Source organism: Mobula hypostoma, chromosome 13 (assembly GCF_963921235.1).
Source record: "Mobula hypostoma chromosome 13, sMobHyp1.1, whole genome shotgun sequence".
In the NCBI taxonomy this organism is placed as follows: Eukaryota; Metazoa; Chordata; class Chondrichthyes; order Myliobatiformes; family Myliobatidae; genus Mobula; species Mobula hypostoma.
The window spans coordinates 14,164,461-14,268,713 of record NC_086109.1 but is presented as its reverse complement, the minus strand read 5'-3'; the positions used below and the strand labels follow the sequence as shown (position 1 = coordinate 14,268,713).

Here is a 104,253-nt window from a genome sequence, read left to right as displayed (position 1 = left end):
TATTACTATAAATCAAAGATTTAGAAACTCAGTGACTCAATGCAAAACATATCCAGGTGCAGACTGTAATAGTGACCACAACCCAATAGTATGTCATGTAAAAGTAAAACTTAAAATACTAAAGAAGCAAAAACCTGAACAATCCCTTGATTACTAGCAATTAATTAAAAAAGAAAACTTAAAGACAAAAATTTACAATTGAAGTAAGGAATAGGTTTCAAAGTCTAGAAATAGAATCTGTTGAAGATGATAGTAATCATGTAGAAATGAAATTTAACTCTAAAGGATGCCTTGGTAGAATCAACAAAGTCAGTGATTCCTAAAAAAGAAAAAGCACAAAGAATAAATGGATGACAGATGAAATCAAAAATCTAATGGAAGAAAGGAGACAGAAGAAAGCAAATCCTATAGAATAGAAGTCCTTAGATAAAAAAGTTAAAAGCTTGTGTCAAAAAGCCAAAGAAGAATAGTTAAACCAGGAATGTGAGCAAATAGAAAGAATCCATATTACTGATCCAAAAAAGGCTACATCAATAAATCAAGAATATCACTGGTATAAAGCTCCTCTGTTCTTCAGGTGGATGTTTGAAAGCAAAGGACGGTACCATTATCATGGAAAAAGGTGAGATTATGAACAGATGGACTGAGTATATTCAGGAATTGTTTGAAGATGATCGAAGCGAAAAACCAGAAATTAAGAAAAACATTGAAGGTCCAAGTATTATAAAATCTGAAGTTCGTAATGGGATAAACAAGTTGAAGAAAGGAAAGGCAGCAGGTCCTGATGAATTAGTAATAGAACAAATTATTTCCCTTGAAGATTATGGAATTGAAAAACCTACTGATTTTAATCAATGACGTTTATGAGACTGGAATAATAGATTATGAAGACACACAGTCCTCTTTTATTGTCATTTAGTAATGCATGCATTAAGAAATGATACAATATTTCCTAATACCAGAAAAGATGAAAAAATCAGTATTTATCACTCTTCCTAAGAAACTTGGAGCAATAGAATGTCAATTACATAGGACCATAAGATTAATGAGTCATTTCACCAAAATACTTCTAAGAATTTTGATGACAAGAGCTAATAGTAAGATACAAGCTGAAATAGGTAAAGAACAATGGGGTTTTGTGAAAGACAAAGGTACAAGAAACGCAATATTGATGTTAAGGATACTATCAGAATGAGCTATTCAAGTGCAGAAAGATTTGTTTGTTTGTTTTATCGACTACACAAAAGCATTTGATAAAGTGGAGCACAATAAGTTATTTGAAATATTACAGAAAACTCTAGATCTAGATTCAAAAGACCTCTGCCTCATCAGAAATCTGTCCTGGGAACAAACTGCTGCTGTAAGAATAGATGGAGAAGTGAGTCAATTTACGAAAATCAAGAGAGGCGTTAGACAAGGGTGTGTTTTCTCCCGTTTTATTTACTGTGTACAATGAAACAATATTACAAAAAATAAGAGACGTCTTGGGAATCAAAGTTGGCAGTGAAAACATCAATAATTTCAGATATGCAGATGACACTGTGTTAATTACAAGTACGGAGGAAGAATTACAAAACTTAATTGATAGAATTGTTGAAGAAAGTGCAAAAATGGGTCTATCTATCAATTGGAAAAAGACAGAATGTGTGGTGATATCCAAAAAGATAGAGAATCCTATCTTCAGGCTGAGAATAAACTGGGAAGACATAAAACAAGTACAGAACTTTTGCTACTTAGGAAGCTGGGTGACATCAGATGGCAGGTGCGACATGGACATCAAAAGAAGAATAGGGATGGCAAAAGACACATTTATGAGAATGAAGAGTATACTGACCAGTACTAAACTAGGCATGACAACCTGCCTCAGAGTACTGAAATGTCATGCTTGTCCAGTTATGTTATATGGCTCAGAATGTTAGACAATATCTAGTAACATGAGGAAACAAGTTGTAGCAGCAGAGATGTGGTTTTTGAGGAGGATGCAAATATCACGGATGAAACAAATATCTAAAGAGGATGTCATGAACAGAGCAAACACTAAAAAAGAAATAATGTATGAGATCATGAAAAGGTGACATAACTTCATTGGCCATGTGACTAAGAAAAAGGAGTTAGAATGCACGGTAATTATGGGAAAGATTGAAGGGAAGAAAGCAAGAGGAAGACAAAGACAAATGATGATGGAGACAGCAGCCAGAGAACTGGAAATGAATACCAATGAATTGATCCACTTGACCCGAAACAGGAGTGTGTTGCCCATGGCAGTCAAAGCTCAAAATGGGCATGGCACCTGATGATGATGATGATGATGATCAAAATATACATCACTTATTATTTAACTTTATTCAAGCAAGTTTCCAATCATATTCCTTCTAATCTTAGATATCATGAAATTATATCAAAAGGGTATTCAAGATCTTGGATAATATCAACATTATTTAATATAGCAGTAGCAAGTGGTATCATATTGTAAAATATTAGCAGTGCACCAGCCTTTACTTCAGTGCATCAAAAATGTCCAGAGCTAATCTTCCCATTTCACTTGCCTGCTGGAATTACTGTACTCTGTGTCAGCAAGACCTAAACACAGGAGATTCTGCAGTTGCTGGAAATCCAGAGCAACACACACAAAATGCTGGATGAACTCAGCAAGTCAGGCTGCATCCATGGAGAAGAATAAACAGTTGATATTTCCAGCCAAAACCCTTCATCAGGACTCAAGGGTCTCGGCCCAAAACGTCAACTGCTTTTTTCCTCTCCATAGATGCTGCCTGGTTGCTGAACTTGCCCAGCATTTTGTGTGTGTTTGAGTGTTAACAAAGGTCTCTACAACATCAGGACCCCCTTTGTTCCCCTCAACAATGTCACAACAATTGCCCATGTTCATATGGCACATTATCTGAGTTAGTCATCAACGCAAAGTCATACAGACTTGAAACAGGCCCTTCAGCACACAATTAATTACCCACCTATACTACCCATTATTTACACTTGGTCCACAGTACTCTATGTCTTGGCAATTCAAGTGGTTATCCAGATAATTTTTAAATGTTGTGAGAGTACCTGCATTCACCATCTTCTCAGGCAACATGCTCTAGTTTGTAGCTACTCTCTGGGTGAAAATATTTTTCCTTATATCTTTTCTAACCTTCTTGGTTGTCACCTTAAACCTCTGCATTTTGGTTTTAGACATCACTGTTGTCAGGAAAATGATCCAATTACCTACCCTTTAGAACTTAGATACCTCAGTCAGATTTTCCTCAAGCTGAGAAAAAGAGACCCAGCTTATCTGGATCACCATCACATCTGAAGTGTTCCATACCAGGCAACATCCTGGTAATTCTCCTCTGCATCCTCTTCAGTGAAACCATGTCCTTTCTACAATTTGATGACAAAAGCTGCAGAAAGCAGTCCAACTAAAATACCTGCTACATATTTTTTAAGTTCCGCAAAAGGACTATCAACCATTCATTCAACCATCAGAATACAAGTCCGTTCCCTCACACCCCCCCACCCAAATTTATATGTAACTTGAGAGTCACAGTGGAGAGATTGACCCTGAGCAGCCCCAAGTGTAATTAAAGTAGACAATCGGAATCTGGATTATTATCACTGACATATGTTGTGAAAGGTCCTAACGAAGGGTCTTGGCCTGAAAAGCAGACTCTTCATTCCTTTTCATAGATGCTGCCTGACTTCTGAGCATTTTGTGTGTGCTGTTAATAAGTACTGCAAAATAGATTAAAAATAGTGAGATGGTGTTCGTGGTTGGTTCATAATCTGTTTAGAAATCTGATGGCAAGTGGGAAGAAACTATTCCTAAAACATCGAGTGTGTGTCTTCAGGCTTCTGTACCTCCACCTTGGTGGTAGCAATGAGAAGCGAGTATGTCCTTGGTGGTGGGGGTCCCTAATGATGGATGCTGCCTTTTAGAGGCATTGCCTTTTGAAGATGTCCTCGATGCTGGGGAGGTCAGTGCCTGTGATGGGGCTGGCTGAGTTTACAACCCTCTACAGCTTTTTCTGATCCTGTGCATGCTAGATGATGATGCAACCAGTTAGAATAAATGTTGGCTCTGCCAGTGTTGTCCTTGTAAATAAATAAAAGCACAATATTTTGAGTTCTATTGTCCCTACTGTGTTACTTGGACTATTATTTCCACGTGGAGGTAATGGAGTAACATATCACAGATTCCCTGCTCTCTGGCAGTCAGGGACACCAAGTGACCATGGAATCCTGTCCACTGAGCTCCTGAGTTTCCACTTCTACCTTCTTGTACCTCTTGCATTGGACACGAGACAACTGATTCTAAGAGAAGGCTATGGAGTCACCCAACATGCTGTTGGACACAGATCATGCCTTGGGCTTGGAATTTTGCATTCAGCATCCTTGGATGCTGTATACTCTGACTTTTCTTCCAGTATTGCCTGTAGACATTTGTTCATTGTCTGACGACTCATATTGAGAAAGATAAATTATTTCAGGAGTTCTTGCTGCATGGAGATAATTGGATGTTATTTTGAATCAAATCATTTGAACTGTCAATGAATAAGAGCCCTGAAACATGAAAAAAAAAGATTGGCTATAAAATGACAGGACCTCCTAAACTGATGTGGATGTTCCACAGTCACTGAAATGCCCTGTCAATTCAAACCATATTCTCTCAAGAGAAGGGTCTTGGCCCAAAACATCGACTGTTTACTCTCTTCCACAGATGCTGCCTGACCTGCTGAGTTCCTCCAGCGTTTTGTGTGTGTTGCTGCATATTCTCTCAGTCTCTGGATTTTTTTCCTCACAGTCTTCTCTTTCTTACTTATTCTATGTCTGAATATCTTCCTTGTCACTCTTCCTATCTTGTTCTTGCTTTATCTTTCTCTCCCGGTCATGATACTGCCTTTTTTGTTGTCTCTTTCTTTCACTCTATATGTCCTCTCTTTCCCTTGTCTCTTTTTCTTTATCCTCTCTGTCCCATCTCTCTTATTCTCTCTCAACTCCTCCTCTCTCTCACTTTCTCTTTCCTTCTCTTTCTCTCTCTCTCCCCCTTCCCCGTCTCTTTCTATCTCCCTCTTTCCCTCTCCATTCCCCGTGCTGCCCCCCCTGCTTTCCCCTCTCTCTTCCTCAATTATTTCAGTCCATCACTTTCTCTTTCCTGCTCTAACATTCTCTTACCGTGCTCAAGGCCAGGAGGAACAAAATGGTGAGGGGTATAGATAGGGTAAATGCAAGCAAGCTTTTCTTCCACTGAGGTTGGGTGAGACTAGAACAAGAGGTCATGTGTTAAGGGTGAAATATCTAAGGGGAAGATGAGGGGGAACCTCTTCAGTCAGAGGGTGTTGAGAGAGTGGAACAAATGGAAGTGGTGGATACGGGTTTGATTTCAATACTTAAGAGAAAGTTGGACAAGTACATGGAGAGTAGGAGTATGGAGGACTATGGTCTAGGTGCAGGTCGATGGGAATGAACAGAGTAATGGTTTGGCAAGGATTAGATGGGCCGAAGGGCCTGTTTCTGTACTGTAGTGCTCCATGACTCTATGAACATGATATTAAGAGCTAAGCACCTAATCCCAAGTTAACACATCGGTGCAGTACTGAGAGGCACTAGCACTACCAGATGTATGGAACGTCAGCCGAAATGCTCCCCACCACCTCGGGAGGATGCAGAAGTTCCCACGTTGTTGATTCAAAGGGGGGGGTGGGGTTCATCTAATACCTGAGCAAGGAGGTGTCCCTCAACCAACAACGTGGAATCCCGTCACCTGCCAAAGAAAACACTGCTGTAGTACAAAAAAATAACCAGCGCTTTCCTTTACTTCAAAATAGTTTTGAATATTTTGATACTTGTTGAGCTTAATGTTTTTTAGGAGCCTAGTTAAATGTTAATTGTTTCCTTCTCTCTCAAGTCATTGCCAAGAGTTTATTGGTTTGTTTATTGGTTTATTGCTTTGAGTCAAGCTTAGATCTTGACTCAAGCATCCATTGACATGTGACGAGGTTTCTTCTTTCTCTGGGCTAATATTAATTTGTTTTTACACCAGCAGAGGGCTCATGATGCAGTATTAACCTGAGGCATTAAATAATCAAACAGGACTATTTCAAGATTCAAGTTTATTTATCAAGTGTACATCGAGAAACCATAAGACCATAAAACCATAAGATATAGGAACAGAATTAGGCCATTTGGCCCATCGAGTCTGCTCCACCATTTCATCATGGCTGATCCATTTCCCCTCTCAACTCCAATCTCCAGGCTTCTCTCCGTATCTCTTCATGTTCTGACTAATCAAGAATCTAATCTCCATTCTAAAAGGACACCCCTCTATTCTGAAACTGTGTCCTCTGGTATTAGACTCTCCTAGCATAGGAAACATCTTCTCCTCATCCACTCTTTCGAGGCCTTTCAACATTCAATAGGTTTCAATGAGGCCCAGAGCTATCAAACGCTTTTTATATGAGAAGCCTTTCAATCCTGGAATCATTTTTGTGAACTTTTCTTTGAGTCATATAGTAAAATGCATCATTTGCGTTGACAACCACGTGCTGTGGGCAGCCCACAAGTATCGCGACACATTCCAGCGTCGACATTACGTGCATAAGTAGTGTTCACAAGAAAACAATGGGGCACTTTTGTTTGACCGCTGCCTTTCCTCAATTCTGTATTTGATAGACTGGGTGAGCTCTCCAGTAGTTGATCGCAAACACAACAGATTCTGCAGATGCTGAAAGTCCAGAGCAATGCACAGAAGGTGCTGGAGGAACTCAGTAGGTCAGGCAGCTTCTATGGAGGGGAATAAACAGTGGACGTTTCAGGCCAGATCCTTCAGAAGGACTGGAAAGGAAGGGGGAAGAAGCCAGCAGTTGATGCCAGATTTGATCAGTTCAATCACTCATTACATACTGTGTCATATAACATGGGCGATTATGGTCTTTGACCATGATTGTTCTTGGCAAATTTTTCTACAGAAGTGATTTGCCATTGCCTCCTTCTGGGCAGTGTGTTTACAAGACAGGTGACCCCAGCCGTTATCAATACTCTTCAGAGATTGTCTGCCTGGCATCAGCGGTTGCATAGCTGGACTTGTGATGTGCACCAGCTCCTCATAAAACCATCCACCACCTGCTCCCATAGCTTCCTGTCACCCTGTTCGGGCAGGGCTAAGGAGAAGCTACACTTTGACCAAGGATGATAAGCAGGTTAGCAGAGAGAAGGAGTGCCTTACACCTCCTTTGGTAGAGATGTGTCTCCAACCTGACAGCTCACTGCTGGTTATAATTTTAGTTGTATCTCTCCCCCCACCCCCATTCAGTTTACCCATCCTCTCCTCTACATGTTAAATCAGCTGTTTTCTTTTCCAATTCTAATGAAGGTTCCTTGACCCAAAACAGTGAGTCTTCTTCACTCCCCGGTGATGCTGCCTGCCCTTGCTGAGAACTTCCACCATTCTTAGCTCTTGTGCTGGAGTTCCATCATCTTGAGCTCTTCTGGCCCAACATACTGAAGAATTGACTGATTGACATGTCACCCACTCTGCTCTTTCTCCATTAATGAAGAACAAGGAGACAATCCATGCGGAAACATTGGGACAGGAAGGGAGCATCAATACACATTTTGCAATGTGTAGAAGAGCCAAAAATCGTAACATTCACCAGAACAATGTTAAGATCTTGGCGGATGGATGATAGGAAAATGAAGGGCTGTGTGGGAGGGTAGACTGGTCTCAGAGGTCAGTACAACATTGAGGGCTGAGAGGCCTGCACTGGGCTGTAATGTTCGGCATTCTGTAATCTGCTGGTCTGAGGAAACAGATGAGGTTCTATAAGACTACTTTGAGTCGGTAGACTTGTCCATCATTAAGGACTCGGCAGCCCACTAGATGACCATGTCATCACTGTTAAAGACTTATTTATGATTTATGATTATGAGGACACACAGTCCCCTTTTATTGTCATTTAGTAATGCATGCATTAAGAAATGATACAATGTTTTTCCAGAATGATATCACGAAAACACTTGACAAACCGACTTAAAAACTAACAAAAACCACATAATTATAACATATAGTTACAATAGTGCAAAGCAATACCGTAATTTGATAAGAACAGACCATGGCACAGTAAAAATCTCAGAGTCTCTTGGAAATCCCATCATCTCACGCAGACAGTAAACCTCCAGAGCCACCAACTTGCCGATGCAGCATCCCGGAAGCATCCAACCACAGTCCGACTCCAAGTCCGTCCGAAAAACTCCGGGCCTCCGAACACCTATTCGACACCGAGCACTGAGCACCTTCTCTGCCGAGCGTTTTGACCCCGGCCCCGGCAACAGGCGATAGGCAAAGCCGATGATTTGGGGCCTTCATCTCCAGGGATTCTCGATCGCACAGTAGCAGCGGCAGCAAAGCAGGCATTTCAGAAGTTTCTCCAGATGTTCCTCTGTGCTTCACGGCTGTCTCCATCAAATCGGGATTGTGCACGGCACCCCTAGTTACACATATCAACTTAAACAGTGCATTGAGGACTGTGCTCTAAAGAGGTCATCCAGCTGTTCCAAGATCAGAAATCATAGATGATCTAAGAGATTCACTCCCAATGGGAATTCAGAACTGAGCAAATTAGGTAACCCCAATCTCAGCAAGAAATTGAGAAACGTCCTTCATAAAGATATCAAGGTAGCCATCCCCAATTAAGTTAGACTTCTATGATGAATTCTGTCATCACTTCTGTCATCCATTCTGTCCTCACTTCACACAAGTGTGGATCACAGATAGGTACACAGCATGCTTGTTGAAAATAGCGTCCCTAAGAACATTATGTGTACCTCATAAAAATTTGTCTGCCATTGTGCTGGGGCTCTGAACATCTCGTCCTGTTTTCATCCTTCAAGTTTCAGATTTAGGATCACACACAAAAAGCTGGAGGAACTCAGCAGGCCAGGCAGCATCTATGGAAAAGAGTACAGTTGACGTTTCAGACCGAGACCCTTCAGCAGGACTGGAGGAAAAATGATGAGGAGTCAGAGTTAGAAGGTGAGGGGAGGGGAGGGAGAAACACAAGGTGAAAGGTGAAACGGGGAGAGGGGGGAGAGGGGTGAAGAAAAGAGCTGGGAAGTTGATTGGTGAGAGAGATACAGGGCTGGAGAAGGGGGAATCTAATAGGAGAGGACAGAAGACCATGGAAGAAAGAAAAGGAGGATCCCCTCCCGGTTTTACCTTGCCTGGCACCAACAATAATTCCATGGTCAAGGTCAATTAGATCATGTTTCTTCCCCATTCTGATGTTTGGTCTGAACTATAACTGAATTTTTTGACTGTATCTGCACATATTTTTATGCATTGAGTTTCTGTCATGTGATTAGCTGATTAGATATTTGCATTAATGAGCCAGTGTACAGGTATACCTAACAAACTGGCCACTGTGTGCATGTTTAAGTGGAAAACAAAAATCTACCTGTGTTTGAGCACATGCAGATTTCAAGCCTGGTATCTCTGGTCTGGAGTTAAGGGTTTCTTCACAGCTCTTTAGCTTGTTCATGTGTGTTTTGGATTGAGTTTCTGTAGCAATGTGTACTGACCTTTCACATGCTTGAGAACAAGATTCAAGAAACAAAATTATTTAATATAATTTCTCATACACAAGTGTAAGGAGAGTGAAATAATTGTTACTGCAGGTGTAATGCAGCACAAAAAAATGCAGTAAGACCACAGTAATAAAAAAACAGGATCAATATAAATACATAAGATAATTTATAAACATAGATTGATTTTATGTCCATAAAGTGATGCTAGGCACAGGAGAGTCTGAACATAAGGTGACTCTGATAGGAAATTTTAAAGAGTGGTGGTGGGGGGTGTAGAGGGGTGGGTTAGTGGGTGCAGATGTTGATTGGCCTTACTGCTTGGGGAGAGTAACTGTTTTTAAGTCTGGTGGTCCGGGGAATGGATGCTACATAGCTTCCTCCCTGAAGGGAGTGGGACAAACAATCCATAAGCAGGGTGGGTGGGATTCTTCATGATGTTACCACCCCCTATCCGGTACATTTCTGTGTATATCTCCTTGATGGCAGGTAGGCTGGTGCTGGTGCTGTGTTATGCAGCTTTTACTCCATATTGTGGAGCCCTCCTATCCACCACAGTGCAGTTTCTGCACCAAGCGGCGATGCAACTTGTTAGGATGCTCTCTACTGCGCTTCTGTAGAATGATGCGAACATGGATGTGCGAAGTCCAGCTCTCTTCAGCCTCCTCAGAAAGCAAAGGCATTGGCCAGCTCTCTTGACTGTGTACAACGTGTTCAGGGACCGTAGCAGTTTGTGCGTGATGTACACTTCCAGGAGTTTTAAACTGCTTGCAGTTTCCACTTCTCTGCCACCAATATAAAGGGAGAGGTAAGTGGTATAAGTTCTCCTGAAGTCGATAACCATCTCCGGGGTCTTGTTGACTTTAAGGAAGAGGTAATTTGCCTGGCACCAGGCCTTGAGCTCTTCCACCTGCTCTCTGTAAGCTGCCTTTGCAATGTTGGTGATGAGCCTTATCACTGTAGTGTCATCGTTGAACTTGGCGATGCGATTGCTTGGGTGTTTGTCCATGCAGTCAAGGGTGAACAAGGTACATAGTGGTGGGCTCAGCGCACATCCCTGGCGGATACCCACGTTGAGGGCGATGGGGAGAGGGGAGCACTTGTGCATCCTGACTAGCGGAGGCTGGATGATTCGGAAGTCCAACACCAGTTTGTTCACCAACGTCTGTGGGACAATAGTGTTGAGTGCCAAACTGAAATCCAGAGACTGCTTTAGAACATAGAATAGTACAGCACAGTACAGGCCCTTCGGCCCACAATGTTGTGCCGACCCTTAAACTCTGCCTCCCATATAATCCTCCTGCCTTAAATTCCTCCATATACCTGTCTAGTAGTCTCTTAAACTTCACTAGTGTATCTGCGTCCACCACTGACTCAGGCAGTGCATTCCAAGCACCAACCACTCTCTGAGTAAAAAACCTTCCTCTAATATCCCCCTTAAACTTCCCACCCCTTACCTTAAAGCCATGTCCTCTTGTATTGAACAGTGGTGCCCTGGGGAAGAGGCGCTGGCTGTCCACTCTATCTATTCCTCTTAATATCTTGTATACCTCTATCATGTCTCCTCTCATCCTCCTTCTCTCCAAAGAGTAAAGCCCTAGCTCCCTTAGTCTCTAATCATAATCCATATTCTCTAAACCAGGCAGCATCCTGATAAATCTCCTCTGTACTCTTTCCAGTGCTTCCACATCCTTCCTATAGTGAGGCGACCAGAACTGGACACAATACTCGAAGTGTGGCCTAACCAGAGTTTTATAGAGCTGCAACATTACATGACGACTCTTAAACTCTATCCCTCGACTTCTGAAAGCTAACACCCCATAAACTTTCTTAATTACCCTATCTACCTGTGAGGCTACTTTCAGGGATCTGTGGACATGTACCCCCAGATCCCTCTGCTCCTCCACACTGCCAAGTATCCTGCCATTTACTTTGTACTCTAACTAAAGTGTCCTTATTTTTTAGGTGTGTCAGGGCCAGATGCATGACAGATGCTACGGTGTCTGTCGTCGAGCGGTTCTGTCGGTAAGCATATCAACAAACTCAACAGAAGCTGCATTATGCCACTAAATCATTAATTCTTACTCCTTATGCACAATCTCCTTCCTCCCCCCTTACCCCACCGCACTTTACTGATGAAGCTTGGAAACATAGAAATCTACAGCACATTACAGGCCCTTCGGCCCCCAATGTTGTGCTGACCATGTAACCTACTCTAGAAACTGTCTAGAATTTCTCTACCACATAGCCCTCTATTTTTCTATGAGTTTAGACAAGCATCAGGGAACAGCAGGGAATGGAGGGATGTGGAACATGTGCAAGAAAATGGGATTAGTTTGTATTGGTATCAAGGTGGGCACGGATATTATAGGCCTGTTCCTTTACTGCATTGTTCGACTATATTCTAAGTTCAAACTACCGAGAATCTCAAACAGTACGAATGGTGACATATTGTATATACTTAGAGTAAAGTCCATCACTCTTATTGAGCTTGATAATTGTTGGCTACAGCCAGCTGGAAGCAAACAGTTGAGTAATTTTGCTAACACAATAACAATATAAAGGTCAGTCACCATCACATCCTGTCAGCTGACATCTTTCAGTCTTTCCAGCCCCCATTTTCAAATGGATGGCATTCAAAGCTGAAGGGGAGGAGAGTAACTATGTGGCATTTCCTGTCAAAAGTATTTAACCATGTGCACAAGATGATAATATGGTGTAACCTTTGAATTTGATCTGTTATAACAACTGCAAGCTATTTCCAAATGTTGTTTAATATTTCACGCACTAACGGAAACTTTGATTATCACGTGAAGCAGATAAGGTGAGTGAAAGTGTTCGGACCGTATGGACACGGACCTGTTGAATGGATGGTGTCTTTCTGTGCTCTTAAACTCAACCACACTCAGTGGTCACTTTTATTATGTACACCTGTACACCTATACTCCTGCTTATTAATGCAAATGTCTAATCAGCCAATCATGTGGCAGCGACTCAATGCATAAAAGCATGCAGACACAGTCAAGAGGTTCAACATCAGAATGGGGAAGAAATTTGATCTAAGTGACTTTGACCATGGAATGGTTGTTGAAGATGGGTGGTTTGAGTATCTCAGCAGCTGCTGATCTCCTGGGATTTTCACACTGAACAGTCTCTAGTGTTTACAAATGTAGCCCCCCGGCCAGCCTCAGGGTCGCTCGGCTCACTGTCGTCTAGGGAAACAGCCCTCGGCCCCGCCAAACTGGGTAATCAGTTTATGTGGATGCTGTGTGATGTACCCCACCCCACCCAAATAACAGACAATACACCAGATACGATTAAATGATTTACAGTTTATAGATATTACTGAAACTATATAATTAATAGAGAATAAAATATAAAAGGAAAATAAAAGGTGCCACACTTATCAAAGTTCAATCTCTTCGTGCACAAACAGTTGGAGCTCAGGACCCTTCTTCTTCACCCTGCGACCCCTCGGACCACCTCGACCGGCTGCCTGGGACCAACAACGGTGGTCGAGCAGACGCTCCACACGAGTCTATCTCCGTCTCCTCTCCTCGCCGAACGCCCCGCTCAGGGTCCAACCACGTTAGCGGACTCACAGCACCTGGTCCATCCTCTGTCTCTCTCTCTCCCGCCTTCTGCCCCAAAACCCTGCGCATACAATATCTTACAGACACACCAAAAGCTTAACTACTATCCCAATTGGTTCGTAACATCTTCTTATCAGTAACGTGATCAAACAAACTGCTAGCGGGAGGACTTTCTCAGCAGTTAACATAACAAAGAAGCCTTTTCAATTATAACATAACAAAGAAGCCATTTTAATTAGACTACGCAGTGACATATAAAAAAGAAACCCCTTACACAAAGAATGCTGCAAACTACAAACAAAAATCCAGTGAGTGGCTGTTCTAATGGTGAAAATGCCTGATTGGTTCAAGCTGACAGGAAGGTGACAGTAACTCAAATAATGGCACGTGACAACAGTGGTGTGTAGAAGAGCATCTCTGAGCACACAACACATCGAATCTAGAAGTGGAATGGCTGCAGCAGCACAAGATCATGAACTTACACTCAGAGGCCACTTTATTAGGTACAGGATGTACCTGATAAAATGGTGACTGGGTGTATGTACCAAAATAGAACTGAGACTGCTGCAAACACTCAGCAGGTCGGGCAGCTACAATGAATTAAGAAGAAGTGATGACATTTGGGGTTGAAGATTTTTCATTAGAACTGGGAAAAAGAAAGATCAAGTCAGTTCTGATTGGTAACGGTGGTGGGAGAGGGGAGAGTAGGACCAAGAGAATATCTCTGATAGAGTGAGACCAGGCTGCCCAAGTGAATCCAATATTTATTTACATCTTGTTGCAGGATTTTGGCTTGAAAAATCGACAGTTACTTTCTCTCACAGATGCTGAATTCCCCCAGCAGATTGTTTGTGGGTCCAGATTCCATCGTCTGATGAGATTCCTCGACATTTAAACATGGGACCAAATCAATGTCTTTTGGGCTATGTTGAGCGTCAGGTTCTATTCTAGGAATCTATTATTAGTATCAGAATTGGATTTAATATCACTGACATATGTCATGAAGTTTGTTGTCCTTGTGTCAGCAGCACTATACAATACATAATAATAGAGAAATGACCATGGATTGCAGTAAGTATATATGTTAAATAGTTAAATTAAGCAGCTAGTGCAAAAATAATAAAGGTGTGAGGTAGAGTTCATGGGTTCATTCAGAAATCGGATGGTAGAAGGGAATCGTACCTCCTGTACCTCCCCCCTGATGGTAGTAATGAGAAGAGGGCATGTCCTGGGTGATGGGGGTCCTTAATAATAGAAGTCGCCTTTTTGAGGCATCGCTCCTTGAAGATGTCCTGGATACTACGGAGGCTAGTGCCCATGAAGGAGCTGACTAAGTTCAGTTCCATTATGGCCTAGTAACTGTGATACGTTCGCGAACTGATGGGATATAGTGTGATAGATGGAACACAATGGCATGGCAATGGTGAAAAGCGGTGATATCACCATAGCTGAGTTGAAGGTTTCATTGTGAAGCTGCAGTGACAAACTTGGCCTGTGAATAGAGTGAAAGAATGCAAGAAATGTGCAGCATAGTCTGAGAATGTCAGAGCACAGCAACAAAAGTCTTTCCGTATTTAACATAATGAAACAAAATAATTCAGAAGGTTATAAAACACAAAGAAGATAATATGACAGCTGACCGAAAGCATGGTCATATATAACAAATTAGATCATATATAACAAATAAAACAGAACATAGAAGAATACAGGCCATTTGACTTGTCATAGATAGATAGATAGATACTTTATTGATCCCCTGGGAAATTACAGTGTCACGGATATAAATATTAGAAGAGAGGTAGAAAGTTACTGCAAACAGTCTAACAGGAAGCGGGTCATCACTTCCCCTGCTATAGGTTGACTCATGATAGAACCCAAAGTCCAAGGGTAAGAATGACCTAATATAGCGCTCTTTGGAGCAGCACCTTTGTCCTAGTCTGTTACTAAAAGTGCTCCTCTGTTCAGCCAAGCAAGCATGCAAAGGGTGAGAAATATTGTCCAGAATTGCCAGGATTTTCCGTGGGATCCTTTGTTCTGCCACAGCCTCCAGTGTGTCCAGTTTGACTCCTATCACAGAGCCAGCCTTTCTAATCAGTTTTGATGCCATTGATGCCATTGTCCCAGCACACCACCGCATTGAAGATTGTACTGGTAGAACATGTGAAGGAGAGGCCTGCCTACTCCAGAGGACCTCAGTCTCCTCAGGAAGCAGCGGCAAGTCCAGCCCTTCATACACACAGCCTCTGAGTTGGTGCTCCACTCAAGTCTGTCATCCAGGTGCACCCCCAGGTACTTGTCATGTTGTGCCAACCTCTTAACCTACTTCAAGATCAACCTTAACTTTTCCATCCTACATAACCCTCTATTTTTCTTTCATTCATATGCACACCTAAGGGTCTCTTAAATGTTCCTGATGTATCTGCCTTTACCACCACCTCTGACTGGGCATTCCACGAACCCACCACTAAGCAACTCTGACATCCCCTCTACATTTTCCTCCAATCACCTTAAATTTATGCACTCTCTTACTAGCCATTTTGACTCTGGGGGGAAAAGCGCTGGTTGTCCACTAATTCAATGCCTTTCATCATCTTATAGACATCTATCAAGTCAGCTCTCATCCTCCTTCACTCCAAAGAGAAAAGCCCTAGCTTGCTCAACACTTCCTCGAAAGACATGCCCTCTAATCCAGGCCGCATCCTGATCTCCTCAGCGTCCTGGTAAATCTCCTCTGCACCCTCTCTTAGGCTTCCCCATTCTTCCATAATGAGGTGACCAAGACTGAATACAATACTCAAAGTGTGGTCGGACCAGGGTTTTAAGAAAGCTGCAACCTTACCTCATGGGCCTTGAACTCTGTGTCTGAACTAATGAAGGCAAGTATACTAGAAGGCTGTTGGACTGCCCCCAGCTGCTGTGCTTGGTGTCTGCAAACTTTGCAGCAATTTGCCCTCGCTGATATGATGAACTGAATACCGAGGCTTTGTGCCTGCTCCAGGGATTTGGACCTACCGACTCAATTACTCAATTTGGTTTGGAATGCTGCTGTTGTTGCTCGCTTCTAGGGTCTGCATGATTTGCTTTATGTGTTTTTTTTTCTCTTTCTCTGTGGGCACTGGGGTTGATCTTATTTCTTTAATTGGGTTCTTTCAGGTTCCTTGCTTTGTGACTACCTGTAAGTAAACAGATCTCAAGGTTGTATAATATTTGCATTCATTGATAATAAGTGCACTTTGAATCTTATACGCTTCCTTAACAACTCTATCAACTTGCACGGCAACTTTGAGGGATCTATGGAAATGAACCTGCCATTAATTCTGTACTCTGCCTTCAGGTCTAGCCTTCTAAAGTATATCACTTCACTCTTTTGCAGACTGAACTCCCTCTGCCACTTCTCAGCCCAGCTCTGTATCCTATCAATGATCCGTTGTAATGTGCAATCTCCTAGATTATATACACCACCAACCTCATCGTTCAACCATGTATGGAAAGTACACTAATTGTTCCTTTAAAAGCAATAAAACTTGGCTTGTTCTGTACTGACATGAACTCAAATAATTTCTCCAAAATACACTTCAGATACAGTCAGCTACATAGATTTCCTTCCTTTTGTACAGTGATGTGTTCTTTCAGGTGTGATGGGCTGAGTTAAATTAGTAGGGGTTTATTTAATTTATTTGAACAAGTTGGGTCTTTATTCTTTGGAACGTAGAAGGTTGAAGGGGGATTTGATAGAGGTATTTAAAATTATGAGGAGGATAGATAGAGTTGACATGGATAGGCTTTTTCCATTGAGAGTAGGGGAGATTCAAACAAGAGGACATAAGCTGAGAGTTAAAGGGCAAAAGTTTAGGGGTAACATGAGGGTGAACTTCTTTACTCAGAGAGTGGTAGCTGCGTGGAACGAGCTCCCAGCAGAAGTGGTTGAGGCAGGCTCGATGTTATCGTTTAAAGTTAAATTGGACAGCTACATGGACAGGAAAGGAATGGAGGGTTATGGGCTGAGTGCAGGTCGGTGGGACTAGGTGAGAGTAAGAGTTCGGCACGGACTAGAAGGGCTGAGATGGCCTGTTTCCATGCTGTAATTGTTATATGGTTATATTTGTTTAGAGATGCAATGCCCAATGAGCCGCACTGACGAGCGGCCCACTTATTTAACCCTAGCCTAATTGCAGACCAATTTATAATGACCAATTAACCTACTAACTGGTTGGTCTGGAAAGGAGAAAACCGAAGCGACTGGATGAAACCCACGTGTTCACAGAGAGAACGTACAAACTTCTTACAGGAGGTGCTGGAATTGAACTCCACAATGCCTGGATATGTAATAGCATCGCGCTAATTGCCATGCTTCCGATAAAGTTCCTTCTACCTTGATTCAATGGTGGTACACATCTGAGTGCATGTCCCCTTTAGAAATGCTGCATCTTAAAAGATTCTCATTTTAATGAACGGAGTTCCCAGATCTATTAAATATAATTTAAAAAATTAAAAATAAAACTGATTTTGAGTGATTTATTGAAAACTATTCATAAAGATAGGCTGTAGAGGTGCAGTTTTGGAGCTTCGTGCCACGTACAGCTGAGGTTAATTGTATGGAGCTTTGTAAAGAGTAGATTAAAAGGGGAAAGAAAACAAGATATGGTGAGATGAGACCATAAAACATAGGAGCAGAATTAGGCCATTCGGCCCATTGATTCTGCTCCACTATTCCATCATAATGAAGTAGGTGGGAGGAGATTATAGCAGAGCGTGAACGGACCGAAGTAAAAACTGAAAAAACTGTTAAGTATTGAGCAAAATCTGTGCAGGGGGAATCTAAGTATCTTTTGAGAACTTGTCACAGCTGCTTAAAGTATTATTGAACTACCAACTGTTTCTCCTTCTACTGATGGGAGTTCCTGTTGAATATTTACCAGCATTTTACACTTTCCAACAAGCGTAGTAATTTCCAGTTGGGCACAGGTGAGCTGATGATAAAATACTTCCACTGTGAAGTGGGTCAAAAGTCCTTTGCCTGAATCACGCTTCAAAGTTGAATGGTGTCAAAATTTAAACTACAGGCTTTGAAACCACTCCAACACTACAAATCCTGTTGTCTGGCTAATATGTGGGGTGCCCCTCAGCTGCCACATTATGAGGTACGCCTTGCCCAGCCATAGGCACACATCACAATGTCAAATCACGTGCACATTTGTATAACATTAGTCCTTTCTCCAATCCCCACACTTACTCCTCAGCCTTTCCATATGCAAATAACAAAAAAAGCAGGTGTATTTCTATTGTAAAGCGTGAGATCACTGATGAGGTTACCTCTCTGCACCAGAATGCGGAGATATATAACATTGCAAAGTTCAGCCCACTCAACGTGGCTGACGTCTGCTGCGAAGAGTTGCAGTGGTGTGAGAGTGCGAGAGACGGAGCGGCTCTCTGGCGCTGCGACCTCCCGCCGGTAGGGGGCCAGCAGCAGCGGCGCGCCGGGAGAACGCAGGGGATTCGGGCGCGGGCCAGGCGAGCAGTTCTTTCCCTGTCCATGTCGGTGCCGAGTGACGGCCCGCCGATTTGCCCCGGTGACGCTAGACCACCTTGTGGAGGCGGAGCTGAGGGCGCTGCCGCCGCCGCCGCCGCCGCCTCCTCCCCCTCCCCCGCCCCTTCTCCTCTCCTCCCCTCCCTGCTCCCCCCTCCCTCCCCGCACATAAGCGGTAGGCAGCGCCCAGACGGCCGGCACAGCCCGGCCGCAATGGAGACTGCCGTGCATGTCCCGAGCGGCGCCCCTGCCGTGCCCAAGCTCGCCGTCTACGTGGACGAGAACGACGTGGTGCCCGGGGCCCTGCGGCTGGTGGGTCGGCTGAGACCCCACTGGGACATCCAGCGGGTGAAGACCAAGGTAAGCGGAGCCCCGGCTCACTCCCTCCCTCCCTCGTACAGGTGCAGCCCGGGCAGATTGCTGACAGGTCTCCCAGGCCTCCGGGTGCATCTCGCCTCGTTTGTCGTGGGAAAGATGCTTCTCTCTCTGCCTTCCAGACAGACTCGTCAGGCACCTACTTCCCCTCGGGCAATGTGGGTGACTGACGGATCTGGCTGAATGGAGAGTGAAACTTCTACCCCGTCATTTCCACTAAACCACCTTCTGTCCAATTCTTGGGCATCCCCTCCCCACCCTTCTATTGCCCCATTCCTAGATATCAACCGCATTCCTGCCCTTGCCATCCGTTGGAACTGTCCTAAAACGCATACGTATCTTGAAACAATCCATACCCGTACCTAGACCTCGTACACATTTTTGTCCCTAACCTTTTACTGTTCTAGACTCGGATGTCAAACATGTTCCTGTCTTGAATTCCACCCCCCCCCCAACTGCCCTGTAACTGGATAACATATTCCTGCCCCTAAACCCCTCTGCTGCCCCATTCTAGATACAGAACACATTCCTTCTCATTAGTAGACATCAAGCACATTCTCAGCCCATTGCCTGTTCCTGGTTTTTTATCCCCACTTGTGCATTCTGCTGTTCTGTTCCAGCTTAGTCTTCACTTCCATACCTTGCCCACTCCTCCCTCTGATGTCTCTGCTGTTAACCTCAAACCCACAACCTAATTAGTGCTCCCATTCCTGATCTTAACCTTCACTGGCTGTCTCTGTTATCCCACTTACAGCCATCACACACTTAGCGTTCTGCATCCAGGAGTCTGGTTGCTTGTCATCATTCTCTCACTGTCCACACCATGCACTGTAGTCCCACTTCTGCTCTTAACCCCTCTCACCATCCCTTCTGCTTTATGGTCTTCAGTTCTGTGAACCATCTAATCCTCATTTTAAACTTGCATCCCACCTCCTGTCCCAGCATCCTGTTCCTGGTCTTCAAACTTGTCCCACCAACCCGTTCCTATCACCCATTCTTCTCCACCAGTCCATTACTACCCCTCTTCATGCCTGCCAACTCTCAGCTCACAAAGACTGCCTTGTGTTTCTTGAACCACAGTGATGCCATTTTTAACATTTGAACCAACCTGGCACCACAGAGAAGAACACAATTCTCATCAAAGTTGCTTCAAGACCCCATACATTTTCCTTACTCTTCTAACCTTTATTGACGAGGTAAGTATCTAGGTGGTGCAATACATCTGCAGAATTGTACAATTCACTTCAACTGTTTATTTAATATTGTCTTCATTGCTGCATCTTTGTCTGTTCTATGCTTTATTTCTTCATCATTTTTAATGACATGCTGAAGATCGTTTCTAAGAGATGAGCCTAGATTACTGCTTTGTGCCACTTTATGTCCAGAGCAGATGCTTAAAACACACAGATATAACTTCTGGAGTAGACCTGATGGATCAAATGCTCAAATTCTGCTCCTATGTCTTGAGGTTTTCCTTAATAATCCTCAATGTAGGTTTCTTGTCAGGGCTACTCTTGGAATGGTTGCATCCCAAGGATCGCATGATTCAAAAGGATCTTCCCAAAACTGTGTGATTTTTATCAGTTGTCTTTAACTGTCGGTGTCATTCAGTTGCCTGTCTAGAGTTGTGCAGGTTTTTATCTTTGTAATTAATGGCTTATTATTATCAATATTGCTGTGAATGACCTTCGGCAAATGTCTGCTTTCTCAGACTCACTTTTGACCTCACTTTTCTTTGTAGTATTTTTAGCCTTAATTGTATTCTTTCTGCCTGGATTGTTTTGCTTGCTTGCCTGTGTGGGCACAGGTGCACAGTTTCTATAAGCATGGGGTTGGTAATGCAAAAGGTCTAGTTTCAAAGTGGACTTGGCTTCAGCTCAGTTAGTTGTAGTGATGCCTTTGTGAGTTGCCCTTTACAAAATAAGGCTAGCTGTCTGAGCATACAAGTCTAGCAAATTAATCAGATAGAATTTTTTCCAATAAATCCAAATTGGTTTCAATGCACAAAACCTCTTTAAATGATCAGATACCTGTCTTTTGGTTTTGAGATCAACATCTGTATTTGCGAAAGATTTTCCCGTGGCTTCATTCCTTTCCGTTGTGCTATTAATTCAGTAGTTTCATGGTACAGTCAGCATGGCAGGATTGAAGTACAGTGGACAAGTTTGTGTATAACAAGTTAATAGTAAATAAGGCCACATTTTAAATTTTCATCAGGTCATTATAAAAAGTAGGGGAGTCTTCCCTAAAGTACTTGCTTTTGTTCAGAAAAGTGAGCAGGCATGATTTCAATTTGACACCGTCAGTGGAAATAACCTCTGTGGTCCTTTGCAGGGGAGTGTCTATTACGCCACTGACATTTAGGGCAGCAGTGAAGGTCCTCTATCTCTGGCTGTGTTCAGGGCTTTCTTCATCATGTCAGTACTGTCAGTCATGCAGGTTCCAAGAATACCATCACAGTCAGATGTAGAAGAATTGTTCATTTCTGTCCTGTAACAATTTGTTTTACTAGTCAGGGTTGTTAATCCTGCGCTGAATCACTGAAACTAAGGAACCGGTGGACCACTTTTAGTCTGGCCTCTATTCTTTGACCTTTTTGGCATGGGTGACCCTACCAAGAGCCAAATCATAAATCCCTTACTCCAGCCAACATAGATCTCTGGGTCATTGAGCGACACAAGCCTCAGAACCCAATGACAAGCTTGTGGTCCTCTTGCAGGGCACAGGAGTATCATACTGCAGTTTTTCATTGGGTCTCCTTCTAACTTGGAAAACTTTTTTTTCAAAAGTTTTAGAAAGGTTTCAGAGCTTGGTGACTGGGCAGATGAAATTTTACCTACATAGAATTTAATCTGAGATGGAATGCAGATATTTTGGAAGGGATGGTGTAGGGCTTCTAGAGCTGCAGAAGTGAAGCAATGGAAGAATTTTGGAAACTGGGACCATATTGATTGGCGTAGACTATTTGGGTCGAAGGGCTGCATTCTGCATTGCACAATTATGCTGTTGAACCCAAAGTCAGGGAAGAAATACTGATCATCTAGAGAACCTTAATGCACTCAAACCCTGTCAGTGTGGATTTGTGAAAGGAACATTATATTTATCCTCTGAGACCAGCAGAGTGGATGGAAGGGAGCCTGCATATGTATGCATTTTCAGAAGGTGTTGTATAAAAGGCTGGTGCACAAGGTAAGAGCTCAGTTTTTAACATGGATTGAAGACCAGTTATCACAAAAATGACAGTTGGAATAAACAGACATTTTTCAAGTAGTACTGATGTAACTAGTGGTCTGTCCACAGGATCACTCCTTGGTACTCAATTGTTGACTGTCTACATTAATGACCTAGAGGAGGGGGGCAGAGTGTAAGGTATCCAAGTTTGCTGGTAACACAAAGGTTGGATGCAACAGTGAACTATGGGGATATACAGGCTCTGCAACAGGATCTAGGTGGGTTGCGAAAGTAGGCAGAACTTGGTAATAGAATTTCAATACAGGAAAATATAGGCTATGCACTTGAGTAGAAGAAATCAAAAGGCTTTTTTTTTCTAAATGGGTGCTCTACAGAAGGATCAAAGTGTTCTTGTGTATGAACTCAAATATTTGTCATGCAGCTAATTAGGAAGGTAAATAGCATATTGTCTTGCTGAGGATTGACATTTAAATTCAAGTGTGACAGTTGTGAGGTGGACATGTGCCCTACCAAAGGAGGTGTAAAGTGCTCCTTCTCTCTGCTAGCCTGCAGGTCACCCTTGGGCAGGATGTAGCACCAGCAAGCAAGGTCATGTGAAGCCATGGGAGCAGGTGGTGGATGGTTGTATAAGCAACTGGTGTATATAACACAAACACGAGGAAATCTGAAGGGACTTCCCCTCCTGGCACTTATCCGTCCCCACCGATCTCCCTCCTGGCACTTATCCTTGTGAGCAGAACAAGTGCTACACATGCTGTTACACTTCCTCCCTCACCACCATTCAGGGCCCCAGACAGTCCTTCCAGGTGAGGCGACACTTCACCTGTTAGTCGGCTGGGGTGATGTACTGCGTCTGGTGCTCCCAATGTGGCCTTCTATATATTGGCGAGATCCGACGCAGACTGGGAGATCGTTTCGCTGAACACCTACGCTCTGTCCGCCAGAGAAAGCAGGATCTCCCAGTGGCCACACATTTTAATTCCATGTCCCATTCTGACATGTCTATCCACGGTCTCCTCTACTGTCAAGATGAAGCCACACTCAGGTTGGAGGAACAACACCTTATATTCAGTCTGGGTAACCTCCAACCTGATGGTATGAACATTGACTTCTCAAAGTTCCGCTAATGCCCCACTTCCCCCTCATACTCCATCTGTTATTTATTTATATACACACATTCCTTCTCTCTCTCTCCTTTTTCTCCCTCTGTCCCTCTCAATATACACCTTGCCCATCCTCTGGGCTTCACCCCTCCCCCTTTCTTTCTCCCTGGGCCTCCTGTCCCATGATCCTCTCATATCCCTTTTGCCTATCAACTGTCCAGCTCTTGGCTCCATCCCTCCCCCTCCTGTCTTCTATCATTTCGGATCTCCCCCTCCCACTCCCACTTTCAAATCTTTTACTAGCTCTTCTTTCAGTTAGTCCTGTGTTTTAAAAGAATATGCTGTGATTTTATTGAAAAAATAGATCCTAAGGGGGTGTGACAGTACATGATCAGTTCTTTCCACTGGGACAAGTTTCAAAATGAATAAAGGAAACAGTTATTTAAAATTGAAGTGCCTTGTAATTTCTTCTTGGGTGTTGGTGAATCTCTGGAATTCTCTACTGCAGGTGGTTGTGGAGGCTAGATCACCAAAGGTTTAAAAGATGAGGGAATTTGGGACCATGGAAAAATGACAGAGAAGAGGAGTTGAGGCTTGAAGAAGATCGACCATGGTCATAATGAATGCCAGGGAAAGCCTGAGGAACCAAGTGGCCTACTTCTGTTTTCTTGTGATTTTTAGCACAAGCCCATGCAAATTTGAGTGGGAGGGTGAAGGATGAATGAAATGGCACAATTTCAGTCCAGAAGGTCCTGAGTTTGCAGAAGGGTTGAGGAACAACCTGGTCAGGAATTTGTACAATTTGTCTTCGAGTTAGTACTGGCTCACCTAAGGGTATCAGCGGAACATAGCTTTCTCTTTTTTGCTCTGTTTTTTGCACTGCTTATTTAATTTAATATATTATAATTATTGTTTTATTATATATTGCAATGTATTGCTGCTGCAAACCACCAAATATCATGGCAAATGTTGTGATATTAAACCTAATTCTGATACAAAAGTAACATGGGCATTATTAGGGATGTCATGCATACAAAGTTGTAAGGCCATCTCTGATAATTTGCAAGCAATCTGTCCAATAATAGGGGGTATGGAGGCTATTGTAAAGTCCATGCACCACAGAGTGATTGTGTGTTTGTGCAAGGCAGGGTCAGCCACCTGTGCTTGTCGTTCTTCTTCCCTTAATTTGTTGTGATACAGCATGGAATAGACCCTTCCGGCCCTTCAAGTCACGCCGCCCAGCAACCCCCAGCCTAATCACAGGACAATTAACAATGACCAATTAACCTACCAACCGGTATGTCCTTGGACTGTGTGAGGAAACCGAAAGAAACCCACGTGTTCACAAGGGGAATGTGCAAACTCTTTAAGGACAGCGGTGGGAATACTTTCATTTGAATATTCTGGTCTGCTTAGTATGTCCCAGTAGGCCAGACTATGTATTTCTACTCACACTGGAACACCAATGATGTTTTACACAAAGGAGTTCAACTATGCATTCATTGACTATTCATCATTTCATCCTATCACAGACATCGTCTTTGTTCCATCCTGTGCTGTCCGCCACCTTCTCTGCCACTTAAGCTAACTTGTTTACTCTCTCTCTTTCTCTTCTGAAACTTTGGTTTCTCTTTCCACGGATGTAGATTGACTGTTTGAAATCTTCTGGCAGTTTTGTTGTTTTGGATTTCAGCATCTGCAGATTTTCATAAAGACGGTTCATGCAATTGCTAGGAATCCTAAGCAATAGATACAATGCTGGAAAAACTCAGCAGGTCAGGCAGCATCTATGGAATGGAGTAAAGGGTTGACATTTTGGGCTGAGACCCTTTATCGGGACCCTGTTTTTTTTCCCCCATGTTTTAGACTTGCAGAGGAGGAGAAGGGATGTGCAATATAAAGAAAAAATCTATCATATGAGTGGTGTGGATTGTTACTGACTGAGGATGATTGCCTGCAGGCTTGCAAATGCCAATTAATTAGGGGGTATCTTCTACATTGGGAAAACTAAATGCAGGCTGCATGAGCTTTCAGTCTGCAGAGTTGGATCTGAACTCCCAGTTGTCTGAAACCTTAATCTTCCCTTCCACTCCCAGTCTGCACTTCATCCTCAACCATCAGGCTCTTGAACAAAATGGGATAACTACACTCATTTGGCCATCCATTGAGATGTTCCCACAACCAATGATCTCACTTTAAGGATGCTTTATCTCATGTTCTCGATATTTATTGCTACTTATTTATATTTGCATTTGCACAGTTTGCTGTTTTCTGCACTCTGGCTGATCTTTCATGGATCCTGTTATAGTTGCTATTCAATAGACTTGTTGAGTATGCTTGTAGGAAAATGAATTTCATGGTTGTTTGTGGTGACACATGTACTCTAATATTAAAATTTTACTTTGACTTTGATCTTCAGCCTCATACTTCGGTGATGCCCACGTAAGTTCAAGACACACCTTGTTGTATTTTGTCTAGGCCTGTCTTTGCACTTGGATTTCAGTATTTAATTCAGCAAATTACACCTTGTCAAAGCAGGCCCCTGCTGATGTTAGAAAGAGACAGACTCACTTTCAATGACTGCACAAGTCTCCACCAACAACACTTTCAGCTTGTGGCATTGCAGACTTCAAAGCTAAACGCGCTGATGTTTCCAACATTGCTGCCGCTCTTCCAGATGAACTAAGTCTTTTTTACGCCAACACTGAGCCCCCGAAGAGGGCCACCAAACCAACCTGCACCTTGGTCATCTCTGAGGCTGAAGTACACAGGTGTCCAACGAGTGGACAGTCATAAGGCTGAAGAACTGGAGGCATCCCAGGGCAGGGACTCAGGATGTGAGTGGCACAACTGGCTGGTGTAATCTCTCCCCCTCCCCCTCCTGCTTCAAAACATCCGCCACTGTCCATGTTCCTAAAAAGACCAAGGTATGTCTGAACGACTGGCGTCCTGTCACACTTACCTCAATAATAAGCAAATGCTGTGAGAGGCTGGTCAAAGATTGCATCTACAGCTTGCTACCACCCACACTAGACCCCCTACAATTCGCCTACCGACACAACCGATTGACAGATGAAGCATTAGCCGCAGCTCTACAAACTGTCCTTGCACATCTGGAGAAGAAGGATGTTTATGTGAAAATGCTGTTCTTGGACTACAGTTCAACATTCAACACCATAATTCCATCCAGACAAGAAGCTCAGAGAGCCTTCACCCTGCCTTGTGTAGCTGGATCTTGGACTTCCTGTCAGATTGCTGGCATGTAGTAAGAGTGAGCTCCCTGACCTCTGCCCCTCTAAACCTCAACACAGGTGTCTCTCAGGGCTGTGTACTAAGCCCCCTCCTTTATTCTCTGTACACCCATGACTGTGTCGCCACCCACAGCTCTAATCTGCTAATTAAATTTGTTGACGATACTGCATAGATTAGCCTAATCTCAAATAATAACGGGGCAGCCTACAGAGAAGATGTCAGCACCCTGATACAGTGGTGTCAAGAAAGCAACTTCTCCCTCAGTGTTGCAAAAACAAAGGAGCTGGTTGTGGACTACAGGAGGAATGGAGACATCAATATTGACATCAATGGAACTGGGGTTGAGAGGGTGAACAGCTTTAAATTCCTTGGCATAAACATCACCAAGGATCTCACGTGGTCTGTACATACCGGCTGTGTGGTGAAAAAGGCACAACAGTGCTTCTTTCACCTCAGATGGTTCAAGAGATATGGCCCCCAAATCCTATAGTACCTCTGTAGAACTTTCTACAGGGGCACAATTGAAAGCATCCTGACTGGCTGCATCAGTGCTTGATATGGGAACTGTACTTCCCTCAATCACAGGACTTTGCAGAGAGTGATGCGGACAGCCCAGCGCATCTGTAGATGTGAACTTTCCAGTATTCAGGACATTTACAAAGACCGGTGTGTAAAAATGCTCAAAGGATCATTGGGGTCCCGAGTCACCCCAACTTTTCCCACTGCTGCCATCTGGGGAGCGATACTGCACCATAAAAGCCAGGACCAACAGGCTCTGAGTCAGCTTCTTCCGCTAGGCCATCAGACTGATTAACTTGTGCTGATATAATTGTATTTTTATGTTGTATTGACTGTACTGTTGCACATACTATTTATTACAAATAATAAATTGCACATTTAAACGGAGATGTAACATAAAGATTTTTACTACTCGTGTATGTGAAGGATGTAAGTAATCAATTCAACTCATGATCACAGTATTTTTTTTATATTTTCATAATTATCTTGTCATTGGTTGTTTGCAAGTCTTTATAGTTTTTCATAAATTCTATTGTATTTTTTTAAAGTTTCCTCTAAACACCTGCAAGAAAATGGTGACATGCATGTACTTGGATGATTTACTTTGACTTTGAATGTGGAGTGAGCTCCAGAAGGCTGGAAGGCATTGGGAGCAGAGTTAGCTTTTCAGTGTGTTATTGGTCTGGGCATTTAGCTCTTTCTTTCTGCAGATGCGGCTTGTTTTCAGCATTTTCTCATTTTGTTTGGAATTCCAGCAGCTGCTTTTGTATCTCAGTCCTTGGCCAATTCTCAGTTTTTCTCTGCACAGATATCATCTGATCTATTTAGCTTTCCCAGCATTCTGTTTTCATTTCCATTTCCCAGACACCACTGTCCTGTACTTCATAGTTCCAGCAAGATTTTTTTTTCCTGTCCATTTATTCTTCTGTTCTTCCAGATGAGACAGCTGCCATTTCTCTTCTCTTGGTTTCTACCCCATCACACTTGCTGTCTCCTCTTTGCCCCTCCCATTTCCCTGTAAGTTTAGACAACAAGTATCTTTAAATGTTTAAAAATGAGATTCAGCAGATGCAAGAAATCTTGAGCGATATACACAAAATGCTGGAGGAACTCGACAAGTTAGGTAGCATCTGTGGAGGAGAAGTAAACAGTCAATGTTATGGACAGCGATTCTAAATGTTCCTATTTCTGATGAAATGCCATCAGTCTGAAACATTAACCCTGCTCTGCGTAACCTCCTGAATAGCTTCAGAATTTTCTATTTTTATTTTCGATTGTCAATATTTATTAGAATGTTCACCAAATAATTACAAGGGACATGATTGGATAATGTGTGCTTCTCTAAGAGTTTGGTAGAGTTGATCCTATAATTTGCTGCATGATCTGTTTTCGGTTCCACTCAGTTGGACAAGAGGAAAAGATTCCCTTGCTGGTGGGATGGTGTCTAGCGTGTCTTGTGTGTGTGTGGTTCTTATAAAAAAAAAAGTCCAAAATTAGTACATTTTTGCAGCTTCAAGTGTTATGCTTGCCCTTTCCCTCTTGCAAAGCTTCTAATGGTAACTATGATTTTTCAAGTAAACTCCCATGTAAGAATAGCTTTATTTGAAACATAGTGAAATGCATCAGCTGAAATTAGAGGGGGTTGTGCTGGGCAAGCCCACAAGTGCCGCCACGCTTCCAGTGCTAACGTAGCATGCACACAATGCACTAACACTAGCCGTACGTCTTTGGAATGTGGGAGGAGACCCACGTGGTCACAGGGAGAACTTACAAACTCCTTACAGAAAGCATTTGAAAAGTATTTAGTCACCAACCCTTTGTTCACTTAAATGAGTATTACAACCAGGGTTTTTGATCTGTTGAACTGAGTATTTTTATTTGTGAATCGCGCTGCTTTAGTCACAGTAGAGCCCCCCCCCCCCAAAAAAAATTGTAAAGCATGAAGAACTTATATGGTTGCTCTGGCAGAGTGCTTTGGGGTGTTGTTCTGCTGAAAGACAGACTTCCTCCCTATTTTAAGCTTTCTGGCAGAGCTAGCAGGTTTTTATCCAGGATCTGTCTGTATTTAGCAGCATTCATCTTCTGAACACTGACCAGATTTCTAGTTCTTGCTACTGAAAAACATTCTCGTTGTGTGATATTTTACAGTGGGGTTGGTGTTGCCTGACTAATGTGCAGTATTAGATTTGCACTGTGTATACCACTTGGTGTTGAGACCAAAAGTTCCACTTTATTCTCAGCTGTCCAAGAGACTTCCTTCCATGTCTTTCCAGTATCTTCAAAGCAACAATTTGCAAAGTCTTTACGGGCAAAGACGTGCTCTTTTTTATTTTTTAAAACCAGGGCGTCTTCCTTGCCACTCTTCCACAATACCCTTTTTCTGCAAGACCTTGGAGATTGTGGAGTCATGAACTTCATCTCCAGTTAGACACTGACTTCTATAGCTCACTAAGGATGACTGTTAGCATCACAATAGCCTCATGTGAGTCTAAACGATAACTTTCTGAGGTGTTCACCACAGTTGAGGAAAATAATTTTGTATTAAAGATGGCCAGTTTGCAAATGAAATAATTCTGAAAGTTTACAAAGGCACTTCCGTTTTTTTTTAATGTCATGACCGTTGTTCCCAAGGAGGGAAGCCAGTAGCAGTAAATGGTTTTTAATTCAAGTTCATGGAATACCAAAGGTAAATGTCTTGGCACTGGCTAATGCACACCATCTATTAGCATGCAATAACTTGCCAGATGGATTGAATGTGGAGTGATGTTTCTTGTCCACTGCCTCAACAGTGTACCATCTCATTCTATAGAGGACTATCTGTACCCTTTGTTATCTTGTATGGATTTTAATCATGGGCCTATTAAAATGCAATGGTTTTTGCTGGTTAGGATGAAAGTGGTTTGGGGGGGGGGGGGGTCATCAATCATATTTGATCCAAAAGTATAAGGTTAGGGTTAGTAAATTGTGTGCATGCTGTGTTGGTACTGGAAGAATGGTGGCACTTGCGGCCTGCCCCAGCATTTCCTCGGACTGTGGTGGTTGATGCAAATGACACATTTTACAGTACGTTCTGATATACATATGGCAAAGTTAATCTTTACACTGCTGTTGTGACGGATTGGATTTGTGAAGATAATTTAGCTATTCTCCATGCACTGTTGGATAAATTACCCTGCTTTTATTGGGAGAAGTTGCTGTTGTTTCTGCTTTACATTCCCTAGGTTAGTTGAATTTGCTTGCTACGTATGGACCACTGAGTCGCATGTGCTCCCCCACATCGATTTCAGTGGTCAACATAATTTTGTCAGTCATCATGTCCCATGTCAGTAGGACATGGACGATCTTGGTCTTGTGACCATCGATTATTCTTGGTAATTTTTTTTCCTGCAGAAGTGGTTTGCTATTGCCTTCTGGGCAGTGTCTTTACAAGCCGGATGAGCCCAGCCATTACTAATACTCTTCAGAGGTTGTCAGCCTGACGTCAGTGGTCGCATAACCAGGACTTGTGATATGCGCCAGCTGTTCATATGACCATCCACTGCCTGCTCCCATGGCTTCACGTGACCCTGTCAGGGGTCTAAGCAGATGTTACACCTTGTCTAAGGATGATCTGCAGGCTAGCGGAGGGAAGAAGCACTTTGCACCTCCTTTGGCAGAGGTGTATCACCACCCTGCCACCCATTGCAGATCTGCAGATGCTGGAAATTCAAGCAACACACACACGAAATGCTCGTGCAACGTAGCAGGCCAGACAGCATCCATAGGAAGAAGCACAGTTGACGTTTCGGGTCGAGACCCGTCGTCAGGTCTAACTGAAAGAAGAGATAGATAGAGATTTGGGAGGGGGAGATCTGAAATGATAGGAGAAAACAGGAGAGGGAGGGATGGAGCCAAGAGCTGGACAGTTGATTGACAAAAGGGATACAAGGCTGGAGAAGGGAGAGGATCATGAGATTGGAGGCCTGGGGAGAAAGAAAGGGGAAGGGGAGCACCAGAGGAAGATGGAGAGCAGGCAAGGAGTTATTGAGAGGGACAGGGAGAGGAAAAAGGGGGAAAAAATAATAAATAAATAAGGGATGGGGGTAAGAAGGGGAGGAGGAGCATTAACAGAAGTTAGAGAAGTCAGTATTTATTTATTATTCCCTCCCCCCCCCACTTTCAAATCTCTTACTAGCTCTTCTTTCAGTTAGTCCTGATGAAGGGTCTCAGCCCAAAATGTGCTTCTTCCTATGGATGCTGTCTGGCCTGCTGCGTTCCACCAGCATTTTGTGTGTGTTACTCATCGATATTAATCATATCTATTCAGTAGAAGTGTTATGCCATTGTCCAGTGTGCCTTTTGTCTTTCCTGGCAAGCAGGGTCTTGAAGGAAGGATGGGACATGGCATACCAAGAGGTGATAAATTAATGTTGAAGTAATATTTCAGACCAAGCTATTTTGCTCCTCTGAGGTGGAAGTCAAAATGAGGTTCCATTTTGAGCCCAGCGGATTATCAGCACCCAGTTGCCCACCATTGAGAACATCTACCATAAATGCTGCCTGGGCAGGGCGAAAAGCATTATCAAGGATGCATCTCACCCTAACCATGGACTTTTTACTCTCCTCCCATCCGGTAGGCGCTACAGGAGCCTCTGCTCCTGCACCAACAGGCACAGGAAGAGCTTCTTCCCTGAGGCTGTGACCCTGCTGAACCTCACATCACAGTGCTAAGCAGTATTGCACCCATATTGTACTGTCTCAGTACTTTTATATTTGTGTGCTGTAGCACTTACTTTTGATTCGCAGTTATTTTGTAAATAACACTATTCTTTGCCTTTCTGGTCAGATGCTTACTGCATTTCAATGGCTTTGTATCTGTGCTCGACACATTGACAATAAAGTTGAATCTAATCTAATCTTTATTTTGTTGAAGATGGTTATATTAAACACTTGGATCTTAACCCCTTACTGAGATGAAGTTTCCATTAAGTGGCATTGCACAAAGAGGAGACTTGCTTCATATAGAATTCTACCGCTGATATCTTTAATCAAATTGGCATGATGGTATACTTGTAAGTTTGTCAGCGGAAAAGGATTGTGAAAAGCCCAACCGTATTTGAAAAAGAAGAATAAGATGGTGCCAAATTTTATCTGTTGCCTTCTGGTAAATAAAGCAGGAACTTCCTTCATGTTTTAGGGAACAGCTGGAGTACGACAGAAATTGATTCTATTATTTGGTGCTTTTCAGTGTAACAAAATATGCTAAGCAAGTCACAAAATCTGATACTGAGGTGTCATTGAAGTAAGTTTTAATGTCTGTCTTACAAGTTTAGAAACAAAAGTTTGCGAAGGGAATTTTAGAGCTTCATCTCAGCAAGTGGACATGATTGCTGCTAGTACAGGCCATCAAGAAACCAGAAGTTGTGGTGATTAGAGGATTTCTCTTTTTGTCCCTGTGCTGTGATCAATGGGCCCACAAAAAGACTTGTGTATATGGCCTTGTAATATAGCTTGGACTTCTGTACAAAGTCAATATGGCCATTGATGAATCATGGGAGAAAGATGTATTGAAAGTTGGATAAGATACTTAGAGAAGGTGTTTCCTGTTGGGTAGTGCCCCTTGATCACTGGAGCAGGATTAGAAGCTACAAATGCAGCTTGGAGTATGGACTGGGCTGTTAGATTGCAGAAGTGGACCCCGAAATGATGTAGTTGGCTAAGAAGGTAAGCTCGCAGTTATACTCACTGCACGTTTGCCACGGGCAAAGTGGCAATTCTGTACTAAGCGTGAATCAGTAAAGGATTCTCGACAATTGTGGTAGAGCTTGAGACTATCACCTCTTAAATCAAGTGACATTGGTGACAACAGGGCTTTGCTTCCAGATGTGCCCAATGCCTTCTGTGCTTGCTTTGACCATCAAAACATGGAGGAACCATCAGAAACTCCAACAACCCCTGATCATCCTGTGATTTCAGTCTCTCAGGCTGACGTGTGCAGCCTTCAGGAGAGTGAACCCTAAAAACATCTAACCTAGATGGGGTACCTGGCCAAGTACTGAAAGCCTGTGTGGATCAACTGGCTGGAGTGTTCACTGAGATCTTTATTCTTATTCCGGCAGTGTATGGTACCCCACTGTTTCAAGCAGGCTTCAGTTATATCAGTCCCCAAGAGGAGTGTGGTGACCTGCCTTAATTACTATTACCAGTGGCACTTACATCCACAGTGATGAAGCCTTTTGAGAGTTTGATAATGAAATATGTCAACTCCTTCCTGAGAAGCAGCTTAGATCTGCTCCAATTTGCCTAGCAGAGCAACGGGTCCACAGTAGATGACATCACATTGGCTCATCACTCAAACCTGGAGCGTCTGGACAACAAGGATGCATACATCAGGATGCTGTTTATCGACGACAGCTCAGCATTCAATATCATCATTCCCTCAAAGCTACTCAATAAGCTCCAAGACCCTGGCCTCCATAGCTCCTTCTGCAGTTGGATCCTCCATTTCCTCACCAGTCAATTTGGATTGGCAACGATTGCCATCAGCACAGGTTAGCCTCCTCCAGTGCCATATTTAAGTTCTTTTTAGGTTATGAGAACACTCAGTCCTCTTTTATTGTCATTTAGAAATGCATACATGCATTAAGAAATGATACAATGTTTCTCCGGCGTGATATCCCAGAAAACAGGACAAACCAAAGACCAACACTGACAGAATCACATAATTATAACATATAGTTACAGAAGTACAAAACAATACCATAATTTGATGAAGAACAAACCATGGGCACGGTAAAAATAGTTTCAAAGTCCCCGAGTCGATTGACTCCCGAGTCCCCGATAGCAGGCGGCAAAAGGGAGAAACTCCCTGCCATAAACCTCCAGGCACTATCAACTTGCCGATGCCTTGGAAGCAGCCGACACTGAGTCCATCCATCTGAAAACTTCGAGCCTCCGACCAGCCCCTCCGATACAGCCTCCGGAGCGTCATCCTCTGCCGAGCACCTTTGGCCTCGCCCCGGCCGCTGAAACACGCAAAGCCGGGGATTTTGGGGCCTTCTGCTCCAGAGATTCCGGTTACCACACAGTAACAGTGGCAGTGAAGCAGGCATTTCAGAACTTTTCCAGATGTTCCTCCGTACTCTCACGTCCGTCTCCATCAAATCAGAATTGTGCACGGTCCCCTACTTAACAGATAACAGGTATCATTCATTCACCGGAGAGGCCGCGTGTGCTGCTGTCACGCTGCCACCTTCTCCTCCTCTGCTGACAATACCATTGTAGTGGACTGAATTAAAGATGCTGATGAGGAATCGGGAGGGAGGTTGAAAATCTGGCTGAGTGGTGTCATAACAACAACCTCTTACTCAATGTCAGGAAGATGAAGGAGCTGGTTATTGACTTCAGGAGAAGGAAACCAGAGCTGGATCAGAGGTGGAGGGGGTCAGTGAATTTAAATTCCTGTGTTATTATTTTTGGGCCCAGCACGTAAGTGCAATTACAAAGAAAGCATGGTAGAGCCTCTACTCCTCAGGAGTTTACAGCAATTCAGTATGATAAACTTCTGTAGATGTGCAGTAGAGAATATATTGACTGGTATGGAAACACCAATACCCTTGAATTCTAAATCTTGCAAAAAGTAGTGGGTGCAGCCCAGTCCATCACAGGTATAGCCCTCTCAACCATTGAGCATATGTACATGAAACACTGTTGCAGGAAAGCAATATTCATCATCGGGACCCCTACCACCTGGGACGTGTTCTCTTCTTGCTGCTGCCATCAGGAAAAAGGTACAGGAGCCCCAGGACTCACCGCCACCAGGTTCAGGATCAGTTTTTACCCCTCAACCATCAGGCTCTTGAACCAAGGGGGATAACTTCACTTGCCCCATTATTGAAATGTTCCCACAACCAATGGACTAACTTCATCTCATGTTTGTGATATTTATTGTTCATTTAATTATTTATTTGCTTTTGTATTTCCAGTTTGTTGTCTTCTGTACTTTGGTTGAACGCCCAAGTTGGGAGGTCTTTCGTTAATTCTGTTATGCTATTGTTCTACAGATTTGTTGAGTATGAATCATCTGATCTTGAATCATGAGTTGCATATGGTGGCATATATGTACTTTGACCTTGCCAACACTGGGCATGTCCTGAGAATGAACGGGAATGTAGAGCAGGTCAAACTTGCAGGACAGAATGTGCCCAGTGATATTTGGACAATGTGAGATGTCAGATAGCTGGGTGAGAATGTGGAAGCAATTTCAATTGTGTCAAAGGGAGGTGATATTCTTTCCAGTTACTATGAGTAGAAAAGTGTTTTGTCCTTCCATTTTTTTTAAAAGAAAGCATAAATACTTTGATTAGCCATGCCCAGTCACGATAGCAACCTTATTGACATGATGTTGCTATGAGAAATATTTGGTTACTAAATGAGCTGGTCGTTATTGTCACTGTTAAATCATTCTAATGCAACGGACCACTGGTAAGCTGAGTAGCAGAGACCCAAGTGCGGTTTATAAATTATTCAGCAGTCAGATCTGTCATGTGGCTTCAGTTAGAGTTTGGGCAAGCTGTTCTCAATTCTCTTGCCCACTTTCACTTGCAGCTTAAAACACTGACCAGATTCTAAGAGTTGGGCTTGGTCTCTGGTAGAATGCATGGAATCATAACAGCCTCTGAGATGTCAAAAGGTTTGTCTAATTGATTACACGTTGAGAAAGTTGGAACAGGGATGGACTATTCACCCCCATTTCTTCCCCCCCCCCCCCCGCCAGCTTGTTCAATAATTGAGATCAAAGCTGATCTGCATCTTAATTCCTTTCTACCATCCTTGGTTCCTAAATTTTAATACAAGCAAAATAATCTCAGCTTTGAAGTTTTTAGATGATAGAAGTTTTGATCTCCGCAGATACTGGTTGACTTGCTGAGTTCCTTCAGTGTCTGTTTTGCTGCAGATTTCCAATATCTGTTGTCTTCTGTCTCTAACAGTCTTACTCCTTTTTGGAGGGAACACTTTTTTTAAAGAATTTCCATTCCCCTTTGCAATAAGTTAAATAATGGCTTGGTTCTTGTCCCCACCCAGCCCTCTGCACTTTTCTGAAGAAAGAATGTAATTTATCCATATCTACCCTGTCAAAATGATCACCCCCAATCCTCTCTCCACTGAATGCAGCCTTGCCTCATGAATTAACCCTTTGATCCTTGGTATAATTTGGATTTATCTATATACTAACAATTTTATATATGAACTCAATATATTAATTCTTCCAAAATATTTCAGACTTTTACTTCCAAGCCCAGTATTATGTCTGCTGAAGTGCAGTGCTCCATTGAATATGGTTACTTCAGACACAAAATCTGCAGATGTTAGAAATCCAAGGCCACATGCACGCAATGCTGGAGGAACTCAGCAGGCCAGGAGGCATCTGTGGAAAAGAGTAAACAGCCGATGTTTCAGGCTGAGACCCTTCACCAGTGTTTTGTGTGTGTTGCTTTGGTTACTTCAGGTTGCATTCACCTGAAGATGTACATGCAAGTTCCTAGAACACTAACCAAAGAGCAACAGATTTAAAAATACCAAGCAGGTCAGACAGCACCTGTGGAAAGAGGAAAAACTCGTAGGGGTAGCAAATTTCTACAGATGTGTTGTGGAGAGCATTCTGTTTGGATCACCAGGAGGGCCATTGCATTACACTGAATGAACAAGGTTGCAGAGAGTTACAAACTGAGCCAGCTCCATCATGGGCATAAGCCTCCCCATCATCCAGGACATCTTCAAATGGCGATGACTCCCATCGCCCAGGACATGCCCTTTTCTCATTGCTGCCAATGAGGAGATACACGAGCCTGAAGACCTACTCAACAGTTAAGGAACAGCTTCCCATCTGCTATCAAATTTCTGAATGGACAGTGAACCAGCTCATGAACACTGCACTCTTCTTGCCCTACGTATTCACATAAATAAAGCTAAGGTGCCTTAGACTTTTGCACAGTATTGTGTTTGTAGATGTACAACATACATATGTATACAATATATAAATATAATTTATTTATTGTAACATAGTTGATGTATTGCATGGCACTGCTGCCACAAAGCAACAAATTTCACAACGCTTGTCAGTGATAAACCTGATTCTGAGAAACTGCATTTTGGTTCTAAGTATTGTTCATTAAATGCTCTTTGATCTGAAGAGTGGTTCTAGTATTTACAAATTTCCAATATCTGCAGTTAATAAGTTAATCTTGTCATTGTTTTTATCTTTTAAGTACAAGCTTTTCTGAACAAACCTTTGTTTTGATTTTAACTTTATTTTCACACCCTTGTGTTCATATTTTTCCCTTTGTACCCTAATGTTTACAAGGCTGGGTTAGTTCAAGTGCATTTTAGAAGTATTGCATGCTGCGGAGTTGCAACTTAACAAAGGGGAATGACATGCTTGCCTTCGTCACTAGGGGCATAGAAGATAAGAACCAGTAAAATATGTTGCTGGTGGGTAAAACTTTGGCTACACTTGGAATATTGTGTACAATTCCAGTTACCTCATTACACGAAGAATCTGGAAGCTTTGGAGAAGATTCAGAAGAGGTTTACCAGGATTCTGCATGGATTAGAGTTGTGAGGAGAGGTTAGACAAACTTGGATTGTTTTCTCTGCGGCATCAGAGGCTGAGTGGAAACCTAATAAAAGTTTATAAAATTGAGAGGATTGGATAGGGTGGACAGCCAGAATCTTAAACACGAGAGTCTGCAGAAGCTTGGAAATCAAGAAGAGCGCACAGACTCGTGGCTTTAGGAACTCAGCAGGTCAGGAAGAGAAATAAACAGTCAACATTTCAGGCTGAGACCCTTCATTGTGGCTGGCCAATTCTGATGGAGGGTCTTGGCCCGAAATGACGACTGTACTCTTTCTCCATAGACGCTGCCTGGCCTGCTGAGTTGCACTAACATTTTGTGTGTATGGAGCCAGAATCCTTAATTTCTACCCGGGTGGGGGGTGTGTGGGTCAAATGTAAGAGGGGATAGCTTTAAGGTGAGAGGGCAAAAGTTTAAAGGGGATGTGTGGAACAAGTTTATTTTACACAGACAGGTGCCTAGAATGCACCACCGGGCTGATAGTGGAAGCAGATATGATAGTGGAGTACAAGAGGCTGTTATATAGGCATGTGAAGGCAGAAAGGATTCGTTTAATTTGGCATTATGCTTGGCACACTTTGTGGACTGAAGGGTCTGTTCATGCTCTCTCCTCTTCTGTTTGATGTATTTTTCTACTTCCATATAACTAATTCCTTTTCTGATACAAACGGGAGCCTTTTTTTAAAAAAAAATACACCAAGGTTGAGCATCCTCTGCTGCAATCTGTGTTGTTTCTTTGTAAATGCATCACTCCATCTTGATGAAGGTCAGTAAAGTCCAGATGGTTGCACATTCAATGGCAGTAATTAGAATAGATAACCTACTATGAAGCAGAGCTATTTATTTACCAGAAGTGGCACCATAACTATAATCTGTATTTTTAATGTTATGTTACAGTTTTGCAGACGTTCTGTTAAATGACTCCTCCAGGAGTTTGCGTACTGTAGGAGTCTTTTATTTTACTTTTCTGGATCTTGCTACCTGGATTGATTGATAACATGATGGAATTATTTATTCATCCCTCGCTGTAGGCTTGACAAAAAAAATTCATTACAGATTCCAGCACACTTGGCTTAGACCACTGACTATTGATTCATCTCATATTCAACTGAATATTGGCTGTCAACATTTCTGTCTGCAGTATTTTCCGAGTTTTCATGCTTCCTTTATTGCCCTGAGTTAGTGACATTCAGTAGTTAGAGCTGAAGATTAGCTTTATTTGTCAATTGAATCGAGCATGTGCTGAGGGCAGTCTGCAGGTGCTGTCATACTTCTGAAGTCAACAGAGTTTGCTGAGAACTTACCAACCCTAACTACTATGTCCAGTTTCCAGGGTAATTCCAGAGGCTTGGTAATCATACTTAATTGCTTTGCAAAATAAGTCATTTGTTTTAACTTGCTGTAAGTTGAGTCATCCAGATAGTTTAGAACTGGATCAATCCTGATGACCTAAACAAATTTATTTTTAAAGGACACTTTTGAATCAGATTTTCAAAGTACATTTTATTGTCAAAGTATGCATAGATTATACACCCTTGAGGTTTATTTGCTTACAGGCAGTCACAAAACAAACTTGAAAGATCTCAATTTAAAATAAAAGACCAACACCCAATGCACAGACAGGAGAGAAAACAAATCGAATCATTCAAACAGTAAAGCAGGCATCAACATTCAGATTGAAATGGAGTCCGTAAACCTGAATCTTTGAGCAGCCAGAGTAGACTCATAGTCCCAGTCCATCACAGAGGTGAATCGCTGTGAAGTTCACAGACACTAACCCCGGAGCAACCGGGGCACGACACAGCCTCAGTGCTGAGGAGATCAGAGTAAAACGTTGTGGAGCAGAACCAGCTGGACTGTCGCCTCTGGTCCTGACACCCTGTCTTTTCAGTCCATCTGGCCCGGCGCTTAACCTATCCAAGCATGGAGTCATTCCCCCAAGCCCGGGCCACTTACGGCCTATACTCAACCTTTCCAAAACAGCATGGCGATGGTTCAAACCTCACTCCCAGTTTAGGCAGACAGGTTCCGAAACAGCCGTGCTTCAGCTTTTCCCTCCTCCTCTGCTCACTCCAAGTATATCTCCAATTCAGCCCCCCTTTGACCTCGCTCTGGCTCTGTATCACACCCGCACGCCTTGACCCTCAGATCAGCCTCTCCTCTTCATTGTGGTGATAGTTTACCAGTTTTCCATATAAAATGTGTTAGTAATAGGGTATTTTTGCCACAAAAGTCCACCAGCTTCCATGATTCCTCCAGCACAGCCTACATAAGCTGCTTTCAAAGAAACCATCTGATCATCAGCTTTGCTGCATGAGAGATTTTTAGGACTCGGTTTCATTTTTAAAGATTTGGTTACTAACTCAGTCGGCGTGCACTTTCATTGATTGCATATTAATGACAAATCCAGGCTTTCTCCTGGTAAGCTTTGGACATTCACAATTTGGTGAGCTTTGTGTTGGTATTACGTTGAACACCACCCTTCCATACCTCATGATCCATTTTCTGAATGAGTTTGTACACATCGGGTTTGTATCCACAATGTGACTTTTGGGTTTTAATCTGTTGACAACGAGAGAAAATAAAAAGCAAGAAGTTATCAATGTTATGTGAAGTGCATACTAAAACCAAACCAAGAAAAATTCTGGCTGGAGGTCAGTGAATACTGATATCCTGCAGAGATCCATTCAGGGATCACTGCTATTTTATACAGAGGGTTCTGGTTAATTGGATTGTTGGTGAATCGGAGCAACAGACTAATTGGGACAACTCTAAAGAGCAAAAGCAAATCGAGAAAGTAGCTGTGATTCCCTTTTGTTTATTTCAGATAATATATCGCTTAATTGGGGCAAGAGACTGTTGCCGAACATTTTCTAATGAGCGTGTGTGTGTGTTCTTTGTGTTCGAAAGATATTGATTTGTGTCACTGATAGTTGGCAAGAAATGAGCAGTAAGACCATTTAGAATTGTTTTGCTCACTGCAGTTTCAAGCATTCAGACTTGGAAATGCTAGAAATAGTTTCATTTTCACTCCCATCTATTTCACTGTAAGTTAGAAATGACAAAGAATCTTAAACTATTGACAGTCATCTTGAATGTTACCTTTGGTCCCTGTGGGCTTACCTGTGGTTCCAAGTAGCTGTTTGCATGTGACAGCGGCCACATCCCGGTACACTGCTTTGACAGGTGGACTAAACCAGGTGAGACTAGCCGGCAATTCTCGTACCCTGGTGAGATGAGGACATTTTTGTCTTGACATGTGAAGTCAGCTCTGGCAGACTGGGTGAATGAGATCAACAGTTAAACCCATCCACCAGAAAGGTGGTCCTGCAACACAATGTGGAGAGCCAATCGCATGATGAGGCACAGAAGTAGTCATGGCCGCTCACTGTAACTAGGGAAGACCCCAATTATGACATCTACTCCTCTCACTGGACCTGGATGTCTGAGGTCGAGAGAGTGGAACTGCCCCAGTGCAACAGCCTTCTGCTCTTTACAAAATTCCCACACAGGTTTCTTGTCATTGTCGGATAGGATGGACAACCACCAGTAGTATTGGTAGGATTCTCATCTGTTCTGTATTTCATTTAAGTAATGTGTTCCTCAGTTAAATGTTAGTTTCTCTTTTATGTACCTTAACTATTTCATGAAACTTCAGCTAATTGGGCCAAAAGGTACTGGTCCTTGTGTGTCCCAATTAATCCACTGTATATGTAGATGACCTGGATGAAGATGTTTGTGTTTTGGTAAGTTTGCAGATGATAGAAAGAATGGTGATGTTGTGAATAGTGTAGAAGACTGCCAAAGGATACAGCGAGATGTCGATTAGTTGCAGATATGGGTGGAAGATTAGCAGATGGAGTTGCCAAATGTCAAGTGTTGCATTTCAGGAGATCAAATGTAAAGAGAGTACACTTTTTTTTTTACAAGACCCTTAGCGGTGTTGATATGCAGAGGGATCTTGGGGACCAAGTCAAGGCACATGGCATGCTTGCCTTTATTAATTGAGAAATTGAGTTGGGAAGTTATGTTGCAGCTTTATAGAACTATAGCTAGGCCACATCTGGAGTATTGCATTCACTTTTGGTTGGCACCTAATAGGAAGGATGTTGAGCCATTGAAGAGGGTGCAGAAGAGGTTACCAGGATGCTGCCTGGATTAGGGGTCATGTGCTAAAAGAAGGGGTTAGACAAACTTGGGTTCCTTTCTCTGCAGTAGCAGAGTTTGTGGGGGGAGAATGTTTGGCAGAGGTTTATGAGACTCAGAGGTATAGATGGGTTAGACAGCCAGTATCTTGTTCCCATGTTTCAAATACCTAATACCAGAAGTTATGAGTTTAAGGTGAATAGGGGTAAGTTCAAGAGAAGTGTGAAGCAGGTTTTTAGTGGTGCCTGGAATGTGCTGCCTGAGGGGGTGGTGGGGGCGTTCAGGAGGCTCTTGGAGAGGTACATGAAGGTGCAGGAAATGGAAGGATGCAGACACTGTAGGCAGGAGGAATTAGTTGGGCATTTGGTTAATTCGGCACAATACCGGACTAAAGGACTTGCTCCTATGCTGTACTGTTCTGTGTTCTCAGTTCAGATGAGAAAGCTGTATCATTCTGGCAGAATGCTGGCATTACTCTGATCAAGGTTTGTCATTAAAATTTGACTCCATTCAATTCACTGATAAGATATTGCAGCAGCATTGTACCATCAGATGTGTGAGTAATGAGAACTGTTTCTTGCAGTTATTTACAGATGGAATCACAAACAAACTAGTTGGCTGCTATGTGGGGAACAGTATGGAAGATGTTGTCCTGGTGAGAGTTTACGGGAACAAGACTGAGCTGTTTGTGGATCGGGACAACGAACTGAAGAGCTTTCAGGTCCTACATGCCAATGGTTGTGCCCCAAAGCTCTACTGCACCTTCCAGAACGGCCTCTGTTATGAGTTCATGCATGGAATAGCACTAGGTCCACAGCATGTGCGAGAACCAGCCCTGTTCAGGTACCAAAATTTACTCAACCTTAAAGATAAATGGTTATTGCTGCATGAACTGCACAAAGAGCCAATGGCTATATTGATGGGGGCTAGTTTCTAGTTAGTTTTGTTCTTCTGTAATTGAACCTTTTTAAGTAGTTGATGAAAGATATAAATCAGTAATATCACCATTGAAATTAATTGGATTAGAAGATGCCAATGCAGTCTCTATTTTACTTGAATGCAAATTTCAGTTTGGAGATGACTTCCCAAGTTCTGCTTCATAAATATCCATATTTTGAACTGGAAATGTAAATGGCTTAAACGAAGTTGTGGATGGTTCATCTGAATTTCCAGTATACATTTCCAAAATGCTGCCTTACAATCATTTTGAGCTGTTTTCAATTTGTTCATGCTGCCCATGTTTTTAATTCGTTGGGGCAGACATGAATTCTATTAGCTTGGTTGAGTTCTTGATTCTTGCGTTGTCAGTGGCAGCTAGTTGCGGCTTCCAGTTTAAAGTGGAAGAAAGTGCAGAGGTGAACTGATTAGACTACACTATTGTTTTGTCTATCCATTATAATTCCATTTGTGCCACATGATCCATACCCTGCTACATATAGCATGGTATTTCAGGAACTTGTCTAGGGACCACAATATTTTGAGATTACTTGGTGGGGTGGAAGAGGCAGGTAATACCTTCCAGATTTCATTCACCTTCTAGATGGGGGTGGGGGGGAAGAACTCAAATCAAGTGACTTGATGGAGGTGTACAAGATAAGAGGCAGAGATCGAGTAGATTGCTGGAGACTTTTTCCCTGGGAAGAAATGGCTAATATGAGAGCATAATTTTAAGGTGGTTGGGGGAAATTTATAGGAGGGGAGTGGTCTCTAGTTTGAGAAACTTGCACTTTCATGCTGTCTGTTTTTCCATATCTCTACCATATCACTGCTTCCGTGGTATGAGAATATCCCACTTGGTATGAAGTATTATGCCTGGATTTGTTTTGGCTTAGTAATGAATGTATTTGTTGATCTGCATATGGAGTGTCTGCCAATGTGTTTTGGAGTTGAGCACTTCTAGGGATTACCAAGCTCAATGAGACCGGAAAACCACTTGCTGCTTGACTGAAACCTAGAAAGTCCACTGCGCAATACAGGCCCTTCAGCCCACAATGCTGTGCCGAACATATACTTAGAAATTACCTAAGGTTACCCATAGCCCTCTATTTTTTAAGCTCCATGTACCTATCCAGGAGCCTCTTAAAAGACCCTATTGTATCTGCCTCCACCACCATCGCTGGCGGCCCATTCCACACACTCACCACTCTCTGCGTAAAAAAAACTTGCCCATGACATTTCCTCTGTACCAACTTCCAAGCACCTTAAAACTGTGCCCTCTCGTGTTAGCCATTTCACCCCGGGGGAAAAAGCTTCTGACTATCCACACGATCAGTGCCTCTCATTATCTTTGTACACCTCTATCAGGTCAGCTGTCATCCTCCAACTGGTGCAATCCCATTTATCCCTTTGGATTGTTGGTTTGCAGGTTAATAGAGGCCAAGTCATTGTGTATGTTTAACACTAAGGTTGATTTAGTAAGGGTATCAAAGGTTACAGGGAGAAGGCAAGTGAATGGGGTTGAGAGGGATTATAAATTGCTCCACTTTTCCATCATAGCCAGACTGAATGGGCAGAATGGCCTAATTGTGCTCTTATAGTTTTATTGAATATGTTGGGAAGTATTTCAGTAAACCCATCTGCATTCCACCATGAGCCATCATACCTGGCTGGGTGCCAACAACTTCCTAAAGGCCCAAGCACCTAACTCGTTTGGAATATTGGGAGACTAAATAACTCACTATTCTCCTAAACTTTCATTTCTACAGGAGGTTTCTGTTGGCTACCTGGTTTCACACTGTAGGATTGCAAGTTGAAAAGCAGGCCCTGGACATGGATTTTCTTCTTTTTTTTGATCTGTTGAGCAATGGAAAACAGGTTGCAAACTGAATGTCTGGAACAACATTTAGCTTTTTGGAGAATTATTCCAATCATCTTCTGAATACTTCTCTCAGAAATAAAATGTTCCTTTCACTTGTCAGCTATTTACTCTTCAAACAATTTGGCCAAACTAGCCAACAACCCAGGAGGGAGTGAGCTACAGAGCACTACAGCATAGAAACAGGACCTATGGCCCATGTAGTCCATGCTGAACCATTATTTAGCCTTGGCCCATGACCTCCATCTAGACCATAAACCCTTAGCCAAATTTCAGATAAAACAAGGAAGGGGGAAGAAATGAAAGGCAGAACCAAACCTTGCAACAAAATGGACGACTGTTTGTCACCCCCCCCCCCGCCCCCCAGCATGGCACTATGCCTTGCTAAGAAAATGGCCACATTTTAGATTACAGAATCTCCTTTAACAAGTAATACTCCAAGTTTAGAGACTTCTCAGTGTTGCTAAATAGAGGAAATGGTGGATGTGAGTTCTATTTTGACATTTAAGAGGAGTTTGGATAAGTACATGGACAGGTGGAGTATGGAGGGCTATTGTCCAGTTGTGGATCTATGGGACTAGACAGAATAACATTTTGGCATGGACACTAGCTAAGGGCCTGTTTCTGTGCTGTAGTGCTTTGTGACTCCATTGCTCACTCTCTCTTAGGTCATGATGTCAGAGATTTTTCTGGGAAGGAAAGTTCATTTTTTTGATACATTCAGCAGTCCGTTGGCCTTCATGTGTGAAGTGTTATCCTCCAGGGCTTTCTTTATATTTCCTCATTTAGCTACCCTTCTCTTCCATTAAGAAGGGTTGTCAGAAATGTTTGGATATGTTCCCAGAGGCCCTGTTTATTTGGTCTTTTCCCTCATCTATAATATTTATATAACTCTCCAGCATCTGCAGATTTCCTTGTGGTAACTACTTTTAACCTCAGTTTGTTAATTGAGTTTTCCTTAACTAATAAATCCGATTCTGATTGAATTATTGTTTAAGAATTGCACTGGGGCATTCTATCCATGATCTCTGATCCCTGGAAACTAACATTAATCCTTGGCTGTATCATGAACAGTGGATGTGAATAGGTGTATTATAAGGTTTGGAAGCCTGCTTTCCCACAGTGCTTTATATTGTTGTCATTCTGGCCAGCAGTCAAGCAGCATTTCTAATGATGGTGTCAGTTCCGGCCACATCACTGCACAGTAGGAAGCCTTCACAGCAGCAGTATTACAGAGATTTAATAGAATACTGAAACTGGGTGGAGATATGAGAGGGTGTTCAATTGGTGGGATCTAACATTGTCAAATCACTTTTCATAAAATTACTGAAAGCAAATAAACTTGGCAATTGCATCCTTAATTTCTTACAGATAGGATTATGCATTTATAGCATCATGTACCAATTGTCCCTAACCCTTTAATCTTTGTAAGATATTCCTATCGAAAAAGTTACCATTTTGTGTTATAATTTGACCAGTGCTTGTTTGCTCCAGCCTTCATTGTAACAAAGGTTGTGGAGCTGAGTGCCCACTGGCAACTCCCACTTTGCTATAACATGGTGTAATCTTAAAGGTGAAAGTGAGCATTGGGGGATTATAGTTCCACTTTTACAGTTGTAAAGTTCCAAAGCTTTATGACGTTATCAGCAGACTTGTAAGTTTCAAGGGGAGAAATAAGGTGTTCAAGTTCATTGTCAGTCAACCGCACATGTATACAGCTAAACGAGATATTGTTCTGCTGGGGCCAAGGTGCAAAATACAGTACATATAGTTGCGATCCACCACATTCAGTCACAAAATAATATTAACACAATTCCCTGAGTGGCATTGCTTGAAGTCTGGCAGGTTAACATAAATTGCAAGGTGCCTGTTTATGTAAGACAGTTCTAGTGACATTCTACTCTTACAATAAAACAAACAGTAGTATAAATGTCAGTGAGCAGCAATGGAAGATGAACAGTGACCAGTGTGAGTGTGTTTGAGAGTTGGAGGGGCTGGCAGAAGACAACCTCCACCCCCATAACCTTATGAAATTTGAATTTGTGATTTTGTTTTGAATAGGAGACTTGAGCAGCAGAAGTCAATTGATTTATCTGAGAACAGGAGCTGGGGAAGTGTGGTAACAAAATGATATATTCCTCCACTAGCGATGAGGTTGGTAGGTTCAGTGGCTCTGGCATTAACTCACGTGGGGTTTCCAAGGAGCTGGTGGATTTCTGATATTTCCAGCTTTCCTGGAATATTGTGCAGTGTTGTTCAGTTTTAATGACTGTCCACAGAATGTGTGTTTGTTTATTTTGACAGGCTCCCCATTGGGAGGCCGGCCTGATTGTGAAAGCCTTGTGCCCTGTCGGACGAGGAACGCTCCAGCAGAGATCACAGGCCTCGAAAGTACACTATTTGGAGTAGAAATTGCGAAGGAAAAGAGCAAGTACAATGTGGCTTGCAGGATTTGAGCAAGATTATAATGGATAAATACCTGATCAGAAAGAATGTGATTGAGTGGAGAGTTGGGTGTTGGTGGTACTGTTCGTGTCAGTCAATGCTGCAAAACAGGGCTAGATAGGGAGTGGTTGACAATTCTGAGGGGAGGGAAGGAGGAAAATTGATCTTGTATGGTAATTCTGGGTAGTCAACATCTAAAGGGGGATGGGAACGAGATTCCCTGAGCTTGCTCTGCTTTCCAATGTGATTATGGCCAATTTTGTTGACTGAGTTTTTTGATCTTATCTCTTAACACCTTGATTTGAGCCAAAGAGCTTGCACCATCCATGTGACCAATTAACCAACCAACCCATACATCTTTGAAATGTAGATGGAAACTGGAGCATCCTGAGAAAGTCATGGGGACAACATACAAACTCTTTACAAGCGGCAGCGGAATTCAACCCAGATTGTTCGTGCTGTAATCGCATTATGCTAACCGCTTTGTTACTGTGCTGCCCTGAGGAATATAATTAATTGAATATTCTAAATTTTCTGCTACTGAGAATTCAAAGTTTCACTACCTGAAAGTGAAAACTTCTTCCTGAACCCAATCGAAACTGAATTGAGCCCATGCCTTCCTGACCTCTGGTTCCCAGCTCTCCAGCCTGGAGAAGCACATTAATATATGAATTAATTATGGAAATACTCAATACAATTGTGCTAACCTGATTATAACCCTTGATTCCATATACTTGCCTACACCCAGTAATTTTTCAATCCCTGTTTAAAATATTCAGACTCTTCCACAATTCTTTCGAGGTTCAGAGAAAATTTCACCACCTCTACGTTAAATGGGTGACTTGTTATTTGTTATCAGTGATGTCCATTCTCTGTCCACTCTGAATGCCCTGCAGATTCTTGTCTCAATCAATTCTCCTCTAAGAACAATGGATAACAGCCAGTCTATTCAAACTTTACTCTTGAGGTAACCTGCCCATTCCAAATATTAGTCTAGTAAGCCTTCTCTAAACTTTCAATGCACTTACATATTTAAGTAATTTCAATATTGTGCACATTAGTCTGTGTGTGGTCCTGCATCATCTTCCTCATCATCATAATCACAGTTTTTCTATTTTGTCATTGTGTTTCCCCCGGACAGCACGTGTATTACTAGAGACTACAGTTTTCTTTTGACTATATCCAGCAGACCCCATCATTCTATGGATAAAGTCAAGAGTCCCAAAATATAGGCTCAGTTGTCAGAGGAGATTACAAGACCATCAAAGTAAAGTATTCACAGATAAGTTCAAAATTTCCTTAAAGTCAATATTCACGCAGACTCTTAGAAATCTGTGGCTCGTGGTTTTTCTAATAGAAAAGGTGCTCTGTGAAAGTTATTGAGAGCCTTGTGGCCATGTATCAGGAGCATGCAGAAACCCAGAGTTTGCAACAGAAGGAGAGCACCACATGCAACCACGCACCGGCCCACTATATGAGACACTTGTGCCCCATCTCAGAAGGAGTCTGAAGTTCCCTCATTTGCCACAAAACTAATGGAGGTAAATCATCATCTTTCCAGAAAGGCTGTCGGGAAAGAGATGTTTTTGTGAGCATGAATTTAACTCTGGTAATGCATTCCTTAGGCTTTTGTATCAACGTTCACCATGTAGGTAAAGCAAGTAATTTGGAAGGCAAATGATGTGCCTTTCATTGCAAGGAGTTTAGTATGCAAAGTTAAAGAAATTCTGACATGGCGACCTGACTTGGCAAGATAGATTATTGGGATGAGAAGATTAAGTAGCGAATCAGCCAAGCGCAATAGTTGAGGTGATGTTATTTGCATGTCCACTCTGAGAAGAATTAATAGGCTAGACTGTCTAGAGTGTGGTCTCAGCACAAGGGGTTGATCTTGCATCTTATGATGAATATCCTGGAGGGATGTAAAACTTTGATAATGCTTGAGCAGTGGCTTTCTGGGGGACTGGGGCACCTGTTTCTCGCCCCCCCCACCAAAAAAAATCTCATTGGGCAAAAGATACAAAAGCCTGAAAGCATGTATCGCCAGCCTCAAGGGCAGCTTCTTGCTTGCTGTTATAAGACTATTGACTCTTGTCAGGTAACCTTACCATCTTCCTTGTTGAGAGCTTGCACTGTGTAATAATTTTATTTCTATAAAGAGCATGCAAGATGAGCTTTATCCCAGTGCATGTGAAAGTAATAAACCAAAATTACCAATTTTAATAATTTATCATATAGAAGTCATGTCATTTTTGTTTGTATTCCCAGGTGGGCAGAGCATGATTACCGATTCTGCATCTGGCCAAAATGGTGTATACTTTGACTACAGCTTGAATGATCATTCAGTTTTTAAACCTCAGCCCACATCCACCTACCTGGACAGATTGTTCCTTGCAACTCTCTACTTAAAACAAATGGACATAAATTGTCAAGATACCTCACTCCTGAAGTTTGAACACTTTGTTTCTGGGGCTTGTAATGTCTTCTGTTTAATATTTGCTTAGACTAACAGGGACATCTGGAAAATGCAAAGGATCTCCTCTTAAGACTGAGCAGTTTCAAGCTCTTGAGAACCTCTGGTTTATTATTGTCACATGTACCAAGATCAGATCATTACATAGTGCATTGAGGCAGTAGAAGGTAAAGGAATAACAGTGAAGAATAAAATATAACAGCTACGGAGAAGGTGCAGTACAGGCACACAATAAGGTGTAAGATCTTGCCTTCTCTTACCTGCCCGTCATCTCCCTCTGGTGCTTTTCCCCTTCTCTTTCTTCCATGGTCTTCTGTATTCTGTCAGATTCCCTCTTCTCTAGCCCTTGTCTCTTTCAGCAATCAAATTCCCAGCTCTTTACTTCACCTGTCCCCCTCTCTCTTTCATTTATCAACTGCCATCTTGTACTATTTCCACCCCTATCCCCACTTCTTATTCTGATTTCTCCCCTTCCTTTCCAGTCCCGATGAAACATCTTGGCCAGAAACATTGACTGTTTACTCTTTTTTCCATAGATGCACCCATGTAGCTTTACACCTGTTGATTTTGTTCAAGTTGAATAACTTTCTCTTACTTGTATGTTAAAGCCATAAAACATAGGAGCAGAACTAGGCCATTCAGCCCATCGAGTCTGCTCTTCCATTCCATCGTGGCTGATCTCTGATCCCACTCAACCCCATACACCTGCCTTCTCACTATATTCTTTGATGCCCCAACCAATCAGGAAACGATCGACTTCTGCCTTAAATCCTCCACCGCAGTCTGTGACAGAGCATTCCACAGATTTACTACTCAAAGACTAAAAAAATTCCTCCTTACTGCCATCCTAAAAGTTCACCACTCAAATTTTGAGGCTGTGCCCTCTAGTTCTGGACAACCTGACAGTAGGAAACATCCTCTCCACATCCACCCTATCTAGTCCTTTCAACATTCAGCAGATTTCAATGTGATCCTCCCCCACCTCCCCGCATTCTTCTTTATTCCAGTGTGTACAGGCCGAAAGCTGCCAAATGCTGCTCGTCTGTTAACCCCTTCATTCCAGAAATCATCCTCGTGAACCTCCTTTGGACTCTCCAATGACAATACATCTTTTCTGAGATATGGGACGCAAAACTGTTGACAATACTCCAAGTGCAGCCTGACTAGTGTCTTATAAAGGCTCAGCATTATCTCGTGTAGCCTCATGTGGCTCCTTATCAAACACCACCTGAAAATAGAAATAAATGACGTCAACTGTCTCCCCTTTGTCCACCCTGCTTGTTACTTCCTCGAAGAACTCCAACAGTTTGTCAGGCAAGATTTTTCTTTACAGAAACTGTGCTGACTTTGTCTTATTTTGTCATTAGTCTCCAAGTACCTCAACCTCATCCTTAAGAATAGACTCCAACACTTTCCCAGCCACTGAGCTTAGACTAACTGGCCTATCATTTCTTTTCTTTTGCCTTCTTTCCTCCTTAAAGAGTGGAGTGACATTTGCAATTTTCTAATCCTCCATGACCATGCCAGAATCAAGTGATTCTTGAAAGATCATGCCCAAAGCATCCATTGTCTCTTCAGCAACCTCTCTTAGGACTCTATGACGTAGTCTATCTGGGCCAAGTGACTTATTTACCTTAAGACCTTTGAGTTTGCCTAGCACTTCTTCATTTGTAATAGCAATGGCACTCACTCCTGCTCCCGGACACTCACAGACCACTGGCACATTGCTAGTGTCTTCCACAGTGAAGACAGATGCAAAGTACCCATTAAGTTCATCTGCCATTTTAATTCTTTTTTTGTCCCCCATTACTACCTCACCAGCATCATTTTCCAGTGGTCCAATATCAACTCTTGCCTCCCTTTTTATTATTTATATAACTGAGAAAATGTTTTGTATCCTGCTTTGTATTGTACTGCTGCCTTGAAGTTAAATTTGATGACATATGCCGGTGATATTAAATCGGATTCTGATTCAACAGAGGGTCAATATTCCATTACATGAATGCCCTAGAACCTGCTTTCAAAGTAGATGTTAAAGCAGAAGTCATATTACATCTTTTCTCTTCCTGTAGCTTTTTGTTGGATTTTTAAAACTTCCCAATCATCCAACTTCCCACTCTCTTTTGAACTTTGTATGCCCTTTCTTTGACTTTTATGCAGAATTAACTTCCTTTGGCAGCCACAGTTGCCTACCAATGCCAATTGAGAACTACCTCAGTGGGACACATCTATCCTGCGCCTTGTGAACTATTCCCAGTAACTTCAGCCATTTCTGATCTGCCATCATCCCCGCTGGTGTTGTCGTCCTAACCTCCTAGGCAGCTCTGCTCTCAATGGCTTCAACAAATTACCAAACGCCAGGGTCCATTCTCTATTTAATAGCTGGGAGTTATTTACTTCATAAATTGAAAAATTCTACAGCATTGGAGGTTGTTGTTGGGGCCCATCCTAGTTGGAGTGGGCTGTCTGAATGACTCCATATTGGCTTTGTATTTCTTCATGGAATTTTCCCTTTACAAATCAGTCCAGAACCCTTAGGAAATTATTGATTCACTTTTGTTTTTGCAGTAAGGCATTTTTGCATCACAGCTTGGTGTCTTCAAAAAACTTATTGTCACTGTTAGCCTTTTGGCTCCCTTGTACTCATTCCAATTTGACTCGGGTAGCTAATTCACCTCTGAAACTGAAGTGCTGAATTTCAGAATTGGGTTTATTCTCATTTTCATACATTGTGAAACTTGTTGCGTTGTGGCAACAATAAAGTGCAAAATATAAAAAGTTACAGTGAGGAATTAAGAAATGCAAAAAAATTTACGTAGTCTTCATAGTTTGTTCAGAAATTGGGTGGAGGGGATGTGCAGTAGGACCACTACAGATGAATTTTTGCTGCTGTTCAAAGATGAGTTCATAATCTAGAGTAACAGTTCTGTGCAGAGCTAAGGAAAGTAGTGGAGCTAGAACAGTGCCCTTTATTCAGATGTACAAGACTGAAATCCCATCGGCTTGTCTGGGGAAACAGTCCATTACATTATTTGAAAAAGATAAAGGAAATCCTTTGGCTGTTTATCTTGCTGATGGACTGAATGGCCTAATTTTGCTCCCAGGTTTTGTAGTCTTATCTGTGAACAGGCACCAGCACAACAGGCTTATATGTCTTGTCACTGTTCATAGGACCTGAAATCCATGCTGGCTTTACCTTCAAAACAGCTCTTCAGAAGTGATTCATTGATAATAATGGCACAAATAAATGTGAAGTTTTTCCTCAGGCACATGTGCGCAGTGCAGAAAACCAGATGCCACTGATCATTATACTCGTGTCATTTACTAAAGCCTTGTTAGTGTCAGCTAGTTTAATTGGGCAACCTTGTTTCTGCAACTTCTGCTTTAACATCTACTTTGAAAACGTGAGCAGGTTCTAGGGCATTCATGTAATGGAATATTGACCCTCTGTTGAATCAGAATCCGATTTAATATCACCGGCATATGTCATCAAATTTAACTTCATGGCAGCAGTACAATGAAATACATGATAGTTAAATATAGAGGGGGAAAAAGTTACATTAAGTGTGTGTGTGTATATATATATATATATTAAAAAATCTCAAAATAACAAATAAAGAAGTGAGGTGGTGTTCATGGGTTCAGTGTCCATGGCAGAGACGAAGAAGCTGTTCCTGAATTGCTGTGTGTGTGCTTTCAGGCTTGTATCTCCATCCTGATAGTATCAGTGTGAAGAGGGCATGTTCTGCCTTTCCCTTGAGATGGTAAATCAAATCCCTGTCAAACATCTCATCCCATTACTCTGAAGACTGGTTGGGTTGCCCTTAATGTCATGGTCCTTAAGTCTGTAAATTAACAGGGGTTTGCAGGTCAGTGTCGCACAGCTTGCTATCAAATTGTTTCCTATACCATGTGTAGTGCTTTGGGAGCACTAAAGGCTGTAAGCAGGCTATACATTAGCAAGCCTGTTATTCAGGTAACTTGCCAACATTAAATGTATAACAACCAAGCACTTGACTGGGGATGTCTTTCATTTTTGTGCCTCTGGGGATGGGGTAGCTTAGCAAGGCATGTTTGCAGTGAATAAAAATTCTCCAAATCTGTTACAACACCATGAAGGATTATTTGGAAGTCAATGTTGAGACAGGTTTTCGTTTAAACCTACGGTATGTTAGCTGTCACTTATTGGTTAAAATTTTTCTGATTTGATTTTCAACTCGTGCCTTTGATTTTTGTCTGGAGTTGTCAGATGACCAACCTATTGTTTGGAAATGGGTTTATTATTGCCTTGTGTACTGAGGTACTTTTGGAAGTATTGTTTTGCATGCCTTTCATCTCATCAGCGCATTAACACAATACAAGGGAAAAGCGATAACTGCAGACTAAAATGTTCTGTTGTAGAGAAAATGAAAACAAGACCTGCCTTTGACAAAGCTACGTTGGCTGTCTCTAATTAGATCCTGCCTCAGATTCCTTGTATGAAATGAGAAGGATAACATGCTTACACTTGAGCAGTGTTGCATTTGAATCACATCAAAAGAAGATTAAATTTATATCTCATGTGTACATTTGAAACATACCCGAGGAATGTGTTTGCATCAAATCAAATGAGCAAGGATTGTGCTGGGCAGCCTGCAATTAATTCAATTAAGTGAATCAGAATGCACCATAAAATAAAATGCATTGTAAGTAATGTGGTTGGATGCATAAGGTTATAAAGAATTTAACAAATCAGCGAATGGTTTTAATTTTCCAAAGTTATGACAAATACACGACCACCCAATTTAAATATAAAGACAGAAGGAAATACATAATGGTGAAAAGCTAGAAACAGTGGAAATCCAAGGTAAGTTCTTGTTATGAGAAAAGAATGGATGGAGAGAGATCGGGAAGAGGATTAAAGTGGTATCGGATGAGAAGAGGTGATTGTGTTGGTGGAAAGGAATTTGAGATGATTTCTGCTTTAATGAAATTCTGGCTTTTATGTTTGCAGCTGAAGCAGAGTTTGTGTAATCAGAGCTTTGCATAATTCAGGAAAATGCCGAAAGGTTTGCGAGTGCTGGCATTTTCAGATAAAAGCAGAAAATGCTAGCGACCCTCAGCAAGTGAGGAAGCATCTGTCATGGCTCAGACTCTTCATCAGAACTTTTTTTCAGTTTATCTAACTTCTGCAAACTATATTTCAGGCTAAGAACGTTGCCAATTTAAGTTTGATGGATATTTATAGATCAAAGATGAATACATGAAGTTACTGCACAGATAATGTTATCAAATGGCTGAGCATCTTAAAGGCCTCTGTTTCTAAGCCTGGTTCATCAATGCCTTGATGAAAGGGAAAGACTTTCTTGAAACTATTCTTGATATAGATTGAATAACTTGTGCTCTTTGTACCACTTTGCAGGCTCATAGCAACTGAACTGGCAAGGATTCATTCTATTCATGCCCACAATGGCTGCATTCCTAAACCCAACCTCTGGGTGAAAATGCACAAGTACATGGCTCTTGTCTCCACTGAGTTCACACCAGAAGCCAAAAACACCAGGTGTGTATTCAATCATACAATAATTTAGCCGGAGTTCATTCCTCCCTCCCTCCCTTCGTCCAAGTTTGGGAGAAACTCAATAGTTTATCCAAATCAACTAGGCTCCTGAAGATCAATTTACTGCATACAATAAGACTTTTTAACCTGTTGGTTATAGTGACTTGTCTAATTCCATAGTGGAAATAGTCTGTAAAGTGTGTATATGTATGTATGTATGTATATATATCTTGATGCTTTCGCCATCCAAAGATTCTTTGGAAATTGAGAACGAGGCATAAAAATTGTTGCTTACGATTGTTTTCCTAAGTGTTAGAAAAACAAAGGAAGGGAGAAGCATGTGGAGAAGGAAAGGACGAAGGAGAAGAGCTGAGAAAGGGGAGGCAAGGGAGGAGAGAAAGACAATGGTGATCTGGTCATCATAATCAGTTAATCAGATTCAAGTAATGCAACACCCGTCACTGAAACAAAAGTTTCCAGTGAAATGGAGGCAACTGTAACTACAGGAACAAATGCACATATATCTGATTATGTAAAAATACATTCAAGCACTTTTTGCATTTCAAGCAAAGTTAAACTATTTTAAAAAAAAATTCTGCAGCCCAACCAATATTACCATGTATAATTTTCACTCTGAGCTTCACGTAAGAAACTTCATTGCACCCTGGTGGATATGACTATAAACAGAACTGACTAACAAGTTAAGCAATATGCAGTTAAACAAAGGCAAGCTTTTGCTTTTGTGGATATAGCCACTTGGTGGCAATCATGGTGAATTCCGAGAGACTAGCTTTAATCCCACTAGGCAGCTTTAGCTACTGAATTTATATTATTAAGAGATCTAAACTGGATTTTACTTTGCTTCAGGATTCAGCAAGAAGTGCCACCTTTGCAGACGTTGGAGAGGGAAATGACGTGGATGAAGCAGTACCTGTCGGAGCTGAACTCTCCCACAGTACTTTGCCACAATGATCTTCTTTGCAAGAATATCATCTACAATGAAAAGGAAGGTGAGGCCCACAAGACAAAGAAATAGGCCAGCTGTTTCAAGATATTTCCATTGTGGTCTGATGAGCCTTCATGTAAAAAAAAATGTATTTTCACCAGGCATGTCAGTTTGGAGGTATGAGTGTCGATCACATCTAGAGAAAAATGACAGCAATCTGTGATTCTTGAAGATGTGACCAGAGACTGCAGATCAAACCATTTGTTTGACTGTCTCTTTGGGCAAATATCCAATCTCAAGCTTGTGCACAATGGGTAATTTCTTAATTAGGTCATCTTATGAATGATGCTAGCTGGATTTCCGTACCTTTGACATTGGAGCCTGTGAAGGTGTGACTAATTCTACTTGTTGTGAATTAATTATAAGCACCAAATCGCAATATGATCTGACTGGATGTACTCTGGCCTCCAGTTTGTCAGTAACTTTATGTTTAATTGTTGACCTACTTGAACCTTGGATTACTGACAGCATCACATCATGGTTTTATTGCACCCCACTCACTATATAATGCCTTAAATTTTCTTCCCACTTGTACTGTTTTTAATGATAAATATCTCATGAGTAGCAACACCCTTGCGCACTACCAGTTTTCACTACCTCATTTTTATTCTTTCTGACTTGCATGTCTTGCAGTCATGGGTATCATCACCCTCCACTCGTCTGATTTATTGCTGTGTTGTAACAAGTAACCTTGCTTTCAACAAGCACGTGCTGCAGTTTGTTCCCTGTCTGAAAATGCTAACGGATCACCGATGTGAACATTACAATTGCTCGGTGATAATTGTTAGATTTTTGCTGCTGTTCTGCAAACTGGGCTGTTAAAGTAAGTTTGTGGAATGGGAGTTGCAGCATAGTTCGGGTGGGCTGAAGGTGATGCTATGATTTAAAAGTTGGACTTGCATGGGATATGGGCAGCAAAGGCAAGGCCAGTATTTAATCATATGTGCCCGCAAAAGTGGTTGCAAGCTGTTGCATTGAATCATTGCCATCTGAGTGAAGGCTATGCACTGTGGGAGGGAATTTCAGTATATAGACCTTGTAATGATCAAGGAGCAATGATCTGTTTCTACCTTTGTAACTGGGAAGGGTCTTGTCAATGATGGATGTCCTCTGTGCCTGTTGCCATTGACTCTTAGGAGTTGAGTTCACAAAATGCTATTGACATTTTGACAATATGTTACACTGCAGTTTGTAGATGGCTAGCTTGAAACTGAATTGATGTTTCCTGATTTGATGTCTGAAAAAATGTTCAGAGAAGTGGCTTAAAAATGGGGAAAGTTTTACCGCAGGCAGGAATCCACATTCACACCAGAGGTGAGGATTGAACTTGGGTCTGTTGCGCAGTGACTCTACCAGCTGCACCACTGTGCTGCTGATCTATATGCTAAGCCTGTGATCAGTTCGCATAATATGGGAAAGCCAGCTCGTAAGTTTTGGGCACAGCAGCTGTATAATCATAAGACCTGACAAATAAAGGAAGGAGCAAAAGATCAAAGCCTCACACACAAAATGCTTGAACTCAGCAGGTCAGGCAGCATCAATGGAAGTGAATAAACCAGATGACATTTCAGATTGAGACCCTTCATTAGGACTGAAAAGGCAGGGGGAAGAAGGTGGGGGAGCGGATGGGGTACAAGCTAGAAAGTAATAGGTAATGCCAAGTGGGTGGGGATGAAGAAAGAAGCTGAGAGGTGATAAGTGGAAAAAGTAAAGGGCTGGAGAGGAAGGAATCTGATGGGAGAGAAGAGTGGACGATGGGAGAGGGATGGAGGAGGGGCGTCGGGGGAGGCAATAGGCAGTTGTGCAGAAGAAAAGAGGTAAGAGGGGAGCCAGAGTGGGAATTAAAGAGGGAATGAGGGGGCGAATTGCTGGAAGTTAGAGATATCAGTGTTAATGCCATCAGGTTGGTGACTATTCAGACGGAATATGAGGTGTTGCTCCTCCAACTTGTAACTGATTTGCAGTAGTGAAAGAGAAGTTCTGGGGAAAAAAAAGTTGTTTCCAACATTTGTTTGGAATTGCTAATAGTCTGAATCAAACACAGATTGAGCTGGATGCTTTGAAAACAGTTCAATACCTTCAAGGGACCCCTCCAAGGTATTTGATAACAGCAGGCTTGGATTTAATGTTGGCCCGGAGTGTGGCAGGATGAGCTGTAAATAGCCACATCAGAGCTGACTCTTGGACATTCCATAAAGGGAAGGGCAGTGGAGATGTGTCTTAGAGAGCAAGAAGAGAAAGGCTGAGTGTCTGCACTGCCAATCAGTAAGACTCATGGTACAGTACAAGATGAAGTGAAAATGCAGGTAATAAAACAAGACACTAAGACATAGGAGCAGAATTACACCATTCAGCCCATCGAGTATGTTCTGCAATTTCATCATCGCTGACTTGTCCCCCTCAATCCTGTTCTCCTGCCTTTTCCCTATAACATTTGACACCCTTACTGTTCAAGAACCGATCAATCTCTGCCTTGAATAAACCCAATGACACGGCCTAAACAGCAAAGAATTCCACTGATTTAACACTCTCTGGGTAACTAAATTTTCCCTCATCTATTTTAAATGGATGCCCCTCTTGAGGCTGTGCCCTCTGGTCCTCACTATAGGAAACATCCTCTCCACATCCACTCTATCTAGGCCTTTCAGTATTCGATAGGTTTCATTGAGATCCCCCATCATTCTTCTAAACTCCAGGGAGAACAGGCCCAGAGCCATCAAAAGCTTCTCGTATACTCGTATGGTAATAATCTTTTTGTTCATGGGATCATTTTCATGAACCTCCTCCTCTGGACCCTCCAATGCCAGTACATCTTTTAGAAAAGGGGACCAAAACTGCTCAATAGTCCATCTGTGGTCTGACCAATGCCTTACAAAACCTCTAGTCCCCTTGAAATGAATGCTAACATTGTGTTTTCTTTCCTTGCCACCGACTTAAGCTGCAAGTTACTCCCAAGTCCCTTTTCACCTCAGATTTTTGAATTTTCTCATCATATAGAAAATAATCCATACCTTTTTATTCCTTCTTCCAAAGTGCATGACCAGACACTTCCTGACATTGTATTCCATCTGCCACTTAGCCCATTCTGCTAATGTAAGTCCTGCAGCCTCCCTGCATCCTCAAAACTTTCAGCCCATCCACCTATCTTCATATTGTCCGCAAGCTTGGTCACAAATGCCATCGATTCCATCATAGAAATCATTGATGTATAATGTGAAAAATGGCCCGGACACCGACCCCTGTGGATCATCACTAGCCACTGGCACCAGCAAGAAAAGGTCCCCTTTATTCCCACTCTTTGCTTCCTGCCATTTAGCCAATCTTCTATTGGTGCTTGTGTCTCTCCTGTAATCCCATGGATTCTTAGCTTGTTGAATTGAATTGACTATTTCTTACATCCTTCACATACATGAGGAGTAAAGTCTTTGTTACTTCTCCATCTAAATGTGCAATCATAGTAATTTATAATTAATAGAACAGTCATGTAACAGAGTACACTCAAATCAGCATGAGTTAATCAGACTGATGGCCTGGTGGAAGAAGCTGTCCTGGAGCCTGTTGGTCCTGGCTTTTATGCTGTGGTACCGTTTCCTGGATGGTAGCAGCTGGAATAGATTGAGGTTGCGGTGACTCGGTCCCCAATGATCCAATGGGCCCTTTTTACATATCTGTCCTTGTAAATGTCCTGAATCATGGGAAGTTCACAGCTACAGATGCGCTGGGCTATCTGTACCACTCTCTGCAGAATCCTGCAATTAAGGGAGGTACAGTTCCCATACCAGGTAGTGATGCAGCTAGTCAGGATGTTCTCAATTGTGCCACTGTAGAAAGTTCTTAGGATTTGGGGGCCCATACCAAACTTTTTCAACCGTCTGAGGTGAAAGAGGCACAGTTGTGCCTTTTTCACCACACAGCTGGTGTGTACAGACCACGTGAGGTCCTCGGTGATGTGGATGCTGAGGAACTTAAAGCTGTTTACCCTCTCAACTCCAGATCCATTGTTGTCAATAGGGGTTAGCCCGTTTCCATTCCTCTTGTAATCCACAACCAGCTCCTTTATTTTTGCGACATTGAGGGAGAGGTTGTTTTCTTGACACCACTGTGTCAGAAAGATGACTTCTTCCCTGTAGGCCACCGTGTCATTGTTTGAGATGAGGCTAATCAATGTAGTGTCATCGGCAAATTTAGTTAGCAGGTTAGAGCTGTGGGTGGCGACACAGCCATGGGTATATGGGGAGTAAAGGAGGGGACTTAGGAACCCCTCAGGGCTACATACTGTGTTGAGGGAGGGGTGGAGGTGAGGGAGCCCCCTCTTACCACCCGCCGGTGATCTGACAGGAAGTCTAGGATCCAGCTACACAAGGCAGGGTCAAGGCCGAGGTCTCTGAGCTTCTTGTCAAGTGGGTGGAACTATAGAACATAGAATATATAGAACATGGAGTAGTACAGCACAGTACAGGCCCTTCAGCCCACAATGTTGTGCCGACCCTCAAACTCTGCCTCCCATATAAGCCCCCACCTTGAATTCCTCCATATACCTGTCTAGTAGTCTCTTAAACTTCACTAGTGTATCTGCCTCCACCACAGACTCAGGCAGTGCATTCCATGCACAAACCACTCTCTGAGTAAAAAAAACCTTCCTCTAATATCTCCCTTGAACTTCCCACCCCTTACCTTAAAGCCATGTCCTCTTGTATTCAGCAGTGGTGCCCTGGGGAAGAGGTGCTGGCTATCCACTCTATCTATTCCTCTTATTATCTTGTACACCTCTTTCATGTCTCCTCTCATCCTCCTCCTCTCCAAAGAGTAAAGCCCAAGCTCCCTTAATCTCTGATCATAATGCATACTTTCTAAACCAGGCAGCATCCTGATAAATCTCCTCTGTACCCTTTCCAATGCTTCCACATCCTTCCTATAGTGAAGTGACCAGAACTGGCCCCAGTACTCCAAGTGTGGCCTAACCAGAGTTTTATAGAGCTGCATCACTACATTGCGACTCTTAAACTCTATCCCTCGACTTATGAAAGCTAACACCCCATAAGCTTTCTTAACTATCCTGTCCACCTGTGAGGCAACTTTCAGGGATCTGTGGACATGTACCCTGAGATCCCTCTGCTCCTCCACACTACCAAGTATCCTGCCATTTACTTTGTACTCTGCCTTGGAGTTTGTCCTTCCAAAGTGTACCACCTCACATTTCTCTGGGCTGAACTCCATCTGCCACTTCTCAGCCCACTTCTGCATCCTATCAATGTCTCTCTGCAATCTTTGACAATCCTCTACACTACGTACAACACCACCAACCTTTGTGTCGTCTGCAAACTTGCCAACCCACCCTTCTACCCCCACATCTAAGTCGTTAGTAAAAATCACGAAAAGTAGAGGTCCCAGAACAGATCCTTGTGGGACACTACTAGTCACAATCCTCCACTCTGAATGTACTCCCTCCACCACCACCCTCTGCCTTCTGCAGGCAAGCCAATTCTGAATCCACCTGGCCAAACTTCCCTGGATCCCATGCCTTCTAACTTTCTGAATAAGCCTACCGTGTGGAACCTTGTCAAATGCCTTACTAAAATCAATATAGATCACATCCACTGCACTACCCTCATCTATATGCCTGGTCACCTCCTCAAAGAACTCTATCAGGCTTGTTAGACATGATCTGCCCTTCACAAAGCCATGCTGACTGTCCCTGATCAGACCATGATTATGACTATGGTGTTGAATGCTGAACTGTAGTCCAAGAACAGCATTCTCACATAAGCATCCTTCTCCGGATGTGTAAGGATGGCATGTAGAGCAGTGGCTATTGCGTCATCTGTCAATTGGTTGTGTCAGTAGGCAAATTGTAGGGGTCCAGTTTGGGTGGTAGCAAACTACAGACCAGCCTGTTAAAGCATTTGCTTATTATTTAGGTGAGTGCAACAGGACGCCTGTCGTTCAGGCATGTTTCCTTGGTCTTTTTTGGTACAGGGACAATGGCAGATAATTGAAGCAGGAGGGCACTCTACATTGGGAGAGGGAGAGATTAAAAATGTCAGTAAACACACCTGCCAGTTGTGCTGTGCACATCCTGAGTAAACAGCCTCGTGCAGTACCTTATCAGAGGCCTTCTGCAAATCCAAACAAGATCCACTGACTCTCCTTTGTCTATCCTGACTCAAAGAATTTCATCAGATTTATCAGACAAGATTTTGCCTTAAGGAAACCTTGGTGACTTTGGCCTATTCTCTCATGTACCTCCAAGTACCCAGAAATATTACCCTTAATAATAGACTCCAGCATCTTTCCCATCCCGAAGTCAGGCTAACTGGCTTATAATTTCCTTTCTTTTGTCACCCTCCCTTCATGAAGAGTGGAGTGACATTTGCAATTTTCCGGTCCTCCAGAACTGGAAACTGGAATTCCAGAAACTCGTGTTTCTAGAACGATCATTGCTGATGCATCCACAATCTCTTCATCTACCTCTTTCAGAGCCTTGGGGTGTCATCCATCTGATCCAGGTGACATAGTTGCCTTCAGATCTTTCAGCTTCCCAAGCACCTACTCCCTAGTAATACCAGTTGCACTTACTCCGGCCCCACCCCATCGATACTTGAATTTCTGCCATTCTGCTAGTGTCTTTCACAGTGAAGACTGGCACAAACTACCTATTAAGTTTATTTGCCATTTCTTTGTTTCCTATTACTACCTTTCCAGCAGTCCAATATCCACTCTCGCCCCTCTTTACTCTATATATCTGAAAAAACCTTTAGTAGCCTCTTTTATATTATTGGCTAGCTTGCCTTAATATTTCATCTTTTCTTTCTTTATGCTTTTTAGTTGCTTTCTGTTAGTTTTTAAAAGCTTCCCAATCCTCTACCTTCCCAATAATTTTTGCTATGTTATATCATAGAAACATAGAAATCTACAGCACATTATAGGCCCTTCAACCCACAGTGCTGTGCCGACCATGTAACCTACTCTAGAAACTGCCAAGAACTACCCCTACCACATAGCCCTCTATTTTCCTAAGGTCCATGTACCTATCTAAGTGTCTCTTAAAAGACCCTATTGTATCCATCTCTACCATCTTTGCTGGCAATGCATTCTATGTACTCACCACTCTCTGTGTGGGGAAAAACTTGCCTCTGACATCCCCCTTGTACCTAGTTCCAAGCACCTTAAAACTGTGCCCCCTCATATTAGCCATTTCAACCCTGGGGATAAAGCCTCTGGCTATCCACATCAATGCCTCAAAAAGTCCTCTTCTGCTTTTATACCATCTTTGACTTCAGACATGGAGCAAGCAAAATACAAGTGTGATTGTAACTGTTAATGACTACCCCTCTCGCAAGAAATGATCCACTGGAATTAGAAATGAAAGTGAAGGTTTCAGTGAAAAACTTGTATTCATAACTGTTTACCTGCTTTTCTATATAAAAGCTCATGGTTTGAATAGGGATTTTTATTACTTTTATAAAGAGTGAGGGGTGGGGGGAGGAGCAATTGTAGTTGCATACAGGAACAGTGTTTGTAATGCAGTGTGACTTTTGATGTCATACCAGGTACTTGGGAGCAGACCACCTTCAACAAACAATATTCTGTTTGATCTTCCTTTGCTTGCAAAAGCAAATAACAAAGATGAACTTTTCTCTCACGGGGTAGGTGGTGAGGGAACCGGGGGCAAAGATGGGAATGAGTCCTTATTAGAATAAAACCTGAAAAAGTGACCATGGAAGCCAATTCTTGATTCAAAGTGGGAGAAAATATGAAATCCACTTTACTTGGGTCATTTGCAAATAAAAAGAGCATGAAATAGAAATTTGAGAGTTATGAGGTTATAGTAGATGGCCAGAGTTAACTTGTAGGTAGGCTGTTATCCCAGTGGCTCAGAACTAAATGTTCTTGTTCTTTTTAGTTATCAGTTTTGGCTTCGTGCTTTTGACCATGGCTCAAATTGCAAAAGACACTTGAGCTTGTCTTGCTGGATGGCATTTCAGTAACACGATAATTAATAGTCCTGCATCAGTTCTTCACTTTTTGTAAAGGATTTCTTAATATCACCACACTCCAGGACTTCACCTCTCCACCATGGTCATTTAAGCAGGTTTTCTGATCTTCTCATTCAGAAATGGGTTTAATATCACCACCATATGTTGTGAAATTTGTTAACTTTTGCAACAGCAGTACAATACAATACATGATAATACAGTGAAAGAATCTCAATTACAGTAAGTGTATATATTAAATAATTAAATATAGTGCAAATGAAAAGTAGTGAGGTGGTGTTCACGGGTTCAATGTCCATTTGGACATCAGATGGGAGAGGGGAAGAAGCTGTTCCTGAATCGTTGAGTGTGTGCCTTTAGGCTCTGTACCTCCTTCCTGATGGTAGCAATGAGAAGAGGGCATAGGTGGTGGAGGTCCTTAGTGATGGACACTCTCTCTGAGACACTGCTCTTTGCAGATGACCTGGATGCTATGGTGGCTAGTGCCCATGGTGGAGCTGTAACTCAGTAACTCATTTGTGCCTGAGGGACCTTTGCTTTCTGTAAGTTGGCTACTGGCTTTTCCTGTTTCAGAACATTTGGCATGTCCTATGGATAGGAATGCAAGGTATTTTACTTACTGACTTTTAGCCCATTTACGGCCACCTGACCTATGAGATGGGTTATCTGAACTGTCTTCTTATCTGCCTGACCTAGTACAGGAAGCTATTCCAGTTATTACTAACCATAAGTGAGGAGAAATCTATCTTGTAAGTGCATTGTTGCTTTTTGATATCAAAGTAGAGTCTGGTCCATGCCCCAAATCTTCTGCTTAGTCCCAGCTACCTGCACCTGGACCATATCCCTCCAAACCCCTCTCATTCAGGTACTTATCATGTTACGGTTGAACCCGCATCTGCCAATTGGTGGCTCATTCCACACTCGCACCATGCTCTGAGTGAAGAAGATCTCCCTCAGATTCCCATAAATAAGCTTTGGTTATTACAATAACACAAGTAATACAAAAAACAAAGTCCATTTCAGTGCAAAATGAAAATAGTGTTGCTAAGCTGTAGTGATTAATGTCTCTTCCCCCCCCCCACCCCCCCACTCCACCACGCCATGTGACTCCCTTGTCCACACGTCCCTCCCTACTAATCTCCCTCCTGGTACTTATCCTTGTGAGCGGAACAAGTGCCACAACTGTCCCTACAGCTCCCTTACTACCATTCAGGGTCCCAAATAGTCCTTCCAAGGGAGATGGTGCTTTAGCTGTGAGTCTTTTGGGGTCATCTAGTGTATCCAGTACTCCTGTATATCAGTGAGACCCAATGTAGATTGGGAGACTGCTTCGCCGAGCACCTACGCTCCATCTGCCAGAAAAAGTGGGATCTCCTGCAGTCCATACATTTCAATTCTACTTCCCATTACCATTCCTTCATGTCAATCCATGGCCTCCTCTATTGTAGTGATAAGGCCACACTTGGGTTGGAGGAGCAACACCTTGTATTCTGTCTGGGTAGACCCCAGCCTGATGGCTTGAACATCAATTTCTCGAATTTCTGATAATTTCTCCCCCCCCCCCACCCCCCCCAACCCACCATTGCTCATTCCTGTTTCCCTCTCACCTTAACTCCCTTATCTGCCCATCACATCCTTCTGGTGCATGCTGTTCCCTCCCTTTTTTCCATGGTTTGCTACCCTTGTCTCAGATTTCCCATCTCCTCCAGCCTTTATCTCTTTCACCAACCAACCTCCCGGCTCTTTCTTCACCCATCACCTACCACCTTGTACTGCTTCCTCTCCTCCCCCACCACCTTATCCTGACTTCTCATCCATTTTTTAACCTGTCCTGATGAAGGGTCTCTGCCTGAAACGTCAGTTGTTTACTCTTTTCCATAGATGCTACCTGACCTGCTGAGTTCCTCTGGCATGTGTGTTTTGCTTTGGATTTGCAACATCTGCAGATTTCCTCACAATTGGAAAAAGTGGTTTTAGATCCTATTTTTTATGAAGCTCTAGCCTCTGGAAAATTACTTTTGTGCCTCATGATCATATTCAGCTAATACTCAGTTAATCTCAGAAACTGTGTATTCTAATTCAGTAATAGAACAAAATGATTTACCTCTTAATGTTGGAATTCAGTATAGATATGCTCTGGGGAGGAAAGGATAAGTATGTTTACTTGCTTTGTTGGGGAGTGTGAGACTCTGCAGTTTAATAATTTGTCTGACCCAGTGCCTGCAATACAACATCAACTACAGGTCATTTTAACAAAAATGAACTTTGGGAGTGAAGTGCATTGGTACATCACAAGTATTAAATACAAGTCTGTGGTCCTCTGGATCAGTAACCTTCAAGGGGTAAATTATTGCATTCATGAGGGGGAAATGGGACTGCTGGCTAAGCTGTACTCCACAGCCTGCTCCTGCATAGTTTGTATTCTAGATTATTGAATCTCCTCAACGTGTTGCTGTTTTCCATTTTATCCACTCTTCATCCTTTTGATGTGCCTTTCCCTGAGTGAGGAGCGCAATCATTATCCACTTTGTTGCTTTTACAGAGATGGATCCCATCATTATCATGTGTATGTGGATGCATTGGTGCTTATAGTTTAAATTTCCATTTTGGAATTTGGGGGTTCTTTATTCATTCTGTTTAAAACTCTTTGGATGTACCTGGCTTTTGAAATGAATTGTTTGGGCACAAGTTTAGCCAACAAAATGATTTGACTGCAGTATGTAATGGAAGTGTATTTATTCAGTTCTTGATCGGTCTTGGGAATCTTCTTTCCATGAGAGTGATTTTGTACGTGGGTGTCCTTCACCTCTTCCATCTGTGGCCCTGGCACCAACGTCTGCTGAAGTCTTGTTAAGTTCAAGTTTATTGCATGTATACAACCAAATGAAACAATGATCCTCTGGACCACTGTATCCACAACGCGCATATCACACACAGGACATAAACCAAAATGTTACAGTAAATACGTTAATAATAAAAATACATGTAGTGTGCTGCATAAGTAAACAGTTTACAATACAGTAAATAGCTCTCTATCCTAGTGATGAGACTGCAGTGGTGAGATTAGACTCACAGCCTGGGGGAAGAAGCTGTTACCCTGTCTGGCAGTTTAGTTCTGATGCTTCTGTACCTCATGGTAGGTCACAGAGACTTTGGGGTGGGTGGTAGGGATCCTCAACAATTCTTTGGGCCCTTCGTTTGCAATGCTCACAGTAAATGTGACAAATGGGTAGGAGGGAGATCCTGATGATACTCTTGGGTGTTTTGTTTTGTTTAAAACCATCTTCTAAGGTTTTGTGGTCCGTGGCCTTCCAGCGTCCATATCACACGATGATGCGACCAGACAGGACACTCTTGATGGTGCTCCTATCAAAAATTAATAGGGGCAGGGAACCTCATGTGCCTTGATCTCCTTGACGATGACTATTTGCTACTGTTCATTGTTGACTCATGAGGAAGTGTTATGGGTCCTGGGTAGACCGTCTGTTGGAACTTTGCACTTTTCACTCTGACCCTCTCTCACTGTCATGACATTGTGATGAGTTTCCATGCTCGCTTCCATAACGAAGAAACTTGGAATTCATATAAACATAATTAAAGAATGCATGCTGTTTAGAGATTTTTGCATCTGATTTTTCTGGTAACATTATGTCTCTACTTCCAGCATTCTTCCATGATTCTACTGGTTCCTAAGTCATTTTTCTTATTCCATAGCCTAATTCATTGTTCAGAGCTGTTTCCATATCAAACAGGGCAGCTGCCCAAAGAACTTACATTATAGTCTGACATGTGCTTTGAACAAATAAAATTCCACTGAGCATCATCATCATCATCATCATCATGTGAAGAATGACGTGGGTGATATACTGAGAATACCAATTTAGAAATGTCAGGGCTGATCATTGACCTGGGGCAAAATACTGACAGGAATCCTAGAGACTTTCGAAGAGGGCCAAAGCTGTGGCCAGATACAGTGAACCAAGCCACTATTGTGATTGTTGTTGAATTCTCTTGTTCTGAGCTGGAATGGGTCAGTTTCTGGCAGGCAACCTGATCAGATTTGGGGACACAGAGGGTGATTTGTTAACTAAGTCAGTTTTGCTTGTGAATAACACAGGATATGTGTGCCTTTCTGTACATGTGATGTCATTTGACACCAGAGTTTGTGAAGATACAATATTTCTAATGTTTTTGTTGTGAAAGTGTTAAATCCCAATGAAATCTCACTGGATGGGCTTTACTGTTGTACAACAGTAAATAAGTCTGTTGAAATAGTGAAAATAGCTGAATGGCAGTCTGTTGGCAGTATACCATTGTACAGGTCCACAATCCCTTATGCGAAATCTTTGGGGCCAGTTGCATTTTGGAATTCAGAATTTTTTTGATTTCAGAAAATGGATAATTATATTGATAGTTAACCTGTCTCAGTGCGGGTGGACTTTGGGACCGGGGGAGCTCTGGATCTATGCACATCCTCCCGTGTACTTTAAATCATCTCTAGATTACTTATAATACCTAATACAATGTAAATACTATGTAAATAGTTTTACTGTATTGTTTAGGGAATAATGACAAGAAAATAAGTCTGTACATGCTCAAACAACGAGTGCTGGAGAGAGAACTTTCGGATTTTCCCGATCTGCGCTCCTTTACAAATACTATTACAGTTTATTTATAGAGTAATATACTGATAAATAAAATAGTGGGATAATTATAGGCCATAAATACACTAGTACGTTTTATTTCCAACAAAAACATTCAATAAAACAAATATACAGTTTCAAACGAACCGAATCAAACACATGGTAAATGACTTATTGGAATGAATGTAGAACGTAAATACTCTAGGACATATACAGGTTCAAACTAAGCTAAGTATGTACAGGTACTTCTAGTTAAGTTGCATTACGTCTGGCAAACAAAGCTAAATACTCTACAGGTACCTGATGGGCCAGGAACAGGATTCTCAAGTTATGAGGCAGCACTATGACAGACAGCATTTTTGAAGACTTCAAGTGTCATCTGTCTCATTAACATAGGTTTATGTCTAAGGAATCTCTCTTTAACTGAGTAAACTGCCATAATCTCTTGCTCACTGATAAATGCACGTTGTTCAAGGCCAGCAATTAACTGATCACACATTTTCACCATATCGTCTATGGGGATTTTTTCAACCTGTGTTCACTATGTCATCATCATCACTACTATCTTCATGCTTATCTGTATTTAACACCATTTCAGCAATTTCCCCATTACTCAAGGAGTGCACAACAGGTGCATCATTTTCAATGTTCAGCATTTCTTCGATGTCAGCTTCCTGTAACTTATTTGCACTTTCATTCAATAACATTTTGGCGTAAGTTACGAAGTTTGATATCATCATCTTCTCATTAGTGGCATAAAATCCTTCAAAGTCTTGATCTGTAGGTTCATTTACACCAAACATCGTTGTAGGCCAAAGTCTGTGCCAAGCATTTGTTAATGTTAATTTATCAACATCATTCTAAGCATTAGCAACTGCGTAAATGACATCCTTAACATTGAACTCTTTCAGGAAGTCTTGGATTCCTACTCCTCTGACTGCAGAAAGCATACAATTCAAAAAAAAAAGACTTCATACTTGCTCTTCATGGAGCATAAAATTCCTTGGTCACAAGGCTGTAATATAGATGTCACATTAGGGGGCAAGTAAATTGTGAAAACATTACTTTTCACAAGAGGTTCAGCGGGGGCGGGGGGGTGTGCAGAACAGTTGTCCAGAAACAGTAAAATTTTAGTTTACATAATCACAGGTAAATTGTGAACACCTTTCAGACATCTTGGATGTTGGCTTTTTCCAATCACTGCCAGCTTCACCTTGTGAGTGCCTGCTGCATTGGCACACCCAAGAATAGTTAACCTGTCCTTAGTATCTTTAAAACCTGTTGGTGCTCTCTCATCAGCCATTGTTAATGTTTTTCTTGGAATGTAGCGCCAGTACAAAGCTGATTCATCAGCATTGTAAATTTGTTCAGGGCTAAGGTTTTCATCGGATATTATCTTGGCAAATTCGTCAATGTAAATTTCAGCTGCTTCATGATCAGCAGAAGCTTTTTCACCACAGATTTTCAGATAGTTTACACCATGACACTTCTTAAATTTCTGCAGCCAACCCTCTGAATATTGACACTCACCTTCAGTGTTCAGTTTTTCATGGTATATTCTAGCTTGTTTCATGATCAACATGCCATTCAGTGGCATACATTTACTACTTGGTTGTCTAGTCCACTCAACCAACACGGTCAAGATCTTCATTTTTTGCCCTATGCAGTGTTTTCCTATTCTTCATTAGTTTATGGTCATCACTGTCACTATAAAACTTCAGTAACTTGTCTTTCTGTTTCTTTAAATCATATACAGTGGTTGTTCTGACACCATATTCTTCAGTAAGATGCCGCACAGACACACCACGATCAAGCTTCTGCAATAACTCCACTTTCTGCATTATTGATAATGATAGATGCTTCCTTCTCTTTTTCTCATTGTTTCCCATAGGGGTATCTGCAGCTTTTTTGACATTTTCACAGTGAAATTAAACACAAAGCCAACAGTGAACATAATCAGTGAACAGCAAATGCACGTGTGACCAGTACAAGCGCTGAGCCACAACTGACGTCGGGCGGCCTCTGTTAGTGCTGCCACATCACACCTGAGTGACATCAGCTGTTGGTGTGCCAAACAGGCCTTGTTACGACACGCTGCACACTCCACGAAAAGAACTTCGGTTTTCGGAGCTCTTTGGATTTCAGAATTTCGGATAAGGGATTGTGGACCTGTACTTGCTGTATCTTCTCTGAAGATTGTCACCTTGTAATGGAGAGGCTTGTGGATTCCTGAGATCCCAAGACCGCTGGTGTCTGGATATTAGCTAAAGTAGGGTCACCCATAGCGGTAAGGTCGAAGGGGAGGTTGTTTTCAAAGAGCGATCAAACTACGATTTCAGTGGTGGAGCTGGCGGAAGATGATGATGCGTTGCAAAGGCACTGAAGGTGGAGGGGGGCTGCAGCGGTGAAGTTGTCTTGCACTCTATGCCCAGTGGGCCTGAGCCCAGGACTGTGTGGTAGCTGCCTGTGCATCAGCCTCCGTGCATTAAAGTCACACGCAGGCATGCTGCATCAAGGGAATAACTCAATGGGAGAATGCCATATTTAATTTGCAGTCGACAACTACTGCTTGCTGTATAATACTGTTAGTGTGTCTTCCCACTCGTACTGTATTTGATCAGATGGCTGCAGCACCCTCACACACTGTCAACTTTGTGCTGCCTCTGGGGTGGGGGTGTGTGTGTGTTCGTTGTTAAGTAAATAATTTCTCCACTGAACTGACACGTACTGTAATCAGTTTGCTCAGTTTTGTTTGTGTAAGCCTGATGCTTTGTAACCTGTTCATTTATCAGATTTTTTTCCCTGACTGAATGGGCGCATGATAGCAGAGTTTTATAATGGGATGTGAGGTTGACCGTGAAGCACCTTGCAACCCCTCCCCACCACCTCATCTCTACTATAGCCCCTAACTTTAAACAGATTCATATTACACTTGATTTTTGACTCTCTGTGCAGTCCCCACAGGAGATGATTCAGTTTACTTGGTCAGATATGAACAGCTATTGAGTGATCTTTTAAAGATTAGCTACTAGCAGTCAAAATCCAAACTAGTTAAAGCCTAATGACATTAGTCATGCTGATGTTTTTGGTCTAGGTTGCTAAGTAACAATGCATGCAATTATTGGTTGAAGCCATAGCTATTGGAATGTGGAATTTGCTTTGGAGTGTAGGTCATTTTCAGTAATTATTACTCCTACTTTTGAGAGGTATTTGTGCATCTCCATTCTACTCCTGTACTGTGTACATTTTTAATTGGGGCTGCACCTAACAAAGGACAGAAAAAGTAGGCCTAGGGAAAGACTAAAACTGAGCCACTGCACTTCAAGAATAGCCAGCCTCTGGTGTAATGACTTTGAGGGGACTGGTTCCGGGTTTGAATCCAGCCAGCTCCTTGCACGTTTTCAATCTGTGCTGAGTCGAGAATCAAGTTAGCAACTCAGCCTCATTTTAAAAAAAAAACAGACAAAGCTAAAGAAGTGGCAAGGTTTCAGGCTGATGCACCGCAAGGCGCAGAAGGGAACAACAGCAGTTTTAGGAAACTAAAGCTGATGGCTAGAAAACTTGTGAAATGATTGGCACTAATTATGATTGATAAAGTACATCAGATCTTGCATTTCATTCCCAGCTTTTGTACACCAGATAGGTCAACTTTACAGTTAATTCTGATGAAGATTCTGGAGAAGTGTGGATGGATTTACTAGAATGATTAGGAATTGAATTGACTCTATTTCTTGCATCCTTCACATAAATGAGTAAAAATCTTTGTTATGTCTCCATCTAAATGTGCAATTTATAGTATATGCTTATTTATCACTCTTCCTAAGAAAGCTGAAGCAATAGAGAATGTGAATTACATAGGACCATACGTTTAATGAGTCATATCACCAAGATACTTCAAAGAATTTTGATGACAAGCTAAAGGTAAGATACAAGCTGAAATAGGCAAAGAACAATGTGGTTTTGTGAAAAGACAAAGGTACAAAAAACGCAATATTGATGTTAAGGATACTATCAGAATAAGCTATTCAAATGCAAAAAGATTCGTTTGTTTTATTGACTACACAAAAGCATTTGATAAAGTGAAGCACAATAAGTTATTTGAAATATTACAGAAAACTCGATCTAGATTTGAAAGACCTCTCCCTAATCGGAAATCTGTACCGGGAGCAAACTGCCGCTGTAAGAATAAATGGAGAAGTGAGTCAGTTTACGAAAATCGAGAAGTGTTAGATAAGGGTGTGTTTTCTCCCCTGATTTATTTAATGTGTACAGTGAAACAATATTACAAAAAAATAAGAGACATCTTGGAAATCAAAGTTGGTGGTGAAAACATCAATAATTTCAGATATGCAGATGACACTGTGTTAATTACAAGTACGGAGGAAGAACTACAAAACTTAATTGATATAATTGTTGAAGAAAGTGCAAAAATGGGTTTATCTATCAATTGCAAAAAGACAATGTCTGGTGATATCCAAAAAGAAGGAGAATCCTATCTGCAGGCTGAGAATAAACGGGAAAGACATAAAACAAGTACAGAACTTTTGCTACTTAGGAAGCTGGGTGACATCAGATGGCAGGTGCGACTTAGACATCAAAAGAAGAATAGGGATGGCAAAAGACACCTTTACAAGAATGAAGAGTATACTGACCAATACGAAACTAGGCATGACAACCCGCCTCAGAGTACTGAAATGTTACATTTATCCAGTTGTGTTATATGGCTCAGAATGTTGGACAATATCTAGTAACATGAGGAAATGAATTGTAGCAGCAGAGATGTGGTTTTTGAGGAGGATGCAAAGAATGTCATGGAGTAAACGAATATAATAATGTCATGAACAGAGCAAACGCAAGAAGAGATGTATGAGATCATGAAAAGGTAACGTAACTTCATTGGACATGTGATTAGAAAAGAGGAGTTAGAATGCACGGTAATTATGGGGAAGATTGAAGGGAAGAAAGCAAGAGGAAGACAAATGATAATGGAGGCAGCAGCCAGAGAATTGGAAATGACTACCAATGAATTGATCCACTTGACCCGAAACAGGAGTGTGTGGGCCATGGTAGTCAAAGCTCAAACTGGGCATGGCACCTGATGATGATGATGATGATAGTATATACAACAGGACAGTCAATATAACATAGAAATACAGTTGCGTCAGCATGAATTAATCAGTCTGATGGCCTGGTGAAAGAAGCTGTCCCGGAGCCTGTTGGTCCTGGCTTTTATGCTGCGGTACCGTTTCCTGGATGGTAGCAGCTAGAACAGTTGGTAGTTTGGGTGACTCAGGTCCCCAATGATCCGTCGGGCCCTTTTTATACACCTGTCTTTGTAAGTGTCCTGAATAGTGGGAATAGTCTGCACCACTCTCTGCAGAGTCCTGCGATTGAGGGAAGTACAGTTCCCATATCAGGTAGTGATACAGCCAGTCAGGATGCTCTCAATTGTGCCCCTGTAGAAAGTTCTTAAGAATTCCAAATGCAAACCTAGACTGGAGAAGCTGCCTAGTTCTTTGCTTCAGGAAAAGGATGAGAGGAGATATAATTGACATGCACAAAATCATGATGGATTTGTATAGAATAAATTCGTGGATTAGAAGACAATGCAAAGTGAGGCAGGGAGAAAGAATCTGGAACTTGTTACCTATACAAGTATCAAAACTAAAAGCCAGTCAGCTTCCAAAGGGGAATCGAGTAGATAGATCCTTGAGAGAATAACTGGTTACGTGTTTGGGAATGGAGTCGACTGAATTGTTACATAAAGATTTGGCCTAATCTAATAGGATTGAAAACTGCTTTTCAATCTGCTTTGGCTCAAATGACCCATTGCAATTTGGGAGATTTATAATGTTTTCAGTTAACACACTTTGATTTTGCAACATGTTAATATTGCATTATTGACATTACTTCAATGCCAGCATAGGCTTTACTTTTCAAAAGTATAACGCTGTGTACTCTCTCCTATCTCTAAGTCATCTTTACTTTGTTGCTCCTGAAAATCTTATTCTGCTCCAACCACCCTTTATCTTTTATACAATACACTCAGTGACCACTTTATTAGGTACATCTGCCAGTTAATGCAAATATCATATCAGCCAATCATATGGCAACAATTCAATGCATAAAAGCATGCAGAAATGGTCAAGGGGTTCAGTTGTTCAGACCAAACATCAGAATGCAGAAGAAATGTGATCTAAATAACTTTGACTGTGGAATGATTGTTGGTGCCAGATAGGGTGGTTTGAGTATCTCAAAAACTGATGATCTCCTGGGATTTTCACACTCAACACAAGAAGCTGTAAAAAACATCTAGTGAATGACAGTTTTGTGGGTGAAAATGCCTTGTTAATGAGTGAGATCAAAGGAGAATGGCCAGCCTGGTTTAAACTAACAGGAAGGTAACAGTAACTCAAATAACCGCACGTGACAACAGTGATGTGCAGAAGAACATTCAACGCTCAACATGTCGCACCTTGAAATAGGTGGGCTACAGCAGCCGAGGACCACACCGGGTGCACTCCTTTGCCTAAGAGTATACCTTAAGCAGATTGTTTTTGTTTTTTGATCTTTCCCCATTGGAGCAACAGAGGACTTTACAAAATCTGAACCCTCAATTTATTTGAGATCACTGTCGTCCAATGGGTTTAATCGCAAGTCTGTAGAAAATTTGAACTTCCATCATTGATATGACCAGTCTGATTCTTCATGCATTTTCAGAAATTAAAAGGACATTTAATCCTCCAGCTTGTTGTTTAGCGGACCTGCAGAAATGCCAATTTAAAGCAGAGCCCTGTAATAATAATCAGGCAAGGCAAAGGGTGGAGTTGGATAACCAAAAATATCAGTGGATGTTGGAAAGGGCAGAAGCTTAAGTCCAGTCCTGTGATGAAGTGACTGATTTATAAAGAGGTCCTCACATGCGTAGTCTGTTATTAGGTAAGCAATGCTCCATTAAGGATTGTGCTTCCGAGTTTGTATATTGTACTCATGCTCCTTGGTGGGTGTTTTTATTAGCTTTGACAGTTGCTGCAAAGGGCTGTAGTTAGCTAGATCCATTATGGGCACAGTCCTCCCCACCATTGAGGACATCCTTAAAAGGAAGTGCCTCAGGAAGGTGATATCATTAGGGACCCTTTCCATCCAGGACTTGCCACTTTCTTATTGCCACCATCAGGGAAGATGTACAAAAGGCTGAAAACCCACATTCAACATTCAAGGGTGCTCTTCTTCCTCTCCATTGGATTTCTGAATGATCTAGGAACATTACCTTGTTCCTCTTTTTGCACTTTATTGATTGGTTGTAACTTGTAGTAATTTTTACACTTTGCATTGTATTACTGCCACAAAACAAATTTCATGACATAAGCAGACATCATAAAAAGATTTAAAAAGAAAGAAAGCAGACATCTCATTTTGCTTCATATAACAAAAGAAATGCTGTTACTGGGAAAGAGGTTTGGGAAATTCTGTGGTTTGGTATTCAATATTTTATTTCTCAACATATACCACCATATCACATTATCTGGTTATGATCACATTGCTGCTCATGCAACCTTGTTTGTGTAAAGTAGCTTCATACAAGAGTGACTTTGGAAATTACCCACTGGCTATGAATTTCTTTGGGATCCTGTTTTTAAAAAAAAAAAATATACCATGGAAATCCATTTGCAGACCCCTACAGTCTGGCTTGTTGACCATCCTGAATCTAATTACTGTCTGAATTCAGTCTAAGGCCATACGATATGGAATTCTTCCCTATGCCTCTGCACATTTCTTCCCTTTCATATTTGTGCACTCTAAACTTAGAAGTTGTTCAAGTCCCTTAACATCAGCGTGTACTTCTTTCGACTTTTGTTTAAAGCAGGGGTTCTCAACCTTTTTAATGTCATGGAGCCCGACTATTAACTGAGGAGTCTGGGTCCCATGTTGAGAACCCCTGGTTTAAAGTGCCTTGGAACAGTTTGCTTTGTTAAAATGTGCCACATAAATAACATTTGATGCATGCTGCATTGTTAAGATTCAAATTGTCAAATTCTAAGCTCTTGTCAAAACCAATCTCTCAGTTAGTTTTCCTTGAGTCTCTTACCTTTTCCACCTATCACCTCCAGCTTCTTTATTCTTCCCCCCCCCCCACCCACCTACTTTCCTCATCACCTGGTTTCACCCTATCACTTGCCAGCTTGTACTCCCTTCCTTCCATTCTGCCCCATTTACAGCCCTGATGAAGGGTCTTGGCCTGAAACATCGACTGTTTATTTATCTTCATAGATGCTTCCTCACCTGTGATCCTCCAGCATTACATGTTTGTTGCTCTGGATTTTAAGCATCTGCAGAATCTCTTGTGTTTATGAAATCCTGTAGAGGGATTGTTTGTTGTCTTGATGTGGAAACCAGAGATTTAGACAATGTTTGTTCTGAAGTGTGGCTGCATATTTTGGTCCGATAATTTTCTGTAATATCCTGGTTGATTATTTTCATCCTGACTATTTTAATCTGCTTTCAGGAAGGGTCAGCATATGCTTTGTTAAAGCAGCAGAGGCAAGCCATAGGATATTAGATGATGCAGCACATAAAAGTTGCTGGTGAACACAGCAGGCCAGGCAGCATCTCTAGGAAGAGGTACAGTCGACGTTTCGGGCCGAGACCCTTCATCAGGACTAAATGAAAGAAGAGATAGTAAGAGATTTGAAAGGGGGAGTGGGAGATCTGAAATGATAGGAGAAGACAGGAGGGGGAAGGGATGGAGCTAAGAGCTGGAAAGTTGATTGGCGAAAGGGATACGAGAGGTTCATGTGACAGCCGAGAGGCCTAAGGAGAAAGAATGGGGGGGGGGGGGAAGCCCAGAGGATGGGCAAGGAGTATGGTGAGAGGGACAGAGGGAGAAAAAGGAGAGAGAGAGAGAAAAAGAAATTAATAGTAATAAAAGATAAATAAATAACAGATGGAGTACGAAGGGGAGGTGGGGAAGTTAGAAAAGTCAGTGTTCATGCTGTCAGGTTGGAGGCTACCCAGACGGAATATAAGGTGTTGTTCCTCCAACCTGAGTGTGGCTTCATCTTTACAGTAGAGGAGGCCGTGGATAGACATGTCAGAATGGTAATGGGATGTGGAATTAAAATGTGTGGCCACCGGGAGATCCTGCTTTCTCTGGCGGACAGAGCGTAGGTGTTCCGCAAAACGATCTTCCAGTCTGTGTCGGGTCTCGCCAATATATAGAAGGCCACATCGGGAGCACCGGACGCAGTAAATCACCCCAGCCGACTCACAGGTGAAGTGTCGCCTCACCTGGAAGGACTGTCTGGGGCCCTGTGAGGGAGGAAGTGCAAGGGCATGTGTAGCACTTGTTCCGCTTAGAAAGATAAGTGCTGGGAGGGAGATCAGTGGGAAGGGATGGTGGGGGGACGAATGGACAAGGGAGTCGCGTAGGGAGCGATCCCTGCGGAAAGCAGAGGTGGAGGAGGGAAAGATGTGCTTAGTGGTGGGATCCCGTTGGAGGTGGCGGAAGTTACGGAGAATAATATGTTGGACCCGGAGGCTGGTGGGGTGGTAGGTGAGGACAAGAGGAACCCTATTCCTAGTGGAGTGGCGGGAGGATGGGGTGAGAACAGATGTGCGTGAAATGGGAGAGATGCATTTGAGAGCAGAGCCCTTTCTTTCTTGCTAGGCCTTCCGGCCGTCACATGATCCTCTCGTATCCCTTTCGCCAATCAACTTTCCAGCTCTTAGCTCCATCCCTTCCCCCTCCTGTCTTCTCCTATCATTTTGGATCTCCCCTTCCCCCTCCCACTTTAAAATCTCTTACTATCTCTTCTTTCAGTTAGTCCTGACGAAAGTTCTCAGCCCGAAACGTCGATTGTACCTCCTCCTATAGATGCTGCCTGGCCTGCTGCATTCACCAACAATTTTTGTGTGTTGCTTGAAATTCCAACGTCTGAAGATTTCCTCGTGTTTGGATGTTAGGCAATGTAGTCTTTTGCAAGAAGCTTTTATCTTTCCTATTGCAAATATGCTTATATTAGTGATTTAATAAACTTCTATTCATGTTTGACTTCGAGCAAGTTAAATTAGTTAGAAATTCTAAAGAAATTTATGTGTACCTGCTCTACCTGATTCTTCTCCACGTTAAGGTTGTGGTGATTCCTGCCAGGATAACATTCCATAAATGGTAGTTGTATACACCTATGTGTCCATTGGATCATGAGACCATAAAACTTGGGAGTAGAATTGGGCCATTCGGCCCATCAAGTCTGCTCCACCCTTCCATCATGGCTGATTTATTTTCCATCTCGACTCCATTCTCCTGCCTTCTCCCTGTAACCTTTGACATCCTGGTTAATCAAGAACCTATCAAACTTCACTTTAAATATGCCCAATGGCAACATCTGCAGGAGGTGCCGTCTCAAGCAGGTGACATCTGTCTCTTTCCATTTGTTATGCGGGTATAAACTGGATTCCATATTAGAGCTTTTAACCTTTTCAAGAAGTGCTTCTTTTGCCTGAGAAGCATCATTCATTATGTCAGTTTGATCCTATTTAATTCTGCCACTTGCTCTTACTTCTGTTGCGATGATCCTTTTTAAGATTCACTACCTTTAACGGGCACGTGTTGAGCTACTTAGTCATACTCTTTTGAGCGGTTGCTATAGAGTGTTCAGATGTATTTCTGATTAATGCAGGAATGGAAAAATAATGAAATACAATGCTTTTTTTTTAACATAAGAATGCTCCATAAGTTGACACTTCATTTACTGTGAGCAAATTAATTTGGACATGTTTAAACCCTTTGTTGTCAGGCAGCCAGTGGAAATACATTAAAAAAACAGTACCTGTGGGATAATTCTGAATGTATTTTTGATGACAGCAGTTTGCCACCTTGTATAGAGTGGAATGGAGTTGCACTTTCTGTTGGTGAAGCTGAATGTATCTATCAATAAAATGCAGTCTTTACACAATTTAATACTTCAAAATCTGAGTTCTGGCCATCTAATGCAGTGGACTTAGACTGCCTCTATGTTTGTAATTTTTTTGAGAAGCCCTTTTTTTAATCCTGTTTAATTTATTTGTAGGTTGGGTGAAGTTTATTGACTACGAGTATTCCAGCTATAATTACCAGGCTTTCGATATTGGAAATCACTTCAATGAATTTGCAGGTGAGTATTTTGTACCTGCAGCTTCGCTCTGTTGAACCAAGCCATTCAAGTTGATAGCAATGCTTAAGGCACAATGTTGTGGAAATCTGGAAAATAATTCCCCACCATCTCAAACCAACTTCTCCAACCTCGACTTCCTTGAACTGCCGTCCTTGAGGCATAGGGTTACAATGCCTTCATGGAGGGAATTTCAGGATTTTGACCCGATGCTAGTAAAGCAATGGCAATTGTATCTCCAGTTTAGGACTGTATGTGTCTGATGGATAACCTTCCTGGTGGTGGTGTTCTCATGCTTCTGCTGCCCCTGTCCTTCTAGCTGGTAGACTTTGTGGTTTGGAAAATGCTGTCCGAGTCTTAGTGAGTTGCAGCAGTGCATCCTATAGATAGTACAAGCTGCTCCTTCTGTAAGTGAGTGTCCTGCCATAACTTTTAAAAATGTTTTCTTTGCTCTTGAAAGGAAATCCTCCCAGTCTTTGCAATGTTAAGTTCTCATTATAGGGCAGATGTGGAAGCTTTACAGGTTGCAGAGGAAATTTACCAGGATGCTGCCTAGATTAGAGCACATCTTGGGAGTAAAGGTTGGGTGAGCAAGTGCTCTTTATTTTGGAGTGAAGGAGGATGAGAAGTGACTTGATTGTTGTGTATAAGCTGAGAAGCCTGGATAGAGTGGATAGTCAGCACCTTTCTCTTGGGACAGGACTGGCTAAAATGAGGGAATAATTTTGAAGTGATTGGAGGAAAGTATAGGGGGATGTCAGAGGTAGTTTTTTTTAAAAACAGTGGTGGGTGCATGGAATGTGCTGTCTGCGGTGCTGGTGGTAGAGACAGATATGTTGGGGACATTTAAGAGGCTGAAGGGCCTGTACTTTTCTGTGTTCTATCTATCAAGTTGACTCTGCTCAGATTCCTTTCTGATGACTTGAACACAAATTTGGCTTTAATGCAGTGCCATTGGAGTGATGTGCTACCACAGATCTCATCTTTTGGATGAGATGTTAAATGAAGCCATATCTGCAAACTTTGAATATAAAGAATGCCATAGTGTTATTTCAACAGGTAAATTGGCACTTATCTGTTTATTAGCAGTTCAATTCAAAACGTGCTTACTTGGGGATATGCTTTGGAACTGTCAAAGTAGCACTCTTATAATTCAAGCATTCTTTTTATTTTGTGCACAAGGCTTTAGCCCCTGCCATCATATTCTTCGAAGTCTGAACAGAAAACTGCTATTTTTAAACAGAATTTGCTTATCAGTTACAGATATTGATCATTATAAACTGTAATTTTGAATTCCTTACTTGCAAGATCAATCGCCATTCACAATAAAAAATTTTGAGTGGACAGCCGATGATATTTTGAAGTTAGTAAAGACAGTAGAGCTTTAGTTGGGTATGCTTCACATCCTTCTGTTAGCTCATCTGTATCTTTGGCACCCCCTATTGTCTAAAAAGACAGACGCCTTACTCGTTTGGCTTGAGTACGCGTTGCCGCAGTCACCCCAGTCTGTCTCGTCTGTGCTAAGCAGCGGTGTCTCCAGCAGTCTCACTTCAAATATTTCGCTGGGCTACAACAACCCCAGGCAATCCTTGCTTTAACCTTTTGCCTTTCTGTAGCTTCCACACTCCCTCCTCTTTGTCCTGTAGAGGACAACATAAATTTTAAGTTCAATAGCATAGAGTCTCTGAAACTCTGTGCAGTTTTGTCAGGGGTGCTTGGCTGCTGTATCATGATGGAGGTAGCTGCTCTGCAGGCTATCATTTCAGAGTAACCTCAGGCAAGAGACTAAATGGAATATGAGAACTAACAAGAATATGGCTCCCATTGCCCACTGTACAATAGACTTGCCCCAGCTCTTGAGTGAAGTATGAAGTCAGCCAAATGTAATCCAAGTTGAGGATAATGTCTTGTGTTGCTCCTTCTCAATCGCCTCAACCTTATCATCTCCTACTCAGATGTGCACAGCTAAATTGGTGATATTCTTGGAGAAATCAGAGAGGGTCACCAGTGGTGCAGACATTGCATGCACTGGTACCTAAGACTAGTCCCGTTCCATGCTAATTACATGCAACACCCCTGGCCAGTGGTAACACAAATGCCACTCCTTTTGGCCAACAAAAATTCCAGTTGCAAATCGATTTTTGAAGGGCCGCAGTTCGGCTTGCCACTATTTTGGTGGTGATTACATTATTGACTTGTACCATATTGTGCTAAGGCTGTATCGGTTAGCCAATTTTTCCAATGCTGAAACTATATTGAAGTTCTTGTGAGTGAGTCTGGCTGGTGCCCAGAACAGGATTGCTGTTATCCACAAGTGCTTAATTTCCATAATGCTCCTTCACTGGTGGCCCTGCTCAGTGGGATGTGTAGACAAGTGGTACATATATGGTATTTCATAGGTGAGTACACCCCTCCGTGGGTTTTGTTCAGACCAAGATCCCGTTTTGGAAGGGGTGCTGCTGACAGCCACTAATGGGCCTGTTGGCCACATACTGTTACCCAAGTCTAATCCATCCCTTGCTGGTTATGGTAACATATTTCACCCCTATCCCCATGAAGCAGCTACAGTGCAGAGGGGTTATGCCCTCCATTGTAGGTAGGTTGATACCAGCCCTTGAAACAATTGCATTGGCAAGAGTCATTTCTATGGGCAGTGCAGTTCCCTGTTCCCTCACAGATTTAGCTTTGGTATCAACGAATAAGCTCATTACGATTCAGGGGTATAGGCCGCATTAGCAACCCTCCTTCCAAATGGGTGTGCTGTAGAGAGCCTATACAACAACTTGACTGGTTAGTAAACAACGCATATTCATAACAAAGGTGGAGAAAAATGTTAAGAGTATTAGTATTGTGGGACACTTCTGTATTTAGGCAGGAAGTGGATGGCCAGATACTCAAAACACATTTGGTTACATAGGTGGCAAGTAGCAAAGATCAAGAGTTCAGTCCACCATTCCTTATCATGGATCTTCTGGCCACCTGTTTCCTGCTGGCTGGACGTGCAAGGTGTGTATCCACATTGGCTTTCCTTGGACCCTTTAAAGCAGTGTATGTGGTCAGCAACGCTTTAAATGGATGTTCCCAGTGGGGCTCCAAGCAGTTCTTTCATTGGTAGGCTCTCACCAGCAGTCAGTCTTCAGGTTGGTAGGTGTGGTACTCTGCAGTTTTCATGACTTTTTGGGCTGCTGATACCTGGTGATTGAGACCTTTGTGTTCGCATTAATGCCACACAATTTAACAAGTTTTCACTCACAATATGAATGTCTATCTCTTTTACTAAAAAGGGAAGAGTGACTGGCAAAACGCATGGATGTCCGAATGCTACCTCATGCAGAGGGAGTCCCATTGCATGGTTTGGAGTGCAGTGCATTGTCATAAGAGCCATTGGAAGTGGCTCTGACCACCTTAGTCCAGTTTCCTCACACAATTTAACTGGGCTCAGAACACACCTTAATTGCAAGATCAGTCGCCATTCACAGCAGGTGTTAAAGTCAATTGGAAGTTCGAGCATATAGCTGATAACTTGAAGTTAGTAAAGGCAATAGAGTCTTGGATGTTGGGTATGCTTCATATCCTTCTGTTAACTTGTCTGTCTTTGGCACTGCCTATTCTGTAAAGGGATGCTATGTTTCAGGAAGACCTGTCTGGAAAAGCTTCACCACAGAGGCCTCACTTGTTTGGCTTTTCTACACTGCTGCAGTCGTCCAAGCCTATCTTAACTATAGTAGGCAGAGGTGTCTGACCATCTTACTTGACTACAACTGCCCCAGGCTATCCTTGCTTTGTCTTTTGCCTTACTGCAACTTCCTCAGAACATTCTGAAAGAACAGCAATGATCCTAAATAAAATTCACGGCTTGTCAATAACTGTAGTGTTTCATATTGTGAACTTGTGACTGGGTGTTTTGTGCTTCAGTTTTGCATATCTAAAGCAAGACTGGGAAAGAAATGTGGCTGGTCATTTTGAGCATGGATTTATTGTATTTCTGGTATGTGAGTTGAGCAAATAATTATAATGCGCCTCTTTCTGTGCTAGGGGTGAATGAGGTAGACTACTCTTTGTACCCAGATGAGTCCTTGCAGATGCAGTGGCTGAGAACCTACTTGGAAGCGTGTAAACAATTTACCAAGAAGGGAGGCGAGGTAACTGACAATGAAGTACACACCCTTTATGTCCAAGTCAACAAATTCTCCTTGGTAAGTACACGGTGTGAACCCAAATCAGGAACTAATGAATCTCAACAGCCCTGTTCATCATATTCCCCCAATCTGCTTTATGCCATATCCGAATCTATCCTGTCCAGTAGCATTATCTCATTGAGGAAGGAACTAAGTAACTCTGCCTTAGTTTCTTCACAGACAGAAACTTAATCCTTTCTCTTGTTAAAACATGCTGATAGTAGTTTAATAAAACATACTATCTGTTGACTTAGCAATTGTACCCTATTTATCATCACAAAGAATCTGAGTGCTTTATGTTCCAGTTCTCCACACTTTGAAGAGTAATTTCATCCATTACTTTGAAGCATAAACTTTTGTTTTAATCAATCGAATATATTGCAGTTTATTTTGGTGGTATTGATTGAAGGAGAGGTGTTGAACAGGGAACTCCAGAGCTTGAGACCTAGGCAAGTGAAAGCACTCTGTTGGGTACACCTGCTTGTTAATGCAAATGTCTAATCAGCCAATCATGTGGCAGCAACTCAGTGCATAAAAGCAGCAGACATGGTCAAAACATCAGACTGTGAGCTTAATGACTTAGTGGAATGATTGTTGGTGCCAGATGGAGTGGTTTGAGTATCTGAGAAATGACTGGTCTCCTGAGATTTTCATGCACAACATTTCTAGATTTTACCAAAAACAAGAAGTGAGTGGCATTTCTGTGGGTAAAAATGTCTTGTTAATGAGAGAATAGCTAAACTGGCTCAAGCTGATAGCAACACAACAGTAACTGGAATAACCACGCGTTACTACCGTGGTGTGCAGAAGAGCGTCTCTGAATGCACAACACATCGAACCTTGAAGTGGATGGGCTACAACCACAGAAGACCACAAACATATACTCAGTGACCTCTTTATTAGGTTCAATAGGGACCTAATAAAAGTGGCCACTGAATGTAGTGCAGCCTTAAGATTTGGGGGTAGACGAGGTCAGAAATGATATAACACAAGATCCCGGAGGATCATAGAGCTTGAATGTCAGAGCAGGGTTTTTTTTTTTTGAAAATAAGAGTTTAAAATCAGTATGTTGGTAAACTGTAAGCCGGTGTACACTGATGTGTGAGCTGAAACTGGTCCCAAAGTAAATTGTAAGAGATATCATTTTATGTCATGGAGATAAAACATTTGGCACTGGAAGAAATCCCTTTTCACAGGAGTATTTTCAGCCATTAATGTTTGAAATCAAATCATTTACACTTGATATAAGCATACTGGTTTTGTCTTGATTATAATGTTCTCATTCCTGGTTCAATCCAGAATTATCCTGGCTTGGTTTAGAGTAGTGCTGCACTGTGGGAGTTGAGGCCATTTTTCTCCATCTAACTGAAGGCTCTATTCCACCATCTGTGTGACCTTTCAAGTAGATGTAAACACCAATGGCATCAAATAAAGAGAAGCAGTGTTTCCTAGGAATTAATTATCTGTATTTAGCTCAAACATTTGAATGGTTATTTATCCCATTGCTCTTTGTAGGTCCTTCCCATTGGAAAATTGGTTTCAAACAACACACAAATGCTGGAGCAGCTTGGCAGGTCAGGCAGCATCTATGGAAAAGAGTACAGTTGATAATTTGGGCCGAGACCCTTAAGGACTTGATGAAGTCCTCATGGAGGGTCTTGACACGAAACATCAACTGTTTACTCTTTCACAGATGCTGCTTGGCCTTCTGAGTTCCTCCAGCATTTTGTGTACGTTGCTTGGATTTCCAGCATCGGCAGATTTTCTCTTGTTTAGGAAATTGGTTTCTGCACGTTTATCACCAGTAATTATTCTTCAGAATCTTCCTTTTTAGGAAACATTCCTTTATTCATAGTATATGGACTTTGGCAACACTGATACTTGTTCTCAAATTAATTGGAATGGTGAGCACTTAAGAATCAAATACGTTATTATAACTTTGACAAACTTCTATAGATGTGTGGTGGAGAGTATATTAACTGGCTACATCACAACCTGGAATGGAAAAACCTACAAAATTAGTGTATACAGCCCAGTGCATCACGGATAAAGCCCTCTGCACCATTGAGCACCTCCTACCTGGAGCGTTGTTGCAGGAAAGCAACAGCTATCATTAAGGACCCCCAGCACCCAGGTCATGCTCTCTTCTCACTGTTGCCATCAGGAAGCGGGTACAGGAGCTTCAGGACTGCCAAGTTCGTGAACAGTTTTTACCCCTCAGTTATCAGGCTGCTGAACCGGAGGGGATAACTTCACTTGCCCCATCACTGAACTGTTCCTACAACCTATGGATTAACTTTCAAGAACTCTTTATCTCCTGTTCTCTATTTATTGATTTTTATTTATTATTATTATTCTCTATGTATTTGCACACTGGTTGTCCACTTTGTTGGTGTGGTCTTTTATTAATTTTATTATGGTTATTGTATGCCCACCAGAAAATAAATCTTGGGGTTGATCATGGTGACATATATGTACTTTGATAATTAATTTACTTTGAAATTTGAACATTGGTTCTAGAATTGCAAACAGGCAAAATGGGATAAGCATGCAGATGAATATTTGAGAATCCAGTGGGATTTTCTTGCTTTGTGATATCTTTTATTCCAGGTTGTGTTTAATTTCAAGAAATTGAATACCCCGGCTTCCATGTTTGGCATCAAACTTGCCTCGTATCAATGTATTATAATACAGAAATTTTACTAAGTAAAGCAGCATAGACCAGTAGCCAATCCGGATGTTGACAGTTTGGAGAGGGGAGTTCAGTCAGGACCACTGCCAGAGGATAAAATACAACAGCGTATCACGGCAGCAAAAGAGCTTTAACCAGAGACTGATTGGCACCTGGGATTGATTATTAAGCAAATTAAAGGAAGGCAGGGCAAGCACAGCGGCCATTGTCTGAGTGGTGATCTTTACGCTTTAGCTCTTCAAAGCTTTGGCAAAGAGAGGTTTCAGTCAGAGAAAGCAAAGGAAAAGCTCAAGTTGTTTCTCCCCCCCTCCCACTTCTGTTTATATCTGCTCAGCTAGGACAGTAGAGATGCTCCTGTTGTGAGAAGGCAAAAAAACCTCCCGTTTCCCTGACGACGACAACTGAGAAATGCATCCAGCTGCAGCTTCTAACAAACTGAGTTCAGGAGATGGAGTTGGATCTGGATGAACTCCAGATCATTTGGGAGGCTGAGGGGGTGTTGGATGGGACATACAGGGAAGTAGTTACACCCAAGGTCCAGGAAACTGGAAACTGGGTGACAGTCGGAAAGGGGAAAGGGATTAAGGAGCCAGTGCAGAGTACCCCTGTGGCCATCCCCCTCAACAACAGGAAATCACTTTGGAATCTGTCGGCAGGGATGACCTAGCAGAAGAAAGCCACAGTATCCTGGTCCCTGGCACTGACTGTGACTTGGAAGGGGTGGGGGAAGAGGCACACTGTGGTGATAGAAAATTCATTAAGGGAATGGACAGGAGGTTCTGTGGGCAAGAATGAGATTCCCAGATAGTATGTTGCATCCCAGCTGCTGAGGTCCAGGATATATCCGATCGAGTCCTCAGCATTCTTGAGTGGGAGGGTGAACAAAGGTAGAATGAGTGACGAGGTTCTGCATGGGCGGTTGAGTGCTAAGTTAAAGGGCAGGACCTCTGGATTGTGATCACAGGATTGCTGCCTGGGCCACATGCTAGTCAGGCCAGAACTAGGAAGATTATATAGCTTAATAGGTGGCTAAGGAGTTGGTGTAAGAGGGAGGGCATAAAATTTTTGGATCATTGGGCTCTCTTCCAGGGAAGATGGCACCTGTATAGACAGCACAGTTTGCATCGGAACTGGAGTGGGACTAATATCCTAGTGGGAAGGTTTTTTAATGCTGCACAGTGGAGTTTATACTAGAGTTGCAGGGGGTGGGAACCAGAGTGCCAGAGCAGTTGGAGAAGTTGTGGAGGTAGATGCTGCTAAGACCTCAGATAAAGTTAGAAAGCAAACAATTGAGCATGGCGTGATTAGTGTCCTGAGCTGCCTGTATTTCAATGCAAGTACAAAAGGTGGATAATAGTGCTGAAGATAGATTGCCTGTTTGTAAGCAGCTACGTGTAGTGAGGAGAGATTGGCAAAATTAGTCAACAGGATGAAGTGCAATGTAAAAGGCAGACAAAATTGAAAAGGGTGAATATAGGACTGAAGCTGTATCTGAATGTGTGCAATATACAGAATAAGGTAGATGAACTTGCAGCACAGTTGCAGATTGGCATCACTGAATCATGGCTGAAAGGTTATAGCTTGGAACTTGATGTCCACAGATACACATTTTATTGAAAGGATAGGCAGGAAGCCAGAGGGGGTTGTGTTTCTCTGCTGGTAAAAAATGAAATCAAATCATTAGAAAGGGGAGACATGCGCTCGGAAGGGGTTGAACCAATGTGGATAGAGCAAAGGAACTGCAAGGGTACAAAGACCCTGATGGGAGTTATATACAGACCTCCAAACAGTAGTAAGGATGTGGCCTACATATTACAACGGGAAATAGAAAATGCATGCCTAAAGGGTAATGCATTTGTCATGGGGGTCTTCAATATGCAGGTAGATTTTGGAGGGGGGGGTGGAATCAGGTTGGTACTGGATACAAGAAGGAGAATTTCTAGAGTATCTACAAGATGACTTTTTAGAGCAGCTCGTGGTTGAGTGCACTAGATCAGCTATTCTGACTGGGTGTTGTGTAATAAACCAGAATTGATTAGAGACCTTAAGGTAAAAGAACCCTTGGAGGTAAGTCACCATAATATGGTTGAGTTCGCCCTGAAATTTGGGAAGAAAAAAGCTAAAGTCATATGTATCGTATTACAGTGGAGTCAAGGGAGTTAAAGAGGCCTGAGAGAGGAGTTGGTCAGAATTGATTGGAAAAGAACACTAGCAAGGATGATGGCAGAGCAGCAATGGCTGGAATTTCTGGAAGCAACTTGGAGGGTACAGGATGTATGCATCCCATCCCAAAGAGGATGTATTCTAAAGGCAAAATGATACAACTGAGGCTAACGAGAAGTTAAAGCCAACATAAAAGCCAAAGAGAGGACATATAATAGAGCAAAGATTAATGTGAAGTTAGAGGACTGGGAAGCTTTTAAAAACCAACAGAAGGCAACAAAAAAAAGTCACTAAGAAGGTACAGGTGGAGCCAATCTAGCTAGCCAATAATATTAGAGGATAGCAAAAGTTTCTTCAGACACATCGTGTAAAAGAGGTGAGAGTGGATATTGGACCACTGGGAAACGATGCTGGAGAGATCATAATGGGGGACAAGGAAATGGCAGACAAACTGAATAAGTATTTTGCATCAGTCTTCACTGTGGAAGACACTAGCAGTATGGTGGAAGTTCCAGGTGTCAGGGGGCATGAAGTGTGTGAAGTTACTATAACTAGAGAGAAGGTTTTTAGGAAACTGAAAGGTCTGAAGATGAAATTAGAAGGTAAGCTAGCTAATAATATCAAAGAGGATACCAAAGATTTATTCAGATATATAAAAAGTGAAAGAGAGGTGAGAGTGGATATTGGACCGCTGGAAGATGGTGGAGAGGTAGAAATGGGGGATGAAGAAATGGTGATGAACTTATTAGGTATTTTGCATTGGCTTTCACTGTGGAAGACACTAGCAGAAATTTGAGAGTGTCAGGAGGCAGACTTGAGTGCAGCTGCTATTACTAAGGAGAAGGTGCTTGGGAAATTGAAAGATCTGAAGGTAGGTAAGTCACCTGGACCAGATGGACAATACCCCAGGGTTTTGATAGAGATTGCTGAAGAGATTGTAGAAGCATTAGTAATGATCTTTCAAGAATCACTAGATTCTGGAATGGTTCTGGAAGACTGGAAAATTGCAAATGTCCCTCTCCTCTTAAAGAAGGGAGAGAGCAGCAAGAAAGGAAACAGTTCGTCTGACCTCAGTAGTAGGGAAGATGTTAGTCAATTGTTAAGGATGAGATCTCAGCGACTTGGAGGCACATGATTAAACAAGGCTGTAGTCAGCATGGTTTCCTCAAGAGAAAATCTTGCCTGACGTATCTGTTGGAATTCTTTGAAGAAACGACAAGCAAGATAGACAAAGGAAAATCGGTTGATGTGTACGTGGATTTTCAGAAGACCTTTGACAAGTTAAGAGCCCATGGTATTACAGGAAACAATCTAGCAGGGGTAGAGGGGTGATTGGCAAGAGGTGAAGAGTGGGAATAAAGGGAGCCTTTCTGTCTGTCTGACAGTGAGTAGTGGTGCTCCGCAGGGTTCTGTGTTGGTACTGATTACTTTTATGTTATAGGTCAATGATTTGGATGATGGGTTGGTGGGTTTGTTTTGAAGTTTACAGACGATATGAAGATAGGTGGAGGGGTAGGTAGTTTCGAGGAAGTAGAGAGGCTGCAGAAGGACTTGGACAGATTGGAGAATGAGCAAAGAAATGGCAGATGGAGTATGGTGTTGGAAAGTGTATGATCATATAGTATGATCAAAAATGGAAGGGTTGACTATTTTCTAAATGGAGAGAAATACAAAAAACTAAGGTGAGTCCTGTACAGGATTCCCCAAAGGTTAATTGACAGGTTGAGTCTGTGGTGAGGAAGGCAAGTGCGAAGTTAGCATTCATTTCAAGAGGACTGGAATTTAAAAATAAGGATGTACTGTTGAAACTTTATGAAGCACTGGTGAGGCTTCAGTTGGAGTACTGTGAGCAGGTTTGGGCTGCTTATCATAGAAAGGTTTGCTGAAACTGGAGAGGGTTCAAAGGAGGTTCATGAAAATGATTCCAGGATTGAATGGCATGTCGTGTGAAGAGTGTTTGATGGCTCTAGGCCTGTATTCACTAAAATTCAGAAGAATAAGGGATGAACTTATTGAAACCTATTGAATGTTTAGCCTTAATAGAGTGGATGTGGAGAGGATGTTTTCTATGGTGGGAGAAACGAAAACCAGAGGACACAGCCTCAGAATAGAGGGTCAACCTTTTAGAACAGAGATGAGGAATTTCTTTTGCCAGAGTGTTAATCTGTGGAATTCTTTGCCACAGGCAGCTATGGAGGCTAAGTCTTTACATATATTTAAGGCAGACGTTGATAGATTCTTGATTGGTCAGGGCATGAAGGGATATGGGGAGAGAAGGCGGAAGATTGGGACTGAGCTGAAAATTGGATCAACCACGATGAAATGACGGAGCAGATTGAATGGCCTAATTCTGTTCCTATGCCTTGTGGTGGAAACCAATTGAATAGAAGCAGTGGGAGAGGGACAAAACAAGAACCTGGAGGAACTTGCTGGTTAAACAGCATCTATGAAGTCACAAGGGTAGTCGACATTTGGTGTTGAGACCCTGCATCAGGAAGTGGTGTGCAGGGAGAAGGAAAGTCAGCTTCAAGAGGTACTACAGATGCTGGAAGTCCAAAGCAACACGGACAATACCTGCTGGAGGAGCTCAGTGGGTCAGGCAGCATTTATGAGTAGGAATAAACAGTCAACATTTCAGGCTGAGACCCTTTATCAGGACTGAAAAGGAAAGAAGTCAGAATGTCAGCTCTCCCTCTGCCTCCACAGATCCTGCCTGACCCACTGAGTTCCTTCAGCAGGTTGTTTCTCGATTTTGCTCCAGATTCCAGCATCTGCCGTCTCTGGTGTATTTGAATGGGAGAAATATTTCTTAGCCAAAGTTGAAAATTACTGAACTTGTCATGATCAGTGGCATTTGTTATCTGAGTTGAAAGGTTTTGATGTCATGCCCCACTTGGAGACTTAGATCTAGGTGGACTTTTCTGTTCATTACAGAAAGGGTGCAGCTTCATTGCAAGTGCCGATACATTCAGTCTAGGTTACTTTGGGATGTTCCAAATGGCATAATCTCTCAAAAATTAACATCAAAAATAAAGGTTTGCCTTATTGTATTTTGAGGGATTTTGTTGTTGCTTGCTAGTAAGTGTCAGTAAGTAATTCCTTTAAGATCTAAAGAGATGCAACGGTGCACTATTTAAAAATGTTTACTGCTGATATTGAGAAAAGCAACATTCTGATACCACACCATATGCAGTTGAAGGTGCACACAAATTTTTTACGATTTTTCTGCAGCAGTCTACAGTATATGGATTAGTCTTTTGATGCAGGGAGTGGGGTGATAAATGCCACAAGGGATTACATAGCATTGTTGTCAGACAAAATGAACAGCAAGTCAGGAATTTGGGTGGAGAGGCACCTCATAAAATTTTTGTACACAGTACAGTTTAAGAGAGCATGTGGGATTTGGGAGGGATTTTGTGCTTGGAGGCCGGAAGCTGAAACTCTGGCACCAAGGATGGGGCAAAGCGAAAGCAAGTTTATGGGATTCATGGGGGCTGCTACAGATCTGGCTTGGAGAGAGTGGTAATAGTGCAAGTTGAGGGGAGGGGCCATTTTTTATTGAATCTTGTTTAATACTATGTATATTAGGAACCTAATGCAGCCCACAAATCAACACAAAGTGCTGGAAAACTCAGCAGGTCAAGCAGCATCGATGAAAAGGAATGAAAAGTTGATGCTTTGCTGGGCTGACATATTGTCTGTTTAATCCTCTCCATTGATATTGCCTGACCTGCTGAGTTCCTTTAGCATTGTGTGTGTTTGTTTCTTCACTCTGAATTTCTAGAAGGAGTTTGAATAAAGGGGGCCTTTTGTGTTTGGCAGCCGATGACCAGTGGTGTTCCACAAGGATCTGTATTGGGATCATTTCTTTCCACGTTATACACCAGTGATTTTTATGATGGAATTGATGGCTTTGTGGCCAGCATTGCAGACCATACAAAGATGGGTGGAGCGGCAGGTAGTGTTGAGGAAAAACAGGGAGTCTGCAGATAGTCTTAGACAGATTGGGTGAATGGGCACAGAAGTGACATGGAATATAGCTTAGGGAACTGTACGGTCCTGGACTTAAGAAGCAATAAAGATCCAGACTATTTTATTAACAGAGGAACTTCAAAAATCAGAGGTACAAAGGGACTTGGAACTCCTTGTGCAGGATTCCCTAAAGGCTAACTTGCCAGTTGAATTGGTTGGAAGGAATATTTGCATTTATTTCAAGAGGACTAGAATATAAGAGCAAGGGTGTGATGCTGAGGCTTCATAAGACATTAGTCACATCACATCTGGGAGTATGGTGATCAGTTTTGGGCTCCTTATCTAAGAAAAGATGTGCTGGCATTTGGGAGTTCACGAGACTGATTTTGGGAATGAAAGTTCAAAGTAGTATGAGAGGGCAAAGTTTTAAGGTGCTTGGAAGTAGGTATAAAGGAGATGTCAGGGTTAAGCTTTCTTTTATGTAGAGTGTGGAATGGGCTGCAGCTGATGACGGTGGAAGCGGATTCAGTAGGGTATTTTAAAAGACCCTTGGATAGGTACATGGAGCTTAGAAAAATGGAGGGCTATGGGTAACCTTAGGTAATTTCTAAAGTAAGGTCATATTCGGCACAGCATTGTGGGCTGAAGGGGCTGTATTGTGCTGTAGGTTTTCTATGTTTCTATGTATATTATCAAAGTGCACATGTCACCATATACAGCCCTGAGATTTATTTTCTTGCGGGCATACTCAGTCCATTAACATAAGAGAATCAATAAAAGACTGCGCCAACAGGATGGATAACCAGTGCACAAAAGATATTGAACTGTGCAAATACAAAATGATGGCTCTGAGCCTGTACTCACTGGAATGTAGAAGAATGAGGGGGATATCACTGAAACTTTTCAAATATTGAAAGATGTAGATAGAGTGGATGTGGAGAGGATTCTTCCCATGGTGTGAGAGTCTAGGACTAGAAAGACATCTATTTAGAATGGAGATAAGGAATGATTTCTTTAGTGCAGATGGTGGTGAATCTGGAATCCATTGCCATGGACTGCTTTGGAGGCCAAGTCATTGAGTATATTTAAAGTGGAGGGTGATAGGTTCTTGGTTAGTCAGGGTGTCAAAGGTTACGGGAAGAAGGTAGGAGAATGGGGTTGGGAGGGATAATGAATCTGCCATGATGGAATAGCAGAGCAGACTCGATGGGCCAAGTGGGCTAATTCTGCTCCTGTGTCTTGTGGTAATCTCTTGAGTTTGTACCCACAAATCAGTTGTTTTAAGTATTCAGTGTAGCATTTAAAATGGAATGAAAACTGAAGTCACATTGTAGGACTTGTACTTGAAACTACCTTAGACATGCTGTTCCAGTAACAGGTTGGTGGTAACCTTTGTACTTTGTTCCATAGTTCTCATTCTTACTGTGTTTGGAGAAGACAATTGTATCACTAGGCATTGTGATATGTTCCCTTCAGCAACCTGTTGATCAGAATCCTGACACTAACGGCGGCAGATTAGCAAGTCTAGCAGTGGACCGTGTCAAACCAGTGCTGTTCCACAAAGCTTTAACAGATTGCTTGATGCAAGAGAAGTTTAGATTATAGTCTGTTCTGTTGCTCCCCAAGATGGTGACTGAGTTTTTCTCTTTTTAATATTGTGTTCCAGTTATGCCCGAAACTTGGTCAAAAGGACTTTTTGTAATCATTTTTCCTGCTGCAACCCCCACTTCACTTGCAATTGCTGAAAAAACAGTTGAGTCACACTCGAGATCTAGTTTGCTGTTAATGCTGCCTAACAGATGGAACTGCCACGATAAGCAGCGATGGGTGAGGGAGTGAGGATGATGGGATCTGGGGGAGGGGGGCAGATTTAAAACCAAATTATTGACTATTTACGAGTTGGCGATTTAACATCTGCTATTATAGTTAAGGAGGAAAAGACCGAAGAATTACCTGCCCAGAGTTAGAAATTTCACTATAACATTGGATGCAAAGTTTAGATCATTGGCAGTGATATTGTGGCAAATGGTGTCATTCATTGGTGAGGAATGAGATTCAGTCCCTTGCAAGGGGGGACATAGAATCAGGAGAAGTAGAGTCAGTGTGGATAGAACTGAGGAACAGTAAGGGCAAAAAGACCCTAATAGGTGTTATCTACAGGCCCCCAAACAGTAGCATGGATATTGGGTGCAATTTGAATAGGGAGTTAACAATGGCATGTGGCAAAGGAAATGTCGCAGTAGTTATGGGGGATTTCAGCATGCAGGTGAACTGGAAAAATCAGGTTGGTACTGGACCCCAGGATAGGGAGTTTGTAGAGTGCCTACGGGATGCATTTTTGGAGCAGCTTGTACGAGAGCCGACCAGGGATAAGGCTATTCTGGATTTAGTGTTGTGCAATGAACAGGATTTGATAAGTGATCTTGAAGTAAAGGAGCCATTAGGAGGTAGTGACCATAATATGGTAAGTTTTTATCTGCAAGTTGAGAGGGATAAGGGCAGATCAGAAGTGTCAGTATTGCAGTTGAACAAAGGAGACTATGGAGCCATGAGGGAGGAACTGGCTAAAGTTGACTGATCAGATATCCTAGCAGAAAAGACAGTGGAACAGCAATGGCAGGTATTCTTGGGAATAATGCACAAGGTGCAAAATCAGTTCATCCCCCAGAGAAGGAAGGATTCAAAGGGGGGAAAGTGGCCACAGTGGTTGACAAAGGAAGTCAGAGATAGCTCTGTTATACTTTTTTAATGCTATGCTAAGGTGAGTGGGAAGACGGATGATTGGGAAATTTTTAAGGAGCAACAGAACTTAACTAAAAAGGCAATACGGGGAGAAAAATTGAGGTATGAACGCAAGCTAGCTAGGAATATAAAGGAGGATAGCAAAAGTTTTTTTTTAGGTATATGAAGAGCAGGAAGATGGTTAAGAACAATGTTGGGCCCTTGAAGAATGAATTGGGAGAAATTGTTATGGGAAACAGAGAAATGGCAGACGAATTTAATAAGTACTTTGGATCTGTCTTCACTAGGGAAGACGCAAGCAATCTCCCAGATGTATGGATGGGCCAAGGACATAGGGTAACAGAGGAACTGAAACAGATTGACATTAGGAAGGAAACGGTGATGAGTAGACTGACGGGACTAAAGGCTAACAAATCCCCAGGTCCAGATGGTCTGCATCCTAGGGTACGAAAGGAGGTGGCTCTGGAAATTGCGGATGCATTGGTGATCATTTTCCAATGTTCCTTAGATTCAGGATCAGTTCCTGAGGATTGGCGAATGGCTAATGTTATCCCACTTTTTAAGAAAGGAGGGAGGGAGAAAACAGAACTATCGCCCTGTTAGCCTAACATCAGTAGTGGGGAAGATGCTAGAGTCCATTATTAAAGATGAAATAGCGGCATATCTTGATAGCAGTGATAAGATTGGGTCGAGCCAGCATGGATTTACCAAGGGCAAATCATGCTTGACTAGTCTATTGGAGTTTTTCAAGGATGTAACCAGGGAAGATGGACACGGGAGATCCAGTGGATGTGGTGTACCTTGACTTTCAGAAGGCATTCGATAAGGTACCCCATAGGAGATTGGTGGGTAAAATCAGAGCTCATGGCATTGGGGGGAGGATATTGACATGGATAGAAAACTGGTGGCAGATAGAGAGCAAAGGGTAGCAGTGAATGGGTGTTTCTCTGAATGGCAGGTGGTGACTAGTGGGGTACCACAGGGCTCGGTATTGGGACCACAGCTGTTTACGATTTACGTCAATGATTTAGAGGAAGGCATTGTGAATAACATCAGCAAGTTTGCTGATGATACTAAGCTGGGTGGCAGTGTGACATGAGATGAGGATGTTAGGAGAATTCAGGGTGACTTGGATAGGCTGGGTGAGTGGGCAGAAACTTGGCAGATGGCGTTTAATGTGAATAAGTATGAGGTTATTCACTTTGGGAGCAAGAACAGGAAGGCAGATTATTATCTGAACTGTGTGGAGTTAGGTAAGGGAGAAATACAAAGATCTAGGAGTACTTGTTCATCAGTCTCTGAAGGTGAATGAGCAAGTGCAGCAGGCAGTGAAGAAGGCTAATGGAATGTTGACCTTTATTACAAAGGGAATTAAGTACAAGAGCAAGGAAATCCTTTTGCATTTGTACAGGGCCCTGGTGAGGCCACACCTGGAGTATTGTGTGCAGTTTTGGTCTCCAGTGTTAAGGAAGGACATCCTGGCTGTGGAGGAGGTGCAGCGTAGGTTCACTAGGTTAATTCCTGGGATGTCTGGACTGTCTTACGCAGAGAGGTTAGAGAGACTGGGCTTGTACACGCTGGAATTAAGGAGATTGAGGGGGGATCTGATTGAGACATATAAGATTATTAAGGGATTGGACAAGATAGAGGCAGGAAATATGTTCCAGATGCTGGGAGAGTCCAGTACCAGAGGGCATGGTTTAAGAATAAGGGGTAGGTCATTTAGGACAGAGTTGAGGAGGAACAACTTCTCCCAGAGAGTTGTGGAGGTGTGGAACGCGCTGCCTCAGAAGGCAGTGGAGGCCAATTCTCTGGATGCTTTCAAGAAGGAGCTAGATAGGTATCTTATGGATAGGGAAATCAAGGGTTATGGGGACAAGGCAGGAACTGGGTATTAATAGTAGATGATCAGCCATGATCTCAGAATGGCGGTGCAGGCTCGAAGGGCCGAATAGTCTACTTCTGCACCTATTGTCTATAAATTGGAGTTTGTTGTTTTTTTTTAAAATGTGACCTTTAAATCTGGAGTTGGAAGGTGTTGAAACACTGAGCGTGTCCTGGCCTTTGGTGTTATTTCACCTCTCTGGAAATAAAAGGGGACCGACAAGAAGTGCCTACTGAAACTAGAAGTTTAGTAGCTTGTGAAATGACCAGATCTAATGAATGCATCATTGATGGAATAGCATGCTCTTCAGGTCATGTACAAGTCTGAGATGTTGAGAATTAGCAGTGTATCCTCAAGGCTGTTCTGTCTGCCGCTTAACCAAAAAACCTGTAAATCCATTGACCTTGTACTTTGATCATTTCCAACTCCCTTCTCAAAATTAAACCTCAGATTGCAAACAACTCAACTGCTGAGCACTTATAACCTTCTCAACACCCAAATGACATTGCATCTGGATAAATGACCTGCTTTCTGACACTGCCTTCTAGTTCTGAACTCTGGACATTTGAAGAAAAAACCCTTCACCAAGTCAATCTATCCCAATTGTTCTGTGTTCTTTTTTAATCACAGAGCTACTAATTTTAAGCTCTAGTGAGTGCAGACCCGCTGTCTTCTAGCTGATCTCAGAAATCCACTTTTAGATACCCTCTGATACAGGGACCAAATTTGCAAGCCAAACTCCAATTTTTCACCAACCCAATACAGTCAAACAAAGGTTTCCTGGCTGTCGTATCCCAGCCCCTCGCATTAAAAGTCAACATGCCATTGCTTTTCCAAAGTGATCGTATGCTAACTTTAAGTTATGTAATTAAACTATTAATTTTTAAAGTCACTCATTCCTTTGATTATCACCCTCCAGTCTTCCTTGGGTTGATCAGTTTATCGCAGGTCAGTTGGTATGCTCCAAAGCCAGTGGTATTAGCAACAATATGGAAATCTTTACAGAAGTTTGTTTAATAGCCTCCTGACATTTTTGGTGCCTGTATCTCAGGTTGCTTCCATAAATTTGATTAAGGGTTGTGAATGGTCGAGAATCCAGTTGGTGTACCTGTGACAACCGGGTATACAAGCAAATACCATATACCCCAGCACATATCGAGAGCAATGTTGAACCTTTCTGAACCACCCTTTTCTCTGTGCTACCCAAACCCCTCTAAAAGAAGCACAGGACTGTGCTAATAATTTAAAGATTCTCAACTGAACATTAATTTAAAGTAGTCCTTTTGAAATTTTTGCTTTCAGGCATCTCATTTCTTCTGGGGGTTCTGGGCATTGATTCAAGCAAAGTATTCCACAATAGACTTCGATTTCTTAGGGTAAGTACCTAGGGGCTAACACCATTTGAAAATTTGCTGAAAGCTCCCTTCAAGAACCAGTATTTCCTACCCAGTTTATTAAATTTCATTTCACACATTTTCAATTTCTGAGCAAAGAATAAGCATTCTAATCATCTAAGTACAGATAGTATTGCTTCCCAGTCCTAATTACACAAATATTTAGGCCATAAGTAACATTACATAATCACTGGTCCCATTCTCAAGAAGAAAATCCTGGATTCTTTCATTAACATCTATTTTCATAAACCACCACTTGATCCTTTCAAACAAAATCGATTGCCTTCACTTCTACCCTTGAGTGATGATAAAGCTACAACTACTGATGTTCCTGCCTTACCTCAGTAACATGTTCCTTTTTTGTCTTGCAGGTACAGTGTCCTGAGGTTTAACCAGTACTTCAAGATGAAGCCTTGTGTCACTGCTCTTCAGACTCCGGTGTGAGATAGGGTGAAATCGTGTTCCATTGCCATGGTGCACAATCACCCCTTGGCGGTCCTATCAGTATACAACCTCACTTCCTCTTCAATTTATTGAGCCTAATCCCTGCAGTTTGAGATTGCAAACTAGACCCCACCCCCAGGTTCTTGACCTGTGCTCACTATGGGCACGGCCCTGGAGAATTAGCCAAGTGGTCTGTTAGCCAGAGTCTTGGCTTCTCTTAGTTTGAGTGTTACTGTGAGCCTGGGGTCGAAGACGAAAGCAGTCCTTCTGAGCCCTAGTCCTTTTTTTTTCTCCATTGCATCCCTGTCATGGCCCCCATAAAATTCCAGAGTTTAATCACATTCCAGATCTTGTTTGCTCTCAATGGGGACCAAATTGAGGAGTAATCTGAAAATGTGGCAGTGGGTGGAGGGGGGGGGGTATGGTGGACAGTGTGGAGGGGTGGTGATGTTTTTGATCATTGACTATTTCGAGGAACATTGGTTATTGAGCCTTTGCCACCCTCATCACAGGGAGGTTTAGACTGACACCAACATCAGCAGCTCCAGGGCTGGCAGGAATCTCTGAAGTTGCTTCAGAAGTAACCCCTGACACCAGGCATGAGGGGGTCAGTAAATCGGTTGTAGTTTTTATTAATAGTGTGTGAGAACAAGCGGGCGTGAGATTTGAAGCTCGGGCAGTGTGTGCACTATCCTGTCCAGCTCCCTAGCACTGGGTGGGGTTGACTGAAAGTGAAGAGGGTCGGTGGCCTCCTCACTTACGTGACGCATGTGACCTGTAGATGCAGAGCATGTACACAGAGATGGCCAGCTGCTGGAGGGTGGGTGGGGGTTGGGGGGGAGGCACATGTTTGGCTAAAACTGTATACACTCAAACTGCTATGTAATGATGATTGTGTCCTGAGATGGCAGCTCTTTTAGACCGTTTTGGTTTCTAGCAGAGTTGGAGACTGGAGGGGCAAAAGACAAAGGCTATTGAGCTGAAACTTTCTTTCCCTCGCTCAACTACACTGCACACATGAGGTGATACATGGTGGTCAATTAACTTACCAACCCACAAGTAGAAGGAAGCCCATGTAGTCACAGAAAGGATATGTAAATCCCTCTGAGGTCTGGAATGACCCTGGGTCCCTGGGAGGAGACCCATGTAGTCATAGTAAGCTCAATGCAGTTGCTGAGTCTCTCTGCCACACTAAAGCAGTTGCTGCCTGACCAGCTGAGTCCATCCAGGATCTTCTCTTATTTCAGTGGTGACAGGTTGAGGGGTGTCCTTCGCAGTACCCACTGCTTCTGCTCTAAAACTTGTACCATCTCACTGCTCACTCTCTCATCAACAGACTTTCACAAAACACCAGTGGGAAATATGTGTTGTCACGCACACAAAATGCTGGAGGAACTCAGTGGGTCAGGCAGTATCTAGGGAGAGGATTAAACAGTCAGTGTTATGGGCGGAGACTCTTCAGTCCGGATCGATTCCTCTCCATAGATGCTGCTTGATCTGCTTGAGTTCCTTCAGCATTGTGTGTGTGTCTGTGTCTGTGTTACCTGGGATTTGCAGAATCTTCCAATTACAATGTTAGTTACCTCACAATGTGCATTTCAGAATCAGATTTATTATCACTGTCTTACATGCCATTTAAAAAAAAATTGTTTTGCAGTGCAAAGACAGACATTTCTGATCAATCTGCAACTTCCCTATAGTATTACACAGCGTTTGTAGTTTAGCCAGCTGTAGCCCGAAGCTGAACTATCCTGCTACTCCGAATAGATGGAAAGCTTGTATTGCTGTTATTTGGATGAATGACCCCTCACTGAAGTTATTTGAATATTTGCAGTGGGGGGAGGAAGTATTTTCTCAACTCTTCAGGATGATTGTAACCTTGGCTTGGCTACAGTAGTCAGAGGTGTGGCATTTGAGTGATACATTAGAAAGTTTCCCAAATCATCATACATTTTGAGCTGCTGTGTTGTGATGCTTTCAGGCAAAGTCTACATGCTGCACTTGCATGCATTTGTGATGCCCAGTGTGACCACTTGCTTAACACCAGAATTCCAGTGACTTTACCATTTCATACTGTCATGAATATCTACTGACCCATCTGTCAACTCACTTCACGCCTTCTCCTTCATTAACAAAATCAGCTTCATAGAACTATTTGAAGAGGGTCTTGGGTGACAACTTTATACATTGGATCGCCCATGTAATAGAAGCAATTTCCATCAGCATTAGATAGCCCTGCAGTGACAGTACAGCTTCATATCACAATCCTCTCTGTTCTGGTTGTAAATGATAGTAGACAAATATGGTCCCTTTTTAATATTAAGAAAAACATTTTTGTTTGTGAAGTTAGGCAGGGGTGAGGGAGCGCTGAACTGGCCATTATCATCCAAAGGCAGCCTGACTGAACAGAACAAATTGTCAAGGAAAGGAGCCCACTCGGGTCATGCCCTTGTTTTCCTCAATTAGCTCTTGCCCCTTTCCAAGCACAACAGAATGACCAAGGAGATCGTGAAGAGGAGCAGGAACATAAATGGGTCTGTCTACATTTAAGGCAATTGTGGTTACTACCACCTTCCTTCCTCTTGCCATCACCCCCCACCCCAGCCCTGAGCTACTCTGCTTCTAATGCCCATCAGCCATCTCCGTTACTTTCAGCTCATCTCAATATGTGTCCAATTCCTAACCCAGAAGCTAAGTGTAGAGATGTCTTTCAAACTGATTACTGGAATGCAGGTCTGCTGTACATTTTGTAATTACAATGCTGCAGTTTTTGTTGTTGTAATGCCTGTTTATAAACTAGTAAACAATATTTATCAGTGTGTATACTTTGTCTACTTTTAGACTGAGTGGAAATTTTGTTTTTCTTTTAGTGTCTGATTAATGAAGGGTGCACTTAACCTGTGAAGCACTGAATCCAAGATTCTCTTTTTTTTTTAAAAAAAAGATTTGATTTAATGTGATTCCAGCTACTGGTTGGTGGACTGGAGGTTCCTTTATTCAGGAGGGTCGCCTTTTCTTGTATCAAGCAGATTCCAGAGTAGGGAAGATGTGGGTCAGTAACAGAGAGAACAAGAAATCTATGTTTCGTCTAGCTGTTCATAAACTTATGATGGTGAAGGATCTGATAACTAAAAGAGAGCACCAAAACTTTCAGATCTTAAACCTGAGGAACTTTAGCCACAGTGGACTGGCTTGTGAATTCTAATCAAGCTGTGATCAGTTTTACTAAACTATGCGCACAAATAATATGTTGATCGGATTTTGTTAGACTAAATCTTTGCTATTGGTTGATCATAACTATTCATGTGGCCACATGATGCTGGGGGGTGGGGGGAGCTGACTGCTGCCTCGAGTGCAAGATGACCCTGGATAAAAGTGGCGGCAAAAAAGATCTAAGACTTGATGAATTTGTCTACCTCCTGTGGAATTCAACTGTTTTGAGGTTACTGCTAATAACCGTGTAAATAAAATAATCAGTGAAAGATTTTCTGTGTACTTTGCATGTTGTTTTTCTTAACTTTAATGTGGTGTGCCCCATGCACGCGAAGGGAAGCAGACAGCAGACCAGAGGGAAGTGTTTCTGAGTATTCCATACTATTGAAGTGGAGACTATTTCCAACACTGATAAATGCAGTGCCTCATGATGTACCAAGCACAGAGCATTTCAGGAAGTGACATCGGTGGTTTCAACAGAGATGTTGAGGTCAAAGTTTCTTCTGACAGATTTCATGTGATTCGATAAAATTGCTGACACAGAATCTCAATCCAAAATGGCAGGCATATCTTTTGCATAATCTGCTGAGTTTTTCCCCTGCCTTTTGCTTCAGATTCCAGCATCCCCAGTCTCTTGTATCTCTGGACAAAATTTTTGCTTCAATTCCTTTAAGGTCCAGAGATGTACATGACTGTTTTAGATATGTAAAAGCCATCAATTTTCACATCTACCAAGTGCATGTGCATTGAATGTGAGAATAGTCTTGGGTTATGCAACAAAATTGATCAGGGTGTTTGTTGGCTGGAGTGGTGGCCGATGTAGTTGTGCCGAATGACGTGATGCATTTTGGGAGATCCAGTGAGGTTAGGATGTGCACAGCGAATGCTAAGACCCTGTGGTGAGTACAGGAGGATATATAGACTTAAAAGTCCATAACATTCCTTTAATGGCACTGCATGTAAACCATTGAGATATGAACCTTCATTGCCTGTGGTATAGAGTATAAAAGGTTTTGGTAGAACCTTAAAATTTGGGTCACAAAGGATGTTATTGCACTGGAGTGTAAGGAGATTTACTAGGACATTGGGATGGAGCATTTCATCTACGGGAAGACTGGATAGGTTGTATGTGTTTCCCTTGGAGCTAATAGGCACACTACCACTATGGGGATGTTACAGATTAAGGGTTAGGGAACATGAGGAAAATGTTTCACCAGGTGGTAGTTGCAATCTGGAACACACTATGAAAAGATGGTTGCAGAGATTACTCTAACGTTTTAAAAAGTACCTGGAGCAATATGTGGCTCACCAATGCATAGAACTGGCCAAATGCTGACGAATGGGATCAGGGCACTTGGGTTGGCGTTGATGTGGTGGGACAAGGGGCCTGTTCTCTGCTCCCTGATTCTAGTACTCTCGTTCCTAACTATATCCACAGCTGTCTGGTAGCAATGAATGCCAAAAAAAAAATTAACCATTAAGAGGAAAAAGGTTTCTGACAAGTTTAGTAGTTTACCCCTGCAGGCAGAGCCCATGCCCACAACTTCTGGACCATTCCGTAGGGAGGTTCATGGAATCTACCTCCTGTCTTGCTGGACTTTTGTAAATGGCA

At 42.3% G+C, this 104,253-nt stretch overlaps 1 protein-coding gene across 2 annotated transcripts; it reads left to right on the top strand.

Moving 5' to 3' along the window:
• The first annotated feature begins 18,627 nt into the window (after positions 1–18,627).
• On the top strand, positions 18,628–102,906 carry etnk2 (ethanolamine kinase 2). 2 transcript variants are annotated; one of them, XM_063065318.1, is made up of 8 exons: positions 18,630–19,053; positions 42,477–42,736; positions 55,028–55,168; positions 56,033–56,175; positions 79,878–79,961; positions 83,994–84,154; positions 98,893–98,966; positions 99,356–102,906. In XM_063065318.1, exons 1-8 carry the CDS (start codon positions 18,700–18,702, stop codon positions 99,426–99,428), a joined length of 1,290 nt encoding a protein of 429 aa, XP_062921388.1. In that variant the 5' UTR covers positions 18,630–18,699; the 3' UTR covers positions 99,429–102,906. The 2 variants fall into 2 exon arrangements, with proteins under 2 accessions (XP_062921390.1, XP_062921388.1); XM_063065320.1 differs by lacking the exon at positions 98,893–98,966 and having other exon boundaries at positions 18,628–19,053.
• The last annotated feature ends 1,347 nt before the right edge of the window (positions 102,907–104,253 follow it).

Bases quoted from the DNA above. Each gene is read 5' to 3' on its own strand.
- etnk2 (XM_063065318.1), top strand. From the start codon at position 18,700: ATGTCGGTGCCGAGTGACGGCCCGCCGATTTGCCCCGGTGACGCTAGA. The intron at 56,176-79,877 runs GTGAGGCCCACA...ATTTATTTGTAG, and splicing joins CATCTACAATGAAAAGGAAG to GTTGGGTGAAGTTTATTGAC. The intron at 84,155-98,892 runs GTAAGTACACGG...TTTTGCTTTCAG, and splicing joins AAGTCAACAAATTCTCCTTG to GCATCTCATTTCTTCTGGGG.